The sequence below is a fragment of the Eleginops maclovinus genome, chromosome 20 (assembly GCF_036324505.1).
Source record: "Eleginops maclovinus isolate JMC-PN-2008 ecotype Puerto Natales chromosome 20, JC_Emac_rtc_rv5, whole genome shotgun sequence".
NCBI lineage: Eukaryota > Metazoa > Chordata > Actinopteri > Perciformes > Eleginopidae > Eleginops > Eleginops maclovinus.
Window position 1 is genome coordinate 12,305,505 of NC_086368.1, and position 121,896 is coordinate 12,427,400.

Here is a 121,896-nt window from a genome sequence, read left to right on the forward strand (position 1 = left end):
AAAGGAGGTGGGACTGTACAAAAACTCACCGCTACAGTTAGCATCAGGCTAAAGTATTCGTTAAAAAATGTCCCCATCTAACTTTCCAGAATACACCTACCCTTAGTATAACTTAGAATAACAATATGCTGAAACGATAATATGGAACATACAGTACGTCCAATATTGGAAACGTGCCACAAATCGATGCCTAGACAAAAATACTTTCGGTTTTCTTCTGAGATTTTCTAAAAAAATCAAACAGACTTATACGTTGGATAAATATAGTTCTCCCTATTCTGACCAAATGGATAATTTAAAACAATAATAAAATAAAATAAATACTGAGTTGTGTTGTCTGAGTACTTGTGTGTTAGTGTGTGTGTGTGTGTGTGTGTTGTCTGCTGTTGACCCTGTCACACTCTGAGGCTGCATGAAGCTCTGTCTCGTCGCTCTGTCACAACACAGAAGCAGCATCATCATCCTTTGACACACAGAGATCACAGGGGTGTCCCGCACCCTGACACACACACACACACACACACACACACACACACACACACACACACACACACACACACACACACACACACACACACACACATAATAGTGGCTGTCTTTCTTCCCTCCGGCGGCCCACTGTCATCATTACTACTGTCCACCCACGTCTCTCTCCCTCTTCTCCCTCCTCATGCTGGTGTGAGGAAAAGCCCCCTGGAGGAGGGGGGTGTGTGTTTCTTCCCACTACGGCGAGACAATGCTGAGATGACGTGGTGTGTCGGTGGATGTTAGCTGAGTGTGTAACTGTGTTGGACGTTGGAACAAATGTGACTCTGATGCAAAGAACCTGTTAGACATCTGAGGGACAGGCCGATGAGCAGATATTCTTCTCCTTTCTTCCCTTCCCCATGTTCTTCTCTCCTCTTCTTCACTCACATTTATTATTCAATTTCTTTTATTACCTCTTGTCTCATGTCATTCATTTGTTGTCTTGTCCTCTTCTGCTGACCTTTTTACCTGTTCCCTATATCCTCTCCTCCTGTTTATTTATTTGCATTTTATTCCTTTTTTCTCGACTGTCCATTTTTTACTCCTTCCCTTCTCTTGTACTGTCCCCCTTTCCTCCGCTAACACTTTTTTTTGATCTTCCTCCATTCTACTTTTTCCTGTACTTTCGCCCTTTTCTCAACAGACTTTCCTTTTTCATAAGTATTCTTCCTTTTATTCTTCCTTTTATTCTTCCTTTTATCTTTTTCTACTTTCCATCATTTTGTTTCAATTCATTTTCTCTCATCTTTCTTTATCTTCTTCCTTTGTCTCTTTTCTTTTTCTCATTTCTTCCATCTCTTCTTGCTTTTATTATCCTTTTGCTCCACAATTTCTTCTTTCCTTATTTCTTCCTCCTCTTCTTCATCTCCCTTTTAGCTTATTTCCCTTCTCATTCCTGCTCATTTCATTCTGTTCTTGTTACTATTCCTATATTCTTGTTTTCCGGGGGAGGGGGTGGTGGGGGGCTGGGCATGTCCTGATTCATGCGTCATGTAGAGGAGGGGAAGCACAGCCCTCCTCCCTCCGAGGGGTCTTTGATGCTCCGGGCGAAACGCTCTCCATTGTCGCTGTGTTGTACTGATAAGGTTTGTGTGCCACTCTGGAGCGGCTGACAGCATGTACACACACACACACACACGCACACGCATGCATGCACGCACACACACACACACACACACACACACACACACACACACACACACACACACACACACACACACACACACACACACACACACACACACACACACAAACACATAGAACCCCCCCTTTAGTCCCCCTGACTATAAAAGCATGTTTGTGTTACATACAGTCAGATTTGTGCAGCCTCAGACGGGCTGTTATTCTGAAGGGTCACTGTGAGTGTGTGTGTGTGTGTGTGTGTGTGTGTGTCACAAACATTATCAGTTGCCAAAGACAGCAGAACACATCAGCAGCATTTTCTTTTCAGCCACAAATCATGAACAGGTATTGTACCGTAGAACAAATACCTAAAAAACAGACGAGTTGTATTTATTAAAATCTAATCAAAGAAGACTAGGAACAAATGTGCATCTGTGACTTCATCAGATAATCATTATTTTACTTGTCAGTTTATTCCATATTTGGTCTTACACAAACCTGGATTTTATTTTCCCGACCTCATTGTACATTTTGCACAAAAATACATTATGGTAATGAGGTGGATGTGTCGAGAGCAATGATTGGTTTGTCAGGAGATTACAACTGTGGCTAGCTTCCCTTTAAACACTAAATGAGTGTCATTTTTATTTTTTTGCCTGGTTTAGGCCTCCATACTGGTCTCAATATGAATCTGTCGTCAAACTGAAATATATTCTCCTCTAAATTAGAAATGCATTGTAAATGGCTGAAAGGACCTCAAATATGAGTGAATGAGTTGAGGGTTATCGGCACCGGAAGCAGCCTCCATTAAGCATATTTGCACTGATGGATATTGAAAGATAACGACATCCTTTTCCATGCAATCATTTTATCTTTAATTACGTGCTTTATTAATGGCACTTTTATATGGAAATGTGATTATATTAACGGCACATTCATATTGTGGTTTTATTTAAAGCAGCCCTGTTTTTAATTTGACACTTTTACTTCAAAAATAAAAGGGACGAAGTGGCTGTTTGAATATCTTTGATGTTCCTTTCAGGGTGTCTTCCTTATGCTGATCCACAATCAGCTCTCCGCCTGCCTGTCGACTTTCTGCGGGAGAGATAGCGCTCTCTTCATCACGCGCTTCATTAATTTAAATGCTAATTGATTCTGTGAGGGCCTTTCAGAACGAGGGCCAAGTCCTGTCTCCCCCCACCCTTGTGTGTGTGTGTGTGTGTGTGTGTGTGTGTGTGTGTGTGTGTGTGTGTGTGTGTGTGTATGTGTGTGTATGCGTGTGTGTATTCTGTGCACCTGCTGGATCTTGGAGTGATGCGTCCTGACAACGCAGCCTCTCCATCCTGTCTGTCTGCCTCAAGTGTGGCACTGATATGTTGTGAGTGCTTCAATCCAAAGACACAAGTACTACACACACACACACACACGCACGCACGCACGCATACACACACACACACACACACACACACACACACACACACACACACACACACAAAACATCAACCACCAGGCTCAGGGGGTTATAAAAGCACAGAAAATGTGAATAAAGTCAGATGGCATATTGTTTGTAACTGGCTGGATAAAACAGAAGATGCAGGGGCAGTTAAATGATCTGTGCGCCGTTGCTAGGAGACACCAGGGCTGGAAGGTGGAGATAAACGCTCGGATCCACCCCTGACGGCGGGCAGAGGGGGGGGGGGGGGGAATAGTGAGGGGGGGAGGCAGAGGGTAAGAAAGGGAGAGTTTAGATAAGAGGGGAGGAGAGGGGGGTGAGTCCTGTCACAAAGACAGAGGCTTCCTCGTCCCTGGCAGATAAGCTCTCCCTTCATCCCCCATTTTACTAATGTGTCATCGTCTGTTATTCACAAAACTTGGTCAGTTCTTTTCCTCAGGGACCTCCGTCATTCACACGTCCAGTTTACACATTTTCAGCGATACAGCAATGTTGTATGGTTTGAAAATGGTTTGGATATAATCTAACCTTGATGCAGTTTATCCACACAAACTTAAACTTGAAATGTACACCAAAAAATGGTAAACCTTGATCTTAATTGAATGTATTATGTCAATAGATACAAAGCAATAATATTAAGGTTAAGGTTCAACTTAATAATATTGCTTTCAACTAACCTAATACAATTATATGTAATCTGTTGACATAATACACTTAATTAAAGTGTAGGCTTACATTCACATTTTTCCCTGCCAAAAATCCAGAATATGTAAGTATTATGGAAGCTCTGAGAAGTTAGTGAACATTTCCAGTGATCCTTTTTCTAAGTTTCATTAAAATAAAAAACAATCCTGTGTTTATGACTTAAGAACATGTAAAATAAGTTCTGTCATATAGAAAACAGTTTGGATCAAAGAAATACTTTTTTTTATCACTTGCTTCTCAGGGCTTACGTAAAATATGGTTTTGTGTAAAATATGGTATTGTATGTGGACACACAATATCTTCATCTACTCACATTTCTGTATCCCGCTTATTTCCAATGAAACTATTTTCTTCTGTTCAGAATGTGTTTGCTAACAGTCTTTTAGTGTCACCTTCTGCACGTCCTTTGTTCTGCATGGTACAGCTCAAACTTCTGCTTAAATTAAAAATATGCAAAACACATTTTTGAACGAAGAGGGGGTTTCAGGCATCATTCTCTAAAAATGTGGTTTGAATGCTGCTTCAGATACGTCACCTGCCTCTCTCCAGGCCTCTTAACTGCTGTCCTATTTTCAGATATGAAAAACGTAGTAAAATAAAATAGAAATTCAGTCTCATAATTAAGTCAAAGCTGCTACCCCACACAAAAAAAGCATGTAAGTTTAAAGGGTCACACTGTCTTTTTTTCTCAGTCAGCCTTAACCAATGAGTTGTAGAGTGCTACAACATTTTAATGTTAAAACTATTTTGGTTATTCCACATGATAGATTTCTGTAGTCTCTTTTATTCCTGCTCTTTCAACTCATTTAAAGTAGGCGTGCTCGGGTATGAAAGGTGATTTAGCTACTTCTATGTATCGATGACTCCTCCCAGGAACAATAGTTGTGTAAATTATGCCTTTAGGGTACACAACACATCTGGTTTAAACCAAGCCGAGGGGGTTTAACTTCTCCAATCACATCCTTATTACCATGAGTGATTTACTCACTGAAGTCCTGTAAACCTACAAAATGTTTTTCTTCTTCTTTATGAGTTTCCTCACTCACTTGACCCCATTATTAGCAGCAGAGATAAGAGACTAAATCTGAAGGCAGAACTTGTCTCATGAGTGGTGGAGCCTCTTTAAACCATGGCTGCCACCATGTAAGAACCGGAAAAAGCTTCAGCTCGAAACGTCATCCCTCATCAATCTGGTCCTCTCCGGTCAGCCCGGCACAAAAAGACAAAAGCTGGAGGAGTGCGCTTCCTCCATCAACTGTGAGGGAGGCGGTGAGTGCACGGCGTGATTAGTTGTGAATGGGACGCAGAGGTCTGATTGGTGGAGAGAGCCGGGGTCAGGCGTTCTGCCAGCAGCTCATACAAGGCTGCTGATTGCTTTCCATCCTCTGATTACAGTAATTTAGATCTGCAGCAGGCAGAGGGGCCGCGTCTGGCTGCTGCTGCTCAGTCTGGGGCTGCAGTTTGGTTTGCTTAGGGATTTTTTTATTGTCAGAACTGAGTGAATGAGGCTGAAAAACTAAACACAGGATTCACTCAGAAAAACACAACAGCTGTGTTTCGATAGAAGGTGTGACTCATGTTTTGGAGAAAGTCTTGGAGGTGGGATTGAAGGAGAATGTGGTTAACTATTTAGAGGATTTTTTGTAAAAATCTACACAATTTGGAAAAACGTCTGAAGATACGGAAACCATCATGCTTACAAATGGTAATCATATAAAAACATTTTTAAAATGAATTTTTTCAGCTCATTTTTGGATGTAAACACAAAAAGAAATCATCTATTTTCAAATTACTAAAAACATTTGGGATTTAAAATACTCCCACAGACAGTTCAATACCCTTACATATTCCTCACGTTATATAATTGTAAAGTACATGACTTTCATCTCTAATCCTGTGAAATATAAAACAATGAAAGCTATATGGCAGATCAGTTTTTCTCCCTTTTGTCTTTCAGGCGGCCATTTGGTCACACTAGGACCTTGAATAATCAAAGCTGATGAGGCGGTTAGTCGCCAAAGGTTTTTCCAGGAGTGGAGGTGATGATTAGTCAAGGAAGTGAGCAGTGCTGGCCTCTTCACCCGCACACATTAAAAGGTTAATTTCTCCATTGATTACAGCAACAAAAGAAACCAATACCTCACTACAGGTTTTCTCTGTTTCCACATATGTATGTCTGCTGCTCTGTGCGACGCCGCTGTAGATTCCCAGGAGTGATGAATGATGCTGTTGATACCATCTTTCTACCACACCCATTACTCCATATTGCAAAAATAAATCACGTTAAGCACAACATTAGATTCACATTTATTGACAAAAACATTTTTCAAAAGTTTTTCTTTCTACAGCAAAGACTATTTTCACAGAAGTATTAAAAACAATGACTTGTGTAAAGGGCATAAATATACATTCGGACGTCTGCTAACCGACGTTTCACAACCAAAGATGTTCCAGTAACTGTCCATCATTTAGTCTCCATGAATGATCTAATAGATAACACTGTTTCAGAGATATCTGCGCCAAAGGACGCTTCTTCATTTTCTCTCACACACAAACACATTCACATACAGTATGTACAAACACAACAGAGAATCGGTGCAGTGTGTGACCTTGTGCCCCTTGTTTTTGGTGACTCCACATCATGTTGTGTGTTGTCATGTATGTTTACACAATAGGTGCCCATGTGCACGTCTCCTCAGGGCCCTCGCCCTCTGGGATGCTGCTTCAGAGGTGACCTAGTTCTCCTGATTGTCAGCAGAAGGCAGTTTCATCAGTTCGCTTTGTGCCGAGGCACTGAACTGTGCTGGGACCCTGGGACAGGCCAATTGGACTTGTGTAATGAAGCTCATCACACACATGCATGCACACACACACACACACACACACACACACACACGCGCGCACGCGCCGCTGCCGTCGTCAGGTCCAGCAGAATTTATAACAGCCATTTATTACCCCCTCCTTTATCAAAGAAATGTGATTCCTCGGCATGTTTCTGATGCATGCACCGCATCATTATGGGCCATTATTGGGAGGTGACAGAGATGGAGCAGAGGGTGTTGATAGATGTTGGTGCCGGGCCCGCTGTCATTACGCAGAGAGTGCGAGGCACTTCCCACAAAATGGCCGCGGAGCATCAACATGGCTCCGACTGCGAGGAGTAAATGATTCACATCTGACGATCGGCGCTAAAAATGTAAAACACTTTCATTTGCTCCACGATAAAGATAGAGATTTCAGTACTTCTTCTCAGCAGGTGTATGAATGAATATTTACACATGACATTAATCATATGATACTGTTTAGGATGTAAAGAGATCCATAAAAAGCTTCAAGAAATATGTACAAGAACACTGCACATTCCCACACTGAGTATGGGTCACACAACATACTGTTATACTGAGAGCAGCAACTTCCTAAAGCCTCTCTAGCCTACAGAACACTCATCAAATACAGAAGCAACAATGGCATTACATTCATATAAATAACAAGAATAATCCCAGTTCACCCCCAAAGAGTCACTTCAGCACTTTTGGCTGCATTCATGTGGTTCAAAAGGAGAACTGAAGACCAGCTTCACTGTGGGTCCTTTACTCCCCTTAGAGGTGCAATAACTGTCCTTGAGGTTGTGACACCAAATCCCTTGGTATCAAAAAAAAAAGAAAATAGAAACGTCTCTTTGAGCATTGTTCCTTACAGGTCAGGGGGCCTTGGAAGTCCATGGATTTATTTTATAAGGCCCAGGAGATCGAAGGTTTCACAGATGAGAAGATATCAGTTCATGGTCGTCTCTCTGAATGGCACAGATGTAGAACAGAGTCGATACGGAGAGTAGGCCTCCATCTTTGTTTACTTTGAGACCAAGTGACTGGCCTGAAGGCGGTCAGCGGAGACATTGATGGTGTTGGTGACTGTTTCCTTCCAAAGAGCTGAAGTCCTGCTCCGTTTCCAGGATAGCTTCTGTTCCATTATCATCAGCTTTAATAGTTTTCTCGTGTTGCTGGATTTTAATCATCAGTATTTAATTGAAAATGCAGAACATGATAATAGTCTTCTGTTCATATCCTGAACTTAGCAGATATACTGTATACTACAGTCATTGTGTTTACATTTACCATTTTGGAAATAAGTGTATTTTACATGTCTTCCCTTGGATTGCTTTGTCTCCTATATTCGTGACTATGTTACAGTTAGATCTTTCCAGTCATCTCATTTCTCTAACGCCAAGTAAACAAGACACCTGGTTTCTGAAGGGGGGGGGCTAAGAGAAAAGAGATTTCTTATCTCTGGGAAACACAGATTTCTCTGACATGTATGAATTGATATTGTGGTGGTGAACGCAGCTTCAGGTCTAGAATGAATCGCACAATAAATGTTGTGTTCTCCGGTATAAAAAACATACTGTCAAGTGGCAAGATTATAGACACCAGTATACCAAAGAATATGGTTGTTAAGCACCTTAATCATGTTTCAGCTTTTTGCCGAACACTGATGAATAAAAACCCACGTTTCAGAAACACAATTTGTCTGTCTGGCCTGAGAAGTGGGTGGGCCTCGTGCGCTCTGTAGCCAGAGGAGCTCTGCCTCCCCATCTGCTCGCTCAGGATTGGGGATGATTGCTTGAGAGGAAAGATGGCGAATCAAACTGCCCTCCACTCTTTTCTATGCAGCAGGTTCTCTGTCGGAAGTAATGAGTCACGTCAACCGCGTTTTGCTCGCAGCGTCGCGGTAACGCAGGACAGGGAGGATGGAGCGAGGGGAGGAAAATGGAGAGATAGAGAAAGGTAGAGGGGGAGAAAAAGAGAACAAACTGTGTTCATAGACAGTTCTTTCTGCTCCTGGCAGATTCTCCATCTATCTGTTCCTGCAACCTCCATCTGTCTGCTCTCTCATGTTGCTCCAAGGATAAAAATGACAAGAGGAGAGGGCTGCATGGCTTTGATTTCTTTTTTTAGGCTATGCCTGTGTCCTTTGATTTGACGAGCTGTTCCCCGATCTGTTCGTCCGTCCTTCACAGCCCTCGGCCTGCGTTGGGTTTTAGCTTGATGACCCACTCCCCTCCGGAGTTACTGTTGAACAAATCCAGAAGGTGTGTGTCGGGGTCCAGGCAGTGCTCACCTGCAGAAAAGCAATACAAAACATGAGAAGAAGCCCTCGTTGATTGAATGTTAAAATATCTGACAGAATCACCACATTCAAGTCCTCCTCGAAACCCCACCTGTTCAGATCAGTCTACTCACTGTAGTGCTACATGTTGCCGGTTACTGTCCTTGTGTTCCGTTTAAAGAATATTTTATGAATTGTAAGGTGTTCCTGGGTGCTTTGAAAGGCGCTTCTAAATAAAACGTAGTATTATTATATAAAAAATAAGGTTGATTGAACTTATGTATAATGGCTACAACTAAAGATTATTTTCATTATTGATCAATCTGCAGAATATTGCCTCAATTCATCGTATAATGCTTTGACTTAGGGTACATATTGACCTTTAAAGTTTGTTTGAGACCTTGCCTGAGAGATTCTTGGACTTATTCCATGACATTTTTGTTCAACTATACAATAAATTGTTTCATTTTGTCCACTCTTTTATCAATTCAGGACTGGTGTTTGATTTAAATAGTGCTCATAAGCCAATAACCACAGATATTAGTGTTTAGATCCAGAAGTTTCATAGACCAAAATCGATCTGCATAAACACATTTTCTCTTCTGAGTTCAGTGTGTGAGCGCAGACATGTGTGTAATAAGCATTTGTCTGCTCTGATAACTGCAGATGCACTGCTCGTGTCTCTCTGGCGTTTCCACACTTCATTACGTAAGACCTGGCTACCCTCATCAGTTCAACGAGCAGAAAGACATGCAAATGTCGAAACACTGCAGCAGCTTCCAACTTACCAATGTTCCCTCCCACTTCGTAGAGGGCACAGTCCGGATACGCCACAGAGCCGTTCCTGTTGAGACACACAGAACACTTGTGTAACATCCGTCTATTTATGTGTATTATATGTCTTTCTAAAAGGAAATATTCGTCAGGTGACAACATATTTGAAATAAATGCTTAAACTCGACTGCACATAACGTGACATCATCAGCGTGTATTAATTGAAACGGGCAAAATCCTACCTTCGCATTTTCCCTTTCCCATTGTCTGGGCTGCGGAGGGACTGGCGCTGAAACTGTGCGAGCAGGTCTGAGGCTCGGGAGTTGATGTTGAGTTGATACTCCAAGGTGCCACTCACCAGATCCCCGACCTGGATCTTCACCGTACGACACAGCTAGAAAGGGAAACAGCAGTGGATGCATGTTATTCATTGTATAGTAAAAAAGAGGCCGTCTCAACACCAAGCAACTTGTTAGATTTGAATGAGAGAAGGAAGCCGCTCACCTCTGACGTGTTTTTATCCGGTTTGTCGCGGCTGTCTGTGTGGATCTTCCTCAGCAGGTTTTTGATGCGGCGATCGTAGAACTGGTAACGCCGGTTACTGTTATCATTCAGCTTACGTACCTGGCTCATGAGGAAATTAGGAATCTGAAGAGAACAAGGAACAAGATGCAATATTTTAGTTGATGCCAAAAAATATGTACACAATGACGACTTGCTTCTACTAACTTCTGAATAAAGCTCCAAATCGCTTTTCCAGAATAAAAGATATACCTTTTTATTCATGATAATAATTTTTATGGGCTATTTTGCCAATGTTTCCTTATTGAAGGACTGGTATAATCTTACAGGGGCACAATTGATCTTCCTTCCATTTTCATTTTTTTCTTAGAACTAACCATCTCCATCCACCCATCCCCTCCCTCCCCTACCTTGAAAATCCAAAGAGATGCAAGTTTAATCTAAGAAGCACATTAAAGCCATGTGTAAAAACAGTATATAAATAATAAATACATAAAATAAGAAGTCAAGACAGATAAGTAAATAAAAAGATAAATAAGTGGCTGGTTTGGAGTGTATGGGGGTTATTGAAATAATCAAGCAGGCTTTTTTGCATTTAATGGAAAGAACAGCTGTACATCACCTGGTCTGTTAGAACCCTAATAATAAACCTGTTAAGCTACATTTACTTATAGCATTGGTATATATTTCATTTCCAAATTGCCAGACAACAAGGCTATAAACTGGCAAGTTTGTGTGAAGAGTATTGGTTCTTTAATACTTAGTACAAAATTAATATATAATTCCCCTTTTTTCTCTGCATGATTCTGCATTTGAAGTGTGAATTTGTGTGCGGCCCTACCGTCCAAAGCAGGTCCTGGTAGCGGATGAGGAGCCTCATGACATCAGCTGCCTTCTCCGCGTGACCTTTCTCCGCCCCCTCAGTCAGCCTGCTGGGGACGGCCTTGTGGAGGAAGAGGTTGGGAGCCATGATGGTGGCTACTGCCCAGAGGTTCATCCTGTTCTTCCTCTCCCTGGAAACCACCTTACTGAGGAACTCCACGAGGGCCTGAGGGACACAAAGATGGAGACAGATTGTAAAATAAAAGGCAATAATTGATCATATTACATGTTTAACCTGGATGTTGAAAGAAAATGTAATTCTATATATTTTATTGGGTTTCTTATTTTAGTATTTATTACTGACACTCAACACGAAAATCCTACTTTTTTGTTTAAGTTTATTTCGATTTTTCTTGCTGGCAATTCTCACATTTTTAGGCATGTGTACCAGACAGTTTGCACACGGCACATCACCTGCTTTTATAACGTGTTGCTAGAGGTTTTGTAAAAACAACATTTAGCAACAGACCTCCAATTTAGGATTCATTAATTCAGCACGTCTTCAAAGACAATCAAGAGAAATGTTAAAAAAGCTGCATGAGGCCCATTGTGCCAATCTTTAAAAGGCAACTAACACTGAGGCACAAAATGGAGTGAAGCGAGCTGTCACAGTGAATGAATAATCTGTATCTCCTCTACTGAGAAGTATGTTAATGCACAGTAAGTTTCAGCTGCCTCCACTGGAGTCAAAGTAATTAGTTCAGGTGGGTTTAATGCTCCTGGATGCTATAAACGGAGCTGACTGCTCACTTGTGTCAGTGAAAGTGAGTCATGGTTAATGCAATCCATTACATAACAGAGCAGAGGGTTTAAAATGTGGATTAAACTGTGGATGTAGTAATGCATTATCAAAACAGGACTTTGCTCCTGTCGGGTTTCATAAAGAAGGGGCTAAATTGAGATGAATTTCAGCGTGAAGAATATTTGATGTAGCTTTAGGGTGAATTCATCCCTTAGGGTCATTTATAGATTCTGTAAAATGCCTGTGTGATGTTTTCAAAACAATCAAGACGATAAAGTGTTCAGATCTTTACTCAAGTAAAAAAGTAGCAATATCACACTGTAGGAATACTAATTAAAATAGTTTGTTAAGTAAAAATGTGTGTGTGTGTGTGTGTGTGTGTGTGTGTGTGTGTGTGTGTGTGTGTGTGTGTGTGTGTACCTTTAGTGTGTTCCTGTTGGGCTCAGGCAGCAGCAGGATGAGCAGGTTCAACATGTGGAGTTTCTGCCTCAGCTCTGTGATGTCTGTGGGAATAGGGAGAAAAGGTAAGACGGGTTTAACACACACACACACACACACACACACACACACACACACACACACACACACACACACCACACACACACACACACACACACACACACACACACACACTTCATTTCCTCTGTGTGTAAGAGTAATGGGATATCTTTAGATTAATCACATTGTGACAGGTGGCCATTAGGTGGGTAAGCTTATGTCTCTGTGGTCAAAAGTCATTTATCACTTTGCGCTGATTCTCCTCACAGACTAAACATCAGTGAGTCATCAATCAGATCATATTAATATGAGTCCATTCCTTTATTAAGGTGAGACTAATGTGAAAATAGCACATCTTTTACAGCTGCTTTGTCACAGTGCGGGGACGCCTCTTCAAAGGCTATCAGCTGTTGATCTTAATGTTGGTTTCAGAGGCAGAAAGGGTAAAGCATTGGGCTGCACTGACTACACAGGTTATTAAGATGTGAACTCAGCGGAGCTCTCTTGAAAACATGGGCAGCTGAATTGTGAAATCTTGCAGAGTAAGAAAAGAGGTATGACTGACTTGTACAGTAAATGCAACTTGCCTTTAAAGAAAACACAAGCACAATACCGTCATTCACTACAGATACACACCCTTCTGCTCACTGATGTAATTTATGATCCATAACAGGGCTCGTCATTGTTATTATTATTACTACTATAGGGGTTCTTCATTTAATTAACACTTTAAGTATAAGAGAAGTTAAAAGACACAATCACAAAGTTAGCATAAGTTGGCTCCATCAATAATTGCAGCGCAGACACAGCGAGCGAATGAGTATATTATTTTATTTTAATAAATAAAGTGAATAAAAAAGGTATGTAAGTGTACCTCTTTCCATTTAAGTAAAATAGAAACTTAAAAAAGAATATGCATACATACTTTGAATACAAACAACAGACGTTTGTATTGTATCTCAATTATAACAGCCTCACCAAAATGGACTAAAATAGTATGGGTGTGTTAGTGTGCTTACACAGTGTTTGAATCTGACAAGACTCCAAATATTGCACACTGACCTCTGACGGCACTGAAGGTGTTGAGGTACTCGGGGGTGAGCAGCGGAGCTGGCAGTTCCCGGATGAACTTCTTGAGCAGCGCGGCGGCGTCGTTGGGACTCACGTCGTCCCAACTGACCTGCCCTGAGTAGAAGTTTGTCTCCAAGTTCTGCTGTAGCATCTGCGGGTGGAAAACAACAGGAAGCTTTCAGAACTGCACCACAGAGTCAGTGCCCCCTTTACAGTCGTCATTTATAGATATCAATGAGTTTATTATCAGTGAGTTTGTTCAACGCTTTCGAAATACTTTATTGAAATCAGATTAAGTCTCTCTACTTATTAACACAGAAACCCTTTTGTGTTTGACTTATTTATCGAAAATATTAATGAGAAAATACAATGAGAACAACTGTATTCATCTCAGAAACAATATGAATGATTAATGGTACATAGCAGCTTTAGTAAATGTTGCATTTTCAGTGACATTTACTCTGATTTATAGAGATATGAAGAGCTGTTTAATGAACTCTTCATGGCTGCGGATGTTACAAACGGAGGCATGAGGTCAAAGCTAATTAAATGACACAGTTATCAGTCTCTATTTGTGCCTTAGATGTATGAAAAACTTTCGATATAAGAACCATCATCTTTAGTTTCAGAATCCTTTTGACTGTCTTTTATGAAAATCTGGATTTTGAGTTTTAGATTGAGGACATAGTAAAGGAATATGCTGAGGATGGTAGATTATGACTATTATGATGTCTTATTTTGGTCCACTTATACAACCATAAAGATTTAAAAATGAAATACCAAAATTATCATTCTATAAATTCTCTCTCAATTATCATTTTTGTCTAATCTGTAATCTGCCACAGGTAGGTGATTGATTTGGGCCCAGTAATGTGTCCTAATTTGCTAAATGGCGCCCTCTTCTGTCTGCTTCACTTTAATTGATTCACCGTCTCCTGTGCTTAGGCTGAATTAATTACAGTAGTAGAAGGTGAATCTGGCAGCAACAGCTGAAAAAATGTTTATTGATTTTGTCTCATTGGACTTCTAAATGTCATCTATAGTTAAACTAAGAGAAGCTGTTTGGTTTTATTTACTGCAGTTCAAACACATCTGACATTTAACATTGCCGATATATATGCTTTGGACACTACATTAGTAAAAAGGGTAAAAGGACACAATTTAGAGAATATTATGTGGTGCAGTGTCAGTGTTTATGACAGAAATACTTTACGCGTGGATCCAACATTTGTACCTTGATTCTGGACTGAGATCCTGGAACCCGCAGGATCCCCTCCGAATCAACGCCCTTCTTCTCCAAAAACGACAACAACTGCAGAGGGAGAGAGAGGAAAGAGAAAGAGACATTACAGTCAGGCAGCAGCAGATAAGCATCTCACGCTCACCTCTGCTGGTTATTCTCAGTAACTGCTGCTACACGCAGGGTGTGGTCAAAGATTTTCACATTCAAAGGACATTGAGGATGCTTTTATCTGCTTATCTCTAAAGATGCTGTTTGCAGGTTCAACAAAGCCAAAAATGTTGAGCATGTGAATTAAAAAGATGCACCTGTCAGGGTTTGTCAAACCAGGGAAGAATATCCAACTGATATATTATGGGCACATTCAAAAACACAAGTGATTTCAGAGGTTGTTTGGATTACTTACTAAGTTAACAAGTCAAGCCCACATACAGTACACAGCACAGGCAGTATCAAAAACAAATAAGCTAATATTAAAACTGATTTTCTTCACACACTCCTATTTATCTTCAAGGTCAGATGTACTTCAGGTTCTTACCGCCTGCATGTAGAGAGGAATTGAGGTGTTTGGCTTAATTTTCTGATCGTTCTCCAGCAGCGTGGCCAGCGGCACCCCGTACAGTGGGCTCTCTGTGAAACACACAACATGTCAATCACTTGTTCTCTCCTTCACAAGGACATTTAGCCAAAGTTGTGTGTGTAATTCTGTTTGTATGAGCATGCCGACATGCAGGAACTGCAGTGTGGCTGGTAGATCTATTGGAACCAACACGTCCCCATAGTATATTGTAGAGAGACAGACAATACTCAGATATTTAGTAAAGAGGCAAGAGTTTATTTAGATTTAAAGGATGCAGGAAACTGGAAGAAATATCTGCAGAACTAGAGCTGCAGAAACCAGTTAACTGCCATTTTGAGTCATTGTTTTCCTATGATGTCATTGGCTAACAATTGAAGAGAAAATATTAGAACAACTGCACATAGTAAACATTATCGTCATAAATATAAGCCGTCTGCAGCGTTTTTGTCCTGGTGTGTGTGTGTGTGTGTGTGTGTGTGTGTGTGTGTGTGTGTGTGTGTGTGTGTGTGTGTGTGTGTGTGTGTGTGTGTGTGTGTGTGTGTGTGTGTGTGTCGGGCTCCCTTCATGTGTATGTGGCTGCTCTCATACCTGTGTTTTTCCTCTTGCTGGTTTTGTGCCTTTTGACCTCCAGCTCTAAGAGGTCGCACAGCGCCGTCATGTCGATGAGAGCCAACTGACGCACCTTCTTCATGTCAGAGTGCGACAGATCCTGAACACGAGTCACTCCGAGGCGGCACTTGGGGCAGATCACCCGCTGAGAAGGTGAGAGGCGAGGCAGAGAGAAGTGAGGAGAGGGTGAATGGACATGAAGTGCAGGTGAAGAGGACAAAGAAGCAGAGAAAAAGCAGAGAAAGAGAGGATGGGATAAAGATGGCGTCAAATCCTTTACATAATACTCACTGAAATGTAATCAGTCATTTGCTTTTTCTTTTCACTGACTAAACTTATTTAGCCCGAAATAGAACAATAAATCTATTGCACTCTGTGACAACAACTCTTCTTTTGTTTGGAGCTAATCCCATTACTCATTTATTCTGCTTAACCCTGTTATCTAACTAACAGCGCGGTAGATTACAATTGACTTACAATAACATTACTGTGTGTATTAACAGGTTTCCAGGAGAAAGAGCAAAAACCCAACGTATGTAGATCCAAACCGAGGCTGAAATGTTCAGCGCTTTCTGTGAAACATTGAACAACTAAAGACCCTTAAGCTCTAAGTTACTGAGATTTATTTTTCTTCCTTCATCAAAGATAAATCCACCGAGGAACACACAGGACAAAGTGTTAATAGGGGTTATTATTCATCATGTATGTGCCTTCCCTTTCCATAAGCTGCGTGATTACTGTCATGTCCTGTTTTCTGTCAAAATCACACCCACCAAAGTAATTTCATGTAGGAAATACACACAGTTGGAACGCTATTTCCCTTTTTGGCCCCAATTGTCTTCCTATTTCATGACCTCACTGGGATGTTTTGAAAGTCCCCTATTTGAAATTACATTTGAAAATGTCCATGTCATGAGCAGGCAAGGGGAGAGTGTGACGGTGCTTACAGGCAAGGTGCAATCCTCTTTCCTGCGCTGGCTGTTGTTCTGCGGCAGTTTGGCCTGTTTGAGGAAGATGACGGCCTGTTCGCAGAAAGCCACGTCGGTGATGAAGAATTCCTCTTTAGGAGCACCTCGCTGAAGCTCCGGCGGGACAGCTGAGCAGAAAAAAAACACACACAAACTTCAGTCTATTTGTTCATGAAAGGAAGTTCACAGCAAAGACGTAGTATGGATTTTAATTTGAATGTACAATCGGAAAGGAAATAGAGGAAGAAAAACAAATATGAGGAAATGTACCCACACGCTCTTTATCTTTCATCAAAATAAGAGGACAAAACATTTGGGACAAAAAACCTTGGTCCAAAGCCAATACTCACAACGTTTCACATTAAAAAGGTGGGACCAATTTCCTACAGATGTCTTTTATTACTTTGGCATTTGTCATAGTTTGGCACTTTATTTACTGGATATAAAATGGGTATATTGGTTGTTTAGAGATAAAAACTGGTGGCATTTATTTGTAGTTATAACATTAACAACTGAATTACAAGATTGTTCTGTCAGTAAAAAAACCAAGAAAGCAGGGAAATGAAGTTATTTCCCTAAGAGATAGTTTTCCTTTTAGTAGTACAAAACCGTATTTCGAAAACATTGAGATCTGACAAGTGACTTGTAGTTAAGTCAAAAGTGAGATATTATCATATATATTTCCTTCTGAAAGGGGTGGAGTGGAAGCATAGAGGGTCATAAAAAGAATCAACTAAAGTAAAATGACCTTTTGTACTTAAGCACTGTACTACATTCCTTCATTACATCTAGCAGTTATTCAGTTATAAAGCCTTGTTTTGATCAATTACATTATCAAAACCATAGTAGCTATAGCTGTTTGTGCTTTAAGTGTACTTTGACTTCTCTGTTATTCCTTTAAGTAACCTTAAGTACATTTTGGATTGCTGTAATAGTACTACTGTGTGTAGCTCCTACCCGATAACGGTGATTTGGGAAGCGATGCCATGCTGTTGTGGGCAGCTTCTTCACTCCGCTGGGAATCAGGCAAATGGGTCTGGTGAAAGAAAGCATTTTATGAAACTTCCAGTCAAATTCTATTCATATAACCTAAGATTACAAATCACCAATGTGCCTAAAGGGGATCCACAAACTGTTTACTGCACAGGAAACTCTCTAACCTTAGACCCTGGATCCAGATAAGATAAAAACTCCCCAATACATTGAAGGTTGAATAAGCCTAAAGGAAAGCATTTGTGGTGGAATCAATCTCCTCCTATGTCTTGTGTACAGATTCAAATACTCTGAGGAACAACTTCAGTTAAAAAACAATCACTCCTGTAATATGTTCTCCAGCAGTGGGAATAGCGGTAGGGTTTCATATTGTCCACAGAGCGGATGGAGAGAGTGTTTCCTTTGATAAGGGGCCGATAAGGATCAGAGGAGCAGTGTTCTCTCTCAGGAGAGCTCAGACAGACAGGCAGGACAAAGCATGGCCTTTACATGTTATTTGCCTTTATTGTCACAGGTCAGCTCCTCTGCATGGAACAAGACAGCCCAACAGAGTCCTGACAGTCACCAGGGAAATGGGTATTTTATATTTCACTGCATGCAGCACTGACTCAGAGAGCGGAGCTTGCGTTCAACTTGTGAGACAGAATAACAGAAATCCTGGAAATGAAGGCGACCATTTAATAATTTGTTCAAATTAAGAAGCGCTAAGTTTAAAATCCACATGTAGTTCATATAGCAAATGTATGAATGTTACCTTCCATTACAAACTTAGAAGTGACATTTTTTTTATATAAAGGCGTTGACATTTAGCTGTTTCTCCAGATGACAGGGGTGGCGGTGCATTTAGGGATTAACATCATCTTTTAAAAGGTGTTTCTTCCCAGTCCTGACCTTGGAGATGGAGGGGTTGAAGATGTCGCGGACGTCTCGAGGAGCTGGTTTGTTCCTCTTGCGGAGGGACAGCGTGTAGGAGTCCAGGCGCCGCTGGACGGCCTCGGCCTGGGTCCGGGTCAGAGTGGACAGCAGCACCGCGTTGTCTACATCCTCGCTGTCCTCGCTGATAAGGGTCGACAAACCAGCATCGGCCAACCACTGCTCCTCCTGTTCGCCTTCTGAGACACAGAGAACACACAGGCCATACGTAAATACACAGGGATGATAAACATGTACATATAATGCAAATTAAAATGTAGTATTTTACTATATCAAATTATAATTTTGGTGTAACATGATTTTTTGATTTTGACGACATGACTCGAGTGGTTTTGTGCATGAAGTCTCTCAGTTTATAGTAACTACTAAGTAGTTTCCAGTCATGTACTAAGATGTTTAAAGAAATGTCTTTCAACTTTAGTATTGTATCAAGCTGCTATGATACCTCTGTAGCACAGTCCAATCAAAATCGTGTAAACAGGAAGTTGCAAAAGTTAAGCTTTTGAAGTTCTTTGTATATTTATATTTGGTGTAAATACTTATCTTCAGCATTTATTTTTTAATGCTGAATAATTTCTTAAAAATACTTATCTTTATATTATATATGACCTAATTTACAACTTATGTTCTTAGATTGTTTGTGTTTGCACCACCAGACACCAAATCAAATTGCTTGAATGCGTAAACGTACCTGGTAATAAACTTGATTCTGATTCTGATTTGAATTAACCGCGTGCGATTTGTAAAAGTAATCCTTAGATTTTTTCTGGATTAATGGACAAATAGGTGTTTCAGAGTGGGAAGAGATGTTATATATTATATAACATTGTGTACTGACAATTTAGCAAAATGTGGCCCTAAAGTTTTGTAATTTGACGCATGTTGTTTTATTTTCGTGAATTGTGATTATTATTAAAAAGCATTTTGATCAAGTGTTCAAGCTCAGATCTGTCAAACACATTAAGCCTTATCATTTAATTGTTCAATATAAATGGGTCAAATGCAAGCAATCTTAAACTAGCATTACCAGTTAATTCAGATACACAGCCGCTACACCGGGCAAAAATAACGGTTTAGTTACTTAAATCTTTATTTAGCAAGGAATAAATCTCAGATGAGTAAACACTTAAAATGCACCCAGGAGTGTGTTGCATGAAAACTTGTGCAACTAAACACAAAGGTTGCTAAATTGTGAAACGTATTGAGGAAGACAATAAATTATTTAATCAAGAAACTAAATAATGGGACACTAACAGATGCAAAATGCAGATTTCAGAGGATTTAATCTTTAGTGACAAATCAACTAAAAAGTGTAATTCTCATTAACATAGTAAATAATTAACACTCCTCCCAGATCAATGGAACGGACATAATAAAAGAGCATTCCCACGATGAAAGGCTTTCTGGTTCCCGCAGATAAAACACTCCCTGCCACAAAGTGTGTGATAGTGTTGTCATGGTGATGAGCACTTCTTTGCTGCAGGAGGGAAACCTGATACGTTGCTGTGGAGGCTCTCATCTGCTGCTGTGTTAAAAACTGATGCTTTGTCATTCTATAAACGCATTACTTCTCTCTCAGCTCTCATTATCTATTCCTCGTCTTTCAGTACAGGACTATCAGGATTTACCTTCTGACTGTCTGGAGTCTCTCCTGCTGCATTCGAGGTCTGTGTAGCCACTCCCCTGTCGGATGGTCTCCACCTCACTCCAGAATGAGTCCAGGCACAGTTTGTCAGGGTGCTGCTCCTGGTCCTGGGAGGATGGCGTGTGCGAGGTGCTGTGGGAGTGCTCAGCGGCTGCCTGGTCCTGCGGGCTGGCCCAGGGCTCCACGCTCATCTCGGTGGGGCTGGGATTTCTGTTGCAGACATACACACACGTAAAGAAATTGCACGCATGCATGCAAACCAACGAGCAGAGACACAAAGACGCATACAAACACAGGAGGAATAGACACTGGAGCGATGCGGGGAGGATGAATCAGCCGGGGGAACCCAGAGAGATGGGGAGACAAAAGGAGCGGGACGGAGGGAGGAGGGCCGGAGTGAGGAGAGACGGCGAGAGCGGACACAAAGGGGGGTCTCTATTGTTCTTGCAAAAATACAGCCTGGAGGCACAGTACCCTGCATATCCACTGGATGTCACTGTTACAATGTGAGATCCTGTGGGTCACACCCCTTTCTGTACTGAAACAGACACATGGCTGAAACCCACTCACAATAGAACAGAAAACTTGCACAGAACCATTTCTGGAAAGTAACTCATAAATCATCGCAGATTCTATTCCAAACACGAGCAGCAGAAATGCAGCCAGAAATCGCTCTGTATGACTCAACAACACATGGGACTGATCTCTGACAACAATGGGACACACTCAGCTGTGGGCACACTCGTACCCTCAGGCAGTAAAATGCGACTGTGATCACAGACACAGGAAGTGGTCAGCTGAGTCACTCCATCAGTGTGCGGTCCAGTCACATTCCTCCAGTCAGCGAATATCAAGAGACATACCGAACAACACTTGTCCATATCTGAGGAATGCCAGATGGTGTATCATGCCAACATCATGAGTGTAAAGTCACATTGAGATGCATGAGAACATACCCGTCATACCTTCAGCTGTGATGCAAAAAAGCATGGGGGGTGGTGGGGGGGGGGGGGTGGTGGGGGGGGGGGGGGGGGGGGGGGGGGGGGGTGCCCTGTGATGTCAGAAGTTGTGGGTTTCACTTGGAATGGGTATCAGTACTGGACCGGAAAATTCCAGTGCCAAGTAGCATCAAAACTTTATGAAAAAAACAATACCTGCATTCATACTTGTTGTAGGTACCCATATCTAGAAAAAATTGTCTGGTTTTGCTTGCAGCCAATCACAGAGGATACAGTTCCAGTGACATTTTATTGGACCACTACTGCAACAGCTACAGCACATACAGGTTTTGGTACACTGCCCAAATATAACATAATCGTATAGTTTTGTAACATTTTTTGGACAATATAAATATACATTTGTGTAAAACTACTTTGAATGGGGAGTTGTGGTGGCATTTTACATGAGTGAATACTTCCAAGTTCATGATGGTAATATGATGAAGTCCAAAGTTCATGCAGAGGAGCTGACCTGTGAAGTCAAGTACTATATTGACCTCATGTTGTGTAATTTTATAAGCAGTAAGATTGTTATTTTTCTAATGATACCTAGCCCAGTGCTTTTCAAGGCATTCTTAACTTATAGACTCTGTAAAGCAAGAAACAATGTCAGTGTTAGTGTCTGGAAGTAATGTGTTCATTTGTTATGGTAATAATAGTGAAAGAAATCTCTGTCTTAAAATGAAAATGCAGGTGTGCCACAATCGCTATTTCTTAACCACCTTTTAGCATTAAGCCTCTATATTAATCATAAACTGTGAATGTTGGTGAGTTAAATGGCTCATGCCATTGTTTTACTCTCTAAACAGGTATGATTACATTGCAACATACATCATAGCAGTATGTAATGCAATATGACAGAGCAGTTTAGTGAGATTTCATTTTTTACTAGTCCTTAAAATTGTCGTCACTACACATTAACTCAACTTGAACATTGTGTGCTCATAGTAAAACATGATGCACAGATATCATTTACTGGACTGTATCATAATAGTAAAGACAAACTGAATCTGAATGCAAGCGGTGGGCTAGATAAAACAAGATGGTCAGTTATTTGTCCAATTATAACTCAAGTTAATAACTATAAAACGTCAGAAATAATGGAAGAATGTCCACATATGAGAAAAACCCTTATCTTTTTTGGCTAGCCTGACCAGCAGACCACAACTCAGAGACATTCTATTAAAAAATAATGTAAAACAGACAAAAAGCAGCAAATCCTCACAACTGAGTAGCTGAAATCAGCAAATGTTTTTCATGTGCATAAATAAAGTTACTTTAACAATGATCAATTATACACATTTTTGTTGAGAAATGTTCTGATCCATCAGTCATTTCTGCTCAAGATTAATTTAAAAAACATTTTACTAGTCAAAGTTCAAATGTACATCATTTTTTATAATCAGTCTTTAAAAAACATTTGAAAACACAGTATCTACTATGTAAACAGCACTCAACTTAAGCCAATAACTTCAGAGTTTAGTTAAAGGACTCAGGAATGCTAGCCAACATGTGGCATTCCTTATAAGCAACATGGACATAATCCTTGATATCTTAATACAAACTCTGCATATCACTGGATTGCCCACACACACATCTGTACAAAGCCATAACATCTGCTCACAATCTGCCACTATTATGGATACACCACATCAAGCCTGAGAGATCGGAGGTCTGCAGACAGCTGGATCACAGCAGCGCAATCTGGATCCACTTCAACTTTAAGGGATGCAACCAGAACTCACATGAGAAAAATTTGTGAGCCTCAGTTGTATAAAGCTCTCAAGGGAAACTTTATTGTGTGAAGGTTTGTCTTTAGAGAGTTAGACTTAGAACTAAACAAGGAGAAGCAGCGTTCAGTTATTATGCTCCAAATATCTGGAACAAACTCCCAGAACCCTGCAGGACCGCTGCAACTCTTACTACTTTTAAATCCAGGCTGAAAACATTTCTTTTTGCCGCTGCTTTTAATTGAACTGTTCTGATCTAACATTGCACTGTGACTTTTATTCATGTATTTTATACCTGTTGTGTTTATTTCATTATCTTTGCTCTTAAATGACTGTTTTTAAATGCCATTTTATGATGTGTTTATACTGCACTATTTTTTAATGCTCTTAATGTCTTTCATGTTTGTAAAGCACTTTGAATTACCTTGTGTTGAAAGGTGCTATATAAATAAACTTGCTTTGCCTTGCCTTAGAATATCAGGGCAAGTGTCAAAAAAGAGCCAACCGTTTCTACTACATATCCGTTCTGTATGACATGTTTATTTTAGCAAATATTGCACCATCTATGCATCTTCCCTTCAGGCACAAACAACACCCACACTTCCACCAAACCCTTATGAATTAGATCCTTCTGACACGGCTCTGTCTCATCACACATACCTGTCTTTTTTCTTTCGGGAGGACGGTTTCACACGTTTGCTCCTCGCTGGGCTTAGGGCAGGACGGAACCTGAAACGGTTCAACCTGGCACGTGGAAACTGCATGGCGGACCCGAGACTGCTCACCAATACCTTCTCTCTGCCTCCCATTTCCACAATGCTAAAGAAATCCAGAAATTACAATCCGGCACAAAACCTAGCCTTATCCAGTCCTGTTGGTTGGACACCATGTGAGTGCAGTGTTAAATCAGTTCGCTGCTCAAAGTGCTGTTGTAAGACTGCACCGAGGCTTGGAGCTCTGTGGCGCGTGATTGTGAGCTGAGTGGAGCTGGATCTGGAATGCAGGATGTGACAACTCTCTTAACATCAACACTTCATTCACACCTGTCCCCTCCCTAACCAGCCTGAGACACACCCTGCCTACCTTATGGCCATCCAATCTGGTTCAAACAAGAAGGTTTGACACTTTTGTAAAAATAACACTTGTTCAGGTCCAGGTAAAAGTGTAATTGAGGTAAACTATGACCTCATGAGTCAGCCTATACTCTCATGTATACCTGAAGCACTTTATTGGCCTTTAACTAATAGCTACACAACTCTACTTACGCAAATTAACCAAGTGGTCTTTGTTCTTTGCTTTTCTGTTGCTATAAAAATAATTTAATCAAAAGGATAAAGATATATTTTCCTTTTCAAACTATGTGGTTGTGTTGGCATTGCCACAACAATTAAATGAAATACCACATACTAGTGGCGAGACACTAATGACGTAGTAGTATGATTCAAATCAGGCCTTATATGCAAAAGGTAGCTACCTATTGCAACATTCATACCTAACATCTTAGTCCAACTTCATACCTGAGCTCTTAACCAAACCGTGGCAATAAATTATGTCAGGTATCTGAGTGTGGATGTGATGGAGGTGTATGAGCATGAGGCGAGAGAGCTGGAGAATGTTTCTCAAGTTTCTCAAGTGAAACAGGTTGGGCAACCCTTCACCAAATCACTGGCTAATCAGTCCCTCTTGTCATGTGGGTGGACTTCCTATATCAACTGAGGATGTATAAAGACAAAAGCAGATGCCAGGTAAGACATGTGATAAAAACATTACAGTGGTTTTGACACTCTGTTATATACGAAATCCTATAATTAACCTTTTTCCCACATTTAAACTCAATAGAGATGTTTTTTCTAAGTTTGCAGGGATGTATTTCCATAAGAATTCAACAGATACTTATAAGTTGAAACTGTTACTTATACCTCTGCAGTTTGTCATATACTACTTTATATCTCAAAATGAATCTGTAATAAAGGTTTCGTCTTGGCCATAATAGGGATAAGTAAAAGTCTTGAGCCATGACTCATAAACAAAAATGAACTCAAACTAAGTATGTCAGCAACAGCACTATGGAACACCCTCAGAGGACAGTGAAGAAGGAAAAAAAAAAGTCCCCTGGTTTTGCCTCAAGACCCAAGAGCAAAGGCAGCATTGTCATATGTTGAACCCTGCTAAGAATACTCTTTACCATGCCAGTAAGTTATAAAGTGTAAAGCTCAGCCACAAAGCAAACACATGCTCCATTCCTGAAAATGTCACAGTGTTTGGATTGTTTTCTTGTTGAATAGGCCTCACACTAATACAGAGAATCAACAGGAAACTATCGACTCTGAAAGAAGAATGAACAAAATGTCAAACTGCTGTCTTGTGTTTATTCCTGGCACTGTGGGAAACAACACAAAGTAACCCCAAACCAACATACCCAGGATAAGAAACATGGTAATCCACTCGAAAAAGCAGCTCGCATTTAAAGCAACACACTGTTTAATCCTCAGGGCTGAATTCCATGGCAAGCCTCTTAGCTTGCAGGGAATGCAACAGTTTGCTCAGCCAGCCTAGAGAAAGTGTTTCTTGTCAAACCCTGCCACAGCATATGCAATCCGTCCTATAATACAGCAATCCTAAACACAAAAAGAAAACCTCAGTCAACTGAGTTGATCAAAAAACAAAAGAGACGCGCAGCATAGATACTTAAAATGATGAAACTGTTGCACAGAATGGCCAGTAAAATAACAGGCAAACCAATGTGTACAGTCATAAAAGAAAACTGTTAGGACATCCAGCACCCGGTTTAGCTTAATAGTGGAGTAGCTTAATCCATACATGAGTGAGCTCCTAGTCCCAAAACACCACAGCGGCAGCAGAGGCCTGATCCTACCTGGCCTTGGCCCTCACGTTGGCTCTGCCCGAGAGCAGCAGCAGGGCCGCCGAGCCACTTCTCCCCCATGGCATCCTGCTGTTGTCCCCCCGATCTGCTGCACGCTGAAGGAAACAGCAGCTGCCTGCCCCTGGCAAGCTGTTTCCTTGTAAACTCTTCAATGCACAAACACATTAGAACAAGGACGGTCTCACTGCTGCTGTTAGGCACGTCACTACATCGCATCCTGGGGCAGGAAAGGAGGTCTGCATATGGGCTGGGGGGGCCAGGCAGGAGAGGAGCTGAGTGGTTGAATAGCTGACTGGGGTTGGGACACAGATCGAGCGAAGAGTCTGTCTCGATTGGGTAGAGGACACAACAGCTGCATGCCTGACTGACTGGCCGGCTGTTTGGGTAAAGTAATCCTGGGTGATCCTCATTTCCACCATTGGGACAAAGCAAAGTGAAAAACAGCTTTTGAATTTTTGCCAACGTCTTCACTTATTAGTTTACTGATTTACTGATTTGGTTGACTTCTGATCTTTTGTCTTAATGGTTGTCATCTGATTTACTGTCACTTATTTACAGCACAGCTGAATATCAGGTCTCAGCTTGTCCACAGAAGGTTTTAAAGGCAGCAATGAAAAACAGGGGCTCTTGAACTTCAGATCAGGACTTAAAAAGGGAGGAACTTAAGGAAGAGCAGGGCGGCCACAAACAACCCACAACATAAGCAGACCAATAACATAGTTTGACACGGTTTATGATCAAATTTGAAATCTTGCATGCATTTATATTCTGAACCCCCTAGATAACACAGTTGGGGCCAGTCTGAAACATCTTTCAAAGGCCAACACATAATAAAAGGTTAGTATTTATACTGTGCAGATGATCTGGCAAAATATCTTGTGTTTGCTGTTGACTGTTATAAAATTAAACAATCATTTATTAACATTTGAAGCTACTTTAATTGCACCTCAAACTTTTAGATAAATATAGAGCAATTATTTCCTCCTTTATTGAACTTTATAGCTCAAGAAAGAATAATTAAATTGACTTTGTGCATGAAATGTGTGATACAAGGAAATGTGTCTTTCAATGTCTTGCTGTCCTCCAGCTGCATTTATACAAGGGTGGGTTAATGGACAAAAGGTTAATTGGTGAGCTGAGGAAGATGTTGGGTTTATCTTGACATCATAATGGACCTGGAAGTGAGATTTAAATGAAATTCAATAAATCTGACTGACTGCAAGAGAGCCATTAGAGCTCTGCCCTAAGGATTGGAGTCTGCACCACAGCAGTGTAGGGTATGGTAAGATTATAAGAAATCTATATTGTGAGCTACTCAGTGATTTGATTCTGATAATGAGACATATCAGCTTTTGTTCACAGAAAAAGGTTTTAAAACCACTTGGACGACAAGGAAAATAACACTTTTTAAATAATTTTGACCTCAAAGGATACATTCTTTTAGTAAGTATCCTCAATTTGTAAATGTCATGATTTAAAAAAGGACCTAGTTGCACTTTTAAGATACACAGATATTTAATTAATGATGTATTTAGCTAAATATATCCCCTGGAAACAAACATAATAATAATAGTTCAGTGTTTTTATTTTCAGTTCAGCAGGCCTGATGGTAGAACCCTTTTCCACTTTATATTGTATTTAAGACTAAAGTTGCTCCGTGACGCCTCCTCACTACAATATACATCAGCAAAACACAAACATACCCGCTTAATTTCGTTTGAACAAACATTAAAGGCTCCTGACTGATGATGTTTCCTGCACAAAATGCTTCCATTGCAAAACTCAATAGAATAAATTGATACAGTTGTGCAGTTTATAACAAGTGAAAAATAAATTGGCATTTTCATTTTCACAGGCCCCTCTGTGTTGTACAGCTGATCAGAATACTCCATCAGCTTTCTAGCAAATCGTTAAGTTACATTTTACACTCAGTATCTGTCTAACCAGTTCAACACAGATTAGGAAGACCACAGGGATCCCTCTTAGGATTTGGCCTTCCTTACAAGCTCTCTTTATCTCTACAGACAATCATTTATTCCTTTACTCTTTGACACTTGAAAACAATGAAAAGTCTCTCTCTCTTCATTCTCACCTTGATTTGGGTCCAGCAACACAAACAAATCCTCACTGCTGTTACTTCCCTCTAGCCACATACTTCCTCAAACATTTCTTTCCTCTCTGTTGAATCATATCTGACTGTTGTTTTCTGGTAAGTCAAGCCCTTTCTTGCCTCTGTGACCTTGGCTCACAGATAATGCCCAAAGGAAAAAAGAGAGTGGAGAACGTGATGCAGTGTCAACCTATGACCCGACAGATGGCATGTGACAGCCAGCTCAGCCCAATGGCCAGCTCATCCACCTCTTCACAAGTAGAGTAACAGAGAGTGAAGGGGAGGGGAAAAGTGGAGCAGAGTGGAATAAAGAAGAAGGAGAAAGGAGTGCAAATGCTGTAGGAGTATGATGAGTGTACGAAGATGTGACAAGAAGCCCTTTGCTGTGCTTTATCGCATAAGGACTGTTGGCCTTAGCTAAATGTTTTCAAATGTAAATAAGGAGGGAAAAACGTGTCCCAGTCTGAACCGGACACATTGACACTTCCAGATGGTCTGACTAACACGCAAATGCTGAGACGGAGCCAGAATGATGGAGCCTGACACTCACAACTCACAGAAGTAAAAACATGGTTGCATGCCAGCATGCTCAGTATGCTCCCACATGCACAGATAACAAAAGAGGAGAAAGAAAATGCGTCATATAAAGCAGAACTTCCTTTAATAGAGCTGATGCACGATCGTTTTTAATCCAATGACCACACTGTTCCTCACAAACCAACGATAATATGTCAAAAATACATCATAGACAGTCAGGATTTTGGCTGTAGCGACCAGGGTGTTTCCGTTGTTATCATTTATGGCTGCAAAGTTTGGCACATTTATTCATCTGGGCGGTGTAGCAGAACTTGTTCTGAAAGCACAGATGGGAAGTGCAATGGAGAAGTTCCAATTATATGGTCCTAAAAAACATACCAATGCAACATTCAAAATATGTCAGCAGGCAAAGGGTAAAATACCTTTACAGGGGTTTACTGTGTACATGTGCATCACTGATGTTTTAAAGGTTTTCTTCTTTTATTTTTGCTTTAGTCAATCTATAAATTAGACTAGATTGTTACTGTGGAACATTTTTAATAGAAATGTGCGAGACAATTAACATTCAACAAACTGCTCAGCATTAGTAACGTAAAATTTGACTGAAATATTGACACAAACACAGCTTCACTTTCTGTATTTCAGACTTGTTTCTTGTACGGAAGATACTGGCCTGGTGAGTTTGAAAACATAAACCACCTTTGGTCTGATGGCAACAGCTCATAATCTATGAACATGTGACATACAAATGTAGATGCAGTTAATCACAGTCATGTCTTATTTTACAGAATCAGTACCTTATAATTGTGTCATTGACTGACAATGAAAAGCAATACAACAGTTCGCAATTCGTTTTTGCGTATGTCTTGAAAAACATTACCCCACACCCTTTTTTTATCACAGTCACATAGTGTGAGGGCTGTTAAAACAATCGTAAATGCATCGTGATACAGAAACTGCAATAAAGTCTACGAAAACACTTGCTTTGAGCTGCATTTCTGTCACTGCAAAAGACAATAACACTGCTGCTGAACACATGCAGGAAGAGAATACACGCCCGTAGCAACAGAGACCCATAGCAACCACTAACGCTTCCCGACCCGAGAACAGAAACACAAAGCCCACGGCAAAACACAAAAACACACGTGGTGTGTATTTTACTTCCATTTGTAATGCTCACACCCTCTTTTGAAAGAGTGTTTTTTTTCTGACAGAAGTCGTGTTTTTTGGAAAGTGAAGGTTAGCTAGCTAACGGGAAACAAAGAGATGCACTACCGGAACCAGTTTACTCACCTGGGAGAACACTGCTGACGTGAAAAGGCACGACTGAGCGTAACAAAAGCCTTTTTCCATTTAATGCTGGCGCAATACTATTTTGTCTTGCTGTGAACGGCGGTAACAAACAGATGGTAGGACTGGAGAAAATATCTCCTTCACAGATGAGACGGGAGAGGGTGCTCTCCTCCGCTGACCGCCGGACACATTATCCTCTGCACCTTGCGGGTGACGTCACCACGCCAGGACTCATCGTCTATACAACAACACATGTCCAGGCAATGTCTGCTGGAACATAGAAACTATAATTGACGAATGTCAGATTATAGTGCTTCAACGGAAACCACCGGATCCAAATCATGGGTATGTGATCATCTTGTCATTCATGGTATTACAATAATAATATTTGGATAAAGAGGATCCTCGGTTAAACTCTTCTCTCATTTGCAACCCATTGTGTACCTTTCTGTCATGTGTCACTTTGAATGGGACCTGAAGGTTTTTATATAATTGATCTCTTCATTAATGCATTGTCTTTCTTCTTGTCATGGTTGCTAGTTAACTTACCTTTTTGTATTAGATGTTACCTTAGATTGTTCTATACTTTTCCAATACGCCTTGTTCAGAGGTGGATGGAATAGGGCAAGATGTTGAAGAATATGTGAGTAATATGCAAACATTCAAAATGCACATGTTCAATTTTGCATTTGACCTCAATTAAAATAAATATTGAACAAGCATTATTCCACCCGACCTGACACTTACTATCAAAAACATGTAAAAACATTATTAACAATACCTACAACTGAACATTAAACATATTCTTATGAAATCAAGCGTTTCCAAAAAATGGAACCTTCATTAATTGGGGATTAAATAAGCATTCAAATCTTTACATACATAAAATATATATATATAAGGAATAGTTTTTAGAGTAATTGATAAACTGCGCAATGTGGATCGGTCCCTGGACACAAGAGAAACTGTCACACATTTGAAATATAAATAACATTGGCCTCTGAATAATAACAACAGAATGTGACAAAATCGTCTTTGAAATGCAGCCAATCGTCTAATTTCCGGTAAGTGCACCTTACGCTGAGAATCTTTCATCAAACTACTTCTTCCAAGGTCAATAAATCTCCAAGCCATTAAACAATGTTTCAACAATTTAAAAATGCACATGCCCATGCAAGGCCGCAGCTGAATCCAGTTTAGATTACTGCTTCCTTAAACACAGTAGCAGCTGTGTGAATGCAACATTGTTGGTTATTTTTAGCCATGCTATAGCAGCAGGGCTCCAGGGATGGCAAAAACAGCCTCTCAGTTGGTCCACCACTGGTCTGAACTGAAATATCTCCACACCTGCGGGAAAGATTAAGATGAAATCTTTAACAGACATTCACGGTCCCGAGAGAATGAAGCCTAATAGCTTTGGCGAACCTTCTGACACTTCCTTAAGCTCCACAAGCAGGTCAATTATTCACTTATCCTAAATATGTCAAAGTCTACTAGATGTATTGACACAAATATGTCTGCTTGGATTGCCATGGCATCGGTACAGACATTCATATTCCTCTCAGGTTGACTACTTAGTTTGACAATCAAAAACCTTTCCAAAACCATGAGTAAATACCTGTAAGAATAATCACATTCCTTCAGCTTCAATCTGTGCTTAGCTTGTTAAAACTCACAAGTATGATGTGTCAGCATTAACATCAGATCACCTGATTGCTTAAGTACAGCCGCTGACGTGTCTCTTAGTCTTGTTTAACTATAGTGGGGGAAATTATCATATTTTGAATCTCTTCAAACAACGAATGTATCTCCTTTATTCTCCTTTGCATTTGAGATATTCTTGCAACATTCCCTTCCACTATTTTTTTGTTTGCTCTGTTTCTTCTTGCACTATTTGTATTGTCTTTTAATTTGATTTATTGTTTTTGTCTTATATTTATGTTGCAATGTTGGAGGAGCATGGGACTTAAGATTTTCATTGCCATAAAGCCTTTAAATCTTGAATTTGAATATTAACATGAGTTGTGCCAATAAATCAATCAGTTATAGGTATAATCAACACATCACATTAACATGTTTCTTCTTACAGCTCTCTCTTCACTCCTAGAAATAAATCATTCCCACTGATGACACAGTACTGCCAGTTGGTACTGCGGCAGGAGATATTTATTTGCAGATATCCCATTCCTAACATACTGTAGACGCCGCCCACTCCACCCCTGCAGTTTGTCTAGTTGCAGCTTTGAGGTGGAAAGATCATTCCTCCTGGACAGATAAATTCTCTCTGGCATCCTGTTTTTGTTTTCATTGTCCTATCAGCTTTCTTGCAGTTCATTTCATTTTTGTGTGGATAAATGTGTGTGTTTGCAAAGTTTGTGGGCGAGAGATAGAATGTGAGGAGGAAACACGCAGACAGAATGAGACAAGAAAAACAAACGATAGAGAGACACAGCGATAGAGAGCTCAGAGGGCCCGTAAAGCAGCCCACTTGCTTCCTGCCATTGTTTCATCTCAGGGACCCACATGAGTCTCGGCTCAGCTACGCCTCCTGGACATCAGCTCGCTCCCCCTCTTCCTACTGCTTCTCTGCGTTTCCATGGAGACAGAAATTATGCCTGCAGATGATTGCCTCCCCTACTGAAAGGCTTTCATGGAGGCAATAATACAGCACACCCTGGTATGATGACTGTTGAACGAATAACATGGAGACAGTTAATGTGTGGTGATATAATAAACCTGATTGAAGATACAGGGTCCAACGATGTCATAAGGTCAGGCTGATGCATTTATTGTGCACCAGTCAATTTCAAAATTAAATATTGTGTTTTATCCCAAAAGTCTCTTGAGCATGTAATGCTTTTAATATATGGGTTAAATGTCTAGTTCCTTGTTTCCAGTCTTTATCATAACCTTTGTTGATGTTGTAAATGGAGCTGCTGTTATGAAACTGATTGAACTGACTGTAAAGTATCATCGTATTGTATTGTATTGTTTCATGTCGTCTCGCTTCATACCATATCGTATTGTTTCATGTCGTATCGTAACGCTATTTCCTATTTATAGATATGTTGCTTTGCATTTCTTTGTATGATTTAACATTTTGTGATTATCCAATAAAAAACATGCATATTTCAAGAGGTACATTTTCGTGAAACAGCTGACCCTGCAGCAATAGCTTAAGAGGGAAGGATGTTGATGGAGGCCGTTTGTAGTATCTTGGAGTCACTGCCTTGTTTTAGGTAAAGTATTACTTTTCTACAAAGGTTTATGGTCAGGTGAACCCGAGTCAAGTATCCTTCATTCACATGTGAGTGGTCTAACAGAGTTATAAGAAATATTTCAAACCTTCATGAAATCTGTCAGAGTCTGTACTCAATCTTAAACTTCAGAAATCTCCCACAGAAGCTTTGCTGCAGAGTCAGGCCGCAACAATCATCCAGCAGAGAGGGAATAACCCCTTTTCTGTTATTGTTAGTGGGTGTTTGACAGTTAGAAACCTTCTGTCTCATTTTTGCAAAAAATGTCCCAGTTTGGAATAATAAAGTACAAACAGCAACTTTTGAACCATAACTGCCAGAGGAATTAAGAGTTCTTGGTCCTCTGCAGTGCTACTTTAGACCTTTTTTTTCTTGTTAATGTTTTTGCTTCAGACATCAGATAAACAACAATCATGCAACAATCATTCAGCATTTTGTTTGTCACTGCTACTACTTTACATTTTATTTGCACTTTCATTGTTTGAATGCCTTGGCACTTACATGCATATTTCCACATCCATGTGGGAGTGTCTGTGAGCATGAATGCATGACTTCACAACAAGCTTGACAAATGATTGATTGTAATCCTATTCTCAGCGAGGAACCCTATCTGTGCTCATGATCAGGTTAGTCTCCTTAAACATGAGCTCTGTCGAGCCATTTCACAGACTAACGCATTCTGTTGATACCTAGTGGAGGCAAGAGAAAAAAAGAAGTGCCTATGCACCGATGATAAAATAAAAGTTGACGCTCTAGTTTTGGTGTTTTTTTTCCCATTTGTCTCCCACACTGAGTTATTCATTATATTAATGTGGATTGCTAATTTTTAAGACCTCTGCTGCTTTACTGTTGTGCTGTTGAAAGGGCCCCTCGTTCAAGATTCAAGAAGCTTTATTTTTCCGAGGGAAATTGCTGTGTTTCTCATTCTCATGTCACAGCAACACCTGAAACCTGCTCTGCTTATGTTGCCAGAAGGATTATGCTGTGATTAAATGTGTGGGTTTGTTTCTGTGAAAAGACTGACTCAACAGTTTGCTGCATTCTCTCACGAGTATACAGTATATCAGCATTTTCATGAGCTTGTCGTGTGTCATACATTAATATTGCACATAATTGGGTAGCAGAAAGAAGCATTCTGTCTTGTCTGAATAACATTTCTATTTGCAAAAGCAGTTCAGGAAAATCTCACCAAGCAGCTCAATAGAAATAAATGTTTGGTTTGTAAATTTACATCCCTGTGTCTTTAATTGACAATACGATGCATATTGACATGCATGTTTACCATTTAATCCATTCAGGTGTATTATTTCATAGCCTACCACAACTTCTTTTATTTACTGTGTTTTTTTTCCTGCTTTAAATTTACAAACAGTTTTAAGTGGGGTGATTACATAAATTATCAGACTATGTACGTTATTCAAGCATGGCTAAATTTGCTTGCTATATTTAGCCACATTAATTCAAGGTAATATGCTGGGATTAACCCTGACTTGAGCCGGGCAACAAAGTATTCATGGTGGGATGTGAGCACGAGTTGTGATGACGTTTAAATAGGGAATTACATGATGTGATTTGGGGGAAAGAACAAAGAAATTGTTTACTGTCATAGAAAAATGATAAAACTTTATTGAAACCTATCAAGTTTCTTGGAGAATACATAAAATGAGATTGTCCACCGGCCTCTGGCTGCAGTTTTCTCACCACCTCAGGGATTAACACAATATAATACATGTTTTATTTCAGCAAAACCACTGAAGTGCAGTTAAAAGCAGTGCTGCAGTTACACCTTCTTCTTTATTAATCAGCTGTTTGTAATGGCTGTTGCTGAGGTAAGTAGAAACTTTAGACTATGAGGGCATTTCTGTAATACCCTCAATGCCACTGTGTTCATGTGCTGAGGGACTGCAGTATAACACTGCACCAGCGCCCTCTGTGTCATAAGGAGTTTACTACAGAAGAGTCATCACATTCATACCTTGTACTCCTTATGAAAAGTAAAATAAATCATACAGGACATAATGACTCCAAGATAGTAATAGGAAACCATTGAAAACTAAATAATATTGTCATCTTAAATATTGTTTAACTAACTTTCTTTAGCATTTGTAAGTATTATTTCATATACTGTATTTATGTATATGTAATATACTAATGAGGCCACTAGAGAGAGCTCTAATCTTTCTTTGAGTAAAGCTCCAGCGAGGGGTAACACATGATCACGCTCTTTTATAGGGAATAAATAATAATTGGAAATAATGGTGAATGACATACTTTTTTTTAATTACAATTTACTTATTACAATTAACATTTTCTACAGTAACCTGTATCTGTATTAACTCTCCCCAGCCAATCCAGAATCTCAAAATATACTAAACAGATTAAAGTGTTCAACACATTTTATTTCATTTTTATTAGAAAGATGCATCATGAGACAGAGAGACGGGCAAATGCAACAAAGGTCCACAGGCCAGAATCCATTCACAAGGCTGCACTTTTATGGATCGCGTTGTAATCACTCAGTTACCAGGTCATTTAAATGGATTTTGATTAAAAGTTTGCTCATAACTTGTTTCAAGTGCAGTTGTTTACACTCTTAAGGCTTAATCAGTGATTGAAAAAAGCCAGACTAATTTGTAAAGTAGTTGATTTTTTGATCTTTCTAAATGCACTTGACTGCTAACACATGGGTCCAGATGTCCTGCAGGAATAGCTAAAGAGGGAGGGATTGTTGCACCAGATGGAAGCCTTTTGTACTATCTGGGAGTCATTGCCTTGCTTTAGGGAAAGTATTACTTTTCTACAAAGGCATGTGGTCAGGTGAACTGCGGTCAAGTATCCTTCATTCACATATCAGTGGTCTAACAGAGTTTTAAGGAATATTTCAAGGCTTCACAAAATCTGCACTGTCAAAGTCTGTACTCAATCTTAAACCTCAGAGATCTTCCACGGAAGCTTTGCTGCAGTCAGACCGCAGCAATCCTCCAGCAGAGAAGGAATTACCCCTGTTCTGTTAATGTTGGAGGGTGTTTTGAGAGTTGGAAACATTCTGTGTAATTTTTACACACACTGAAATACAAACAGCAACTTTTGTACCCTAACTGCCAAAGGAATTAAAAGTTCTTGGTCCTGATCTATACATGGATTTTAGGATTTCACAGTCACTGCTACGATATGCAGCGAAGAGACGAAAGCAGTAATAGGAGAAACTCTTTATATTGATGCCGATTCAGATGAAAGAGAATGGCACTGTGTTACCAAGAGGAGTCGCAGTATAATCTGATTTACTGTCAAATGCTCCAAAAGACGCTCAGACCTGCAGGTTTGTTCCTCTTGTTGGCTGCTATGACAGGATGGAGAAGAGCTCAATAATCTGTTGATGTGGCAGAATCTGACAGATGCAATGTGCCCAAATTCTGTACTCAAGTGGAAATTATGCTTCTTAGATTTACCATTGAAATGAGACTACCATACGCTTTATCATACTACATTTATATTAAAGATGAAGTTATTTTCAGGTTAAGTTACTAACATAAAAAGACATAGGATAAGCTTATAACAAATACAATTGAATGCAAAATATTAAACCAGTTGTTGTCAATACCCAGTCGAAAGTTTGTAACCGAGGTCCCTTGTCAAGTTTTTCTATTAGTTGTTAGAAATTCCACCAAAGAGTATAAAACCTTGTAAAATGGTTTCTGTTAAATAATTGTTTAAGCTTCAAAGAGATAACGTACTTGAGTATGTCACACAAAAAAAACAAGGATAAAAGGGATATTCACGTGGAAGTATTCATTAAATGAGTGGAGGGCAACACATTATTTCACGTTTTTCAAATATAGACAAGACAAAACATTTCCAAAAGCAAAACAACCTTTTATATGTTTTATGGCCTTGTTCCATCAGCTAAATCTACAATATTTTCTTTTTAACTTAGGCACCAACAATATGCAAATAACCTAGAGCGTGCTCCCAAGAAATACATTTATTTGTGAATTTCCTTGGGCCAAAATGATGAGACCAACCTTTCAGCTCTCAGAAGAATTGCTTACACAGCAGAAATGTTCTAAAAAAAGAAACCCTAATGTCAATAGGGGGTGTTCAGGTTTTTCTGGATGAGGTTCAAGTTGAGTGTGAGTGGAAAAATGAGTGAAGTAAAATGACTTTCCACTTTATCACAGGACCAAAAGAGTAAGATTGGACTGGATAAAGTGTATCTTACGATTTATTTCAATAGACATTTCCTGCATTATGCAAAGCCATTTTGTTTACTTTGAACAGTAATACAAACATATTTTATATCATGGACAATGCAGATACTGAGAGTGAGATGTAACCAGAAATAAGAGATCAGTTGCTAACCATTATTTTCTCTTTTAAAAATCTTCTTCCACATTTCACACTGTTGCTTTCGCAACTCATTCAAATCTCTTGAGTCTGTCAATTGAAATGTTGCTCTCCCCAGGAGATACAACCCCCTCTGGAGCCCTTACAGGCAATTCAGCAGCAGACACTATTTCAATTTGCCATGTCTGTAAAGTGTTCCTATTTGCCTTTTGAATAAACTACATTGAAGAGACATGTGTTTTTGTCGCTGTTACATTTGCATTACTATGATGTATTTGTGCGCCATGTGTTCTCTGAGTGCAATCCTTTGAGGGTCTATGCACACATCAGAGCCTTTCTTGACTGAAAAATGTATTTCACTTCTTGTTCCTTCACTTAGATGCTTGACCTTCACTCTGCAGGATGATTTATGCGTAGAGTTTGATACTACAATAATATTAACATTCAGAAACAAAGAGAGTTATGACATGAGAAGATAACTCTATACCTTGGCTTTATGTATAGAAAATGTCTACCCAGAGGAATATTTCACCCTTAAAATGGTCTTTCTTTTTCCCACTCTCCCAGTGTTGACTTGAATTGCTGTAGGAAACTATGTTTCTCTTGGAAGCCTCCAGGATGAAGGAAGAATTAAAAAAAGAGAAAATTCTTGATAATAAAAATAAACAGGACTTTTGTTTAATTACAGCAGAATTGTTTTTTTCTGAGGTTATATCCAATTCTATGAGAAACTGTTGAAACATTACACCCACTCCAACACATGTATTCTCAGTGAAAAAGTCATTATGGTATTGACAGCCTTGTCTGTTCACTCAGTGCTTTTAACCACAGGACAGCGGTCAATAATATAAACTGCAGCGCACTTTAAAAAAAAGGGGGCAACGCATTACTACTTAAATTACATTGTGATGAATAGCTGTCTGATTTATACACAGCTGGTTGCAAAGAAATAAGTGGTTGATAGTAAGAGTATGCTCCATCTCTGTTGATGTGCTAATATCTCATCGGTGGGATTTAATAACTTGGACTCATTTGGTCTTGGCAGCTACTTGGCACTGATCCAGTCATCACCACAGAGAGAAGAGGATGATAACAGAGAGGGGTGGATCAATGCAGGATAAAAAGACATGATGTGTATTGTTGGAGCAGATTTATAATACTTCTTCAAGAAAAGAGCTGCAGCAGCATCGGATATTTTCTGTCTGTGTTTTATGCCATTAGTCACCAACAGTGTGCTTCCTCGGCTGCCTGCAAACCATAAACACTGATGATGGAAAGCTTCTCACTTGAAGACTTGCTTTCAATTTTAGCGCTTAAGGGTGAGATTAATCATTTTAATGCACATTACACTTATCACAAGCCTCTCGTGGATAAGTTAAAGGAATAGTTGCTTTCTGTCAAGACTTAGATACAAGAAGATTGATACTCTCATGTCTGTCCATAGATTATAAAGCTGGAGTCACAAGATGGTTTGATTAGTTTTGCTTAGAATACAAACTAGAAATAAAAAGAAACAATCATTGGATATTCAAAGGCAAAAATACTTTTTCCTGGCAGTGACTTCCTGGGATCAAAGCTAGCTGTTCCTGCTATGCAAAGCTAAGCTAACATACTTTATCTAAGCTTAATAAATAGCATGCAACCATCTTTTTGTCAAGAAGTTCCCAAAACAATATTGAACTACACTTTTAAATAGCTCCAGAAAGATTTTAGTAGCAACTTGCGGGACGCTGCAAAGACCTAATCCTTATTCTCAACTCTTGCTTTACCAGCTTTGTTTAGTTATGCCACTCTCAACAAAACAACCAGCCATTTCTGGACGTTAGGATAAGTGGGGCAAGTGCAAACCCATAAAATATTTAAAGGGTGAAGACTTGTGCTTACCCTCCATTCCCTGCCACCACGGGTCCAGGAAGATTAGGGTTAAGAAGAGAAAAAGGAAGTGAACAGGGTGACCAAATACTTTACTCCATCAACCATTAGAGCTGACCCAGATCCTTAGATCACAATGTTTGCATGTTTAAACTTTTATATCCCATTATATCCATATGCATACTTCACAGGTTTGAATATATTTATTTTGATGCATACTGTTTGGGGTACAATTGCAATAATAAAATCGTATAATCAGTGTTTTTCTCATAAGTATTGCAGATTGACTTCCTTACCTGTCATGATGAAAATGTTCATGTAGGTCTTTGACCTAAAGTATTTGAATTGAAAGACTTTGATGATCAACGTGGCTGAGAAATAAAATTATTCCATCCCTAAGGAGACACTTTTTTCCTTTACCAGACAATAAAAGCAATAGAATCATTGAATGATTAATAATTGACAAGAGAAAAGAAATATGGCTGCACCTTCACCACCTCAGACAGCTTTAGATATTCAGAGTCTCACTGGGGCTGACAAAGACCTTCCACCTTCTCCTTAAGAGTGGCATCATTTCACTGGTCCAGGAAACGCTCTTCTGGGAATATGTTTCTTTTGAAACTGTTGCTTACTTGTAGCATATAAATGTATTTTTTGAAGACAGGGTTGAGTGTTCATCTTTTGCTTTTGCAGTGTGTATAATGTTTAATTTGTTCTTATCATTGACATATCTGTTTTGATCCTATGGTATATATTATTATTATTTTTTAGACACTAGATTTTTAGCCCATATTGTATGAGCATGAGTCAAAGAAACACTAAAATCTGAATCGTCATATAATTTTATCTCAAATGTTTAATCTTTTTCAATATAAATATCAATACCAAGGTAAAAATATATGATTTTTTTGTTTTGCATTTCCATGCTTTTCAGGAACTGTCTAGTAAACTGCACGGTTAGCTTGTGCCACGTTCAAGAGAGAGATCTCTGCACCAGAATCAAGATAATGACACTTGTTTCTGTTCACATAATGGGTGGGTGTTTGCTTGAGGTTTGACCTCCAAAAAACAGAACACATGGGAGTCAAGAGACGAAGAAGAGGAAATAGAAAGGAAAAGAGACACAAGTATACAAAACTCAGAGAGACAGAGAGGCTGAGCAAACAAAGCAATGATTCTTATTTTCAGTTTCAGAATATTTTGACATACTTGATAATGCTAAATAGTAAATTAAATAGAAAGCCCGGGAGAGTTCTCTGAACATTGACAAGTGCAGAGTTGGTATATGTATGTTTCAAGGTATGGTGGCACATTGAAAGGTACATCTGAAGACATTGAATGTGTCAAAGGTGGCCCTAAACAACACATTAATTGAAGAGAACACAGGTCAATCAAGAAAACACAACTAGATACAGAAATGTAGCATAGATGACAAGAAACACTGTTTCCAGGCAGGGAAACCTTTAAAAAAGTGATGATTAGGCTTGTTGTCCCACCTACAAACTTTCAATTTAACTCGTATTGCAACACCACTAAAGGATGGCTGACATCAATACCAAACAAATACCAGGATGCATATTTTGTCTTGTCTTTTTGGCTACAGTACTCAATAATGTAAAAAAAGGGACTTGGAAAACAGACATAGTATGTCTAATGCAGTATACACACAATGCCAGGGAGTCGCATCCAGGCACATTTTGAAGTAGGTTTATGCAAGCACAAAAGACACAGATAGATTATTGAGCAAAAGGGTCGAAATTGAAGTCGCAATGTTAGTACCATGTAATGTAATGTGTCCTGATTCAAGCATAGTGCATGCAACAGTAAGTAGGCCTACTTTGTTTGGGCACTTTGCAGGCCTACAGTATACTCAAAGTCGAGAAAGATAAGTTATGCAATTTGGAACGCAGATGTTGAGACATGGCTGTATTTTCCCTAATGCTGAACCGTTCCTTTAAATAAAAATACTTACAAAAATGCAAATTTCTTAAAAACGAAATTCGGTGGGTGGTTTTGGGGGCCCATGGCGGTCTACGGGGACCCACTTTGTGCACCCCTGCTATGCATGGTGCGCTTCAGTCTCCTCCTCCCTCTCAGCCCCGCCCTCCAGGAGTGAGTCGCTGTAGGAGAGAGAGAGACTCTGCAGACACACACACACACACACACACACACACACACACACACATACACACACACACACACACACACACACACACACACACACACACACACACATACACACACACACACACACACACACGCACACACAATCACACAGTCACACACACTGAGCTTTTCTCTTCCTCAGCCCTGCTGTGTCTTTACTATCGGGACAACTTTAAACCTCCAGGATATCTGCTGGTTTCCGCTTTTCCCTCGCCTCCATGTGAACATCTCGACCCGGAGAGAGGTGAGTGCTCACATATAGTTTAAGGGGGGAACCGTTACTGGTTGAAACTAAACCAGGGGGAAGAAAAAAAGGTTGTCTTTTTGTCTTTTTTTCTCAGTAGAGGAGGAGGAAGCGGCAGGCAGGAGGAGGACATGCCCGACTCCTGCTCCTCTTTGAGCAGTTTTAGCTCGCTCACTTTACTGCCTATCGAAGGTAACGAAACGCCTCAAAAACGGGCGATCACACCGGGGGAAACCGTCGCTTCCGCTACTTGTGAATTTAACTCCGGTGTGAGATTAGCAGAGCGGCTTCCACATCCTCCCCGGGATGTTGCCATTGTACCGCTGTAATGTTTCACATGGCTTTTCATACTACCGCTACATCGTTTCTGCAGCAGATACTTGGACACAGTTTGTAACCGCTGAGAGCTGCAGGGATTTACTTTTGAAAGTGCTGCTACTTTATGAGTTGCTCAACAGAGGCGAGGAGAGCTCACCTAGGCTGTACATGTTAATGCTTTGTAAACTGATGTAGCAATGTCTACACTTTTGAATGGAAAATGTGTGCACACCTTCAAGTATTTTAGATGTCCGACAGTGTTTCAGTTAATAGGTTGTTTACATGAATCGCCTGGTGAGTTAGGGACAGCTAACATTTATTCTCATTCTCGGTTAACGTCTGGATTAGTTATTTGATTAACTGGTTAACATTTTGATACAAAATAACGGAAAATAGGGAACTTTTGCTTGTTTCGCCCAATCAACCTTCCACAACTCTAACCTATTTAGTTCAGAGCGATATAAAACGATTTAATTATCGAAAAATCTCTTGTATATACTCTATTTACGTGTTTATAGACTTGCACTATTCTAATTTGTATTTAATGTTTATTTACTTGCACATCTTGGAACATTCTCTTCCGCTCTTTTATTTCTATTCTGCTATTATTATTTTTTTTTATGTCCTATACAGTGGGGCAAGTTCTCCCATTTAAAAAGATGAGAGAGGCCTGTAATTTTTATCATATGTATACCTCAACTATGAGAGACAGAATGAGAAAAAAAAATCCAGGAAATCACATTGTAGGATTTGTAATGAATTAGTTGGTAAATTCCTCGGTAAAATAAGTATTTGGTCACCTACAAACAAGCAAGATTTCTGGCTCTCACAGACCTGTAACTTCTTCTTTAAGAGGCTCCTCTGTCCTCCACCCATTACCTGTATTAATGGCACCTTTTTGAACTCGTTATCAGTATAAAAGACACCTGTCCACAACCTCAAACAGTCATACTCCAAACTCCACTATGGCCAAGACCAAAGAGCCGTCAAAGGAGACCAGAGACAAAATTGTAGACCTGCACCAGGCTGGGAAAACTGAATCTGCAATAGGTAAGCAGCTTGGTGTGAAGAAATCAACTGTGGGAGCAATTATTAGAAAATGGAAGACATACAAGACCACTGCCAATCTCCCTCGATCTGGGGCTCCACGCAAGATCTCACCCCGTGGGGTCAAAATGATCACAAGACCGGTGAGCAAAAATCCCAGAACCACACGGGGGACCTAGTGAATGACCTGCAGAGAGCTGGGACCAAAGTAACAGAGGCTACCATCAGTAACACACTACGCCGCCAGGGACTTAAATCCTGCAGTTCCAGACGTGTCCCCCTGCTTAAGCCAGTACATGTGCAGGCCCGTCTGAAGTTTGCTAGAGGGCATTTGGATGATCCAGAAGAGGATTGGGAGAATGTCATATGGTCAGATGAAACCAAAATAGAACTTTTTGGTAAAAACTCAACTCGTCGTGTTTGGAGGAGAAAGAATGCATAGTTGCATCCAAAGAACACCATACCTACTGTGAAGCATGGGGGTGGAAACATCATGCTTTGGGGCTGTTTTTCTGCAAAGGGACCAGGACGACTGATCCGTGTAAAGGAAAGAATGAATGGGGCCATGTATCGTGAGATTTTGAGTGAAAACCTCCTTCCATCAGCAAGGGCACTGAAGATGAAGCGTGGCTGGGTCTTTCAGCATGACAATGATCCCAAACACACCGCCAGGGCAACGAAGGAGTGGCTTCGTAAGAAGCATTTCAAGGTCCTGGAGTGGCCTAGCCAGTCTCCAGATCTCAACCCCATAGAAAATCTTTGGAGGGAGTTGAAAGTCTGTGTTGCCCAGCGACAGCCCCAAAACATCACTGCTTTAGAGGAGATCTGCATGGAGGAATGGGCCAAAATACCAGCAACAGAGTGTAAAACCTTGTGAAGACTTACAGAAAACGTTTGACCTCTGTCATTGCCAACAAAGGGTATATAACAAAGTATTGAGATGAACTTTTGTTATTGACCAAATACTTATTTTCCACAATAATTTGAAAATTAATTCTTTAAAAATCCTACAATGTGATTTTCTGGATTTCTTTTTCTCATTTTGTCTCTCATAGTTGAGGTATACCTATGATAAAAATTACAGGCCTCTCTCATCTTTTTAAATGGGAGATCTTGCACAATTGGTGGCTGACTAAATACTTTTTTGCCCCACTGTATATGTTCATGTTGAATTGTTGGAGGAGACTGGGACATACCTTTTAATTGCCATATCTATACTGTAGATACTGGGCACATGACAATACATCCTTGAATCTTGAATTGAATAAAGGAAATGCTAGAACAATCATATGTTTGACATTTTTGATTGCTAAAGCCTGTGTTATAACTATTGGCCAACAGCAACAGTCCAAAATCCATTGGTGTTTGTTAAATACTTAGCCTACATTAAAACAATAAAAACTTTCCATTCAGGAAGCAGTAACTAAGGTCACGGACTGAAACTAACAATACGTTTGATTATCTATACAACTACAGTAAAAATACTAGGAAAATGTTAATCAGCCTAAGATGACATCTTTAATTGTCTCGCTTTGTCTGACCAACAAGGACATACAATTTGCAATGATATGAAACAGAGAAGAGTGTTAACATATAGAAGACTAAGATTATTAGTGATCACAATGATGTTTTATTTCCTGACCAATCACACCATCAGCACCATAATACAGACTAAGCACCGCTAAACGTCTAAAAGATCCTTTCGTACCATAATGAGATCAAAACCGAACCATTAACAAGGTCTTTCTCTTGCTGTCACTGCTGCATGTTCACACAAAAGACTGAATACATCATCCCTTTGTTAGTGTCACTTTGTGCCAGATGTACACTTTGTGGCATTAGGTGGCATCCCTGTCTGATTGTGTTGGCCTTTTAAATGTTTGATGTGTGGAGACGTCCCGAGCACTTTCTCCTGCTGTTCCTCTCAGCATCTGCATACTGGCTGTCAGCTCTGGTTAGAAACTGGCTGTTAGAGGGAGACACAGTGCAATCTGCCTTGATGTAGACCCACCTTCCGTACCCACTGCAAACATGCAGGTGCCTGAAAACGACCTGCACGTCTGCATCACTGACACGCATTGAGACTGTAATGATTGTTTACATAAATCTTGTGTTGAATGCACATGGCTCGGGGGTGAAAATACTGTTGAAAAAGTTTCAGCTTTGAAATGTGATGTTGTGCAAGTGCAAAGTGTCTTCAAAGCAGACACATAAAGGAAAGACAGTGCAGTTCTTTTTATAAAAGATGCATTGCTTGCTTCTGTGCTCCCTTATGGCGATATGCATTGGTGAGATTAGAGCATTGATAATTGAATTATAATACCGATCCAGATTGTTGGTGGATAGCAAGACACTAGGGTTTGGCTTGAATCAACAAATATTGCTTTGCCTTATGCTGGCTTCACATGATGTGCAATCTGCATTAATTGTTTGGACCTAATGCACACTCATAAACAACATATTACCAACATTATGAATTCCCTCCTCCACATTACAGCCAACAGTTCCTCTGATATTTCAGACAGTAAATCATCAGGCTGTATATAGTGTAATGGCAATATTAGATTCCTCTGAGTGTCTGAGTGAGCCGCCTCTGATCTCTGAGGAGCCCCACTGCTCTCCTTCAGTACTCCCTCTCCGCTGATGAGCTGCCTCCATAATATATTCTCTCTAGTTTTGTACCCTAACTGATGTTTAATTATTCCGACACGGTGATTTGGCTGTTGCTCATAAAATATTGAAAGAGAAGCGGCCCGGGAGGCACCCTAAGAGACACCGGCTTCACTTCATCCTTAAACCACGACTCTGAGTGGAGCTGGGCGCCGTTTCTGACTCGCATCAAAGCAAGCCATCACAGACACACAACCACCACACACACGAGTACTTAAATTACATTTTTGAAGTCTCATGTTTGAATTGGAAATCTGTTTTTGTTGACCCCCTGCTGCTTAAGATGTCTTCTCCTGAGCTGCGCCTGAAAGCAGTGAGCTTGATTACCATCGAAAAGAGATTATACTAGATCAGGATTCTGATTACAGCTACCAACCAGGCACTGACTGCTAATCTGAGGTCTTAATACGGAGACAGGCAAATCTCAGGGCAGCTATCAAGGCTACATCGAGGCGTTTAAAGTCCACGGCCCTGCCTCTTGACCTTTTAGTATTCGAGTTATTCAAGTTTGTCTTCAGATTTGTGTCCATATTGGTGAAATGGATTTGGTTTTACACACATTTACCAGTCAAACCATGAGAGAGCATTACCAATTGACATTTTTTTGTGTTTTTAACTGAGTTGTAAGCTATAAATTGTGTGGCAGTGATATACAACAGAGCTTGTATCTGGATCTAGTCTTGAGACAAATGGAAACTAAATTAAAACCAGTAGGTATGTCAATAATACAATTTAACTTCAGATTGTGTTTTTTTTTTTTTTTTGTAAATGCTTAGGTGATCAGTGGACATAATGGGTGATCCCCTGCTGGCTAATGCATGCTGGGAAATCTGAACCCATCCTGTGACCACGCACTGAGAGGATAAAACCAAAAACACAGAGAGAACAGCTATAGCATAATGCTTTCCCCTTCGATCAGTGCCATGTCTCTGTGTTTGTTTGTGGGGCTCTTATTTGCAGTTGTTTACTGTCAAATTACCATTTATATCCACATTTTGGGATTCTTAAAGTTTTAAAGTTTAAATTAAACATTACTAACTTAAACTTAAAAGTTTACGTTAATATTAGTGGACAAATTTGTTTGCGGCCTTTTATTAAGTTCACCTTTGTTTTATGTTTTGGGCAAATTTGAACCCTTTAGAAAAATCAGCCGTGCAAGTAAGATGACAAACAGTACACATGCCCCATGCCACCAGTTCTACAACTGAAACAATTTATTTAACTCTACTACAACGTTATGATTTACATTAATGGTATGAAGTAATTATTAATGTTGACCTAATATCTTTGGGTTGTTGGCTGTTCAGACAAGAAAGACCTTTGCAGATGCCACCTGGTTATTCAGAGTTTTGTGATATTGTATTTTCACATTTTTCTGACATTGCATTCAAGAAAATTATTAATCAATAATGAAAAACTATCATTAGTTGCCATAATCAAATTTCTAAACCCACTTAGATGTAAAACGCCACTCATTACACTCAACTCATTCCAACTCCTACAATCATGCTGACTGAATGAATGAATGAATTATGCTATGCCCACTTCCTAGTGTAACTTGATACAGAACCCTATACGATCCTTAAAAAGCTTTTTTACTTGTCTCAAAAAATATATGTCAACAAGCCAAATATTAGGCTTTTTGTTAAATTTTATATTTTGGAACACCCCGTCTTCACTTGCAATCTGTGTTCCTACACAGTGACCTACATGAGGTACACTGTGTTATTGCAGTTAAAGCAAAAGTTAAACACATACATTCGTAGGTTTCTTGCATATAGTGTTCTATTATGACTCAGTGTTTTTACATCCCTTTTAGTGACCCTGCGCTGTATTTGTAACTTATTACATGTCTCACAGTTAAAGCCCAACATCTCATGCAGACCCACCAATCAGAATCAGTGAAGTGTTGTGAACAGGAAGTAAGCTCATAAAGTTTGTAGTCTGCACTCAGTGTTCAGGAAGGCGTTTGACCGAGGGAGGCATTGTGAAGGTTTTCTCCTCACATTGGTGTGGAAAGCACACAAGCAAGCCTCTCTGTGGTCCAGTAGGAATTCATCACGTGATTATCATATGGACATGGAATTCTGGGATTGTCTTGTGTCTTATCTAAGTTAAATTAAGGATTCACCTCATTTTTATCCAACTGTTCTCCATAAAGTCTATAACTTCTAAAAATATAACTCGCCCATAAAGATTCATGCTTTCATTCTGCTCTCCTGATGGGCAAAATGCCTTTTTAGATTAGACGAACACAGCTGGGGAACTTCAAAGGCCAAATTCAGCCAACATTGAAAGTGTTGTTGCAATAGTCCCCATGTGTGTGTGGATGTTGCTTTTTGAAGGCTGTTTTTATGAATTCTGCCTCTGCTGTTTGAGATGGGGCCTTTAATGTCCGGTTTGTTCTGTCTTCCTTCAGTGTCTACCTTCCAACAATTGGTCTACAATTGTCTGCACACTGTGGTGCCTGGTAGCGCCATGGCTGCATAAAGCTTTTTTTGTATGTCTCTGTGTGTGTTTGCGTATGTGTAATTGTCATTTTTTGCCCTTTTTTGACGATGGCTCGCTGTGCCTGAAAACCCTCAGTACACACTCAAACTGCTCACACACACACATACCATGCTCTGACTAATGTTTTTCCCTTTAAGGTTTCAAAGTTTTATAAACCGATGAGAACTGATGCTCCTTTCACTCTGATTTCGTGAGTGTGTGATTCCTTTGAAGTGTGAACAGCTGTATCTGTTTTATAAATAGTGATGACAAGTGAGCAGAAGTTTGTCTGAAAGCTTACTTTGAGAAATCCTCAGAAGAGAGCAAATGTTTTAAGTGTCTAGACATGATGCGGTTATGTAAACTGATCAGCACCATTTACAGCATCACGCTATAAAGACAGTCGTTTGAGTTTGAGTTATCGCACCAACCATTGGATTGATCTGCTTCAGGCTTGGTGAGTGTGTTGCTGAGGACCTTAGGGCTTAGTAGTGCTGCTTGTGAAGATATTTGGATCAGCCGTTCTGTCAAAATATCCAATCCTGGTCCTCCTGGACAAACGTTGGTTAGCGCCTGCACTAAGCCCGAGAAGAGCAAAGATGTGCATCAAAATCGCACAACAGCACTGCCACATCTGCCTATTGCCGCTATGGTACATCTCTGTTTGTTTTCTTCTTTCGTAAAGGAGCGAGCGGTCCGTGGCATTACCATTAAATTCTTTCCTGCTGTGAGTCAAAGTCCCTGCTGGGTTTCAGTCCATCTATCTAATTACCTCCACTAAGGAAGTTATGGTATTTCTATCCTGTTTGTTTGACAGCAGGATGTCTCTAAAATCATTGTTGACCGCTTTAAAGAAACAGTGACCTCACTGTGATATTAATGCAAATCCAGATCTCGATGAAAAAGGAGCGATACTAACATCTTAGAACCAATATTTATTTAGGTTTCTTTTTTATACCTCAAATGCAATCAACACGACACAAACTGGACCTGGTTTGGAAATGTCAAAGGAATTTAAATCTAAACCTGAGATGGGCTTGTCCCATCTCCCGGTGAAACTGCTTTATTTACTGATATTACAATTTAGGGTTTGCTTGAATTATTTTTGGAAAAATGACAATATTGTGCAGGTTAGTGGTGCAATATGTGGAAGTCTGAAGGGAGCAAAAAAAACAAACTACTTCCACTTCCCTACTTGGAAGATAATATTATGTGGCATCAAAAAGGCCTTCATGGTATTTGATGCTCAGTGAAGCCTTTCTTGCAGCAGAGCTATAACTAATAATTTCATATACACACATGGTTTTTTCCCACTGATCGCATTCTGCTTGCTCACTTACCGTACCACAATTTATCAGGATCATATATTGGGGCAAACGTTGCCATGGCTACAGCGGCTCATGTAGGTGCAGCGGTAGTCGGTAGCTTCCATAAACTTTGCTACTTTTCTTGTCGTCTGTTTTCTTATCTTTTATTTTCTATTGTAACATGTATGGAATATGGCATTGGAGAAGGAAGCATGGTGATTGGATTGCAGCAGACCTTGAAACAATCACGGCCAACAGCACTTTCTTGCTTTATTGCAGCACAATAATTGAATTTTAGTATTTGAATCCTTAACCGTCCCAGATTTCAATTTAAGTTTGAAACTGCATTAAATCAGAAATGAATGACCCAAAGAAGCTACAATTCCAGCATCATCGCAGGACTTGCAAGTAACACACGCTGACACTGGAAACATGGAGTGTGTTGCTAGTTAGTAACATGCAGGCTCTACATGCACAGCGAACTAATAATCACAATAATACTTGATCAATTTATAAATCAACCAAAGCTAACAGTCTACCACAACCGGGACACGAGGGAGAAACCGGAATGTTGTCATCATCTCTTGGAATTTCCGGTGTTTTTTCATATTACAAAATGTTAACAGAAAAATAATCACTGTCCTTTTTTTTTTACAATATCATAAAACCCAAAGTGACCAGTGAGACTTTAAATTTTAACTTTTTTTTAATGTGAACTTAATCTGGTTGTAGGAACAGACTGTAGAGATCAACTCTACTCTCATATATTTTGGCAGCTGGCTTTTCTGAATCTAACAAATGCAGACAGATCTTTGTTCTGTAGTGTAGTACCATGAGAAGGCAGCATGGTTAGCTTTTGCTCCGGCCTTGCTGCAGGATCGTGCAGGATCAGAGTGCACCCATCTTGGTTTAGTAGTGGATTAAAAGTGACACTTACTGCAGACGGGCTGAGTCTAGAGGTGTTTACTCCGGCTGGGTTTTAGCCTGGGACTCAAACCATCATTAGGCAGAAAAATGACTCAACTGTGGGACAGAACTCCAAAAGAAGATTTAGGAAGAAAAACTGTAGGAAGAACAATTTAGTAAAGAAACATAGAAACAGAGGATACCCCTGAATTTAATTCAGATTAGAGTGGACCGGTTAACTTCAGCGGGGGAGGTATCTAGAACCTAGAGGCCAGGGCGTGCTGTGTTCAAACCCTTTTACAAATAAACAGACAGATTGGTCTAAAATAAACATGAATTACTCTTGTCAGTGTAGAGCAGATGGACAAATAACCCCACCCAGGACCGGGACAGGACAGCAAGCCTTAAACATGGGCTGCTGCTGTTGCACAGGCAGGCTACAGGCCAAGTTTACCCTGCACTGAGGCTGTGGCTTTTTGTTAAACAATCAAGAAAAAAAAGTCTGCAGAAAACAAACGGTTCAGACATTTGTCCAATTCAAAATGGCTTGCAGTGAGGATCAGTGTCATGGCAGAAAAGGTTGAGAACCCTGAGCCAGTCCTGCACAATGCTCTGCTGATGCACACAATTAATGGTGGGTTACTGAAAAAAAGCAGTCCATTTAGTTACAAAAAGGAATGTAACGACTTTCCACCATTGACTGAGATCAAAAGAAAATGGACAGTACAGGCTTGCATAACAACAAAGCAGAGTTAAAAGAAAATAAACTACTTTTTGGAAGCCTATGGGTCTTTTGAGAAGAGCTGAATCATAGTCCTTCAAAGTCAGCCTAATGGATTATTAGACAGAAATACAAATGAATGAGTCTCTAAGAGAAGATTATAGCTGCTTACACAAAGGGATCCTGCAATATTTCTGACTAGTTTATCTGGGAAAGACTTTCACAATAGTTCAGGAGTTCACACGTACTGTATATGGAAAAGGTTAGGTATTTCTCAGTGTCTGTGTTTAATACATTATGCAACACACGTGCAAGAGATGGTATGTAGCTTGTGAGACAAGGGAATGCATGGTAAATGTACCCTGTGAATTGTTGACAACTAATAATGCTTTTAAGCTGTCTTATAAGTCGGTCCTTGTTGTTTATATCATGTAGACATGTGAGCACAGAGGGGAAGTTATTGTGCTCGTTTCATATTATTGCAGTGATCTAATAACTGTAGTATTGCGCCTGAAAAAACAATAAAGAAGACTGCTAGGAATCATGATGATTTGAGGATCATGTTTTATGAGGAATGACATCTTTTTCTTAGCTGTAATGAGTAGTCTATTAATTGAGTAGTCATTTAAATAATCATTCCTGGTAGTTTTAAAGGCCAATCCCCAAAATAAAATGGTAAAAGAAGATTATCTGTTTGGTCTTCTTGGGTTTCATGGTACATCTTACCATCTGTCTTGCCTGACAAAATACAAGCAAAATACTATTTGAATTGATTTTAAAGATTTCTACAATAAATGTGTCCCAGCTAGCATAGATAAACAAGTAGCTTCGGAGGTGTGGAGAAAGACAGCGATCTAAGTCTTTAAGTTTACGCTGTCTGCTCCTGGGTAATCTGAGGCTCCGGCCCGCCTCTGACCCGCTGCTGACACTGGCAGGCTTTTTCAGGAATGGAAAAAAGTTTCTCTATGTGTGTAAGTTTACATATGTTTGGGAGTCTACTACAAATAGAAAATCAAGATAAAATAACTATTCAGAAAATGCTTATCTAAAAATATGAAACACCTTTGTCTACATACAGCCAAAATGGTGGATTTTTATAAAAGAAATGTTCCAGAAAAGTGAAACTTAACAACTCTACCAAACAAAGACATATTTTATGAAATTCTTTTTGGCATTTTTTCATTAACTTGGTTAACATTATATGATATTGGATATGCTGTGTGGCTATTTGGGCGTGTTTTTTTATTTTTGTTATTTACTTGCCTCTCCTCACATCGTTTTCATTTTGGGCAGATAACCTATTGTGAACCAAATAAAAAGGAGAATTGGGATGGAAAACTCACCCTCAGAATCCAATATGAGAGCACAATAACCTACAGAGAGAATACAAATAGTTTTAGACATTGTATAACTTCATTTTTATTCACACCACTGTTTTATAAGATTTTAGACTGGGCTTGTTTGTGCTTTTGCAAGTTTGCTTGTCCATTTAGTCCATTTAATGGGCATTTTAAATTTTGATTGTTTTGTTGATGAATATTTGTAAATATTTTCATTATATTCTATTTCACTCATTTTACACCCTTTTTGAATACATCCCATAGACCCTGTTATGTTTCTCTCACAAAAAGCTGTTGTTGTAGAAGCAGGAGAAGATAGCATTTTTTTTCTAGAAACTGCTTCAACAAGCAAAGTTGTGACATATTTAGTTTGTTCTAGTGTCATTGTTGGTTCTTTAAATAATTAAGTAGTTTTATTGGAGTTGGCCAAATAAGGAAAGCCCAGCATAATAGCAACTGCTGCTACATAACGGTACTGTAATACCCTTACGTCTTACAACGACAGTATGTCTTTGTTCCTGCAGTCTTTTTACAGAAGTTCCAACATGTTGGCTGTATCACAAGTACTTCAGTGAAATAAAAAGTCTTAAAATCAACCGTATTGTTGGTTGGATCCTTCCTTCCTCCCAGGATTTGCACAGAGGCTTTAAATGACCAGTACGTCACACACTTTTCCTCTCAGATGAGTTCTTTTGTCAGGCTTGACTAAATACTGGATTGCAGGCAGTACAATGGTGGGACTGTTGGTCCTGGAGAGGTGTTGACCCTGCTGTGTCAGGCAGGCCGAAGTACAACCATGAATAACAGGAATTATTATGTGGACTTTGCATGAGGGCCAGCAGAGTTGTGTAGCAGTGATTAATATGTTGCTCACTTACATGTTGGTCAGTAGGCCCAACATGTAGGCAGGATCAGTCCTGGCAGGGAATTTAATATTTACTGCAAGATTACAGTCTCAGTATTTACAATCATCAAGTAATATATTGTATTACGTGTAGGGCTGTCACTTTACGTTCGAGAATCGATTGTACAATCGATTGGACCGACCAACACACGTTTCGAAAACGAAAAGAGGGAATCGATTTTTACGAAATAACTTGCAGTAGGTGCAGTAGGCATTGCGAGGGCTACAGAGTAAATTCCCACCAATTTTCTGAACCGGAAACAGCCTGATAGTGTCAATCGGCTGCCGCGGCTTAGTGTTTTGCCAAAAAATGGAGGGCAACGGCGATCAACCCGCGCAACATGAGAGACGAGTGATAACCCGTAATCACATGAGGAGTTCGATATGGAAGCACTTCGGATTTTGGGCAGAAGGCAAAACTATGGAGAAGGACAAAGTGGTATGCAAACTGTGAGATCGTGAGTTCCCATATCACAGCAGCACTATAACTATGAGGGGGCATATGCAGACTCAGTATGTTGTAGTCTACTGTCTGTTGTGGGGAATGTAGCGATCCTGCCTGTTGGCTAAGTGAAATATTTTCAACCTATTTTTATGTTGGCTAGTCCTCAAGTGAATTTTAAGTTTTATTTTCAAACTATTTAACAATCGCCTGCCTATGCGAAACACAGCCAGAAGCCTGCAGTAATGTTTTTCATCACTGATGTTATGACAGTCCATACTGCTTATTGTTTTTCGAGAATGCTCCTGTTTGTTATACACGAACTTCACGCAATAAATAATCAGAAATGCTGACCTGTACCTACCGCCCTACGCAACGTTAGTCCTAATGGCAGTGTGTTAGCCTTTATTTTGAAAATTGAAACGTAGACTTGGATAATCAATTCTACAATCGATTCAATGAAAATTTAAGCCTAAAAAATCGATTGTGATTTTTTCAAAAAGTGACAGCCCTAATTACGTGGGGCATAAATATTAAGCTACCATAAAAGTGTTGATGCTTCTTGGTTCAGCTTTAAATGCAGCTGACTATTTGCGACATCCTGTAGCAACAGCAAGCTTTTGTCGACATGCAGGCTGCTGTCTACCTCTGCCCTGGTTCATGACGACAGGGGAGACAATGACCCAGAATCACGTTGACCTGAGTGCTTTAAATCAAGGCTCCACCAGAGGAAATAAATTCTCTCCCGACCAGCACGCCTCGCGCCAACTAGGACAAGTAATCCAGACAGAATAAAAACGTCCTCTTAGTTGATGCCAAGGAAAAAAAAGGGCTGGAAGACGAGATAAAAAAAGAAAGACAGACAAACAGACTGAGAGGAGCTGGATTATTGACCGGATAGATGGAGAAGTGGTGCACTGCTGCAATAACAACACAACTTATCTCATGGGGCACTGTTCCGAGTAGCCCCATAGAAAGAATTGCAAAATGTTGTTTTTGGATCCATTTATTCTACATTATACCACATCCTGTTCACAGATCTGAGCACAGACTATCTGCTCATTTTGTCAACCTGGTAATTGTAATGATGGTTATGCATACTACTTTTAGCAAAACTCCATTATTAACTATGAACAACTCTAAACCAAAAGAGGTACTAGCCACATTTGTTGTCTTGTTTCCTACATTGTCTTTGAACCGACAGTTCCTGATTCAATTCATCAGTTGTTGTTATAGACTTTTAGACTAGGTGTTATTAAGCTCTATGATCATGTTATTCCATCAAAACCTCCAGAACAAAGATTGCTTTCAAGGCATTTTTCCCAGATGAAGAGTGAACCATTAGCTCAGAAAGGTCACCAGTTTTAGTCCTTTTTATGTAAGCATTTGTACAGATAACAAGATATATCATGTCATTTAGAGAGCTTTATAGTTTCTGGTAGGTGGATTTTCGTACCTTTTGGATAGAATCAGGCTAGCCGTTTCCCCCTGTTTTCAGTCTTTATGCTAAGCTAAGCTAACTAGCTGTTGGCAGCTGCTCATGTATTTACTGACAGGGTCAATCTATTCTATTAAGAAAATAAAACAAATGGTTAATGAAAACATGAATTTGTGATTATTTTTGTGGAAAAAAACATGTTTACATTATAGTAAGGCAAGTAGCAAAGCAAAGAGCTTAGTATTAGCCATTTGTGGTGTTCGTGCTCCTGGCTCGGGATAGCTGCTATAACCAAGAGGCCCCCTTAGAGGATTCTACTTTTAACTCAAAACATGCATTAGGCATCTTCTTTTAAGATTTGAGTGCCCTTGACCAAATCCAAGTGTGTGTCTGTGTGTGTGTGTGTGTGTGTGTGTGTGTGTGTGTGTGTGTGTGTTCAAGGAGCTGTGGCTCAGTGAAGCCTGCCCTGTTTTCTGTTTATCTGTTTACGTTCAGCAGCAGCTGCTACTCTGCCTTTTCTTTCCACTCCTCTGCTCTGCCACTGAAAAAGCAGGTTTCCGTTGTATTCTCTTCATGTTGTATAAAAAGGAAACTGCTGTTGTTGCTGCTGAGGGACCCAAGACATTCGTCCATAACATAACACAACATAATAAGAATCTAATTTAAACTTAATACTGATTGAATGAAATGCCAGATAATGGACTTGTCATTTTCATGAAATCTGCTTTTTTTCCACGACGAAACTAAAGGTAAACATACTGTTCAACTAGAGAACATGAGGGAGCAATGATTGAAACCATGTGGGTGATTAGTTAAAGTAAAGCAACAGAAAGCCTGAATTAAAAGATTATCTCATAGAGCACATTATTAATGTGTTTAGCATCAAGACATTATGTAACGCTAAGCACACATTTGTATAACAATAATAATAGGTCTGGTCTACAGTAACCACCACTGCATTTGAGATGTAATGCATTGTGTGTGTGTTTGTGTGTGAGACTTAGACCTGCGTCCTGTCAGTTTGACTCCGGTGACTTTAGCCTGACACGGCCAGGGGGTCGTGTTTCGGTTAATGGCTGCGTTGTTGTCAGAAAGGTCAGATGTCAAATTTCAGTGCGGCAGTCAAAACCAACTGCTTCCTGTTTTAATGGCCATGTGCCGTGTCATTAGCCTTTTGTACACTGTTTCCTCAACACTGACTCGGGCCACAAATTAATTGCCAGTGTATGATAATGAGGACCTTTGGGTTAAACTTGCTTCAAAATAAAGTAAAATAAGTTTAATAGCCACCGTATGATCAGTGAAAGACAATGAAGGTTTGTTTCATAGTTGTGTTATGAGGACATTGTACTCGCTTAATTACTTATTCAGATAAGCAATAGAAAAAAACGACAGGCAAAAAATATATAAGGCAAAATGATCATTAAGTTTTAAACTGCTGTTAGCCAAAGTTACTCAGTGGAGAAAGCAAAAAAAACCCCAAAAACAATCCATTTTTCTGTTAGCAACTATTACAATTCGGAAGAGTTTGTAAGACATCTTATCGGACCACATTGGACGCCAAATTATAGCTACTCCAAAGGGCTTATTTTGAAGGTGAGACACTGTAATCTTTTTTTTTTTTTAAATGGGGATAACGGGACACATTTGTGGTGGGCTTCAGGTGCTTTTATCAGCAGCTTCCAGCCAGAGGTGTTATCGCCTTGTCAGATGAGCTTGAGTTTCCCTTTCACCGACAACACCCATCATGTTCCAAATGCGTTTATTGAAAATGGCATTTTAAACAAGGTGATATTTGATATACATGCGCAGTAAATTGATAAAAGTGGATATTGTTATGGTTCTTTATTCTTACTGGATGTGTTTCTTGAAACCTCTTTGTTTCCCCCGTTTAAGCAGGTTTGGTCTAATGAAAAGGCAAATACTGGATATTGGATGAAACTTTTCATGTTCACTTGCAGCATATCCAGGATCTGATTCCAGATCAGCTTACAGATTACAACACATTAACATTAAGATGTTTCTTTGTGCTACATGCTAAGCTCCTATTAGCATGTGATAAATGCCACACATTGTTGAGTCTTTTCTGGTATGCACAGTGGGCTGAGCATTGATTTCTCTTTTGGTCTAATGTCAGTTGAGACTTCATATTCGCCAGTGACGGATGCAGCCTTGTGAAAATTACTGATAAATCTGATGTCTGATGGATTTAGCTTTGTCTCTGATGAGTATGAAAAACAGGCTGTCATTTTCAGAAATCTCTCATAGTTCAGCTAAACCATGAAATAAGAAAACGTTATTTTATTCCCAGAGGTCGTTTTGCTCATTTGAAACAATACAATTGGATCAAGCTCTTTCATTTGGAAATGTCTTAACAAAATGATCCAGTTGAACTCTGACAGAAGTGGTGTATAAAGCTTAAAATAAATCTTTCTTTACTATAACTAAAGCAAATGGTCTAAGCTTCAAGGTCCAGAAACCAATACCATTGATTAAGGATCTTGTTGTGGTGATAAAAGGTTATAGGAAGTTAAGTGCTAGTATTTGAGCAGTAACTGATGGGGGGGTGTCTCTTGAACAACAGCTGCAACTCCTGCTACTATCTGGCTGAATGGTTTCAGTGGGCTTTTTTAATCAGCTTGGCCCGCCTGAGGTATTAGTAGGTGATTAAACAAATTAGCGAGACCTGGAGACATAAACACAGCCCGGTAAATTGGAGTCTCGGGGACTCTGGTGATTGCAAAAGGGTGCTGAATGTGAGGCACACAGTTTGGTGTCTCTTTGTTGAGGACAGTTTCACACGCAGACAGGCATGCAAACACAGTGTCCACAAACTCTTTCTCATGACATTGAGGGGTTTGTACAACTCACATGAATACACACACATGTAGATAAATGCAGATGCACACACACACCATGCTGTCACACACACTGGGCCATTGTGTGCGCCACTGCCGCCACTGTGTCTCCACGCGAAGCGTCCTGACACAGCACACGCCTCCTCACTACTAAATGTCATGCACTGTGCCTGACAATATTGGTGAAAGTGCTGTGTGTGTGCATGTGCGCGCGTGCGATGTTCTTGTGTCTACTGACAGTTGCGCATTCCTTATTGTTATGCTGTGGAAGAGAAACTATTAAGTAATGAATGTATGAGTCAGTTGATTAAAAAAGGCATCGTTTTGGCAAAGCATTTGATAAACAATATTAGGTTTAACTACTGCTGCATTTCAAGCTAAATCAAAGCATCAGAGTACATGTTTTTTTCTAGAAAAATGTAGTATGAGATACTTTGGCACTGATCTTGTGTATAAGACATAAATTCTCGCGAGAACATGACGCCTGTGTACAGGATGGTGCTGTGGACGTTAAAACAAAACTGTCTCTGCCGTCTGATGATCTATTTGACACGATTTTCATATTTTATGAGTAATTATACCGTTTTTGATGAACAGAATTATTGTTTTCTGGCAAAACGGGAAAATTGGCATTTTGGTGTGAGGGTGCAAGCCGAAAATAGGAGGGCACAGTGCACCTGTTACCCGGTTTAGAAAAAACCCTTGAGTATGTCATCCTAATAATCAAGAGAATAAACAATTATTTGAAACCTTTTAATTATTATTTTTTAATGTTTTTGTTTGATAAATAATAAATGAGCAATTTACCATCAGATAAATGAAAAGCATGCAAGTGCCCCAAGTGATGTCTTTAAACTGCTGGTTTTATCTGACCAACTGTACAAAAATATTAACTATAATGCAAAACAAATAGAAAGTAAGAATCTCAAAAGAGTTTCAGGCATTTTTGCTTGAAAATGATTTAAAATTGGGGCAGATTCTGTATTTTTGTTCATCTCAGCTTTATTCCGTCTTACTGACTGTTTTTCCTCCTACTGACTGCCTGTGTGTCTTTATGTCCGCATTTGCTCTTGCCAGGCAGACTCTTATAACAGCATTAGCTTGTGTCCTCAGAACAGCAGATGATGAATTGTGAGGAGGAGAGGAGACAGCAGAAGTACAGCAGGATTCAACAGCAGCACAAGAAAACAACACAAACACACATGCACTACTTTGTGGTCCACAGGTGCACCTTCGTGTTGTTATTGTTCTTCTTCTGGAGTCTTCTTATTCTGGAAACCCGCCTTTCGTTTTGTTTTAACTTAGAGGACACCTGTGAAACTTTTGCACGTCCTTGTCTTTGTCATATTCAAAAGTCAAATTGTTGGAATAATTGGTTGTCAAGATGATGTGTGCAGCACCTTAAGAATATTCCTATTGTTGTTATGAACAGCATATTTATAATGAGGTATAGTGACACTTTTTAAGACATTAGACATTTATAATAGGATGAAAGTGATGTTTTTTTCAAAAAGAATTCAATTCTTTTCATCTGAGGTATTCTTCAAATCTTTTGTAAGCTACTGAAAAGAGAGGTGTCCATGTGTTCAGCATATTAACACAACTTTTGTCAGTCGGGGATTGACACAAGTTGGAGTCCGATGGCCTCCTTTTTAAGCTGAATTGTTATCTCTGTTCTTCCAAATTCTCAAGTCCTAAAACAAAAAGAGATGATAGAAAATACAGACCAATGTTAAACCCTTTGAATTGTATTGATGAGAGAGGGAGCGATCAATGTGAACACCTTTTGGCAGGCGACCCAAGGACCTCGTTTTTACCATAAAATCCATCAGTTTTCATTTATCGTCTCTAAAGGAGTCTGCGTTAAGAAGACAGTCATTCTCTGTCACTCAAACATCTAGTGACAAGCTTTATCTGTGAAATGCAAAGGGACTTTTTTTTTGACGGGTTTGAATTAGAAGAAATGCAAACGATGAGACTTTCCTTGCATTGCCCCGATTCGCAGGGAATTACCTTTCTGTCGACTTTTTCAACACTGATAACCGATCTCACTGAACTCACAATGACTTCACTCAATGTATTTGGATGTTAAAGGGGTTGTCTTTATATTGGAGGGAATTCAGCCTTTTAAATACCAATAAAACAGTAAGTTGACTCCAGCATGGGATGTCTGTTAAGTGGACATTGTTGTAATTGTTTCCTTTCACTGGTATTTGCTGTCTTGTAGGCGGTGATAAACAAGCATATGCACCTTGTTTATACTCAAACGAGACACCACGGCGTGGGCCTGTACAAAAGCGCAAAGACGTTACATCTATATTTATAGCTCCTGAAACAGAAATTGAGTGGGGTTCAGTTGGGGTTCAGGAATTTATTTTTGTGAAATTTGAATGTTCATTCTCCAGGCTGCTGACAAATATGTACATATATTAAATACTGAGGTGGGTGGAAAATAAGCAACACAAATGCAGAGAAAATATACAATAGTAGAAGTGGAAATATTCAAAACCTGCTATCTAAAGTATTAATATTAATAAGAGGTAAAGATTAAATCCTACCTTTTGTGTATTGAGTGTTTTACCGTGCTGTCATTATCTATACTGTACGTCTACTGCCCTCAGAGCCGGATCACCTTCATAATGGTGATGGAACGACCAGGATGGCCTCAATCCAGCTGCTTTGTGGAGATATTAGTGAATTAAAGCTGATGTCAGCACTGCTCAACACACACGCACGCACGCACGCACGCACGCACGCACGCACGCACGCACACACGCGCGAGTTCCTGGACTATTTCATTTAAGTTAAATATACCTCTTAATTCTAATCCAACTGCTCTTTTTATTAAGCGAGGGTTCTTTAAGTGTCCATAGTTTGAGTTTTTGTCCCTGAGAGGACATTTGGGTTCTCATCATAAGTGTGGAAACTCCTGAACACACAGCTATGGTTGTCGGTGATGAGAGGCAGATAATGGACCTGAAGGGTCAACGACAGAGCCTTTGTGCTGAACCGTCAGGCGGCTATGACAGGCGCAATATTTTACCCCAGCCTGTTTTTTCCAGCTTCTCCATGCAGTGAGCCCAGTGAGATACAGTAAATGTCTCCAAGCATGTAACAATTCATTAATAGGATGTTTACCTTGGTCAATGTTGGACAATTTATTTTATTTTATGTTGTATTTTTAAAGTCTTTTTTATATTGATTTCATAATCTATCTTTTATTGTTCTGTTCTGCTCTACAATTTTTAAAAGAAAGTCAATTATGGTTTCAGGCTGAAAGATGAAGGCCTTCAGTAATATGTGCTGTCTTTTGAGGCGAAGAGAGAGCATCTTCCAGACCGCTTATATTTAACTCAAGGTTTTGTGATGCGAAAGGCTGCTGGCAATTTATGAAAACAACCAACAAAACTGAAAGGAATTGTTGGTAATTGTTTCTTTGTTTGTGTTTTTCTGCTGCTGCTTGATGTGCATCGTTCGGCCTTCTTTTTCAAATAATTGGTATCAAAGTTTGCTTGTTATTTTCCATAAAAATGTTGAAATACGAAGTGAGAGAGCAGTGTACCATTCTTATCTGCAGCCTGAGAGCTGATTGAGGTGAATCTGTGATTTGCTGCCTTGGCCCCGGGGACCGGCTGTGATATCACCACAGGGCTTACAGTGGCCCACAGCTCCCCGAGTTTTACACATCTTCAAACAGTTTGCCTTTGCCTTCTGCTAGAACATCATGTCAAGTACACAGAGTGTTTGCATTGTCTGCTTTTCATGCACTGCTGAAGCTCTTAATGGGCAAGTTAATCTCCCCTTTAGGATAACACATGATTTACTCTCTTCTGTCTTCTGCTCTTTAAAAAACGCCAAATGCATGCTAATTTCAGTGTCTTGCTCACTTGTTGGTAATTTTATAGAAACAACACTTCAGATAAGCACGAGGAATTTAAAATCGTGATTTGGCTGAGCTGTTAGAGAGCAGACTGTCGAACTGTCAAATGGAAACTTCTGGGTAAATATCGCCCACAGAATAATGCATGAGAAAGCTCAAGCTGGCAGCATGTGATGAGCAGTGAAACCACAGCGCGTTGTTCAGGCAGCTCGTCGTCCTTTTCCCTCATGTGGTCTTGAGGTGTTCGGGTGCTTGAGAGATGGCGGGAAAATTCTTATGTCTAAAAATCTGTGGTATTTTTGGAAACAATTATGCTTATTTGGCAACATCCTCTCCACCCAATGACTTATGTAAGTGGGCTAACAAGTGAGTAATCAGGTTGTTGAAATCAGGAGGACGGCAAAGTATGGACCCATTGCTTTAGATACTTACAAGGGTTTGAGTTTCGATGTTGGTGAAACACAATGACGTTTTTACTTGTTAATGTTAAGTTATTACCAGAATTCCTGGTAATCAAAAAAACGAAATAAAATGCTTATTCAAGGTTAAAATGAAATCTATGTTTCATCAAGATAGATTACTGATAATATTCACAGTTTAAATCTTGGGCTAAATATCTAATATTTTAATGGGTAATCAAATTCATAGTGTCTATCATTAAATCATTAAAATCATTTAAATGAATCCGATGTTTATAAGGCAAGTTTATTTGTAAATGCGTTTAAACTAAAAGGTCATTCTGAGTGCTTCACCTACTAAGATGATAACGGCTATCAGTGACAGATTAATCCACAAGTCATCATCTTGTCGGGATCTGTTTTCATCACTAGTTTCTTTTTCTGTCTCTGTCTCTATTTTACTTTTGTGTGGGTGGGTGGGTGTATGTATGAGTAATATCATTACCTCTGCTCCGATTCCCCTGATTTGATCAACAGTAGCTCCTGGGTTTCATATTCCTGGCACTAATGCCATTGACCATCAAAGACATCTAAAGAAAACACTCTTTGTTAGTCACACATCCCGAATGAAGTTAATTCACTCTGTCCGCTGCACTCACATCACAGACACAAAGTGACGTGCTCCGTGCCTGGAAGCATTCACGGTGTATGTGAGGACTTTTTTACCTTGTAAAACTCAGCATGTTGTAAAATAAAGCATCTCATGTTAAATGTTTTATAGACATTAGAGGTTTAGGGTCAAAGATCAGCTCTACTGTGTGTGGCACTTATTGGGAAACTGGTTAAAACTTTACAATAAATGTGTCTCGTATGGAATAATAAGGAACAAGTTAAGAAGACATTCGCCACAATTACGTTTACTGGACATTAACACATACAGTATGCATCACTATTTGTGGTGTCACTCTAGGACAATCAATAACTAATTTTTCTCATGATCATATTTATTTTATCTACATGGTCACTTGGCAGCAATAGCCGTGTGTGTGTGTGTGTGTGTGTGTGTGTGTGTGTGTGTGTGTGTGTGTGTGTGTGTGTGTGTGTGTGTGTGTGTGTGTGTGTGTGTGTGTGTGTGTGTGTGTGTGTGTGTGTGTGTGTGTGTGTGTGTGTGTGTGTGTGTGTGTGTGTGTGTGTGTGTGTGTGTGTGTGTGTGTGTGTGTGTGTGTGTGTGATTCCGTGGAGCATTCATGTTTTATCAGCTACTTCACTGAGCTCAGCACCTATAAACCGGGTGGCTGACTTTCTGGCTGCAGTTCAGCTGAGTGAATCTTAATTTCACATATAAAATAAGGCAATGAAAACTTTATGACTAGGCAAATGTTTTTTCATATTATACTGTAAAGTGCAATATGAGCAAAACAATTAGGGTTGCAAATTGTCTAAGATTAAAAAAGTTACATGTGCTGAATATGGCGCTGCTCATGCTTATCTTTTTTTTTAACGGTCTCCTTTTCAAACAGCATGGTGCACTTCCTGTTTGAGCACTGATGGCGCATTAAGACAAGTCTTATTCATTTCATTTTTGAAAAGCTTTGCCTCCATCAGTAGGCACATGGCACGTGTCAGGAACAGATGACAGGACAAACAATATCTTAATATTTATGAGCTTGGTTGATAAAATCAAACTATATATGACTAGTGCTGCATTTATAATATATTCAGGGTTATTGCTCGAAAATCTAGTATGAGATAGCTTACATCACTTCCGCCCACTTTCCGGCCAAAATAATGCATTAGAGCGAAGCAGAAAGTAATAGTTTCTTCATGTCTCAAAGCTGAGTCATACAGTATGTTGCACCTCAAACAACACTCAAATCTTGATTTACAGTTTCTTTACTTCCTCTACAGAAACAAATGAGAAAATCATTTTGGTATTAGCGTGCACAGCGCCCCTGTTCCCCAGTTTAGACAAAACCCTGTGTAGTATTTTGGAAGGTTACTTTGCTGCTATGTTACTCCCTGATATTAGAAGGATAGTTAAATGGTTTGTGTAGTGTTGTTCGGTAATTGTGTTTTGGTCGCTGTTACTGTTCATAAAATATTATAAAAAAAGCTAGAATTGTCTGCTTGTTTGTCGTTTAACGCTTCTGTGATTAATGTCTAGAAAATGCATTATATCAATACACGCTTACTTCTTGAGATTCTTTTTGTTTTCATTGATTTTTTGCACACTTTAGAATGTAAATGAACAAATGTAACTATACCGACAGTCTGAACATTCAATACTTCTGCATCTGCTGTCGGGAAATGTTACATTAGAACCAGAATTGACTGATTTTGGTTTGAAATGCTTTCAAACATTTCTGAGGCCTTGCTGCGATCAATCTTTGCATCCCCCTCGCTATGTTTACAATGTTTCCGGCTTTCATTCAAGCTATCATATTCAGATTTCCGCTTGTCTTTTGATGAATAAGTTCTGTTATAAGGATAGTGAGGGAGATGTCTTGTGCTGGATATTTGAATGCATCTTCAGGTGTCAGAGTGGCAAAGTTTAACTCAGAGTTTAATTTTAGTGTTTGGATGACTTAGTGAGTATTTTACTGGAATTGACAGTAAAACTTGTATTTATTTACGCACACAAACACAAATTGAGGGCCAGAAGTGATGCTGCTGTAGGAAGTGATTACACTGCTTGTTTCCTGTCCATGTGTTTAGCAGTTAGCTGTGGTGGAGCTGCAAAGGAAATGTAGTATAAGGTCAGTCTGACAAGACTGAGCAGTACACTGCAGTGTGAAGCATTAGATCAGGTGATGCTGCGCTTTCAGCAGTGAATGGCTGCTGATATAAATATCTTTATCAGCATTTGTAGAATAGTAAGTATTTAGTCTGTATTTAATCTATTTAACTTAAAACATGTTCATGGTTCTGCTTTTAAAAGTCTAGAAGATCATTTCTAAACATATCCATACATACGGTCTGCTGCTTATTTGATAGATCTAAAAAAAACATTAACGGTAAGTATCTCAAGCTGTCGTAACTTTCAATTGTCAGAGAGAAAAACGACTTTCTTTTGTTCAAGTTAAACAGGCAGTCAGGCTACATTAAGGTAATGATGGCATGAAAAATCCGCGCCTCAGCTCACTGCCCCAGAACCTTTTCTTTTCTCTTCATCAGTTTCTCATCATACTGCTGTCTGCTTACAGTAGCTTCCAGGAAGTGGTTAGCCTTGATATAGACAGAGGATGTTAGAGAGATCTATAACGGCTCACAAAGCAAATGGAAAATTGAGGCTCAAGCTCATTCATGTAGATACAAATTGAGAAATCAGTCTGCTTTCGTCAAGAGCTACATTTCTCTCTTTTCCTGAACCCTTAAAGCGTTCATTTTGATGGAGTTTGTGAATCATCGTCATTTGGGGCCAAGCAGCGAAGCTGCAAGGCACCCTGAGTGTTTGTAGCTTGTCTTATTATATTCCCCTTCTTCTTTTGGCTGTAGTGCCACCAATGGGGCAAAGTTGGAGTTGCATTTACGCACAAAACTTTTGAACCGTATGCCTATGACGTCAATTTCCGCCATAGTGGATTTTGTGCTACATGCGATATTGTCATTCACAGGCCACAAATTTTGTCCAATGTTCATTGGCACAGATGATCTTTTGACCAAGCCCCACAAATCTATCTATATGGCGTTTTGATTTGCGAAAGCATTTGCCCGTCACAGCCAATCGAAATCGGCGCCAAACAGGAAGTGTGCACATATCTCAGCAGCGCTTTGATGTATCAAAACCAAATTTGGTACATGAACTGGTCACCCAGTTCTTGTTAATTCCAAACATTTTTGCATCCTTTGACCACTTGGAGGTGCTGCAATAAGCACAAATATGTTCTGCTTGATAACTCTTAATATGTTTGCCTTAAAACAAAAAGTCATATGTCTGTTTATACTGTGGGAGGTCCTAAGGCCGACACATGGCAACTTGTCATGTCAGCCTAATTGATGCGGCCGCCATATTGGATTTAATTGAAAGGCTTAACATTTTTCCACACTCCACAAATTTTGTCCAATTTACACAACATTTGCTTTTATATTTTCATAAGTGTTTGTCCGTCACAGCCTATGAAATTCAACACCAAAGCCGGCAAGTAATTTTTCAGCCAATCTCTGATCAATTGACGTGAAACTTGCTGTGAGTGCTTACGGCCATGCCCTTGACATGATAACATGAAGTTGCCATGGCAATATGGCCTTCTGGACTGCTTGGCCCCCTCATCACTGTTTGCAGCTATATTTCATTTTGGTTTTTCCTTGATGAAAACCAATGTTTATTAGAACCAAAACATTTTCTTTTTCTTCTGACAGATAATAAAAACATTTCAGTTAGTCAGTTTCATTAAAGGAGGTAGTCAGCCCTTGGTTTTGTTGTACTTTGAACTTAGGTGTCTCTAACTAGGACACCAAAAAAGCATCCCTGCACTTTGCTTTGGTGCATTAGACCCATGCTGAATGTCAGCGTCTCCCCTGAGTATCTTTCAAAAGATTAACTCCAAGTGTAACGCTGCATCAAACTACTTCCACATTTTATTTGCTGATTTATTTATACGTTTAAAGTAATTAAAGTTTATGGCTGATATTTACGAACCCTCTCTCTCCCCTTACTCAGGACGTTTACTGCTGCTGAAAGGATGATGATGACGATGATGGCAGGAGGCCACGGCCGAAGGTGCATCCCTCGCTAGAGTCATACTTCCTCCCCAGAACTTCACCCCTCCACCATCCATCCACTACTGTCGTCCTTTTGCCCGACGCCATGGCCAACCACCTGGAGCTGATCCAGGAGCTGCAGCAGCTGGACAAGGTGCCCAGCCTGGAGAGGCTGCGGGCGGCCCAGAAAAGGCGTACTCAGCAGCTGAAGAGATGGGCTGTGTACGAGAAGGAGATGCAGAACAAGAAGCGAAAGGCGGACAAGAAGGGACGCAGCGCCAAAGACCTCCAGCAAGCCGAGTTCAAGAGGCATGTGTCCTTTGCAGCCAGCGTGGCTCTGCTGGAGGCTTCGGCCAGGAATGATCCGGATGAAGGTAGGGGCAGTAAAGAAAATTTACGATGTGTACAAATTAGAAAATGGAAGTAAAGATTTATAGGGAAATGTGCTCAGTGTAGTGAACACGATAAATTACACAAGTGCTCTTTACACATGTGACCAATGTACTCACATAATCTAACCACTGTAGATTTATACTCACTGTAACAACGCAACACTGCAAATATGTGCTGGGGTTTCGACCACAAGCGTAGAGTCAAATGCAGCACAAAGCTCAGTGATGCCACATTTGAATAATTACTCTAATTTCAGCGACACATCACTACTTCAGTGTGATATCAACATGCCAAGGTCAGGAAAATGATTCGCTGGGCCTGTCCTCTGAAACTGCCAGTGGGACTTGCCACTTCGAGCTGGATTTTTTCTAGGAGAATGTTTTATCATTGTGAAATAATGGAGTTGTCACATTGAGATGAAACTCTGCCAGTCTTTTAATTAAAATTTCTACGGATGGTGCCCCCCTGTTTGGAGATAATAATTGTTTTCTTCAGTACAAACAGCCCCACAATGCTGAGGCAGTGCTGACAGCGTGTCAGTGATGCAGGAATGATAACTGGCTGCTTATCATAGAGATATGACATCTCATTTAACTTTAACTTTAAATTAGATTGAACTCTATTTTGAATACAGCCCTATCTATGCTTCTGAACAATCTTTGCCTGTGCAAGCTGTTGGTACAGATATGGAAACAGCCACGAGGCTGACGTAAAATAATTCCCTCATACTGTAGCAAATGCGGCCCTGCGCTGCGTACACACAGACACGTGCACACATATGCACATGCATATGGACTGTGAATTTGAATGTATCAGCTCCAGCTGGAGTGAGACTTGCGGTTACATGATTTGAGTTGTCTTAATGGCCTGTTAGATTTGATCTGTAACCAGAAAAAAGTTCTGATAAAACCAGCATGCGATAAAGGGATACCATCTAATTGGGTTAAAGGAAAATGTCTTTCATTACTAGAAAAAAAAACACATATCATTCATGTTGCTGCTGCTTCTGCTGCTGCCTCATTAGACACAGATAGGTGTTGCAGTGTAAGAGATTGTAGAAATGGTTTGAATAGCATTACAAGGTTTTTGTGTTACCCTGCTGTGCAGTGTGTAGTTCCCCGAAGTCTGCAGAGCCAATTAAACTTGAAACCAGGATGTAGTGACTGCTAGAGTCATGCAAGTCATTTGTTTGTAGGAACATGCAACATGTACACTTTTACTGTCAGTTTATGTATTTAGACTTTCAAAAGTTACTTGCAAAATATTCCATGTATTCAAGTTCAGATTTATATGCGATGAATCATGGATGAAAATGAAAGGCCAGCTTTTTGTGTGCTAGTTTTAAGGACAGATGAAACGGAGGAAGAGAAAGGCTTCACTTTATTTCATATAAAAAATATCTGAACTCTTTCAGTAAATCCCTTGTTCAATTTTATGAAGGCCATCCAGCCTTTGGGTGTTCATATTAGGTGAGATCTAAAAGGAAAATTATTTTCATGATTTCACAAAAAGCTTGGCTGGTATTTGTCCAGTGTGTAAGCCTGGCCAAACAACATCTGAGAGCAAATGAAGTGTGAGGGGCAGGGTTTTGCTTATTGATACAGTAGGCTGAATACAGATGTAATGCTAGACAGTTGCTACAGATGTGCATTTATTACCCGTTTACCAGCAAACTTGCTTTAAAGAGTTGCGCATGCAAGTGAAAAATGAATTGGCTGTGTACACCGCTGTATACTCCAGCACTTGTGGAATAAACCACATCCCATTCAGTGGATAGTACTACACCCTGCAAAGCCTCTATTCAGTCTTCTACCTCTGAGTTCAACAACACTCTTCCTGTATGCTTCACTGGCTGTATAACAAGCACATTCAACTCGCCACTTTAAGGACAAGAGCCATATGGTTGCTATCGTATTTATTGTTGTTACTGTTCTGTATTCGTGGCAGTGTGCTTGTACACTTCTTGTTGTTGAGCACAACCAAACAAATTACAAATGAACTGAGTATTTCCCATAAATGTGGGAATACTTTGGTATTTGAAGTTTCGACTGAAATATCTGAACAATATGTATCATGAACTGATACAACCATTTTGTTCCATCTTGGGATGAATTTCTATGACTTTGGTAACCCTGAGTTTTATTCTAGTGCTACCATCAAATCAAACTCCGTTGGTATTACAGTTGTTGACTTCATACTCACAAAATGAATGACATTACCAATAATCTCAGCTGCACTTTGTGACTAGTGCTTATTAACAAATGTTTGGATGCTTTTCCTGCTACACATCAAAATGTTAACATTGCCTGCGAGAACATACATCCTCAGCACAGTCTGTAGCTTTATTTTGTATAAATCTCATCGTACGGTACAGTATAATTCCATTTTATGCAGCATCATTTCAGTTAATAACCCCTAATTTACTGTATATATGCCATCAGTTATTAGTTAGTTCTGACCAATGTAAATAATGACTATAATTTTCCCACATTTTCATAAATATAGCAGCTTCTCTTTGCTTTGGTTTGAGCATCACTGCTAACTGCCGAGGCTTTGTCAGTTCTCCGTACGGTGATAGTGCCAAGGCATCGAAACATTTGCCATCGGTGCCGCTTAATAAGGGTGACCATGAAAGGCAGAGAGATAAAACGCAAAGGGAGACAGGTTGTAATGTTGCCCACACAGCTCTGCGGCAGCTGGCTGGCTGATAATCTCCTTTCTCTCATTCCCTCCGGTCCCTGAATGCTCCATCAAGCATCGTGACTCCACACGCTATGCAGCTCAATGCTCACAGGCTCAGGGCTTCCTCTACCAAAATACTATGTGACAGTGCCATTTATTCTCAAATTGTAGAGTCATTTCAAAGGAGATTATGTTGAAAATAGAAAAGAAAAATTGAATGTAGATCAAGAGGAGAATTTGTTTCAGCATCTTTTGAAAATCAGGACAATTTTGCATCTGAGTTATTTTGCATGAATCCCAAATACAATTTAGATCACTAATCTGCTAAAGCAATGTCCATCAAAGCCAACATGAGAAGTGGAACGTTACAGAAATGAAAGAGGTCATATAACACCTTCCCGAAAGAGAAAGGAAGGGAGGGAGCAGTAGAAACAACAGAGAGGCTTGGGTTTCACCTGAGGCTGACTCCAGCAGCCTGCAGGCCTAATAAGAGGAGAGGTTGGTTGGCAGTGACTCCTGCTTAATCCTTGGTTGGATGTAGTGAGATGTTTCCTATGATTCATCCACTGCTTTCTCTTGTGTGTGGTTGCAGTCAGAGCATCACTTTGTAGACCTGAGGGTATGTGTGCGAGTGCTTGCTGACAAATGAGTATGCATGTTTAATGCATGGAGTGTCGTCGCTGTGTGTCGTACTTTGTAAGCTTCACTCTTGAACAGTAGATGATTTATTACCTCCACAATGAAGGATATTTTTTTCAGTTGTTTGTATTTTTTTAAGCAGGATTAAGGATAAACTACTTATTTTTATTTGACGTAGTGTAAGGGAGAACCATGGACCAAGGAAGAACTCATTTCCTTTTGGAGGCCAGACAAAGCAGGGACAGAAATATTTGTTTTACTTTTCTTAAAATTGCGGGATAGCGCATTTAGCCCTGGCTGAAATCTGTGCTCTCACAATGCCCTACTAGTTGTTACTATTTATAATCTTGTGTGAGTGTGTTCCGCTTCCCCTGAAATACACCATCCCTGTCATTATGACTTCCTCACTGGCGGCTTCGGGAGCACACTCACCAGGCCGTGAGGAAATGCAGATATTGGAGGACACAGTGTGTACTCGAGCTGAAGATGTGTTGTGGCCGTAAGATGGAGAAATGAGAAACTGGGAGTATTTGAGGTCGCATGAAAGTGTTTCTCCACCTCAAAATGGGTCTGTATGTGTGCTGGTTTATTTGCCAGACTGAATTGTTTGAGAGGCTTTGATTTGAGGAGAAATAAAAGAGGAACTGTTGGAGAGGATTGGATGCAAAGGGATGCATCCTGAGTCTCAGCCCATTGCTTTGCCCTCCGGCTGCTACCACCCTGAACCCTCTGCCCTACCCACTGTGATCGGGGGTGATGGCAGTGAATTATTGTGAAGCACCTCAGTGTATCTCTGCATGGCTCCCTGGCTATTGAGACTGATGGGTTTTCTCCTCTCCAGAGAGCAGCTATCCTGAAAAGGAGCAGCAGTAAGGGTCAGAAAGGACAGTCAGTACACACACACACACACACACACACACACTCACACAGAGTGGGGGCTGACCTGACATTTTCTCTTAACACCGCTGTGTTATCTGATGAAGTTGTCAAACACCTCAGTTATGATTGAGAGGGCCAAGGGACTTGTGAAGAAGTGAAAACAATATGGGAACCATTTGAATTGTGCAAAAAACATTCTACAACTCACACACACTGCTTCTGAAAAAAGACATTTTTCAAAATAAAAGAAAATTGTTTACATTCATGGCAAACTCTTAATCCCAATTGACGTGAAAAGCATATCAGTATAAATAATATCAGGCCAAGGAAATATAAACATTTGTTAAATGGAATCATCTCTTTGATTAGCTGATTGTAAATGGGTGAAAATAGCATGGATCATAGTGTCATTCATGAATCCTTACCACTTTTCAAAATGTCCTTGAGTAGGTCATTGAAGCTTGAGCTATTCCCCATCGATCATCTGGCCAGCAGTACTGTACGAGCAACTCTGACTGCTTCACACTGCTCTGATTGAATTTTCCTATTTAATAAAGTCAATCTACAAAGTTAATTAAATTTGACTGGGTACATCTTTTATACCTTAACGTTTTGATAGACCTTTTTGTGTACATTTTATACCAATCTTTGAGTAAAAATAGAAGAACTAGCATGCACACTTCTTTTCATATGATGTTATTCTCTTGTGGTTCGGGCACCTAGTGAGGATGCCACCTGGGCGCCTCCCTAGGGAGGTGTTCCAGGCACGTCCAGCTGAGAAGAGACCGAGGGGTAGACCTAGGACCATGTGGAGGGATTATATCTCTTCACTGGCCTGGGAGCGCCTTGGAATCCCCCAGTCAGAGCTGGTTGATGTGGCCAGGGAAAGAGAAGTTTGGGGCTCTCTGCTGGAGCTGTTACCTCCGCGACCCTGACGGAAAAGCGGGAGAAGATGGATGAATGGATGTTATTCTCTTGCAAAATCCTTCACGAGGCATTCCTTTTAGAAAGTTAAAGTAAGAACATTTTATAGTAAACATAAAACATTTGAAAAGATAACCAGTTCAAGGTTAAACCAATGCAGTGGCGAAAAGGAAGAGATAGCAGATACCTGGAGAGTCTGTAGGAACACTATCGTTTCTTGTTCTGTTATTTTACCTGCTGCTTTTTGAAGAAACTCAATTATTAAAATGATGTACAATGTGCAATATTCAGTGACTCCAGATAGAAGAAATCAACTTGTTTTTTTTTCTTCTGAGACTGTTTGGAGATCCATACTGTCATGATATACCTGTTGAATCCTCGCAGATGAATAATTGACGGTGTAGATCTGCAACATTTTACTTGAAGTTGTATATAAACCTGTTGTGATAATGTGAGCAGAGAAACCCGGTGTAATTATCAACGCTTTGTGTTTCCCACCCCTGGAGTCTATTTACACATGGCAACACCCAGCTCACCAATTACCACGTATTATTCCCCTCTTTAAATCATAACTTGTGACTTGATGTTTGAGAAGCCACACTTTGAATCCATATTCCATTTTTAGCCCTGTGGCTTTCGCTTTTGGTTCTCCACCTTTTTCTCCCCAACCATATCATCACCATATAAATACAGAGGAGGAACCGCTCCAGATTTCAGGACAGAGAAATACCCCAGCTGCAAGTATCACCTCTTGGAAGGGAAATTCAGACATTGGTTGTAGCTCCTTTTTCATTCTCTCTTTAGTTATTTGTGTGCAAATTAGGTCTCGGAGGAGCTTTTGTCTTCTTCTGCTTTCTTATTAAAGACGTAAAGGCCTTCTCCTCAGAGGCCATATACATGCTTAGCTGCTTCCAGGCATATGGCAGTAACAGAGAGGCATTAAAGAGACACAAGAGTGGAAGGAGCGCAACGCAAACAAAATACATTACATCAGATTGAACAAAACACTGACCTTTGGCAGCAACGTCTGTTCTGTCTTTCATTCTCACTCCTGAGTTCATCCTGACTCCATCTTCATCGAGGAAACACATTATTATACTGAACATGTGGCTTAACCTTTGTTCTCGTCAATTCAAATGCCAGTGGGGATTTTTCCAACTAGTCGTATGGATATTTATGATAAATAAGAAAATATGACATTTACAGTACCAGTGCAATATCTGTTAATGATGTGCTCATGCTGCGCTTTCTTAGGCAAAATGACTGTATGCACGTGTTCGTTACACTACAGGGTTCAGGCCTCATTCAGGTCAATTCAAGTCACATAAAATGTACAAACGTGCACATGTAAGGTTTGATTAAGTCAAATGTCAGACTACAAAGACAAAAAGCCCTCATTCACAAATCAGCATCTCCCAAACTAGCTTCTCTGCTGTCATTGCCAAGATTAATGAGCTGAGCATGTGAGACTAATCAAAGGCCCCAGTTTATCATATCAAACTGGCTGTGATGATGTATTTATGTCACTGTGTTTCTGCTTTCTGTGTTAGATTGCAACGATAATGTTGGACCTAGACAAAAGAGAATTGGTAAACTTCATACATCTTTCACTTGCAGACTTAAAAGGATGGACTTTTGAACCAGATTTAACGACCAATAAAAGCCCCCTAAAGCCATTTATGCACCATTTCTTTCAAATACCTTCAACTGTCGTAAAATATTTGGTGAATGAGAAGTGATGCATTGGCTTGTTTTTGGAATGCAGAATGTATGTGAGATATTTCCCCTTTTCTTATGAATGATTATTGATTATGAGGCCATATATATGTTATTATTTTCAATTACATTCATCACCAAGCCCTGTCCTATTTATAAACCATTGAGGCACTCAAATATGAAATTGACATCTGTTATGCCAATGGCAATAAAAGAAAATACAGATGATTTTGACCGAGAGGTTTTTGCCCAGCACTAACTAACCATCCGTAACAGGAGGTTGTTTACTCGCTCGCTCAGCTAAGCTAATGCGACCTCTGACCTTTGACAACTGTAGCGTAAGCTGGCCGGTCTGGCTCTTTCATCCAGTGTCACAACACAAATAACAACAAGGGTGAGCACTGTGTTCGGACGCAGCTGTGTTTAGATCCTTTAAAATGAAGAATCATGGCTCTGTCTACTGCTGTGGCTCTGAGCTTGAGAGCGAACATTCCCTGCACTTACAAACACAATATCGCATTTAGAAAATACAACCACAGAAATGCACAGACAACCAAATGCTGAAGGGCAAGGTTGCACAGAATACAGAATACAGAATACATTACACAATACACAGGTTAAAACCATAAAATGGGTCCGTTTTCTAACTCGACCCACTCAGGGTTCGTTTTTCAAATTATTTTCTTGGTGATTTCTTTACAATGTGTTGAGCTTTCAGGGCCACAGTTCTCGATCATTTCTTATTTCACTGATAATGAAGGTTGTGTTATGTATATTAACTATGTTTTACATTGCTTTTTCCAAAGATATGTTGGCAAAATTCTGTAGCACATTTTTCATTAATCTTTGTGCGTATTTCTATTTTGCTTGTATTTCTGAAGCTGTGACATTAAACTACGGTTGAAACAATTCATTGATTATCCAGGTAGTCAGCTGATAGAAATCTAAATAGAAACTATTTTGATATTCATTTAATTATTTAGGTAATTTCTTAAGCGAAAAATGCCCAAGACTTATTTCTGTACTTTTTACTCTGAAAGCTAGCTTGCAGTACATGTTATATTGGCTTATTATTTTCTGGTATTATATTCACTTGATTCCCTTGCACAGATATATAATGCTGATACTTGTCCACTGACCAAAGGGTGTTAATGATATAGATATATAATCTAACAATCATCTATCTGTGATTGGAGCTCGGTGGTGCACTGAGAGCAAATCTTAACTAAGTCTATAAAGTGAAAATATGCATTTAATAAATGACACGATATAGGGCCATAAAGCTCTTTATTCTGTATTCATATGCTTATAAAACTGAAGATGATTGCAACCATTTTTAATACCCCTGCATTTCTCCTGGGGACAAAATTAAGCCGCTTCACACCAGGCGAAATCAAGGCCTCTTCACCGCAGGCCCTTTGCATTCTTGCTTTCTCCTCTAGTGCCATCATTGTTGATTTTCAGTGACATTTCTGAGCCGTTGATTATTTAAGTGGGTTTTGGCCATGACAATGACAGGGTTATGAACTAAGGATAAAATGTATCCTTGTCTTGCTGGTGTCTTTTGAATGCTCCTCTGATTAGAAGGACTATTCTTCCTCTCCTCACATCAGTGAATTTTATTATTTCTACCAGGCAGTTATCATCAGTATTCCTGCATTTACTATTGATATTCTTCCTTTCTTTATTTTTCCTGTCAAGCCTTTGTGATTAGGGCAGCTTTCAGGTCAGTCCCCTCCCTCTATTGCTCTGTCTGTATATGGGAGTTGCTGCTCTGCCTGGTTCACACTGGCACCGCTATCTCCTCCTCACCGAGCTGCTTCACGGGCCTCAGGCAGAGAGGACTGACTCATCCTGGTCATATAACATCATTTGGGATTCAACATTTTTAAAAGTTGGAAGTATTGAGGTTGGTTGGGACTAAAGAGTGTAAATGTTTGTCAAGTTTATATTATGGAGCACCTTTAAAAATAACCAAGCTGAAAAGATATTGCATAATACACAGGATCGAATAGAAAAGCAAGAGAATACATGCTTAACGATAGAAAGTTCAAATAAAATCAGCAAAAGCTAAATGAAATACACACCTAAAGAAGAAAAGACAGGTTTTGCAAAATCAATGGAAGAAATTATCTAACTTAGTTAAAAACTATTCAACATTTAAGGTCCAACTACCAAAAAAGTTTGATCACCTTTGTTTTAATAACTGGGTGCTTTCAATGGACAGCTGTTATTGGTTACCAGAAGGGGTCATGAGGTAAAAATATGGATCAGCAGTTTAGAAATGTAACCAGTCCATGGTGTGCTTTAAAGCGTCATTTAGCTTTGAATAAAATCTGTGTTGAAGCAGAGAAAAGAGGCCAGTTTGTGATATTGTGCCAGTGTTTGGTGCAGTCCGCTGAAAGAGCAGTATGCAATGGACCATGCCAATCTTTGCTTGTTTAGCTTCGTAATTGAACATGTTTCTTGGCTGTGTAACTGTCACACAACAACAAAGGGCCATTTATTGAACTTCAGCACTTTACTGACTGTCTCTGCCTTCAGTATAGCCCTCATTTACAGCCCCTTTTCAGACTGCTCGCTGAAAGCCATACTATTACTGTTGTTATTCACTGTGGTTATTAGTGAACTGTGCTGCACTAAGCGGTAGTCTGCCAATGAGCTCCAGAGACCTCCTCCCTCTCCCCTCTCCTCTTTCACATCATTCAAATATCCTGGGAGAGGCCGACTCTCAACTTAACTCCCATTTCCATGGTAACCGAGGCAGACGTAGAGAGGTCCAGGCAGCCGTGGCCCCGAGCTGCTCAGCTGAAAAGACACAAATTGTGCACCATCATTCTCGCTGCTGCACGGGATAGTATGCGAGAGCCTGAAGGACATGGCTGCTGGGTTAAATCTCCTTCAAGTTAAACTGTCATGGGTGAAAGTGAATGGTTTGATCCAAATGACACTCCAAGGACATTAGTGAAAGTCCTTTGATGAAAGCTGTTAGTCACAAGATAAAAACTCCATTAAATATATAAGAAATGAGAAAGTCAGCTTAATACTGAGAAGTAAGATAATGATTGGCAAACATATAGAATATATGCTTCACATTTAAGGTGATAAAGGTGTCTTAGGTGACAAAGATGTCGGATATGTTTGAGGGGGTTTAAATCATTGCATGAAGATTTTTTTTTCAGAAGTATCAGAAACTATCTGTGTTTTGGGGAACAGTTTTTTAAGTGCTAAAACAAATGGAAAGAATGGTAGGTGAATAGGTTGAATAATACGATTGAATATAAAAGACAAAGACTCTCCACTTGGTAGTAAGCAGCAAATGACAAAGGAAACAAAGATCCCCTAACCTTAACAAATTACTCATTTTAAACCAAACAATGTTTCTTTTTTACTAACCAAGTCATGTTTGTACCTAAAGGTAGTCAAATTTTAAGAATGTGCTACTCATACAAACATTTTATAATTGTTGAAAAAATGCTCTTAATACCAAAGATAAAACACCTTGGGAAAAGAAAAGCATTTCAAAGAAAAAGTGAGGAAACGGACAATGGAAGACATGAAATGGCCACATCGGAGTTGATGCACATTACTGCATTCACATATTAAATAGAATCAGACACAAATTAAATGTAACTGACACTGACTGGCTATAAGGTTGACAAGTCTCCGCATGAAGTGTGACTGGATCTGTAAAAACAACCAATAACTTGTTTAAACACCTTCAAATGCTCAGTGCTCTCTTCAATATGCGTCTTTGAAACACCGTTGTGTTTGAAGCCCACCTGCCGCACGCTGGCCTGCTGCAGGCGTCTAAGTTGCAGTCAGGTTGATCCACTGCTGACAATCCTGTGACTGCCTGTTCAGCACCCTGCTGCTCCCCCACTCTTTCTAAACCACCTTGTAACATCTCCCAGTGTCTCTCCACCTGCTCCCCCCCTCATCGTGAATGAAAAGCCCTCCACCACACAGTAAATCCTGCAATAGGATTCTGGATTATCCAACCAGGATTAGGCCTCACCAATCCAAACAGGAGCAGCATGTTTCATTAACAACACTTACTTTGATAAAGGGGCCGACTGACCTTTCTAATTGTGTGTTGTGAAACTCAAGAAACACCTTTGGGCTGGAAAGATAGATTTCAAAGGCTTTATTAATCATATGCACGATAGCTACAGGGTACAGTATATGTTGGCAATCAAAATCTTTAGTCTTGGGCTCTTTCAACAACGCAACATAGAATAAACCCAACATAAATAGAAATAGATAAAATAGTACAATAAAATAATGTGAAAGACATAATAATGCAGGTATAAGAACAACATAAAAGATGGAATTGGCCAAACAGGATGTAAAATTTGAAGCAGAAAGAGAGTACATAATGAACAACCCTTCATTAAAGGTAAGACCTTAGAGGAATTAAACATTTGTATTGCTTTGGTTTCTTATAAGTCATTCAAACTAAACCTATATAGAATTTTAAGGGATTTAAACTCAGGGTCCGAAAGCAGATTATATGCTCAATTCAGATTTATTAAAATACCCATGATAGCCTCAACCCTACTCTCTGCCATCTTCATCAGTTATTACTGGAGCCATAAAACCCAAATGGGGTCAGTGGACTGGAGCTGAGCTGGGATGAACAAATGGCAACCGCTGCTGCTGGGTTTAGCCTGAGGAGCGGCAAACAGCAGGCAGTAAAATATACCTCTACGCTTTTAGCCTCAGAAACCCTTAATGGAACAACAATTTTCCTATTTGCCATCAAGACACATTAGAAGAAGTAGCAGAAGCAGAAGATCTTAGCTTTTAAGAATTGATTGATGTAGTTTTTCTAGACTGCAGTACAGAGTTTTGAACGAGCGGTTTGTGGCAATTAAATCAATTTGCATCCAAAGACACTTTGGCTTTGAAGTGGACTGTATTGCATTGCACTTTCATAAAATGGTTGTGAACACATTGAAAGTTTAGGGAAAAGATCAAAATGATGATGTAGCAGAACCAAATATTGATCAGGTTTTCAGTTTAGTTTGAGCTCTAAGTTTATTTAGCGCTAACAATCTCCCACCCTTGTCTCGCAGTTGCTACCAGGCATAAGTCTTATTTTCTTTTCCTCCCTCTCTTTCACTATACCCAGGTGAAGCCTGCTTGCTATCTTAACGTCTTCTAATAAGCATGCAGGAGCTAATTAGAGGGAGCATTGCTGCATAATCCAGCGTATTACTGAGACAAACAATACTGATGCTTCTCTCTAAACTTCATGTAGTCTATTCTTCTCTTCTACTCCCATAGATGCACAGACTTGAACAATACTTTTGAATTGAATTCACGCTTTAAAATTTGGAAGAATATTATTTGAATATTTAATATGAAATAAAGCCTGCACAACGCAATCATAACTGAATTTCAAGAGCTGATGTGGCATTTGTTTGGCTTCGGTTTAGTAGATTTCCAGAGAGTATTTATTGAAATGTAAGATTGATTATTTTGAAATGGTGTTTTGGCACTCTCCTTCTGTTTCTCCACCTGCTGTGACTCTGCACTGATACGACTGATTATGAAGCCTGGATTGGTTCCTGGTCTCGAGGTCTGCTACAATATGTGCTGGCTAGTGAAACTAGTGACATGGCTACAAGGAGTAAATAACATGCTAACCTGCTTAGCTTGTTGATGTTAGCACCAAGCAATTGCTGTGCCTCAGTACAACAGCATATGGAAGTAGACTTTTAGTCTTGTTTTCATGCAAGCAAACCAAGGTCTGTTATTGCTGTATCAAGAAAACATTGGTTATAAGCATTTTTCCTTTCAGTTTTTTTTGTACCACTATTTATGCTTTCAGTGTGATCTTTGTCCTAACTGAATATAGATAAAAGGCTCCAATGCAAATCTTAAAAATTAATTAATTAATTAAACCCATATGTTGCCAGTGTCATAAGGAAATAAAGTCCCCATTATTTGAGACAAGTTAACCTGATGGGATTAAGTTTTAATCTTTATATAATCTTTATTTCTTCATTTCATCACAGTGCCTGCTACAAGACAACACTACCGATGTGTTATTGTGTCCACACAATGTCAGCAGGTCTTTAGGATTGTTCTGTTCATCGCATCATTAAGAGTGCTTTAAACGTGTCTAGCTTTCAGAGTGAGTTCAATTATCTCTCTAAATCGAAACCTGTGCTCATTGCAGTACGTCATGTTTATCTCATTTGAGCATTAATATGCTCGTGGTGACCAGGAGGAGCCCTGATGCATCTCAATCCACAGTTTGTTGTATCTCCCAAATGCCTGCCATCTCACTACATCTGCTAAAGCAGTGTAACATACAATTTATGTCCCTTAAGAGCTCATCATGTGGAGGATAATTATATCACACAGTGGAATGCTAATTATATCAATGATCATCTCCCATAACGTCCTACTAAAACCAATGTCATTTAGCTGCTACTTATGGACGTGCCAGTGTCCTACTTTCTGCACAGCCAACAGGAAAGAGGATCCGGCTACCTTGCCTGAAGAGCGTTTCGAACAAAATGAAGTTTTCTCTGCAAACTGCTCTGTTTGGTACATTTAGGGCTATTTGAATGTTTCTAAGATTGAAGGTTTTAATTTGTGGTAACTGATGCACTCTGATGAATATGTTTTCTACATTAGCCTATTTTCTATTTGCACTGAATAACTGAAAAACAAATTAAATGGGGTTATCGCAAAAACCCTAATGATGACAGAAATGAAATGAAAACTAGTGAAATGTGTTGATCAATTACCTCGGTATCACAGCTGGAATAAGAAATATTTATAGATAGGAGTGGTTTCTAGATCATTTCCAATGTTTTCTTCACATACATGGTTTGCGTATTGTTTTTGGGCGGAGAACCAATAGAAAATTACTCCTTTCTTTTGATCTTTGAAAGGTAAAATAGTAAAAAATTACTGCTTATCATATAAAGGCTTATTTAAGTTAAGGTTAATGTTCATTTCCTCTTCAGTTCTTGCTCCCCTGAACTTTAAAGGCACAATGATTTGGAATTTCCTAGTTAAAGACAACATAAAGAGCCATACAAAAATAATCCCCCTCAATCACTGATGTCTGCCTTTATTTGATCTTTTCTTTTAATTGTTATGGGTTAGAACATTTCTTGGCGTCAACCTCCTACCAGGTGCCAGATCAGAACTAAAACTATAAGATGGGAAATACAACAGGGAGAAATCGCAAACATAGTGAGAAAGCTGGCAAAGCTTTTACTCAATAATAAGATTGAATCGTGGGGTAACTTTCACCCTCAGCTGAGCACCATGACCCTCAAAGGGATTTTGATATACTGAGTGAGGACATTTTTCCCCCTCAGAGCCCTGATATTGCTGCTCACTTGGGATGTACACTTCATGTTTCGGCATTGACTAGCGCCTACCTTCTAATCACTGTTAATGTTAGCAAGCATAGTCAGCCTTCAATTGAAACACAAACATAACATTTATGTTGTCCTGTCCTTCATAATGTTAAGGAGCCATATGCTGGATAGTAGCCCATCACACAAATTGACTGTAATTTTCCCTTTAGCACTGACTCTTGGTTAACTCAATGATGCCATAAGATATTTAGTCAGAAATACGTCCAAAAATGGCTTTTTCAATTTTGAACAATGGAAATATATTTCTATTGTGCATTAAAATCACAGTTAATATAATCACTTGGAGCAGCCCTGAATGTGTCGCCCTTGTCTCTATATTAAGTTTGACCCATCTTGAAGTGTTTTATCGTGCACTGTAAATGATCAGTGTTGCCTGCAGTACTTTACAATCTGACCTCAGCAGCATATCAGTGTTTCAAAGGGATTATAAACCACAGTGACATTTTGGATTTATTACACAAACGATTCCCTCAGTTATCAGATAATATTAGAGATTTAGGGGCTTCTGTGGCAGATATTATTGCTGCACAACAAATGTTTGTATCTTCAATAGAGCAAAGAGAGATACTCTGAAAATCAATTCCCCACTTGGATTGTGCTGCGTCTGAACCCACTCGGCCCCTCTTCATATCACAATCTTTTTCTTGATCCTCACTTCACCGGCCGTTCCCCTTTATCAGTGATCGCTGAGTGTAAAATATGAGCCTACAGAGGCATCACTGTGAGACCGCATCTTAAACTAAACCCTGACAATAACAACATCCACGCTATTAACTGTAAACTTGCTAACAAAGGGGATCTTTTTCACCACAAGAGACATGCGGGTGTTATGTACCGTGTTAAAATGGTTATTATCCGTGCATGCAATATGCTGCGATGTGAGGCTCCCTCATCAATTACCTGAAAGGGATTTCCTGAACAGGAATAAGTACACTCATAAAAATGAATCCTGAAATGAACCCTGAAAGATCCTCATCTGTGTAGCTGCCAAGATAAAAGGTATCAGTACTTGTAAACTCAATTTCACAATGGGAGCTGAAATGATAATATGATTTATGGGAACTCTTACAGTGTGAAAGATGACTGCACAAACCAGGCTTGATAAAAGGACCATCATTTAAAATTCAATCTCTTTGTTGCTCAAAGTGATTTAATTTCTTTGGTAAATTGTTTAAACCGACTTTCTGTGGAAATTTGATGGGGGATGTGTTGAGATACAGTGAACGATATGACTGTTCCCTGTCAATAAACATAAATGCCGCATTACAGCCACATTACCAGATATCAAATTTTGGGCACATACTATGCTCATTTTCAGGTTAGTATTAATATACTGTGACATGTTTCCAAGCGTTAATGTTTAAAAAGCTCTTTATTTTTCTAATACTGCCTGTGCAGCACCTCTTTTCCCTCTCTGTCTGAAACCAGAGCCCAGTCTGTGCTTATTGCTCAGCTGGCCAGCTCTGTTGTGATTGGTCAACCGCTTAGAGATGTCCCACCCATTAGCATATCTGTACAATGTGTTGGAGCGCTAGCTAATAGAAGTTTGAGTGTTACACATTGATGTCACTAATTCACAGAAGTAAAAGGAGTCCAATGGAGGCGTTTCAGGCAAACTTGCTCTGGAGGGAACTTCGGGATATTATTATTAGTTTTACAAAACCTGTATTACAAACTACAGGAAAAGGAAAAGCCTCAAAAGCATAATAGGGCCCTTTAAAATAGCATTGTCTGACTCTCATCCATAACCACAGACGATGATGTCACTGCTCTGATGTTGGACAGTATGCATCAAATGCTCTTCAGGTAATTACTATACTTTCTGAGCAATTTACGGCTCCTGATTACAGGGCAATAAGGCAAGATATAAAGCATAATGTACCTATAAAAGCATACTTTAACTCTGTTTAGGTGTGCACTGCAGTAAAGAGGATTTACAGTTTTAATAAGCGCCGCCATAAAAGATACAGATGTTCCTGAAGTGTGTAAGTAATCCTGATATTCATGGCTCCCCTTTGGAGCACTGATTACTGTTGTGAATAACGTCTTATCAATAATCAGGAAACTTATGACCTGTGTAACTTGTGTATAGTCAGAGTGCATTCACTTGGGATTTGTTTCCAACACCCACATTCATACACAGTACTGTCGAGGCACAGTAAGATAACAGGAAGGAAGGGTGTGTTCACTTCCCTGCGCTGTTGTTTGTTGATGTAACTTTTATCTTTTGGGAAGCATCTCGCGCAGCTCCGTCTCCTCCCTCGCTGGGAATTTAAGGACCCTGCCCAGGAAGACATGCAGGAGATCTCTGCAGCGTTGTGTTGCTGGCTTTTGGTCGTTGTAGATAATCACCATGGTGACCCCCTGGTTGTAATGGATTGATTTTTTGGAAGATTTTTGTCTGTGTGTGTTTGCTCTGTCCCACAGGGTGTTGGTACAGACAGATAGGAATCACACTTTGTTTGTGTCGCCAGCTCTATTTTACTTTCTCTTTTCCTCTGCAACTCTCAGTACAGATGTCTGTGTGATGAAAAAGGGGTTTCTATCATATATTTCATCATAAAACTCATATGCCAAGGGTATGATAAAAGTAAAAAAGTTGCACATTTTTTTACTGCCATTGTTCATTAGGTCTGAGTCTACATGCGGCTAATGAGATATGCAAGATGAAAAAATACCAAAAAGACAAAAAAAGACACAGAAACACCAATGCCAGTTTAATGTTAAAGATGTAATCTTAAATTTTTTTATAATATGACATACACTGCCCGGCCAAAAAAAAGGTCACAAGCCTGTGGGGGCAGTGCTATGATCTGGGGCTTCTGCAGTTGGTCTGGTCTAGGTTCAGCAAAGTTATGTACCCAATGAGTTCAGCTGACTACCTGAATATACCGAATGACCAGGTTATTCCATCAATGGATTTCTTCATCCCTGATGGCACGGGCATGTTCCAAGATGACAATACCAGGATCCATCGTGCTCAGATTGTGAAAGAGTGGTTCAGGGAGCATGAGACATCATTTTCACACATGGATTGGCCACCACAGAATCCAGACCTGAGTCCGAATCTTTGGGATGTGCTGGAGAAGACTTTGTGCAGTGTTCCGAATCTCCCGTCATCAATACAAGATAAAAAAAAAATATATGCAACTCTGGACAGAAATAAATGTTGTGACATTGCAGAAGCTTGTGGAAACGATGCCACAGCGACTGCGTGCCGTAATCAAAGCTAAAGGCGGTCCAACGAATATTAGAGTGTGTGGCCTTTTTTTGGCCAGGCAGTGTATGATATGCTTTTGCCAGAGCAAAAATCATGCTGTGGACATTTTAACGGTGATTATAATTTTAATTTCATAGATAAAGTCTAATTCTTGAGGTTTTGACGTTATTTTGTGTCTCTACTGGGTCAGTTGAAGTTGTCCATAAATTGATCTTGTAATGATAGTGTGTTAATTAGATAATGCCTTTTTGAAAAGACTGTGTTTGGGTTTCTCTTTTCCTTTTAAAAAGAAAAAAATATTCAGCCATTAATCGATCAACTGGGAGAGACTTTGTTTAATATGTCTGATTATGTTAGGTTGTGTGTTTGACAAATGTTAAAGGTTTTCTGTTAGAGGTTTTCATGACAGATTTGGATATGAATCAAGAGATTTGTCATTTTACCAGAAAAAACATGACCTTATATCAGGATTAATAAAACCAAAAGGGCTCAGTTCCACTTTGACCTTTCATACAACTTGATTCAGTTCCTACTGGAATTTGAAATATATAAAAACAACAACAAAATATAACCTGGAAATGCCTTTTTTTATTCTCAGTTACCTGAAAGGAGGTGTGCGAAAATCTCTGGGGTTAGCTCTCCTTTGAAAATGTGGTTTTCTACTGTGTGTGATAATGTCAGCACACCTTTTTCCACTTTAAAGTCAAACAAGAAAGAATGTTTGACATCTTCCTGCAGAGAGGCATTGATGGTGAAGATGCCACAGCATTGCATTTATATCACACTGTATGACATGATAAAGGAGGCAACCGTTATTACACAGGCACTCTTCCATTCATGCATCACCTTTATAAGTGCAGTATAGTGTGTGAAAGCTAAAGTATATGATTTCATAAGCACTTTATTGGACATTGTTTCAGTCAGAACAAAGATTGAAAACAAAAACTAAATATTCCACCCCGACATAAAACCACACAACGAAACACATCATAAAATGTGCATTAAACCAAAAAAAAACAAAGCACCAGAAACATTCATAAATGTTAAACGAGTCGGGTCCCTGCCTCTTTCCTCTAGCTGTTTAAACTTCTTGTCTCGCTTTTTCCTTCACATCCCTCTCGTCTTCAGATATCACACATCATAACTCAAATCCATTTCATCTCAACTAATGCATCCGCACCTATCTCGCTCACAGAGAAAGCTATTCAGCACCAATGCATATATTTTGGTGCATGCCTGCCTAGGAACCAATCACATATTAAGCTGTTTGGGTATCTGTGAGTATGTCTGTGCCTCTATGAGCATCTGGTAATCTCACTCTAGTTTCCAGCACACATTATTTAAATCTTTAATTTTCCAGACTTAAGAGCAGGCAGAGCTGTTTGACTTCTTCCTCCGACAGAAACCATTACAGACAACTGTCACCTGCTGATTACTCAGACTCCGACAATGTGAAATGTCTTCTATATGCACACATGCAAACACCAGGCGGCTCCCACATGATTATGATATAACATAAAAACAATAATGAATGGATGTACAAACTTGCTGCAGGGCCGTCTGTACGGTGTGTACCAGCAGTCAGTATTGAATGGAGATTAATAGCTGTGTGTCGCAGTGGGGGAAGTGAACAGTGACAGGATTTATCTTGTGTTACACAGACTGATTGTTTTACTTTCACAACACTTTATTGTTTACGATGAAACTGGATGGTTTTGTTAGTCAAGCTGAAATGAAGAGCTGCAACAGAAATTAGATTGTTGTTATGAGGTCAGAGCTGCTGAATCATTGAATTTGCTTTATTCACAGTAATGTTTGAAGACATCTCTTTATTTTCATGTTGTTTTTTTCGCGATACGTCAGATGCATTCAATTTTAACCTCTTACAGATCGTTAGGAAAGTTATTACTTTAGTAATACGGCCTTCAAATGTTGAGTTTTCTTTGTCTTTAAGCTATTTTGTTTGTTTTTTCTCTTCAACAAGCTCCTTGGTGTCTTTAAAGTTTGTTAGTCAAACACACTTACACTTGCATCTGGCGTTAAGGCAGATAAACACAATGTTTAATTCATTTATTCTACTTCTGATTTAGTATTTAAAAGAGGCTTAATGAGACACCACACTCCAAACTCCTGAAGTACTTTGTATTTTCACGCAGCCCCATAAACTCAGTTCTGCTGTTGAACTAATATTCACATAAACTCAGGCCAGGTGTCTCAAATTAAAACGGACGATGTTTTTGATGCATAATCATTCAGTCTTTCAGGTTGACCACTCTCTATTAATCTTTAAGAGTAGGACTAACAGTACTGGTTGGATGCTTTATGCAGTCTTGTCTTCAGTTTTTTATGAATATTATCTTTTATGCAATCATTTGTTACAGACCTGAGAATGTTATTAATGTGTGGATGCTGTAGAGGTTAAGGAAGAGAGATACGCATCGAACACTTACTCATATAATAATTTTCATGTCTTTGTACTTTACCAACAATTAAAAAAACTAAGCTTCAACATTTCAGTATCTAGAGACTGAAAACATTGGCTGTAAAAGCAATTCCAAAAATCTAGTTGTTTTGAATCAGGCATTTTTGTTCAACCTCCTTTTATAGTGGGTGTCTTTCTGATTGAAGTATCGTACAAAACATCCAGCAGCTGCTGTGTTTCTCCCCTTTAGCTGAACTCTGAGTTCTCAGCTCATGGGTGCGAGAGAAAGGTGAATGTCTCCTCTGAACAAAATCCATAAAAGTCCTCTCATGACCTCCTGAATCCTCTCATTACAAGTTTGGAGCCGTCTCGCCCAGACTGTGACTCATTGGTAGAGCAATTTGCTACAGTACATTAACAATCAGGAGATAAATAATGGTGGAATTAAGAGTGAGGATGTCTCATTGCATCCTGAATTCATTTATATCTAGATTTATTAAATCGTTTTTTATCACAAAAACTCTGGTTTCCTTGAAATGGCTTTCTTAAACAACATGACGGTGCTATAGTCTTCATTTGGCTCTATTTTCTCTCCATTTGAACAGACAAATACTGCATGTTTGTCACTTTTACTTCTTAGTGTAGTTGTTTTTGTGTCATGTGTTCATGTATTTATTTTGTAGAAAAAGACAATGCTATTGAAATCAGACATTCAGAGTGCAAGTAGAAAAGACTATAGTGTGTGTTGAGTGAACGTGTTGAATGTACCGCCACTCTTTCCTTTATTTCCCTTTGCAGCATTACAAAATATGAAAAAGTGAAGATTACTGGATATTTTTTATGCACTGTATTTTAAAGCAGTTTGTCATTTCAATAACTAAAAACTAATAACCATTTTTAATGGAGCTTGATAAGAATAAAAAATACATATCTTTTTAGAAACTCAAAGTGCAGTACATTTTAATAAGCAGATTCAGTCTTTTTATAAACCTAAATCCTGACTGAGAGTCACAAAATGTCATGATTTGTTCTTCTCTGGGCATCGGCAAATAAGAATAATGCAATTAATTATTTTCAGGAAAGCTTGAGCTTGAGGCGTCCAACATATTTAAATGAAGTTTTCAAGGCAATTGAAATCCAATTAAAACATAATTAGGCGGCTAAAAATGACATTTAGAAAGTCCCCCTAGATTTTGAAAACATAAAAACCCTTCAGTATCTAATTAAAAGCACATCACAGATGATGCAGTGCTGTGTTGTGTCTGTAGTTCCTCTGAGATGTGCTGTCACAGTCAAGGTTGCTCAACTACAACACAGCACTCCAATAGTCCGGAAAGCCATGCTCTGGATGGCAGAGGTGGTGTGTGACATTTATTGGATGCAGTCAGACTGAGCTTGCTCTCTATGACCTTGGGTCCACTTCTCTCAGCACTCGCTGTAATATTTCACTTCTTTTGCATGAAGAGAGAACCAGACAGCTGCAGCCGCTCATGTTTCTGTCTGGGATCCTGAGTACAAGGTTGTGATGATACTGAAATGCCCTGACAAAGACAAATATCACATTTGATTGTTGACAGCAGTGTTTATCAGGGGCCTAATTGTGGTCTAATAGCTACAGGATTCAGGAAGTGGGATAATGGAGTTAGGCTGTTGATGGTTGCACTTCCATCAAGCTGCTTTACTGTAGAAAAAGCACTCCCTCTGCCACATTTTGTGGATGGCACAATGTGTTTCCATAATGACCTCCTGCCATTATCCTCAATCAGCACAGAACTCTAATTCTACACTCAGAGGAAACTCCTACACCACACCCAGTGGACATAAACACAGAGCTTTATATTGGTCAATTTTCATTTACTGTATATGCATCTTGTTCTCATGGCCTCAAAACCTAATGTTTATTAAATGGCACATACAAATGCAGTTTGTTTCATGGGCATTCCTCTTGGAGAAGTAACTGTCCGCAACTTTAGATTGCTACAAAAACATTTCCAATCTGGCCTCTACCAAACATCCAGCTTTTCATCTTGAATGTGCGTGGGTGCGTGCGTGCGTGCTGTATTTAGAGAAAAACCAAAAGCTGTATGAACGTGCATGGACCAGCACCAATTCATGTATACAATGCAGGGGCCTACAAGGGATCAGTTTGATTATCTCTCTTGAATCTCGCTGAACACTATCCTCTTAGTGTGTAGCTGACAATACCAGACACATTTTTCTGTCCTCAATACCAGTATATTTTTGACGGTACTGATGAGCTTCCATTTGAACCAAGTCCAACTTTTTTCATGCTGGTAACTGCAAACTACTGAATACATTTATCATGTTTTACTACCATTTTGTGGCATGTATGTGCTGATTATAGAGTGGTGCAGGGATGACGTCTTTTTGTCGGCTGACCGGAAGTAAGCCGCGCAGGATTTCTCCATAGGATTTTGGAATATTGTAAAAAATAAGATCTGTGGAAATCGAACCTGTTTGAGAAATGCACGTTTTGTTCAGCCGGGGTCACTGCTGTTGTATTTAATGTCATAGAACAAAACTTGATCAGTCTCTTTAATTTGTGTCAACCACCGCCCTTATTTCGAGCTATTTTCTAAAATCCTATGGAGAAATCCCACTGACTCTGAGACGAGGGAACCGGAAGTGGTAAAATTCTAACTCACTTTTGGATTTTAGGACTCGTTCCTGCATCGCTCTACTCTATTATCTAGAAATAGGTTAACCATGTCTCTATAAATTATAGATCCACATCCCAGTCTATGTTATAAAGTACAGATAATCAGAAAATCCTCACAATCGATGAGCTGGAACTACAAGTCACGACAAACGTATATCAATGCAGGATGTCAGAAAATGTATTTCAATGTGATCCCCACCATCTCTTCAACCAAACCGATGTTATGACATTCGTGTTCGTTCTCCACTGTGTGTCATTGCAGTCGTCTTCATCTTCTACTGTTTACATGTGTGTGTATCATTTAGTTTTTCTGTGTGCATAGTTGTGCATCTACGTCTCGTGACTGTGTTTTTTGCCATTGTAAAGATCAGAATATCCCAAATCTCTATCATATCTCTGTCATAACCTGCTTTATCTACTCGCTCTGCCTTTTTTGTTTTTTGTGTCTCTGAAATAAAGGCAGATGGCAGCGCTGCCCAAAATGGGGGATAATAATGATCTGGAGAGGAGCAGTGTGCAGTGGCACTTCCTGCTCAGGCTGGCAGGTTTAGCAGTGCGCTGACTGGGATAGATGATATTTTGTCAATTGGTGTCTGGGCGCAGGGTTTATCCGTTGGGACTATGAGGCACAAACACAGCGTAATCCCAAGCATCATTACATCATCAGTTGTCCGTATTTCCAAGGTCAGTTGGGTAACATCTTGTCAGGACTGATAATTTGAGAGATTGAAGTTCCTGCAGGGATGCATCACGATGAGTGGTGGGATTAATGGATTTCAGATTGATTGGTGATGTCAGTGGTTTACAGGAGGTTAAGTAAAGGTGCACCTGCAGGCTGTCTGAGCAACCCAGAGGGATCCAATCATGCTTTCATCCCGCATCTCATTGTTTTGTTTTCCCATTAGCCAGAACATTGTATTCTGTCTGAAAAATGGATTATAACTTAACATCCGGATCACCAGGCACCACGTGGGCCTCTTAATTCACAACTGGAGAGCAAACTGAATAGATTCTCAGTAAATCCTGAATCTGGAATACAATCAATCATATTGTATTTATATCGCCCTATATTGCAAATTACACTTTTGTCTCAGGGCTTTAGAGTAGCTTACAATACCCTCTGCATATACAGATATTTTCAGTTATTTAAGACTTTCAGCTCCACTCATGTGTTTCTCCATCTCTCTTTTCCACCAGTTCGCTACCTACTGAAGAAAAATCTGAGCCCAGACCTCTGCAATGAAGACGGCCTCACCGCTCTTCACCAGGTAACCATGTCCGACTCTTTCTCCTCCGGGTTGTCTTACTACCTGTTTGATTTTTCAAATATGGAGATATGATGCCTTAGTAGAAACACCATCACGTGGTCGTCTTCTAACCACCAGTTTGGCAGTTCGATTCCTGGGCTTCTTATTCCCATATTATGCTGTTCATGCAAAATAATAACCCTCTAATATGCTTCTAATAGTTAGACCAACTTTTTTTCCCAAAAGGTTATGCAGGGAGCATTGGTAGCATTTACTTCTCTCTTCCACCAATTTATTATCTCCTTCTACAGTTTAAATAAAGGCAAAAATGCTATCACCCTTCTCAGTGAAGCTTTGTGTGCACCACATTTTCTCGTCTTGAGACCCACAGTGAATGGAGTATATGCTGGCTTCCCTTGGGCAGAAATACAATTAATGTTGTCTGTTATTTTCAGGAAACCTTGTGCATGATGCTCCCTCTTAAATTACATTTCATTTAAATGCCTTTTTTAAATCCAATTTAAATTAAGTGATAATCTCCTTAGGCGAATAACATGGCATTTAAAGTTTGCGAACACAATGTCTTTTACATTTTCATAAAACACCAGAGGATGAAATGAAGACACTGCTTTTACAACTGAAGAATTTAAATATTACATTTGAATAATAAGCTTAGGCTTTATGCACTTTATCTGTTTCTGTTTAAGTCTGGTAAACAACATATTGCTTTTCTTGTAGAGAACACACAATAGAGGTTGACGCATTACTGGATTTTATTATTTATAATTAATATTACATTTCATATACAATACTGAAGACTAAACTTAGTATATATTATAAAAATAAATGTACCTATGCTTTTAAACAGTTTAAGTTCAAGTTTATTCTGGAGCGGTAACACATGTGACTCATGTGCCCAAATATGGGCAGATGTAGACCGGATGTGGTCCCATCTGCGCATGCGTTAACTTGCCGGTTGGTAGGATCAGTTTTTTGACTGGTGAAGCTGAGCTGTTGTTTAGCTAGCATGTTTAATGTATGTTCGAGTGCTTGGTGAAATAAAACGTGTAAAAGACAGATCGGATTCCCGTGCTTGAGTAGGACACTGTTTCACCAGTAGAAAACCCCCTTTTGCGGTGGGAAGTATTAGATTAAAGTAGTTAATTTAATAAAACCGTACACTCTCCTTTTTAACTATTTTCTAAATCAAGTAACCTTTACCATTTAGTCTTTAGATATAATTAAATCATTTTGCTGTGTGATTAGTTTGCAGCTGTAGGCTTTAGAGTCCCTTCTGCATAATAGTGTTGAGGCTTTCTGACACTGTAAAAAATGATTTTCACTATTGAGGAAATTAGTTCAGTATTAGTGAAATTAGTCAATTTTGATGCAGGAAATTGGTAGCAAGGAGATCAGACCTACTTCCACTTGCTAATTAGAGCCATTTCTAACATACATAATAGTCGGAGCTTCCACCCCATCTGAATCAACGCTCCATATCACCTCTGACTCCAAACTGCTCAATTGTCTGTGTAAATAATGAATCATTACATGTCTCATTGAATCACAAATCAGCCTTTTGAGTAGTAAAGCTGTCCTTAATTTCCCTGACTTCTAGCCTTGTTGATACAGTTGCGGTGCCAATATGTGTAACATTTGTTATGTATCTTAAAAATAAATATTTAAGCCTCGAGCTAATTTGAAACAACAACGTACAACCAATCAAATTAAATCAAATCAAATCCTTGAAACTTTTTTATAAAGATAGTCTTTGACTCTGTCCGAGCCCACGCTAGTAGTCAGTCTTTAGTAGGGATTCATTTGCAATGAATTGATGGTCAAAAATACTTTTCAAAACACATTGCTAAATATTGCTGCCTGATCATCCATCAGATGACATTTGCCTTCAGGAAGAATTTCAACATTGAACAGTAAAGTTAATTCTGTCTTACACAAGTGCACTGAAGTGAGGTTTCAAAATATATATTAATTTGTAAAAGGAAATTCAGTTATTCTAGACAACTAAAGCAAATCCTGTTTCGATCAATCACTGAATAAATCACATTATTTATAAAGCCCAATATCATTTGTCTCAGAGGGGCTTTACTGTGTATACAGCGGACAAAGATCTATGTCCCTAAAATAAAACTATTTTCCAGGTGTGTCAGACTTTCACCTTCACTTATGTGTTTCTACATCTCTCAGCCTGAAGTGCAGGAGTACCAGAGACTTTCAGTAGTATGAACTATCAGTGCGGTGCAGACCTGCAGCAGCTGAGATACTTTGTCTTGTTAATATGGCAGGACTCACTGTATTTCTGCCAACTCATCAGTCAGACTCGGGATACTTTCTTTAGACAAATTTAAATGACTTTGTCGTCACTGCTGTGCACTTCTACTGCACCCTTTAAACACTTTTCCACCTGTCCTTCATTGCTCTACGTATTGTGAGAACAAATGAGCCATGCTGGTTAACCTTTAAGACTTAAAAAATGTCCATGTTGTATGATATAAATGTATAAACTAAAAAAGTTAAGAAATAAAATATCAAGATTGGCCTAAACACTGCAGACAAATCTAAAATATCTTTGTGAAACCAGCACCTACACTCATCTTGATATAGCAATAACAAGAAAATATATAATATGCTCACAGTTGATTTAAAAACAGCTGAGGGCAAAACCCAACCTGTAAACAACAACAAGCTTGAAGCATTGTTGTTTCCTCTTAAGATACTGAAAGTGCTGAAAAAAAAGAGTAAACAGTTTTTTGTCACCCTCCTACATGGAGGTGTGAAGATTTTTATGTTTACTGTGTAGAACAACACCAAGTTTTCTTAAACCCTGATGTTAGACTCCTAAATAAAATAAAAACAAATCAAAAGCCTTCCTGAAGGGTGGCAACCTAAAGCATTTCAAAGGCAGGGATGCTCATTCATTTCCTCAGTTTCTCCTCTGTTTTTCATCATCTCGTCTCATTTCTCTCCCTCTGCATTTCCTATATACCTCGGCTCTCTCTCCCCCTCGGCTGCTCTAAGCCTAATACTCTGGCACCTGCTGGGGGGCAGTGAAATGAACAAGGGGAAGAGAAAATTGAAGTCCATCAGTCACCAACGGTGTGGCTGGTGTAAAAGCTGTTGGCTGCCGAGATACCAGAATGGCCTTTCTGCTTTGAGTTTGTGTGTACCTGATAATCTGTTATTTGGACGGGTCAGCTGGCTCACTGTCTTCAAGATGAGACCTTTTCACTCCTGCTACAAATTGACAAATACTGCCATCCACACACAGGGAAATGGGGACGACACAATATGGACAGCCACACACACACACACACACACACACACACACACACACACACACACACACACACACACACACACACACACACACACACACAGATAAATGAAAGGAAGTGGTGGTGATGTTTCTCTAAATGAGATGTCATACCTATCTAAGGTTAGTCTCACCTCTCTGATAGGAGACATTAATCAATAGATGGCTTTCAGGGACGATGAATGGGCCAGAAAAACACACACACACGGATGCCATACAAATATACACACACACACACGGATGCCATACAAATACACACACACATGCACACACGCACACGCACACACACACACACACACACACACACACACACACACACACACACACCCCTACACAGCATCAGTTCTGATAGAGAAAGTAAATACTTGTATGAATTAGATACACTGCTTGATCACATGAAGATGTAAATAATTAGTGACAGAACCTTTCTGATAAGTCACAAAGGTATGCATTCGTGTGTGTGTTTGGATGAATGTGTGTAAGGTCAGACCAACATAAGTTCTGTATCAAAAATACAACCTCATCATTCAGTTCAATTTCTTAGGGTCCTCTTAGCAAAAAAGCAGCATTGTGTAGCAAAAAGGTGGAAACAGACTCAGCAGACCAGTGCAATGTCATCCGGCTGCTGAGTATCGTGTTGGAAATATTCAAGCAAACATTGCTGATCATTTTAAAACATGCATTTTCACATTTCTGTTTAACTTGCTGTTCTCCAAAATAGGGATGGGCATTCGATTAAATTGTCTTAATCGATCGTCGGGAGAATTAACGATCGACACAGCGTGTTTTCCTCATTGAGAGATGTATTACAAGATGGACAACTCTTGTCGCAGTTCAACCGGATCCGTTCAATGGTTGAAGTAGAAAATATGCGCTGCTCTTAAGCAGCGGAGCTTGCAGTTAGAAGCCTGTGCTCATGAACCCAACTGACCCTTGTTTTCCCCCAAAATAATAATATAAAAACACAATCATGTTAAACAATAACTTAACCAAAAATATATAATACTTTTAGTCTGACAGGTTTTGCCAAATTCTAACTCAAAACTATCCAAAAAGGCACCGTGTCGAGAAAGAGGGTGAGAGAGAGAGATTAGCCAACCTAACAATGAATTAGGCTAATTAACAAAGCTTCATAAAAATAACCACTAACTCACATACAACTTCAGCACCAGTCTACTGATTTCTGTTGAGCCGACCTGGCAGGCTTTCTGTGAGCAGGACCGCTGAGTTAATTTGTCAGTCATCACTCATGTAGTGGCAGGTATGTAGCTCTCAGCTGTTAAAGTGGTCCAGCAGTCTGTGGTTAGAGCAACTCTTTCAGCTGTGCTCAGTTCTTCTGACAGCTCCTGCTTCCGTTCTTCGTAGTGAGTTTCTATCAGTCTGGTGATGGTACGTCGTGACGGAATGTGATATGCTGGTTCCAATAAGTTTATCAGTTTTCGAAAACCTTCGCCCTCAACAAAACTTAAGGGCAGCATATCCATCTCAATGAACTTGCAGATCCCTTGGGTAATTTTCTCTGCTCGTTGTGCATCGCAGCTCCTCCGTGCTAACACCGAGTTGATGCTAGGGTGAGACCGAGAGCAGGATGCCAATAACCAGGGTCGGATGAGCGTTTTTCAAGTGGTGCATCATTTGAGTCCTGGACGAGTTGTACTTATACACAGCTTCGCAGTGTTGGCAGTCATTTCTTAAATCAAAATGGTCCCACGCCACACTTCGCCGTGACCTCTCCATGATTACTGTCAGTGCCCGATCCGTTCCCCTCCGGCTGCACATGCGCGTAATGACGTACGCGGAAACTCAACGTTTTCCTGCCCGATTTGTCTACATTTTACGGTACGTGACGGCAGCCAGTTAGTTTACCTAACCGGAAATAGCTGGTAGTTCACAGAAACTGTCTGTAGAGTTTTTGCTTGATATTGGCGATCGGAAACAGTTTGTTATTTTCGCGCATGTGCAGACACGGAAACTCGCAGGTATTTGAGGAGGCCTGTGGCGTTTTTTTTCAAACATTGCCCCCGTGTGGTAAACGTTGATTGCTGCCACATAGCGAATTCATTGCATTCCTTCAAGACTCACAGTACGCAACAGAACCTGCATTAGTTTTATCGACAACAAATGAATGTCATCGACGAAATTCTTAATGATCAATTAATCGATCGTCGATTAATCATGCCCATCCCTACTCCAAAATGAGAATAAAATGATTGTTTCCCTGATAAATGTACTTTTTGTTTAGTTGTATGAACTGGTGAATATGAAATCAGTATGAATTGCTTCGGCATCTGATAAACCTTCAAACTCATGAAGGTTTTATTCAAATCCTGTTTTTGAGTTCAATACAAGAAGACCCTGGCTGATCGTAATGTGCATCTTTTATGAGGCTCAATATAAGTGGATTCCCGGCCAGCAGAAGATTACAATGGGCAACACAATGTGAAAAAAACAATATAACACTACAGCTACCTTTTACCGTATTTATTATACACACCAATGTTTCCCCATTTGCTTTTGTAACACTGAGCTATTATTGGTCTGAATCCCCATCAAGGTGGAGGGAGATGGTGTCCTTGCCAGCAGACTCCTTCAAACAAACCTGTGTCATGCTGTCTCATCATCAGACTGCCGGAGTCATATTTAAAAACATTTTACTGGAGTTATTCATCCAATCAAATATTTATGTGAAGATGACTGGTACAGAGACTACTGAGACAGGCTTTTAAGTTGTTCTGTAATGAGATCATCTGCAAGATTTCAGAAGTGAAGTTATTAGACGGCCTCCATGTGGGGTCCCAGACTTTTCATCAGTCATTCAGATCAGCCTGACTTCCGCCTTTGAGGACTTTAAACTCAACTCCCAAAAATCTGTATAATAACCTTGGAACTGAAATTCTAGTTTGATGTACTTTTTGTTAAAGTTTTGCATATAATACACACACACAGATGAAGTCCCCACTCATCCCACATTCCCACTCTCTAAGCTTTTACTAACATTAACACATATTTAGACAAACTAGGCGGTAAATTACAGACAGGCTGACATATTGTGAGAAGCCAAATAATTGGACACACAAGTTGGATAGAGAATAAATGAATGTGAGTAGATTAATACATAAAATATCAGGAGACATGGGGAAAGCAACATTCGTAGTGAAATAAAAAGAATGCTGTTGGAAAAATAATAAATATAATAAAATCAATGATTGTGTCTGAAGAATACAAGCCCTAAAATAGTAGTAGTATTAATAATAATAATAATGATAATTATAATAGTAAAACAAATGTGTCGGCCTTGGGTTCCTTGAAAGGGGGAATATAAATTCAATCTATTACCATTATTATTAATAATAATAATGGCCGATTACCATTATTATTAATAATAATAATGGTAATAATACAAATAGTACAAATAATTAATCTGTGATAATTATAATAATCAGTAAATATATATGTAATTGATGCGTTATGAATAAGGGGATATGAAGTGAACGGAGGGGTTAGAAAATGACTGAGCAGCTCGTCAGCCCAGAATCTATCTTTGGTGCTCTTAAAGTCGCAGCTGCTTATCACCGACACTCACAGACTGGATTCAGTTCATGTAGCGTTTATGTTCAATTCAACAGCTGAAGTTTCTGCACACTGGCCCCCGTCCCTTTTCAAGATCTGCAAGTCCTGTGATCTCTCGGAACATTTGAAACCCTTTTATGTTTTAACCCCCTGCAGTCTCAGCCACCTGGTCCTGCACCCTTAAGCACTCAGTATTCCAGTTTCAGTGCCAGCTCCGACACAAACTGCCCTCGTGGCACTAGCCCTGACTGAATGTCAGCCGTTCAGCCAAAGTCGCAGCTTAAACTTCTTGTAATTTTATCTCCTCTGCAAACTCAGTCCTCTCAGCCCACGGAAAGATCCCAGCAAGACTGTTGCTGTTGTTTTCCAACCACATAATCTGAGCCTTTGTCGGAGCCACACTCCCATCCTTGTGTGAATAGTTTTGATGAAAGACACATTATTTCCAAGAAGGGCGGGAGGCTGGTGGGATTTTAGGGGAAGTCTGGGAGTTTAGTCTGGGGTCTAGTTGGCTTGTGGGTACAAGTATAAAAAGGCTAAGAGATTAATTAAGTCAGCTAGCAGGTGGGTTGATATTATGGAGGGTTTTTTCAGAAGGATGTTTGGAGATTAGCCTAGTTGCTGGCTGCTGTGTGTAGGTTGCAGTCTCCTGGGTTTTTCTGGTGGCATCTGTCATGCCAGCGCTGCAGGCTCAAGCTTAAGATGCGAGCTAATCCATCAGCGCATCGGATGTCTTTGACAAGTTTGTATGTCTCTTAGGAGTCTTGTTCTTGTCAGTTTTATGAGGCTGTTCATTTCTCCTGAATTATATCTCCAAGCTTGCCAATTACCAGTAGCAGAAAATGAAATCCATATCTTCCTCTGAATTATCACATCTGTGTTACAAGAGGGAGAATGTTCCCATACATGCTAACACACTGACTGAAAGTAAAATAACGACATTTGTGACTCGTCTTTCTTCTTCCATTGTCTTATGGCTGTTCCTCTGACATCATTGACACCGGAAGTAGTTCAGACAAATGAACCAACACAACTTCTGCTTTTTGGAGTTTCAGAGGAAAGTCTTATAGACTGTTTCTCGCTAATTCTCGATCTCATCTTCCTTAGAAAAGGATATCTGCTCTGTGACTGTGACCAGACTGGTGCATTTATGTTACTTTTTTCATGTTCAGTGCTGCCTGATTGCTATATCATCTTTGATATATATATATTTATTCTTTTTGATCCATACAATATAAAATTAACTTCATTGCTGAATGTGAGAGGTCCTTAAGTTATCAGTTTGGTTAAACTTCAATAAATTAAAATTAAAAAGCAGGTTCTGGAAAAAGACACAATTGAACACTTTGGACTGTAAAAAAAAAAGCGTCTTAGACGTGGAAAGCTTACAACTCGTTTCACTTTGACTTAAACACACAGGATGTTTGTCTTGACAGCCTGTAGTGTTTCCAGTCAGTCTTTGTGATTTCTTTGCATCTGTTTCACCTCTCATCTGCCTTGCTGCTATCTGTCCTCTGCATCTGTGAAGTAATTTCATTTCCTCTCTTGGGTTATGTTTGAATTTATGTTCTCCCCTCAAACTCTTGTCAGAGTCTTATCCGAGTAACATTGGCATTCTGAGCAACGAAGAATGAGCACAACTCATTTTGTCCTGACATCATTGTGATTGTGTTTTTTCACTGTGGTTAAGGCCCCCCTAATATTTGGTTCAGATGCTAGGCAGGCAGAGACAGTGATGGAGTACAGGTGAAGACAGAGATGACCCTCTGGACCATTGAATCACCTCACATCTGCTTACCTTTCACACAACATCAGCTCCTGGCCTCAAAATCAAACACTCAAAACTCATTACTACAAAGATATTAATTCATTTTTAATTTCTATATACTATGAGGGCTGTAGGATGAGTCAAATATTAATCATCATTTTTGCTCCTACCAATTAAATAAAAAGGATTGACCCCGACCTTGCCTTTTAACATACTTGCTTGGTTCATAGATTACACTGCATCAAATCAATCCTTAACTAAACTGAAAGACAGCCACCAGGGGGCGATTGAGATGTTTTGACTTTACTTTTGGTGAAGTTGACGCTAGAAGCCTCTGGAAAAACTTCAGAAGAATATTGTAAAATAGTCATTTAGAGTCTTATTTTGATCCTTTGGTAAAAATGTATATAGGGCACTGTAGTAAATGTATGATTGGGTAATTGTGCTGTTAAATACAGTTATCATTTTATACATTTTTGTGACACTGGTCTGTTTAGGTGCTGTTACTTTACATTTTGTCCAAAAGGTGCTCGTTTGAAATTCCGTAAGCAAATTCTCTCCGTCTCTTGACGTCTCCTTTACTTCTTCTTCCTGGCATTTCCAGCCTGTTGCTCTTGTTATATAAATTTTCTGTGCTCTCTTGCTGAATTACTGTGACTAGCTCTCGCTCCTTCTCTCAAACACTACAATCCTCTAGAGGTGGCATTTCAGTTCACCCTCTATGTAAATCCATGAAAGAAAGGCAGCCTTCTCTGCACACCTCAACTGCTCAAGGTTTCTATGGTGAGCATGTGTAATGAGGTGGAATATTTAGAGCGTGTAGTAAGAGGTGAACAGTTATTTTTAGGCTTACTCTTATGTTATACTGCTCACATGTAACAGGTAACTCGTACAAGTTATCAAGTTCATATCAGACCCTTCAGGTTAAAGCCTTGATAAAATACTGTTAATGGCTTTACTGGACATGTTCCTCTGGCTGTTACTTGGCTGGATGTTGATGTTATTGGTTTTTAACTCCCAGCCCATCATCACTGCTTTAGAAGCTTATTTCGTTGCCCTTCACTTTGTCCAGTGCCCAACGATGGACAGTGTAAAGAAACTTACTTTAAATGTTTAGTTTTAGCAACTGGGGCTGCCAAGTGCGGTCGTCCTTCAATCGGAACGTTGTGGGTTCGATCCCAGCCTCAGCACTCAATATGTCGATGTATCCTTGGGCAAGATACTTAAACCCAAGTCCTGATGGCCAACGGTGTGTGATGTGAGTATATGTTAGCATATGTTAGCTGTTCCTTGAGCAAATGGCACCCTCTTCTAGAAATAGGGTGTAAATGGGTGAATGCGGAGCACTTTGAAGGGTTGTTAAGACAAAAAGCACTATATAAATACAGTCCATTTACCATTTATTCCAAAAAGAAAAGAACAAATGTTAGATCTTCATTCGCTTCCAGCTGATATATTTCAACATTCCATATAAAATGTTCTTTCTATAATTGCATAACGGTTCTTTATATAGAAGCTCTAATGTTTGCATTGAAGATTTCATTTGCCGGTGTTTTAGTCTTGTGTCCACTGTGTACCTTGCTTCTTTACAATGCATTCTGGGAAAGGCAGCTGCATCCAAGAACCCTCAGTAAGATACATGGTTTACAGGATAGATGGATTTATTGACTTATTTTCTTTTGTTGTCTCCATTTTGTTTCTGTTTGTCACAAAATATGCTTTCCTGTCATCGTTGAAATGTGTAAGTGTGTAGAATCATTCGGGGATTAACAGCATTCAGCAGATTGTTGGTTTCATCGTGACAGATGTCTCATCTTCATTTCAAAGCAGAGATTTGAGAAGTGACAACACTCCAGTGGCTTCTCCAAAATACGACGGTGCTCTTTGGTATAAACATGCAGCTGTTCCTGATAAAAAAGAAGGATGTTTCATGACATTTCTGCTTTGATAGGATTTACATACACTAGAGGGATAGGAGAGGTTCCAACTAAATATGTGGTAGATCTGGCTCAAAGCTACAACTTCATCAGCAGAAATAACACTGAAACAGAAACACTGGCTCTCGCTGAGATTCCCCTCTCACACTTTGGAAATAAAACTCTAAATCCTTAAGTTTTCTGGTTTGATCTGACCCTCCTGCTGCGCCTAAGTAATCCCATTCTTTGACTTCCTGTCTGCTCTTTGCTCTCTCTCTCTCTCTCTCTCTCTCTCTCTCTCTCTCTGTTGTTTTTCTCTTGTCTTTGCACCCCTCTTTGTCTTTGTTCTGCGGTGTAGCACTGCCACACTTGCACCAATTAGCTCTGATGGAGAAAACTGTTGTGGCTAACAGTAGCGAGACTGGCGGATGGTTTACACGGAAAAACATCTCTTTCCTCCCCACCCTATAATCACACCCCCAGACTACCAAGGAAAATACTTTCTGCCCCTCTCTGTCTTTGTCTCTCTCTGTCTCAGTGGATGGCTGTGAGTTACGGGTTTGAGTTTATCACAGTTCCCGGGAACAGCCCACACAATGGGTGAGATGTCATAATGACTGTGTCCGAATTGGCTTAATGTGTTTGCACTCTGCAATATGCGCTTAAAGGACTTTTGTGGAGGTTTAGTGTGAGCTTGTCATGGAGTTCTTGTTCGTCTGTGCTCTTGGTGACAAATTAGTCTTTTTTCATTCCTTTTTTTCTGAGATAATTAAGCTGCTGAAGCATACAGCAGCAATGCAGCACAGCTGAGCACTCACTGTGTGCATTATTTGCTACATCCCACTAAATATAATAAGATACAGAGCTTCTGTTTCAGCCATCTCTTCATTTTCCTGCAAACACGACTAAACTGTGGATCTCAGTCTTTTGGCAGAGCCCTCACTTGACTCAAGGATTTAGATCAAAACTGATACAATATTTTAAATGACTCAGTATCACTTCTCTCTTATCTTCCATTTTCCTTTAAACCTTCCTGACATACTTTTTCCTAGTCAATATGGAGTACTGCTCTTGCAAGTTTTATAGTATCATCAATTTAAAAAATATTGTCATTCCCCTTCTCCCTCCCCCTCTCTTTCACTACAGTGTTGTATAGATAACTACGAGGAGATGGTGAAGATCCTGCTGGACCGAGGCGCCTGCGTCAACGCTCAGGACAACGAGCTGTGGACGCCGCTGCACGCCGCCGCCACCTGTGGACACGCAGGACTCGTCAAGATACTCATCGCCAAGTAAGACACACAGATACACTATTAGCGTTTACTGCCACACCATATGTTTTATCGGTTTAATTTGGACTATATGTCATGCCTTATTGCTTTAATTTGATTGTTGTACTCATTGCCCTATATTTTTTTTATTGTTTTATGTTTCATAATTCTATTTTTTCTGGGCTGTAAAGCCCCTTGTTTATCTGTTGCAAAGCTGCCATTTTATTCATTTTTATAAAACTGTCAACTGGTAATTTAGAAACAAGATCTGAGGGTCTGTTGAGAAGTTCAGGAAAGTACAAGTAAACAACTCGATATCAGATGTGTAGCAAAAAACTAAACGAAGGCAGGAGTAAGTTTGATAATCAACCCTCGAACGAACGTTTAACCCCGAGAGACTGCTTTGAGTCGAAGTTAGTTTAAAGTGCGTATTGACCACCTGGATCAATGGCAGACATCACACGCAATAATGTGCAATGCTTGGCACTTCCAAATACCAATTAACACAGAGGCCCACACACACACATACACGGAATTAACAGGCTTATTTACCAGCTGTAACAGCGACACTGTGACCTTGTGAGTCATCATGGCAGATTGTAGAGAGAGGAAGTTTTGAGTCTCTTCCACTTTTCTGTCTGTGTGTCGTCAGATTTTGTCTGTAGTGGTATCATCACACGTGTGCAAGAGGCTTTCAGGAAACTGTAGAGATATGTAGAGGCTGATATCAAATAAGTATTTTAATGTTATTTGTCTGATCAGTATAGTATATGTCATGGTAAGGAAAATAAAAACTAATATTAAGTATTAGTGTTAATTTGACTGGACTGTTGCTCACAGCAAAAACTGTTAAACTTGATATTATAATAATCAATAGAGTAATATTTAATTATCTCTTAGCTCCAGGATGGGCTTTTTTTTTTTTAATGTTAATCACCGTTCAAAAATACTGAACCTGGTTCATCAGAAGGAAAAGCGTACTGAAGATCGTTCATTTCTTTACTCTGACACCTAATCATGTAGGATAATAACTGTATAGTTTTGCATGTGTAATTGGGATTGATGTATTATCCTCTGATAGCAGGTACACAAACGAAAAGAAGTCCGAAATAGAGACACAATAAAGATTGTTTATGCACACCTATGAGTACACAAACACCCACACACACAATATTCAGACACACTGCTGCCACCTGTTGACATGCAGGCCTTGTCGAGCCACTCGTCATATCACTTGGACTCTACAGTGAGTTCCCGGATTGAAAACAGCTGAATAATGTCTTCTGAAGATTTTAATTAGCAGGGTCACTTACTCCTCCAACAGAGATTTATTTTCTCCAAAATGTGAGTTATGGATCAGATTGTTTTTCAGTTTTTCTTTGGATCTAACAACTGTCAAAATGTGAAATACAGGCTTGTTTACTAGAATGATAAAATGTGTTGTGCATATAAACAAACACATTATCTGACAGCAGCAAATGATAAATCAAGCTGTCTAATATTTCGGTTTTATCAAAAGTTTTTTTTTTTACTTGTGTTTATTTGGCTCACATATGATGCCTTTAAATGCAATTTATTACACCACATATAATCCTTTTGTTTGCTTTGTTAGATGATGCACATTAAGAAAAAAGGACTAGCCCATATATAACATTTTTTTTTTGTAAGTGTTGATCATGTATTGTCTTTTCTCCCACAGTAGTGCAGACTTGCTGGCGGTCAACTCTGATGGCAACATGCCGTACGACCTTTGTGAAGACGACCCAACACTGGACATCATCGAGACAGCTATGGCCAACAGAGGTACAGAATAAATATTCAGAGTGAAATCAGCGCCGCAGACATCATGGCTTTTTATTTCAGTGGATCAGCAGTATCTGTCATCTGATTACTGCCGAGGTATTATGCTGTGTACTTTCTTCAATATTATGGCTATTAAATCTAACTTAATCCAACTATGATTTGACCATTTAATACTTTTTAACCTAACAAAAGGTTTCAGAGCGCTATTTGTTCCTGCAAACTCCTGAATCTCAAGGTGAACAGGGGAATTATGGCTTGAAACAAGGGGGAAAATGTATCTTTTCCTCTGGTCTCTGCTCTGGATTCAGTTTTTGTCCTGTGAAGGATAAAGTCATTTTGATGAAGTATCACAACTTTAACCAGTTGTTACCAAAAGTATAGCCTTACTAGTCTTACTTAACACAAACAGCAGGACAAAAGAGCTGTCCGTGTTTAAAATATGTAAACCATGAGAATAGATTGTTGCGGAGGACCGTATGCACACTAGAAGTATGTGATTGAGTTTCAGGATTGACACTTCAGGAAGCTTTGGGGTATTCACAATTCTCTCACGCCGGCTCTGGTGCAGATTATGAGACTGTATATATTCATGCTGTATCACTAAACGAACTCAGTCTGCACAGCTTGCCTGCATCCCGTGACTGAGAGTTCAAGGAGATCAGCACCGACATACATCAGTGAAGGGGAGAGAGGAAACTCACGCTGTGTTTCAGAAGTGTTCACATTTCTGCCTTTTCTGTATGTGCGATCCGGCAAAAAAGACTGTTGCAAAGAGGGTCGGAAGTGACAGACAGCTTTATTTACACTGGAGTTAAATCACACCCAGCCTTCTCAACATTGGCTCTTGTCAATGTTTTGTTTTTGTTTTCTAGTAAGCAGTTACATCTACAGGCTGCCATGTGAACACACAGTTGGAGACAAAGCAGCAAAAATATGTAGCTGCGGGGGCTTTGAGTGTAGCGGAGAGATGTAGTGTGAATGCACTGACTGACAGCTCAAATGTGGTCTGGAAAAAACCTTTTTAGCTTTTTGTTTTAGAGTTACTGCTGTGTGGATCACCATTCGCTTATTCTTTCGCAGGGGAATATGTGGACTATTTCTTAGGTTTAAGAACACAAGATATAAGTTGTTAATGAGTGAGCTTTAAAGATGCTGGTAGATGAGGTCAGGCTAGCTGTTTCCCTTGTTTCAAGTCTGGGTGCTAAACTAACCAGCTTCTGGCTTTAGTTTAATATTTAACATATAAAGATGCGTATCGATTTTTCTGCTGAGTAAAATTGCACCTTTAAAGAAATAACGTTGGTGTTATTCAACCTCGGTCTTACTATGATGGTGTTCATTTTGACGGTGGTTCAAACTAACTTTGCCCTCACTTACTCGCTGTTGTAATCATTAGGAAGACACAGCCTCCGTCAAAACGACGTATGTCAGGGTTTGGGTATTCCAAGTGAACTCTAATTCTAAATCAATCATCTTTGATTGTTATTTGTGGGAAACTCTCATGTGACTTGCTTTTGACAACTGATCCTAACCTTTCGAGGTGAATGCCTAACATGATCTTGCAAGGGTTGCACAAAGGGAGGGTAAATATGTAGCCACGACCAAATTAGCCCCCTGTATTCGCTTTGGTAAGAAAATGGGACATTTCACTTAACTCCACTGGCCTCTGTAATTCAATTCACACAAACCATTCATTGCAATCTACCACGGAGAAAAAAAAAGGCAAAAGGCACAAGCGAGGCACAAAGTGTATTGTTGAGAGAGGCTCTTGTCCACAACTTTATTTATAACCATTGTGATACGTGTCGACAGGAATTTTTTTTCCACTCTACGGATGTACTTTTAGAGGCAACTTGTGGCTTACCAAACTACTGTCAATATTTTAAGCGTTAGCAAACAAGAAAAGGTAGAATAATACTGGAATTTTCCATGAGCAAGGTGCCCTTCAGCCTCAAAGTAAATGCTTCAGTGGAGCTGCTCAGAGGTAAACAGGAGGAAACTGTGTGGAAGCAGGGTGCTGCTGAGGGCACTATTGGAGCTCAGTTATATTACTCTGGATAATTAAAGGCCAAAAAAGCTATGTAAAAGATAAATACTGCACCAGTGCATCATTGTAATTTTAACAGCTAAACAGATTAAATAGAGCACATGAGAGGGTGGATTTCTGGATGGGAGGCGACATTGCAGAGACAAAGAGAAGGAGGCTGGGGGTTTGGAGAGGGAAAACGGAGACCGCCTAAAAATTATGTTCTCCGTTTGTAATGTGATCTCTGGAGCCGCAGAATGCAGATATCAGTACAGTAGGTGAGAAGAATGATTATTAAGCTCATCAAAGGGAGCGCGCTGTTGCTAATTGCTCCTCCAATGTTCACTGTTCTGCTGGATAAACCTCCTCTCTCCAGAGACACCACAGGGATGGGCACACCGCCACTCTCTTTCCCTCACACACACACACACACACACACACACACACACACACACACACACACACACACACACACACACACACACACACACACACACACACACACACACACACACACACACACACACACACACACACACACACACAGGCTTGATGTGCAGCATCTACCGATCTGACGCTTCCTTGATCCTCCCCTGTTGATACAGTTCATCTGTGATGAGACGCAGTGATAACAGAATATATCTCCCAGTAACTGAACTGGGGAAATAGATTGGGGGGGTGCAGAGCATTAAAAAAACTCACAGCTGATGTCTTTTGTCACAAAATTCCATCAACCGCTTTATAGTATTTAATTCAAAAACTCTTAAATCCATAGATAAACATTCATTAATTCAGTCAGTCATTTTTTAAGCTACAATTCTAAATATTTCTTGCTTGAAATTGCTCAAATCTGTCTTCCTGATTTTCTCAGTTTTATGTTTTTAATCAATTTTATTTATACAGCCAAATAAAACATATCACTCAATGGCCTCGTATCATTCACTGTTACTTGGACAAGACAAAATACACGTGCAGACACCACATTGAAAAAATAAAAGAGGTTTATTAATTAACAATCAAAATAATCATAAATTGTAGTCCTTTTTCAGAGACAGAGGGGGGAGACAGATGGGATGACAAGTTCAACCTTAAATGGTCTCTGGGTCACATTCAAACTCAGGTCTTCCCTATCAGGGTATGAGCCCCAGTTTATGGGTCACCAGATCTATCAAGTGAGCAACAGCATCACATTTTGAGATATGACTTTTAGACAAATCCCCCAAACATACCTCCTTAAACTCATATTTTGATAATAGAGGTAATTAAGATTGTATAACATCTTAGGGTCTTAGGGTACCTCCTGTTTTGGCATTGGCTGTTAGTTAACACAGTTACAGAGGGGAGTTGTGTGCTAACTCTGCTGCCATCTGTGAATAAATCAGCCTTTAAAATTTTACTTCAGTTTTAAATCAGCTCATTTTTTGTTATTTACGTCATGATACGTTGATAGCTTTCTTCGCTTAACTACATTTTGTATCATGTGACAATGCCTCTACTTACTATATTATACATGTTTAAATCCTTTGTGCTATTGTCATGCTGTGGGGCATGATTGCTAGCAGAAACAACAGAACAAAATAGCTGGAGCGGTGTATTTCATTTAAGATGTCAAGTGGGATTGTTGTTGTACTGATTCCTGCGCCTTTACACAGCAGAGAGAAGTATCAGTGTACCTCCTCAACATTTTTCAGAAACCCTAGCTGCCATGTAGATGACACTACAACAGCAGCCTGACTTTAAAATGACGGGCTGCGGGCTGAGTGGATAGATTTGCCTTCAGCTTTACTCGCCAAGGTTTGATTTATACCTCCGTGTCAAGGCAAAAGGTCATAGGGCTGAAATACTGACGATAACATATGCACAGTCACGTGATGCTGTTCTACTTCTACTCTTTATCCCAGGTTTTAAACAGACATTTTATAAGGATTGTCTCGAAATATTTTCATTCACACCACTTGATTTGTTGTAGTTTTGGCAATTCACATATCCAAACACACACAATAATATAGGAGTCACAGTTCTGGCTGTTTTCCTTATTGTTAATCTGGCCTTTCTTTAAATCTGCTGTGCAATACGGGACGTTACTGCTGAGCTGTGGGGGGAGAAGTGGAGTGAAGCGGTCACAGTACTGAGTCCTACCTGGCAGCGAGGCGATGGATTAAAGGAAGAATTTAGAGTGGCTGTGACAGACAGAATCACTCGGCACAGGATGGCCGGAAAAGCAGCGTGAAAGTAAACTAGGAAGAAATTAAAGGACTGTTTCTAAGTGGCAGATATTTGAGATCCAAAAGTTGAACTGTACGCAGCTCTCTTCTAATTGACCTGTGTGCCCAAGTTAAAAACATTGAAGAAAGGATTTGAAAATAAACTATTTCTTTAAACAATTCACTTTATTAATGTGTTGTTATTAAGATTGTGGCTATTATAGAAAGTTTTAAAAAATCTGTGTTTATTAATCAAAATTTCAAGATTGCATTTTGGATTTAGTATTGGTGAGCTGCAGAGACATCCCCGCCTCAAAGTTATATTTGAGCAACTTAAAGACATATATTTGTTTGGTGCAGATCCTCCTAAAAAATTATATCATGATAATTTTTGAAATATTTTTCTATGAGGGAGAGAAAATGATCAACCCTCATATATTGTAAGCAAATATCATGCAAAGAATTATTGCAATTAGGCATTTGTTCAAATCGTGCAGCCCTAGTCTGCTCCATTAAAACTTTCCTTTGTATAACTTGTTTTGAAAACTTACAATTGTTTTTATACTCGCTGATAAGCTTTTATCGGTTGCTTGTAGATAACCTCCAGTGTAATTTAAAAAACATGTTCCTGTCAATCAAGGAAATTAGTTTTTCTGTATAACTTTCTGAAGTTAGTTTCATATACAAGCATTGTGCTGTGTCCCTGTCCGTTATACCCAGGTTGTCTCAGATCAGTGATAAACTCGCCCTGTCAGCACACTGACACTGCATATCACAGCTGTCAGGAGAAAAACTGCCTGCCTTGTGATTAACGCCGCGGTTCTGCTTGTGCGTTTGATTGACAGGCATCACCCAGGAGATGATCAACGAGACACGGGCAGCTACAGAGAGGAGGATGCTGGGAGACGTACAGGAGCTGCTGAATCAGGGAGAGGAGGTCAACCTGCAGGACTCTCAGGGAGCCACACTGGTGAGACTCTGAGCTCCGGTTATTTCGACAGATCTGGATTTAAAACCAGCTAACTAAAAGGTTTTATAAAGTTCATGTTTTAGTATTTTCAGCTATGAAAAATTATAGCAGAGTCCAAATGTGTCCTCTTCTAGGACCTGGGTCATCAGAAAACTGACGATAAAGCATACAAAATACGTCACCATACGTCACTCAAGTAAAACACATTTACAATTAAAGACAATAAGGGATAAATAATGTAATATATGTATTTATTTTATAGATTTTTTTCAAATGTATTTGTCAGGGACCATGTACAATAATTATATCTAAATTGAACAACTTGATTTAAAGAACCAGAGTCCAAATAAATAACCAAATCATACAACAACAACCAACACTGCTTTTGGTCTTGAAACAATACTTACGGACACCATGGTTTATTAGAGCAGCCAATATTTGAGTGAGAATTTGCAATCAGACAGACATGTTCCTAAAGTTGTTTGGCAAATATAATTGTGTGACATCATTGACCATTCACTTGCAGCTGTAGGAAATCTGAACACTGGAAAGATGTAAATAATGGGGCGTAACTAAGAGAGGCTCTGTTGAGTTTAACAGGTTATGAGGGTTTTTCTTAAAGAAGAAACAGATTATGTAATATCAGTGGTCTACACTGAGAGGAATAAGGGTAGGCTGTTTGAATATTCAAAGGATTATCTTTATAATAGCTTTACCTTTTATTGATTATGCGCCCTGTAGCGCTAGCTCCTGAGGCTGTTATCCGTTAAAGCTTATCAGGTATTTACAGACTCATGATTATGTTCTTAAAGGCAGATAAGATGTGTTAATTCAAATTGCTCTGCAGATATTAAAATGATCTGTTCATGAGCACTGAATACACCTGCAGTGGTAATTCTTAAAATGATGTAGTGGTAGATTAGAATAAACCTTTAATCATAAATATGTATGCCTGAATACATTATGAGAAGTGGGAATAATTAAATCACTGAATACATAAGTGATCAAGTCATACATTTACTTAGTATTAAGATCTGAAGTGAAATACAACCCATCATGAGCCTAATAAATAAGCAAATACCTTGAGTAAAGACATGAAATGTAAATCAACAGCATAAAAATGCCGGTGTCATTATGAGCAATAACAAAACCTGGCTGCGGTGCACATGAGGACAAACATATTCAAACAAAAGCAAATTGGCTCTAGGTTGCATTGCTAGGGCTATAAAATAAAAAAATAATAATGTAAAATGCATCATAGAGGAGCCACAAGACAATGTAGTTTAAGCAGTGACTCACAGCCACATGCTCCTGTGCTGATAAGCCATTTGTTTGAGTTGTATTGGGGAAGTGTACCTCACTTACCTACCCAAAGTACATTTGTAATATTAAGGAGTTTAGTGCACTAATGCTATAAAAATAGGTCGCAAAAAATAATTAGTCTGGTATTTCCTGGGTAGGGCTTATGATGCAAAAGGAAGTCTTTATTGTGTATCAGGGTTTTATCTACGCCGGGCAAACAACGTGACAGATCACTGGATGAAAATAGCCAGGGGACATTACATGGTTGTAGCCCAAAATAACCCTGCTAAGCTCTAAAGTCGGACCACAGATTGTCTGATTGAGCTGCTTGTCCCCTCCTATTTGGGCAAGATGGAGCAAACTAGAGCAGGCCTTGTTTAAATCTCTGGCAGAGAGGAGGGAAAGAAACCTGAAACTGTGTTTGTGAGGCTAATGTTTTAGTCTCCTGCTGAAATATATTGTGTTTACTTGTTTTGATAAGAACAAACCTTTGTTATCCCCAAATAAAAAAATCACTTCAACCAATCAGGGCTTTGTCGCCTAATTAAACATCAAATTCAAGGCCGATTTTAAAGAGTAAAAGGACTGTAATTAATATTTTGCACAACATATAAATAAACATGGGTCAATGAAAGTGCTTGAATCTAGGAGTCTATTGTTCAAAACATTTGAGGACCCGTGGGAACAAAGGGAAATGATTGAGTAAAGTAAAACAGATCACTGGAGCCTAATGCCAATGCAAGTTCATTTTTTGTGAAACATTTTTTTTGCCAGAAAAGGTAATTGGACCAAAGCTGAGAAATCTTCTCCTCGTCAGGTTGTCAGTGCTATTGATGAAACTGCTAAGAGAAAATCATTGCAAACACTTCTTCAGATTCACTTCTAGCTCTATTGATGGCAATGCTGGTGGTTTCACCACTTTGAAGGCAAAGGAAAAACCTTTCCATCTTAGAGAAGGGGGGTGGAGAGCCAATATTGTTTAGAAATATGGATAATTGTGCTCATGTTCATTCACTCCAGGAAGTGGCACTTGCTGAAATGCATTAAAATCAAATGCAGCTGAGCCCTGCAGGAAGTGATGGACCGTAACATGCCTGATAGGTGTCGGAGACGCGGTCCTCTCATTGTTTACAAACATCCACTTAAACGCGTCAGCTTCTCAAGGATCAGGGAGACATCCCTGCTGTGCTCTGGAGCCTGAGCGCAGCCTCACATCGTGCTTTTCAAAACTGTTCAGATGTTTTGCTGTAGAAACATTCACTGTTTGTTGTTAACCTTGTGAGTTGTTAGAGAAAAAGGATTTTAAAAAGATACCTAGACACATACATACTTATATCATAGCAGTGCACTTTTTGAGACACACTTGGACTCAAATGATTTGTAAATAGTTTGTAAAAGAAAGAAAATGTGCTTTCAAAAATGTTTTCTTGGCTTTTTAAATTCCTATTACTGTAGTAGCATTTGATATTTTTTCCAGTAAGTTCTTTTAATAAGAAGCGTGTGTGTTTCCTTCCTCCTTATGCTGCAAGAAGATCGATGATGTATAAAAGACGACATTTTCTCTTTTCAATAAAACTCCAGGGTTTATAGGATCACATACCCACCGGTTGCTAAAGCTTAGTAATGTTCAGATCAGGATGAGTGACTCTAGTCTGAGTTTGATCGGAGTCTAAAGTTATTGCTGTTGAAACCAAATAACTGCATCAAAAATCACCAGGCTTCGTCTCTATTGCAGATTAGATGAAGGCTGGCATTGACTGCTTTTAATATGTCAGTACATGGCTCCGACAGATTTGAAGGCTAGAAAAATAAAATATCCATTGAATCACTTCTAGCAGTTTCAACAAGCAAGTCTGTTCTTTAAGCAAAGAAATCCAAATGATTACTGACTCCAGCTTCTCAAAAGTGAATATTAAAGTTTTCTATGATAGCAAATTAAATACTCTTAGTTTTGCTGGTTAAGAGGGGGGGGGGGGAGTATTTGTAGTTGAGTAAAAGTAAAATAACCAGAATGTAGGAATACTTTGTTACAAATCAAATTCTTGCATTTAAAAATTGTACTCAAGTAAAATTAGAAAAAGCATTAGCATTAAAATATACTTAAACTATCAAAAGTAAAATAACTCATTATGCAGTTTGGCCCATTTCTGAATAAGATACTATACATATATTTTGATTGTAATTTTAGATGCATTGAAGTGTTATCAAAGCTGGTAAAGCTGCAGCTAGTTTTACATTGTATACTGCAGGGTGGATGGTGGATTTACTCCAGGTGTAACTTCATTCTAATTTAAGTATCATAAAACACTGCCCGTCCAAAAAAAAGCCTGTTGGGGCAGTGCTATGATCTGGGGTTGCTGCAGTTGGTCTGGTGTAGGTTCAGCAACGTTATGTGCCCAAAGAATGAGGTCAGCTTACTACCTGAATACACTGAATGACCAGGTTATTCAATCAATGGATTTCTTCTTCCCTGATGGCACGGGCATGTTCCAAGGTGACAATGCCAGGATCCATCGGGCTCAAATTGTGAAAGAGTGGTTCAGGGAGCATGAGACATCATTTTCACACATGGACTGGCCACCACAGAGTCCAGACCTGAACCCGATTGAGAATCTTTGGGATGTGCTAGAGAAGACTTTGCGCAGTGTTCCGAATCTCCCGTCATCAATACAAGATTTTACCCTACAAATAATATAAACCTCCAGGCATAATTGTTTCTTCATCAAGGTAGTGTCTGACCTGCAGAGCAGAGTGGGTCATTCAAGCCAGCAGGCGGTTAATAACTTTTACTGTTGATGCATTTCGGTGTACAAAAGAACAGCTGAACCCTGAACGCCCTATCATATTGAAATGACAGCAGAGCCTTTTTACAATACTGCCGTCCTAATCCGACAAAACAGGAGAGGGAAGGTGCCCAGTGACACATCCACTTTTTCTGATAATCTTTGCAGGTGTCGGGTAACGTCAGCGTTTTGAATTTAGTAGTAGAAGAAGGTTATTCTCTGGCATCTATGAGTGTGAACTCCACACTGGATTTGAAGCACAGAGCGAATCTATAGGAAGCCCTGCTCACTGACAAATCTCATCATTGTTTCGCCTCTGTCCTTGCAGCTCCACATCGCAGCAGCCAGTGGATACGTGCAGGCTGCAGAGCTGCTTCTGGAGGGGGGGGCTCGCATGGACCTGAGAGACTCGGATGGATGGCAGCCTCTCCATGCTGCAGCGTGCTGGGGTCAGGTAAGGTAACACAACAGGAAACAGAAAAGCACACACACACACATTTCTGAAAACAGTCATGTGATTATTGATGTTCTTGCAGATGCATGTGGCTGAGCTGCTGGTGTCTCACGGAGCCAGCCTCAACGCCAAGACCTTCGTGGAGGAGACACCCATCGGTATATTTACACCTCAGCGCTCCTATCAATACACCTGGTGGGAGGTTAAGAAAACCAATGTCTCACTCGGCATGATCTCATTCCACCAGTTTGTTCTGTTTAAATGCTTATGGAAATCTTGTAACTGCAATTTTAAAGCCTTTTTAGCCTATATTCATGACTAGTTTAATCAGCTTGTGAACTTGTTGTTAACATTTATGGATTAACACACACATACATTGCTGAATTTACTCCAGGGTGAACATACGGCAACATACAAATAATGACAATAGAATAAATCACTGGAAAATGAAGAAATAGCTAAACATAACAGTTAAAAAATAACATATTATTTTGGTGAATATTGCCCCTTAATATAACAGACAGATTGATTTTCTAGTTGGACGCGTGCACTCTCAAATGATGACGAAGTTCTTGCTTGAAATACTATTTATAATTAATCAAAAAGCGTGTGTTTATGGCAACATGCTCATCACATCCCCAATCACTCACACCTGTACCGGGGAGGTCCCTTAAATACCCCGTTACGCCATCCAGTGTTCAAAACAATGGAATTGGCTGCAACATATAAACAATACTTCAATAAAATGAAAAATTAAATGAATTAGGAAGACTGGCAGAAACATAAAATACAGTAACGCACAATTAACTCAGAATACTCTTTACTGTAACTCTGATGTATCATCTTATAACATTTTTGGCAGTATTGGCCGTCAATCGATTGTAAAATGGAGAAATTTAACTCATGAATTATATGTTAACAGGACAGTGTGAAAAAATAGTAATTATATGAACATATTTTCTTAGTAATCCTGGTTTTGTTTTGTTTTGTTTCTTAAATAATATTAAACTCAACAAACTTTTTAGTATGAAAGTTCAAGTTTTAATTTCCTCTCCTTCATCCTTTCTCATTTGAAGATCTTTGTGAGGATGAGGAGTTCAGGGCCATCCTGCTGGACCTGAAACACAAACATGACATTATCATGAAGTCACAGCTCAAACACAAGACGTCACTGTGCCGCCGGACGTCCAGCGCAGGCAGCCGTGGGTAAGTGCTGGCATCTGGTGGCATTGCCGCTGCTACTGCAAGTGGTATTTCGCTGTCTATTTACTTTTCTTTTCCCACAGAGACAGGAAAGATCAGCAGATGAGGGCATATCCATCAAAAAAAAGATAAAGAGCAGCATTTTAATTTTTAAGAAATCCTTGTCAATGGAGAAGACCATCAGTGCAGTGTTTTTAAAATGTGCACACACTTATCTCTGATATTTACTGTAGCCTGTTTTGAGATAAGCAGAGCAGCCATTCATCTTCAACTGTAAATCCAGACTAATTGTTTTATGATTTGTGCATTAAGGCCATTATTCATGATAGTTGGCATGTTTCTTGTCTACTGGCACAATCTCACTCCACAGGAAAGTGGTGCGGCGAGCCAGCCTGTCGGACAGACACAACCTGTGCCGCAAAGAGTACGAAACGGAGGCCATCGTGTGGAGGGGGGGGAGGGAGGAGCAGCAGGAGGACAAAGAGAAGGAGTCTGACCAGGAGAACAACCAGGTGATCAAAGTGAGTCTTTTTTAATTTTTTTTATTTCGCTGTGTCTTTGTTTTGAGAATGAGATGAACATATGCATAATTATATTTGTTACATTTTTAAAAGTAGCATTTGAGAATGTACCCTGTATTTTCTGGTTACTTTTTTTGTCTGATAGGGTATGTTTCAACTTCCTGGACCTTATTTGCTGACCTGACATGACCTAGATATTTGAAGTGAATGAGACAGAAATATAATCTCTCCTACACATCAGGAGTGTTAATGTCAGATTGCTGTAGAAGTGTGTCAGAATTTCCTTGAAAAATGTCACAGGAAGAAACCCACAATGGAAAATACATCTGCAATACAGTCCTCCACTGATACTAGACCAAAAAGATAAGATGCAACACAGTTGCAGCAAGCATTGTTTCTGAGTATTGCAGGGGGTTTTTCTCTACTGGAATAAACTGTCTTCCTATAATTCTAAAACTGGTGTAGGAACTAGTAATCATCTGCTTACTGACAGTCTCTCATGATCAATGGGCTTTAAGAGAAATGTAGAAATGATCAGAATGGAAGTACGTTAAATCCTAATGGTACATTTCAAGCTTTTGTTACGAAAGAACCTGCTGGTGTACACTAGGTTTCAATGAAGTGAGACTTTGTCTTTATAGTTGTAAATATAGTATAGTTATAAATTGTGTTAGCTTAAGCCCCAAATAAGATATCTGAACCCCCTGCATCGCCTGCTTGTTTTTAATCACTTTAAAGAGAAACCTCAGAATAAAGTGATCTGTTTGATGTCCCGCAGGTAAAGCCAGTCGTAGCTGTGGAGCTGCCAGACAAGCCCAAGCTGCCCACCATCCTCAAAGACAGCAGCAGCAAACAGAACGGGCTCATCTCCACGACGACGTCCACGCCCCCGCAACCGCCCTCCAATAGCAACACGGCATCGCCTGAATCCTCCACTCAGGAGGACGCCTGCCCAAGAGAGCGCGCTCAGACTCTGTCAGAGCTCAAGAAGCAGAGGTCCGCCGCCAAACTGTTGAGTCACCCCTTGTTCAATGGTCACCTAGGTAACGGCTCCACAGACTCCTTCACTGAAGCCAAAAACAACTCCGAGGACCCCCGCATGCCGCTGGTCTCCTCCAATGGCAACGCGGTTTACTACACGCCAGCCAGCGGGGACCCGCCCCTCCTCAAACTGAAACAGCCATTAGAGGAAGAGCAGCCCAAGGTGCGGACCTGCTGCTGCGTGTCATAGCAACCTGGTCACTTGACTGTTGTCAAATCAGGAAGTGTTTGCACAAAGGAATGAGGAATGGGCTACGGAAGGAAGTAAGGAAGGAAAGAGGGAGTTTCCTATTACCATCCTTCTCCTCCCCTCCTTTAAACGTCTCCCAGAGAAGATGGCTGGCCTGAAGACAGTTTAGAGACTTATCCTTGTCCTTCCCTGCCGTTATGTGACTCCTGCTACAAAAGAAGACATCTTCACCAAAGCAGGCGTGTTGTGTAGCACAGAGGACGAAAGGAGCCGAGCAGTGCTACTTGTTTTCTTCCAGTTGTCACCCCTGGATTAAAACTCCTTTTCATATACAGAGTCACTCTACAAAGACAGAAAGAGTGTGGCCCTGCTGTCCCCTGTGCACCTTTGAAGAATCAAAGTGAAAACAGGTTTGTTCACCGGGAAGATTTCAAGTAAAAAAAAGTAGAGAAGATCTCCAGGTACACGGTGCATGTTCTGCCCTCTGAGGTGAAGATGGAAAATATTTTGTTCACCCTCAATATGGATGGTTATCAAGTCATCAAACATTATCTTCAAGAAGAACTTGCATTGTTGTCAAACTACCATGTTCTCTTTTTTGTCATATATTTGTTCAAATGTGCAGGAAGGCCATCCCAGGACGGTCCAGATGTATCGCATTACATGGTGTTGTTCTCCAACATGTCAAGCAGTGAAACGTAGCAAAATGAGATCTGTGAAGTCTCTGAAATATCTGTCATGTTAAAGTGCTGCCTGCAAAAGTAAAGGGAAGGAATGCCATAAAACAGTATTAAATATTCAGGAAGTATGCTCCTGCAGCGAGGGATAACATGTCAGAGTAAAGTTGTGCACTTTTTTACTGTCACTCTACTTCACCTCACCGTCCACTCATATCAAACCTGAACTGACAGGTCATGCTCCGGTTGATGCTTAACCCACTTTGTGCTCAGATGATTTAAGCAAATATTGAAATGGCTGTACATGTCTTTATTTATGAAATTAATGTAATGTGTAGAGAAAAAGAACATTATGGTTCCTAAAGTTGAGTGTATTTATTATCTGGATGGTGTGTGGAGAGCATGAATGCGCTATGAGATGAGCTGGAGGGACTTCCAGGAAAGCACCTTCAGACACGGAAAATCAACTGCTAAAAGTAAGCAAGTGTTACTGTCTGCTTTATGTACAGTTTACACAAACAAGCCATCCTACCAGGCAGGATTTCATAATGTGTCACTACAAATAACAGTGTTATTTGTTTATGTTTTGGGTTGTTTTTTCTGGTGGCCATTGTGTGGCTTTATCTCCTCCTCGTCACTGTATTCGTTTAATTAACTGAAGTTGTAAATGTTGTGTAATGAATTACTGTAAGTATAGTATTTTCTGAAAACACACATGGAATTGTATGCTTGCCTCCTTTTCATAAGATGGATTTGATATGTAGCACACCATTAGGTCAGGTGTCCCTGAATGCATCATGGGTTCAACAGTAAATACAAGAACTAGTAGTAGCTGTAGCTAATCCGCCTAATTAAAGGAATAATTAGGCCTTTTGGGAAATGTTATTTTTGCCAAAAGTTAGATGAGAAAATCAATAGAACTGTCATGTTTGAACTGTAATTATGTGTATTTTATTTAACCAGGAAAGTCTAATTGAAATAAAAAATGTCTTCTGCAAGAAAGTCCTGGCCGAGATGGGCAGCCGCACAGTAACAGAACACAAATTAAAAAGAAGAACAGAGAACATATATGGTCCCAATCAGGAACATTATCATAAAAAGCATCTACAGATTGAGAAGCACTCTGTCTGTTAAAACTCTTTAGACAGACCAGTTAAGTTAAAGCTGGTTCCAGGCAAATGGAGCAGGGTAACTAAACGCCCTTTTCCCCAGGAGTTGAAACAAGTCCAAAAAAAGGTAGCTGGATCTAGCACAAAACAGCTAGCCTGGCTCTATTCAAAACAAAACCTGCCACTGGACATTTTCTTGGCCGGGTATTTTGGTAAACTAACTCGTCCAACAATAAGGACAACAACGTTATGTGTTTTTTTTTTTACAGTTTAGACAAACGATATATATTGCATTAGAAGCTCCTTTTCACTGGCTACTCCTAGCAGCAGAGGCAGAACTTCAGCTGACTCTGTGACTCCATATGATAGTATAGTCAGTCACTCTGCAGTAAGCCAGAATGTATGAGACCAAACCACCTTAATCTTAATGATACAAAATGGCTTTTCCTGTTGTGAAATCATTCGTTTTAGAAGTGTTTGTTAGTTTTAGGTTTTTTTGCTAAGCTAACTGGCAGTGAGCTCAGGCTTTTTATTTAAGAAACATGAGTGTTATATCAATCTTCTCATCTAAGTCTCCGCAAGAAAGCAAATAATCATATTTCCCAAAATGTTGTCTTACTCTTTGCATCTAAAAACAGCTTGTCTAATCTCCTTGTGAGTGCCAAAGAGTCTTCCATGATTTAAAAATTAACCAATATGGACATTTAAAAAATCTTAGGGCATGACTTTCTTCCTCACAGAGATGTGTTTGTTCCTTAAGTCCAACCCCTTTTAACACGTGATTACCCACAATGCCACTAACGCTTTACCCCCGCCTCATCAACTGTACAGTGTCAAATATTTGTACAGATGCGTTTGTAAATATGTTTGTATTAGTATCCCCTTATCTGTTGTTCCCATAAACTGCATTAACATGTTATTGTTGTTACTGAGGAACATTTAGGAGAACACAATTTCCCATATGGATGAACAGTACTGGCGTTTTGGGAGTCTATGTAGATCCCCGGCCCTCAGTAATCTAGTAAATATAAAATCGATCCTCCACTGCATCTGGGTTTCACTTTCATTATGTTGTTTCTTGCTTTTCGGATGACCAGCGTCTGCGGTCTTTTCTTCTGTGCAGTCTTCTGCAAAGGTCAGGTTTTTAACTCAATTAAAGGAAGTACAAAGTAAGTCACAGTCAGGGTGACTACTCTATTACGTATTTTAGTTCCTTCTCTTTTTTGATTAAGAAATGTCTTAGACTTTGACATCAAATTGATTGAGTCAGCTGAAATTCACTGAAGTGACTCCAGTTCATGGTTATTCTTTCTCTAAAATCCATTCATCAAATGTCAGTTCTGCTTCCTTGTTAACAGCATTTAAATCACATCAAATTGTAATTTTGAACTTCAACCTGGTCAGTATTATCCGCACAGGGACTGTCCGCTGTTCTGAAGTGTTCTCATGTTAGATCAAAGCTTGTGTTTGTCTGCAAGTCTTGCTGTCTATAATGATACGATTCTAAAGACAAAATACTACTGATTTTGTAATTACTGGAATATATTGATGGTTGCATTAACATATTTTGAATAAATTGTATATTTTGAGAATTTTATATTGTCTCTTCTGAACAACTGACGATGTTGTTTCTTAATTGTTCAATAACAATGTGCACTGCTGGCCTGAAGATGTCTGTTGGATAACAGGAATAATTTGAAGAGGATACCAAATACATTTCATACACCAAACTGTCGTTAATTCATTATTATTATTAAATAATCAGTAGTTTAAGTAAGAGAGAAATAACTAAATTCTTGCCGAGAGCCAGGGACATTAAGTGAGAAATCATTGGCCCCTTCCACACTTCCTGTCCCACTTTTATTTATTGGTACCGTTGCTCTGAATACACTTCTCTTTGTACTCAGTCTTAATTTACCTGGAAGGTATCATGACTGCATCTTGCACGGTTGAAACACAATTTCATTCACAAAATCTGTCCAGAGACATAAAAACACTTTGCAAAGTAGTGTGGTAGGTCCTGCTCAGAGGTAGGAAGTAACTTAGTACATAATATTCAAGTACTTTACTTAAGTACAATTTTGAGAAATGTGTAGTATTTTCATTTTATGCTTCTTCGTACTTCTACTTTACCAAAATGTAGAGGTTAATCGTGTATTTTAACTCCACTACATTTATTTAATACCTTTAGTTACAGATTTAGATTAGTGATGTGAAATATAATCAACACTTAAGTCAAACTTTAGTTACACCAGGAGTAAATTCACAAGCTACCCTGCAGTATAACAAGTCATTAAAACTAGCTGCACCTTTAGCAGCT

At 39.5% G+C, this 121,896-nt stretch overlaps 2 protein-coding genes across 7 annotated transcripts; one reads left to right on the top strand and one right to left on the bottom strand.

Moving 5' to 3' along the window:
• Positions 1-6,103: 6,103 nt before the first annotated feature.
• Positions 6,104-30,068, bottom strand: LOC134883403 (rho GTPase-activating protein 40). Of its 6 annotated transcripts, none has more exons than XM_063911755.1 (16): positions 28,076-28,228; positions 25,975-26,129; positions 20,355-20,581; positions 18,685-18,905; positions 17,758-17,836; positions 16,780-16,928; positions 15,812-15,977; positions 15,182-15,273; positions 14,638-14,715; positions 13,395-13,554; positions 12,255-12,337; positions 11,052-11,258; positions 10,193-10,336; positions 9,931-10,082; positions 9,703-9,758; positions 6,104-8,926 (listed from the first exon to the last, which is right to left on the bottom strand). In XM_063911755.1, the coding sequence occupies exons 2-16, from the start codon at positions 26,046-26,048 to the stop codon at positions 8,820-8,822; spliced, it is 1,995 nt and encodes a 664-aa protein (XP_063767825.1). In that variant the 5' UTR covers positions 26,049-26,129; positions 28,076-28,228; the 3' UTR covers positions 6,104-8,819. The 6 variants fall into 6 exon arrangements, with proteins under 6 accessions (XP_063767825.1, XP_063767823.1, XP_063767827.1 ...); XM_063911753.1 differs by having other exon boundaries at positions 25,975-26,378; XM_063911757.1 differs by lacking the exons at positions 25,975-26,129; positions 28,076-28,228 and adding an exon at positions 29,924-30,068.
• An 11,509-nt stretch (positions 30,069-41,577) lies between these two features.
• ppp1r16b (protein phosphatase 1, regulatory subunit 16B) lies at positions 41,578-119,183 on the top strand. Its single transcript, XM_063910476.1, has 11 exons — positions 41,578-41,806; positions 67,186-67,600; positions 91,388-91,458; positions 103,169-103,314; positions 104,993-105,096; positions 110,172-110,296; positions 114,710-114,835; positions 114,918-114,993; positions 115,912-116,041; positions 116,409-116,559; positions 117,338-119,183. The coding sequence occupies exons 2-11, from the start codon at positions 67,333-67,335 to the stop codon at positions 117,788-117,790; spliced, it is 1,650 nt and encodes a 549-aa protein (XP_063766546.1). The 5' UTR covers positions 41,578-41,806; positions 67,186-67,332; the 3' UTR covers positions 117,791-119,183.
• The last annotated feature ends 2,713 nt before the right edge of the window (positions 119,184-121,896 follow it).

Excerpts from the sequence above, each read along its gene's own strand:
- LOC134883403 (XM_063911752.1), bottom strand. The coding sequence starts at position 23,908 with ATGGGAGGCAGAGAGAAGGTATTGGTGAGCAGTCTCGGGTCCGCCATG. Across the intron at positions 11,259-12,254 it reads CCAACAGGAACACACTAAAG|GCCCTCGTGGAGTTCCTCAG; the intron begins GTACACACACAC and ends TGTGTCCCTCAG. Across the intron at positions 10,083-10,192 it reads CGGATAAAAACACGTCAGAG|CTGTGTCGTACGGTGAAGAT; the intron begins GTGAGCGGCTTC and ends TTCCCTTTCTAG.
- ppp1r16b (XM_063910476.1), top strand. The coding sequence starts at position 67,333 with ATGGCCAACCACCTGGAGCTGATCCAGGAGCTGCAGCAGCTGGACAAG. Across the intron at positions 103,315-104,992 it reads GTCAAGATACTCATCGCCAA|TAGTGCAGACTTGCTGGCGG; the intron begins GTAAGACACACA and ends TTTCTCCCACAG. Across the intron at positions 114,994-115,911 it reads CGTGGAGGAGACACCCATCG|ATCTTTGTGAGGATGAGGAG; the intron begins GTATATTTACAC and ends TCTCATTTGAAG.